Consider the following 114,236-nt stretch of genomic DNA (forward strand, 5'->3'; position numbering starts at 1 on the left):
GGAGAAGATGTTTGAAAAATTGTTAACGACGACAGACGACGACGACGACGACGACGACGACGACGGACGCCAAGTGATGAGAAAAGCTCACATGGCCTTTTAGGCCAGGTGAGCTAAAAATCAGTTGAAAAAGGCTTAACTCATCAGATGGACAAAAATACAAGTGGACATGGCTGGGTTATTGTATGTCTGCTCAACAGTTTAACCATTTATCTGTGTATATTTGTTTTTATACAACCGCAAAAATTGAAAAATATTGGTATGACGTTTTCGTTGTCATCGTCGTCGTCGTCCAAAGACATTTGGTTTTCGCACTATAACTTTAGTATAAGTAAATAGAAATTTATGAAATTTAAACACAAGGTTTATGACCATAAAAGAAAGGTTAGGATTGATTTTGGGAGTTTTGGTCCCTACAGTTTAGGAATAAGGGGCCAAAAAGGGCCTCAAAAAGCATTTTTCTTGGTTTTTGCACAATAACTTGAGTATAAGTAAATAGAAATCTATGAAATTATAACACAATATTAATGACCACAAAAGGAAGGTTTGGATTGATTTAAGGAGTTTTGGTCCCAACAGTTTAGGAATAAGGGGCCAAAAAGGGTCCAAAATTAAACTGTTTGATTTCATAAAAAAATGAATTATTGGGGTTCTTTGATATGCCAAATCTTACAGTGAATTTAGATTCTTAATTTTTGGTCCTGTTTTCAAATTGGTTTACATTAAGGTCCAAAAGGTCCAAAATTAAACTTAGTTTGATTTTAACAAAAATTTAATTTTTGGGGTTCTTTGATATGCTGAATCTAAAAATGTACTAGGATTTTTTATTATGGGCCCAGTTTTCAAGTTGGTCCAAATCGGGGTCCAAAATTAAACTTTGTTTGATTTCAACAAAATTAAATATATGGGGTTCTTCAATATGCTGAATCTAACCATGCATTTAGATTGTTAATATTTGGGCCAGGTTATCAAATTGGTCCACATTGAGGTCTAAAGGGTCTAAAATTGAACATTATTTGATTTCATCAAATATTGAATTCTTGGGGTTCTATGATATGCTGAATCTAACCATGAATTTAGATTTTGGATATTGGACCATAATAGGTAATTGTCAAATTTATTTTTTTTTAAGTTTTTAAGTTTAAGTTCTTAGACCACACTCCTTCTGTTGTGTCAACTATTTAATCACAAATTCAGAGCTTTATCAAGCCTAAATGTTGTGTCCATACTTGCCCCAACTGTTCAGAGTTCGACCGCTGCAGTCGTATAAAGCTGCGCCCTGTAGAGTATCTGGTTAGTACATGTGGTTATGAAATAAATTTTATTGCAATTTGAAATATTTGTGTTTGTCTCAGCTGGTAGTAATAGGCCAACTGTATTTTACATATCTTATTCCCAAGCCTCAAATTGCTAGAGATTAAATTTTAGGAGGAACTTAACATTACTGTTATGTCCACTGTTCTCCCAGAATTGACATAGGGATAACTAACTGGTTCATGTCAGCGTCACAAAATTTCAGTTGCAGTTTTATCAGGAACTACTAGGAGTAGTCTTTTTATATTTGGCATAAAGCTTTATCACAATATACAAAATATAGCACTTTTCTAGGTAAGAGGCACAATTCTATGAAATGCACAAAACTATTAAATCTTCCTCTTTTCTGGAAAAAAATAACATGAATGTACAAGGCTGCGCAGTTTGTACAATTTTGTCTTCATTTGCATACTATTTTAGAAACGTAATTACCCCGATTTTATCTGAAGGAGACGTGCTTAGAATTTTTAGTACTTTTATGATAGTTTTTTTGTCTAAATTGCAAGGGATTGCATTCATGTTGAACCTCTATCTAACCTCTATCTCTTATATGTTAAACAGTTTTATGAATCATTATCAAATACAACATGTTTCAAAAATTTAAGACTGAACTCAATTGTGGCCACTTTGAATTTAGACAAAAAGCGTCTTAAAACTAGACTATTATAAAATGCTAAAATTGTGAAGAACTCATGATGATATTACCTGATGAGTGTGCATAGTATTGTAAATTTTTAAGTTACTAAAGTAATTTTCTTTTGAATAAGTTAATATTTTAAACATATTGTAAAAATGCTCAGTTTAGGGGCAAAAAATGCAAAAAAGCGGTCTTCCCAGGTTTACTTCTTTAGTATATTTTCTAATTTAAACTAAGTTAAACTTGGTTTATTCAATTAATATAACCAGTAAACATTTGTTCAGTCATTATTTTTCTTATATTTTGACTATCACATACTTTTGAAAAGTTTCTATTGAAACAGATCAAAAAATCAAAAAATCGGCAAAATGGCCATCACGCCTATCTTTAATTATTATTTTATCGTAAGAAGGTATCATTTGCCGAGCACCATTTTCTTGCATTTTGTAGATAAATATATAAGCTTCATGAAATATTACATTTTATTGAAAATAAAACATGATCTTACAAGATTCAAGCCTTTAAAAATATAAAAATTTTGCTGAATCGGCACTTTTTCAAAACCATGCAGTTTCAACCTGTCAGTAGGGGTATTGAGAAATCTCACAACTTTTTGAATTATCATAATTTTCTTTCATTTTAAGGAGGCTCGCGGGTATAAGATTTTCAGAAAAAAATTAAACATTAATTTTTCATTACAAATTTTATTGATTACCTTAAGTAGCTGTTACTTTATTAAATGGTACAAAAATCATTCCAAAAAATCAATTCGTGTTGGCCCCAGCGGACTTTTAAAATGTAGACGTCATTGAAAAAGCTTCAAATTATCTCCCTTTGGTGCAAAAATGCCATTTTTTGGCATAAAAATTGAAATATCTTTTTTAACTCATCGGTGACCTATATTTTTTATTGTTGTTTTCGAATAAGCTGTACATAGACTAAATAATTGTAAAATTTTAGCGATTTCTGTAATTTAGTTCTTTTTTTATTTCGATATTGCCGCTATTTCTCCTATTAGTTCAACAGAAAAAAAGGACATTAACAAAAATGTATGCTCCTTTCGAAGGCAGATTGTGAGCGTTAATCAACGGTGACCCCATTTTTTTATTTCATTTTTCTATTAAGTATAAGATAAAGTTCATTTATAGAAAAATATAGAGAAATCCTATATTAAATAAAAAAATTCATTTAGACCCGCGAGCCCCCTTAAGTTGTTTGTTAAGATATTTGTTATCATTAAGCTGTATTTTTTCTATAAAACCAAAAAAAATCAGGTCAAAATACTCTAAAATAGGCTTAAAATGGCCATTTGTCAGTACAGAAATGGACAATTATCGAATGTTCGGCATACACAAATAATGGCTGAATATTTTTTCAAAATATTTTGCACAAATAGTTATTACATATAAGGTATCTAAAATACAAAATATCAGTCTGATTGGAATATTTTGGATTTGGACCATTTTGCATGGTTTTATCACAGACTGGCTCTTAATATCATGCTCCTACATTTGTTTTTAATTGTATTAATTGCATATTAATGAATTACCTTATTGTAATATTTGTTGCTTATTATATTTAATGTAATATTTATTGTACTTGATACCTATAAGCAGTATTGCTTTTGGAATAAAGAATATAATGATTTATATATATTTCTTCTTATTTTTGGCTTAAAAAGTATCATATGTTCGGAGATATTTAACCATGAATATGAGCATCTGGAGAGAAATGACATAAAATGCATGAGACAGTCAATGTACATGAACCATGCAGAGAGAGAATAAAACTTGTTGTTTTGCTGAATATTTAATAAAGATATACCAATAGAGATGAAAATAGAAGCTTTACTTATGCTGATTATGTTTAAGCCACATAAGTTAATGACACAGTGCTTTGTTTCAACCATGCGTATGGGCTTTACTATTATTAGGAATTATTAGGAACTGTTTTATGCATTTCATCCTTCAATGTGTGTGTTTTTGGACAGAAAAGTGAAGTAAAAAGCTACTACATACATTTGATTGGGGATTACCCATGCAACAACAGTAAGAAGAAGATATGTTTCAGAAAAGGAAACATTTACCGTGTAAAATGCCGGTTTCAAGTCCGAATAAAGAAGTAGGGAAGTATTTTTCTTCGAATTGTCGAGATCGTATGTTTTATTTTTGGCGCAAATGCGCAAATGATACCATGTAATTTTAAAACATGTGGCGCAAACGTAGCATTTGAGAAAAAAAAAGTTGTGGCGCAAAAGGACGCATTTTTGGCGCAAACAGATCTCTCCCGTTTTACCTGCTCTAACAAAGAGTTCCAGTTCTTTTTAAAAAAAATCACTTCTGAGTGGGTCTCACCTGAATATTAATGGCCTTGCATGTTTTTGATTTTCAATCAAAAACATTGTCCTTTATTAGTTATATATATATATACATATATAGAGTGGAATTCTTTTATTTCTCGTTTTTACGTCATGCCGGCTACAACAAATTAGACCTCGTTATTTAAGTATTATATACCATAATATGGACCAATTTGAAACCGAGACCAAAATCAAAAATCTAAATACACGGTTAAATTTTGCATGTCCAAGAATCGCATTTATTCAATTTTTGATTTTTAATTTGGACCATATACCTCGATGTGGACCAACCAAATAAAATACAAAATCGAAAATACAAATTTCCCAAAATCGAATTTAAATATATAGAGTTATATTAAAGAAACCCAAAAATTCAAGACTGAATTCGACCCAAATTGAAAATTCAAAAGAAATAAACAATTAATACAAAAGGCATCAAATCATTCCCAACCCTATTTTTGGGGTAAAACTATGAGACATTGTGACACAATTTCATAGTGATCTGTATACAGAATACATGTACTCAAGATATTGTCATGAAACATGAAAATCCTAGTTTTGGGCCACTAAGTTCCTAAGTGGTTGAGGTCATTACTCCCAAAATCAATCCCAACATTCCTTTTGACGCATGGAACCTTGTCGTACAATTTCAAAGAGATCCATACACTTATACACAAGTTTTTGTCTTGAAACCAGAAAAAAATCTTGGCCCCTTATTTCTGAACAGTTAGGACAATAACTTCAAAAAACAAAAAAGAAATTAGAATAATACTACCAACACATTTTGGCGTTTTGACGAGTATCGCATTCATATTAATCAATCAATCAATCAAGCATTATTTTGTTTGTGTACATATAAAAAACACAGCACTTCAAATTTTACACGGACATAAACGCTTGCTTTTAGCGAAGTATTAATATATTTTTAGACTTTATTGTTGTTTTTATTTGAAGAATATATTAAAAAGGTGGTTTTTTATTTGAAGATTATGTTTAAAAGTTGGTATTTTCTTAATATTTCGTTGCCGAAAACATTTTTTCCCGCATGTATAGTGTCTGCATATTTACAATTCATATTAGACAATATCGCTATTTGATATGAGAAACGTTTTCATCGATTTGCTTCTTCCATAGACTGATTCTCTCATAAAATATGTCTGATTACATATTCACTTCAGATTGCAGTCTTACGGAATCTACTGTTCTGTACATTTTTTTTTGCGATATAGACCCATCTAAATCCTTGATGCGCGACATATTAGAACGAATGCAATTCAATGATTTGTTTTTAATTAGCTTGAAATGGATCGACTTGACCTTAAACATAGTCAGATTGCAATCCCAAAAGTGGTTTATGATTTTAATTAATTTAAAAGCGTCTGGTAATTAATTTTCTGTACAAATTTAAGTCCATTTAAGTAATTTTAGTCTTGATCTTTACAAAAAAAATCATATAGGGAACTCTCTTTCGTTATTATTTTACTCATCGTATATATCCATGTCAAGTTTGTTTTCCTTATATGTGAAGTATTTGATTTTGCATCTACTAGAATCCACTCTTCTGTACAAATCATAGATTTGAGAATTTTGTAAATGAATATTTTAACCGGTAAATGATTAACTTTGACCAGAACAGGATGACAGTGAATATTCTGCTCAACAAAATGCAGGACAGTCGTGTACAAGAGTATTTTGCCCATGCAGCAATAAAAGCCACTACATATTATAATTAATAGACCTGATAGCAACAGGTGAAAAGGAATTATACCTCTGTAAAATATCCTGCTGCGCTTTCCGGTTATTGAAACCAAATAGTAGCCTCAAGCTCTTTAATCTTTTATTCCATTCACTTTTTGATAACCTCTACAAGAGAAGCGAGAAAAAATCAAAGGGCCATTTTAGGGGTCCATGTTCAATCATAGTAAGTAAGTAAGTAAGTGAATTTTATTTAAAGTCGGCATATATATATACATAATAACAAGCAAAACATGAGCTCTGGTAAGCTCTTTGACCGACTATAAAACCTAACTGACATCATATCTACATTAAATGTAGAACATATTTTCAACAAGAGCGTGTCAGAGTGACAGCAAACCAGACTTTCGAGCTCGAACTATGAACAGTTGAGCAAGTGTGTACACAACATATAAGCTTAAAACTGCTCTCAGAATTTGGATTTTGATTGAACATTTGACATAGCATAGGTGTGTTATAGAACTGAAAAAATGGACATTTACCTATAATTTTGAAATAACCAAAATCTAAGTACATTGTTAGAATCAGCATATCAAAGAACCCATATAATTCAATTTTTGGTGAAATACTTATTAATTACATTTCTGTTCAAAGGGAAATAACTCAAATTCATATAATAAAAATCTATTTTGCTACTAAAAGGTCTACAACTAAAAAAAAAAAAAAAGTAGTGCTGGTTGTCTGCACTACTATTTTCATAAAAAAACAAGACAGAGAAAATGAAGTGTAACACACAAGAGAGGAGTTATCTCAAGAGTAAATTCAATATATATATATGAATATATATAAAAGTATCAAAACAGAACCAGTAATGACGCACTTAATAGATATAAGAAGATGTGGTATGAGTGCCAATGAAACAACTCTCTCATCCAAGCCACACTTTGTAAAAGTTAACAATTATAGGTCAAAGTACGGTCTTCAACACAGGTTTACTGTCGATTGCAATGAGTTTTTAAGTAAAGATAATATCTTTGGTTAGCTTGCTTTCTAGCTGAACCGTGAAGTCATGTTTAGATTAGGTAAACTACCCTCCGTTAAGAGTAGACTATAGTTCGATAGATAACCAATCTATCTGTCTGTAGTACTTGGCTACTTCGGAAGGAGTGTAGCATATCTTACGCAATGGATAGATGACAATAACATGTTAGTCGACGAACAAAATGGCTTCCGTCAAAATCGAAGCACTATAGACCAATTGTCTTCTCTTACAAACATAATTGAAGTCAGAAAGAAGCTTCGTAAATCTACTTTTTGTGCGTTTATTGATTTTAAAAAGGCATATGATACCATTAATAGAAATATATTTTGGTCCAAGTTGAATGTAATGGGTGTGGCTGAACATTTTTGTGCTGCTATACAGTCTATTTATTCGAATGTATTATGTTCAGTACGATTAAACGGCCATTTATCATAATGGTTTAATGTTAACAGTGGTCTTAAACAAGGATGTCCATTATCTCCCTTGTTATTTAATTTATATATTAATGACCTAGTTTCATTCTTGAAATCATATGAGTGTGGTATTGATATTGATGATGAAAAAGTTTGTATTTTGCTTTATGCTGATGATGTGGTTTTACTTGCAAACGATGAAAAAGAATTACAAATTCTGTTAAATGCATTAGATATATGGTGTGGAGAAAATTGTACGACCATTAATTCGAAAAAGTGTAATATTGTGCATTTTAGAACACCTTCTGTTAATAAGTCACATGTTCAATTTAAATGTGGGAATGATATCATTGAATATTCTACCACTTATACATATTTAGGGTTTTTTTTAAGTGAATTTTTAGATTATAATGTAACTGCTAAAGCTGTTGCAGCTTCTGCAAATAGAGCACTTGGCCTTGTTATAGCTAAGTGCAAAATCTTAGGTGGTGTTACTCATAATGTCTTTTCAAAATCATATGAGAGTTTGGTGCTTAATTCCCATTGTTGAATATGGTGCTGGTATTTGGGGTTGCAAATAGTTTTTCTTTTATAAATGCCATCCGTAATAGAGCTTGCAGATTTTTTCTTGGAGTGGGTAAATATACTCCAAATGCTGCAGTTGCAGGGGATATGGGGTGGATACCTATCTTTCAAAAACAATGGCAATGCTTAATTCGACTATGGTGCCGTTTGAACAATTTGAGTTCTGATCGTTTAAACAGAAAAATTGTCATATGGACAGACATTATGAGTAAAAAACATAAGTGTATACAAAATTGGAATTTTTATGTAAGGAAAACATTTTCTGAGTATAATTCAGAACATTTGTGTGTCATTACAGACTATGTTGATGGAACCTCAGTTGTCAATACTGTTATGTCTAAAATGTTCAATAAATATGTCGAACAGTGGCAAAGCAATTTACAATCAGAGAAAGCTTTATGTGGTAAAGGTGGTAACAAAATTCGTACATATAATATATTTAAGAACAGTTTTGAAACGGAAACCTATTGTAAAATTCCAATGCTATTTTCGCACAGGAGTTCTTTTGTCAAATTTCGATGTGGTGTAGCACCACTAAGAATAGAAACGGGGAGATTTGAAAAATTAATTTTAAAAGATCGAGTCTGTGATAATTGTACGAATATTTTAGAAGATGAAGCCCATGTTATTTTATCGTGTCCTTTATATGACGATTTTAGAAAAAAAATATTTGATGAAGCAACACATTTTAATAGTGATTTTATGTCTTTTGATGATAAACAGAAATTAATGTTTTTATTTACAGATAATAATATGATTCGTAGCTGTGCCAAAGCCTGTAATCTAATTCTAAATAGACGTAGAAATGTTTTATACTGTAATTAATGTTAATGTCAATATGTTTTATAATAGATGCATTCTTTATATGATTTTTAATGTTATAGTCTCTTGTAATTCTGTACAGAATGGCTCTCTTTTTATATCAATATATTTTTACATTTAATGTAATGTTGTATTATATATTATTGAGAGATGAGACTTAAATAAAATATTGTATTGAATTGAAAAAAAAATTACCTTACCTAATAATGACTTCACGGCTCAGTTTGCAAGTAAGCTAACCAAACATATTAACGTTACCTACACATTCAATGCAATCGGCTGCAAGTTTGTTTTGCTCTCCATAATATAATGCAAATGTTGACATTAAAATAGAAGCACTTAAAAATTGTGGAAAATTTATAAAATTTGTGAATCATGACTGAGGGTGAAGAACTATATAATGTACTTCAAAATAAACTCTTATCATTGAAACAACACCACACATGGTTCCTCTGTTTATCACAATGTGTTTCGTGGTCATATCGTCAAAGTTACAAAAAAATTAACCATGACTGATATAAAGGCCAAGCAATTTCCATGGCAATAACATTTGTTCATGATAATACATTAATGTACCATATGATAAACAGCTGCGCCATGAGCGCATGACAAGACCATCGTTTATTCAAAGAAAAAGTATAATGACTTTTTTTTAATGTCATATCAGACATTCATTAAAAGCTAAAGGGAGGTTATCTTAATCATGTTAATAGATATAAACCCGTCACCAAAGTTTCATCTGCTCAAAGCATTGTATGAAAATCCCACCTTTTTAAATATGAATAAAATTACACAACTCTGAAAGAAAATCTAAAATTAATAAAAATCCATAAGGAGCTCACATCAATAGATAAAAGCAATTCACCAAAGATTCATGAAAACTGCTGAAATCATTTTTTAGTTATTGTTTGAAACTAGGAAATTCCCCTCTTTGAATGAATAGAACCCCATAACTCAGAAACGTAAAATCTTTAATTTATACAAATCAAAAGGGACAGAAGGACGTACAGATGGATGGACAGACGGATGGACGGACGGACAGACAAACAGGCAGACAATAGTATACCATAACACATCCCATAAAGACAGACAGACAGACAGACAGACAGACAGACAGACAGACAGACAGACAGACAGACAGACAGACAGACAGACAGACAGACAGACAGACAGACAGACAGACAGACAGACAGACAGACAGACAGACAGACAGACAGACAGACAGACAGACAGACAGACAGACAGACAGACAGACAGACAGACAGACAGACAGACAGACAGACAGACAGACAGACAGACAGACAGACAGACAGACAGACAGACAGACAGACAGACAGACAGACAGACAGACAGACAGACAGACATTTACCATGTAAACAATGAATGCAAAAAATTTCAAAGTCAAAAGATCATGACTGAAGGGTAGAAACAATTTAAACGAGAAAACTAACGGCCTTATATTCATATTAAAAAGTGAACAAAAAACAAATATGTAACGCACATACAATAAAAACAACCATTAAATTACAGGATCCTGCTTATTCGATGGAAATGGTATATTTGGAACAAGGCAATATGGTGTGATTAACAACGTTCAAAACAAAGCATGCAAATTATTTCTGTCTATTGGAAAACGAACATCAAACTCGGTGAGTGCGTGAATGTGGTTAAAACGCAGACCCGGCTTCAAGACGTCGAAATTGATGGCACAAGCAAGTGATCAGTTTTATAATCTCTATTGAATGTGCAGATTTAGTCAACAACACTCAATTGTCATTTAAACAGCAGTACATCTAATAAAGACAAACTGACAAGTCATGGTAATATGAACTTGCATCTCTTTAACGACAGAAATCAACCTACTGGAAAACTTACCGCTTAAACAAAAAGAGTGATAAAACAGAACAATATATACAGCGAAACATCCCACGTTCAGTTAAAATCCAACCACGTTTGGCCCTCAGGTTAAATAAATGTTTTATGGGACTTATTTTTTTTATAATATAATTATAACTTGTTTTTTTAATATTTTTTTATTTCTTACATAATAAATTTTTAAAAGATGTAAAACATCACTATGTTTCTGTTAAAGATATTTTAGTATTTTTATTTTTATAGCTTTTATTTGTATATGCAGTGTGCCATAAATATATAAAAAAGAAGATGTGGTATGATTGCCAATCAGACAACTGTCCACAAGTGACCAAAATGACATAGACATTAACAACTATATGTCACCGTACGGCCTTCAACAATGAGCAAGGCCCATACTGCATAGTCAGCTATAAAAGGCCCCAATGTGACAATGTAAAACAATTCAAACGATAAAAATAAACGGCCTTATTTAAATACAAAAAATGAACGAAAAACAAATATGTAAGATAAAAACATACGACAACCACTGAATTACAGGCTCCTGGTAAGTCTTTTTTAAATTCTGGGTATTTATCAATTTTTATGATGTTGTTTTGTAATTTTATAAAAGATCAATATGTGAAAAATAAATAAAAATAATTTATTATATCGTATCTATAAATCCTGCAAGATTGGTGAAGTTTATTATAACAAATGCGAAACATAACATGTGAAAGCTATGACAGCTTTCACATGTTATGTTTCGCATTTGTTATAATAAACTTCACTAATCTTGCAGGATTTATATAATAAATTATTTTTATTTATTTTTCACATATTAATCTTTTATAAAATTACAAAACAACATCATAAAAATTGATAAATGCCCATCTTCTCTTAAAGGTCCGTCACAGGTTTTTCATATCTCTATAAAAAACAATGTTTGTTTTTAATTTCTTTAAAAAAAAACAATGTTTGTTTTTAATTTCTTTAAAAAAAAATAGAATCGATGGGACCTAATGAAATTCTACACAGAAAGCGCGTACGCACCAAATTATATATGAGTGTCTGTTAATTCGTTGTTCTATACCGACACGCGTAAAGCGTACATGGTAGACACTTCACTGGATGACACGAAAGTTCAGGGGAGGATATGTCATCCCACCTGGAGCGTGAAAATTCTCCAACACCCAAGCCAATAATCAAATATATTTAGAGTTTATGTATTCAATATCGACATGTAAAACACATAATAAATTGAGTGTTATACACATTCTTGCGTAAGAAAGCTAATATAAATTAATGTTATAAAAGTAATATTATTTTAATATAGACTTTGGCCCAAGTGCACATGGAAATGCTTTGTAACTTATATACGGAATATATATCTTCATTTCTCAACAAACTAAAGTTGCTGCCGTTCAGATTCTACTTGTTACCTGTAAAGGTTAGTCAGAAACATTATAGTTAACTTAGGGAAATCAGTATGCAAATTCCATGGCTTCAGTCCTTTTGTGCCCATTGCTATTTAAGATATATCATTTCCGCCAATATTTGATTTATTAGATTACCTTTGCTATAATTGGCACAACTTTTTTCTGAGTTTTGGGTCTATCGCCGGGGACAGAGATGCAAATAAATGCTGTAGAAAAGGTTTTTTCGACGGAATTTATGCTTGTTCACACAAAAAACATCCTCATCGATTTGATCCTGCCACAATCGACAGTTTTATGAAAAGGTGTCTATAATTTAAAACTTTATACAAATATCTCGAAGCTCAATACTATAATTCAAGTAAAATAAAAACATTTATATAAGAAGCATACAATCATAAATTATGCATCTTTATTGAACTTTTAAATACATCGATGTAACTTACTGACAATTCAAATAAACCGATATTGCTTTTTACCTTCTCTAACAAAGAGTTCCATTTCTTTTGTTTAATTTCAACAAGGTTTCCGCCTGTATGTTTATGCAATAAATGGGCCTAAAAGAATAGTGGACAAATAAGCTGGTTTTGAACAACATAGTCAATACTGCTATCCTTTAATTGATAAGCAGCGCGCGATTGCCGTTTTAATTAAATATGCTATCACATTCGGATGCTATAAGTTATAATTGCTGATTGTACATTCAAGTGTTGTTTGAAGATGGGCTCGTCTTAAAGAAATTAAAGTTAATAAAAATGTATATAATACAAAACCTCCATTGAATAATTCGCAGTACATATGGAACAATCAACGTAAGTACCAGACATAACTACAGATCTTAAATTAACAATAACAATTCCAAATGTATTTAACAGTATTAAAAAGACAACGAACCTGTAGAGAACACGTTTCCGTTTTAAGAAACCTTAAGTTTTTAATCTCAAAAGGTCGTCTAACAAGAAGGTTGTTTTTCTCTGCATCCTTTTACAATGTTTCCGAACGCCAGTATTTATATTATATAATTGTATTTCGTGCACTTTGAAAATAAAATAAAATATTGTTTAAACTTATATTCTATTTCTACACTACGACATAGCCAGTGTGGAGAGACAGTGCTTTAAATGCCAGGATAAAAGAAGGTATCATTGTTATAATAAAAATTATACCGAATAATTCAGTCGTGATATTCCGCTGATCTTCTTTTACTACATTAACCCTCGCAAGTAGCAGAGATCGCGATTACGGGGATCAGAGGGACTCAATTATTCTGGTCAAATAAAAATGGGTTATTTTTATAATAAAAAAAATGACGCATACGTATACTTAAAATATTTGGGCAATTGATACTAGATATTTGCACTGTGCGTATTCCTGTGTGACCTGTGTGTTTCTTAATTTAACATTGGCTAGAGGTAAAGGGGAGGGTTGAGATATCACAAAACACGTTTAACCCAACCGCATGTTTGCGCCTGTCCTAAGTTATGAGCTTCTGGCCTTTTGTTAGTCTTGCATGTTTTTTTTTAATTTAGGTCATTTATATGTTTTTTTAGTTTGGTGTGTCTTTCATTTTCATTGAACTAGTACTCTTTTTTTAGGGGGCCAGCTGAAGCCCGCCTCCGGGTGCGGGCTTTTCTCGCTGTGTTGAAGAATTGTTGTTTGCCTTCGGCTACCTTCTGCACTTTGGTTGGGTTGTTGTTTCTTTGGTACATTCCCCATTTCCATTCTCGGTTTTATGAACGTTCTATAACGAGGAGTTTTGTGAATAATACTGCTCGCAGTTCTATAACGGTACATTTTCAATATTTAAAATACTTCATGATATAGTCAGAGTTTCTATCTCTTCAATTTTTAAACAGTAGTTGAACAAATATCAATTAGTGTCAAAGTTAAAAAAATAATTGTTTGTCATATGTTCTTGAAAAAGTCAATTTATTCGTTCATCTAATGTGCTGTCACATACGTCATTAATGAACCGTAACGATTGTAGGTATCAACAAACATCCAATCCTGTCGGGGATACGGCTATAATGTCCAAACAATAATACGATGATGAATTAATAAAATGTAGATTGTTTTTCGTAACTCCCTAACTATATAATTAGATATATTGACAATTGAAATTAATATAGACACGCAGGTTCATTTTTTTTTAATTTGCAAACCATTGCACGGTTCAGCAAAATATTTATTTAAGAAAATTCGATTCTTCTTAAAATAAAGTCAAAACTTTACCCCTTCCGTTAACATTCGAAACAATCGCGCTAACAATAAACTCATCATAGATGCTAGGATTAAATTTTGTATTTACGCCAGACGCGCGTTTGTCTACAAAAGACTCATCAGTGACGTTCGAATCCAAAAAAAAATTTTTTTTTTTTTTAAAAAGGCCAAATAAAGTACGAAGTTGAAGAGCTTAGAGGATCAAAATTCCAAAAAGTTTTGCCAAATACAGCTAAGGTAATCTATTCCTGGGTAGAAAAAACCTTAGTAGTTCAACAAAAGACCATATGACGATCAAAACAATTCTTCAATCAAACTGAATTCGATTAACCTACTATGCTCAAGTTATCAAATTATAATATTCATTCAATATTAAAAAAAAAGTGAAAATCATGTTTGAAAATTAAAAAAAATACATCCTGTTTGATATCTCTGCAATCGAGTAATGAGGCGAAATTTTAATTAGAAATACAATCCGATATAATACATTATTCAAAAATTCCAAATAAATAACTTTTTGTACTAAACTCGAAGTAAGTGCTTTGGTATTTAAAACTGCAAAATTTCTTTTAACGATCAAATGTTACACAAACAATTTGAATTCTAGTGAAGTTTGGTTTCAATATCCAATAAATACGGATATTTACTAAAACACAAAATCTGTTAAAAGCCCAAAACTAGTTTTTATATATGTCATTATCTTTAGGTACAATTTGTGTAGTTTAGAAGACAAAAATTGATAACAGACAAACGTCATGACCACTATCTACTAGTGACGCACTTTTTAAAAGTGGTGATGACATGTGTCTGTTATCCATATAACGTATTAGCTGAGCGAAAGTCAATAATTCACTGTTTCGTATTTATTTTATATTTTGATTTTTTTTTAATATTGATCGTCAATTTATATATAACGGTAGTATTTGGATTTTTTTTTAAATATTGACCCACCGTTAATACATGCATATAAATAGTAACATAGCGTCCAATTCAAAAAACTGAAAAATCGAGTTAATATTTGTCTTTAATAGTGATACATACTTTTTTTTATAAATCCTTACGAATCATATTAATATCTGCAAATAAAATCTCCAATTTTTTATTATCATCAAAGGACAAAAAAATCACTATTACAATTTTTACTTTATCAAATAATCTTTTTTTCCAAAATCGTCATTTAATGGAAACGATACAATAAAACGGCAATTATCACAGACTCGCTCCTCTAAAAGTATTTTTTTAAATCTTTTTTTTCTTTTCTTCTTAATGATGCCACTTCACATCGAAATTTGACAAGAGAACTTTTGTGCAAATGGCTTGTAATTGCACAATAGGTTTCAGTTTCAAAACTGTTTTAAAAGGAATTATATGTTCAAAGTTTGTTGCCATCTTTTCCAGACTGTAAATTGCATCATTGATCAACATATTTATTAAAAAATTAAGACATAATAATATTAACAACCGAGGCACTGCCACTATCAATATATTCTGTAATGTTATTCATAAATATAATACATTGCACTCAAAATATGTTTTCCTTACGAAAAAGTCCAATTTTTTGACACATTTGTGATTTCTACTTCAATTATCTGGGGTCGTGTCAATGAAAGTATCCTAGGATATGTCCTAAGATATGTCTTAGGACATTATTTAGGATGGTCTTATGACGTGTCTGAGATATGTCTTAGGATATAAAACAAAGCTATCTTAGGACAGTCCTAACTATGATGGTCCTAAGATCATCCTAGCACATGTATGCAATTGAAAAAAAAATATGTAGGGAATTCAATGACATATATTTTTATTCTTTTTCACTATATGTGTAAAGGAAGGCAGAAAGACACTTTTATGGAAAACAATTTGTTCAAAATAAAAGTTTAAACGTAATACTTATAGAACGTTATTATACACGACAAAAAATATAAATGAATTTCACACGACAACAAAGCTAAATAGTCACACAACTTTGTTTATAAATGAGATATTCGATTCGTGTTAGAATTTATGTTAGTATGTAAATTGTTTTGTCTTTGGGTCCACTCGATTTCATTGCAAATGTATTGAATAAGGATTAAGTAAAAGGAAGTCATTTTCCCCCACATTTAAATTAACGTAGCACCGTTTGGTTAGGTGCAAAACATGTTACTCATGATGATAGTATTTTTTAAACAAAAAGGACAGCCCCATTTATTCCATATAAATGTATGAGCGTAACGATATGACTTCGTCAAACATAGTTTTTGGAGATTCTCTCTTGATGTCCATTTCATATATATAGAGAGTTGTGTACAGAAAAGCATTTCACCAAATGACTTGTTCGCAATATCTCAATGTAAGTTCTAGCACACCCACACAAATGTCTTGTGATATGCTTATTATTCCCAAAACGTAAACTTAATACTATGAACGCTTTTATTTTTATATCTGGAAGCATTTTAAATAACGCTCTTTTTTATATCTGAAAGTATTTTAAAATATTAAATTTGTCTACAAATTGAAAATAATGTAACACAATTGAATCTTTAAGCAATATTGAAAAAAAATGTGTAATTATTTTATTTTTTATAACATTATACTAGTTTATTATTGTATTAGTATTTTTATTAATGAATTTATGCCATATTTGTTGTTTTTATTTCGTTTTAGGACATCGTAACTTTTAGGACTATCCTAAGACACCTATTTATATATCCTAACTTTAGGACCAAATTTAGGACATATCTTATTTTAGGACACATTCGTTAATCTGACTTAGGACTAAGACGTGCCCTAAGACCATCCTAAGACATGTCCTAAGACCATCCTAAGACATGTCCTAGTCCTAGGACAGCTTCGTTGACACGGCCCCTGGGGTGTATATCTTTAAAATTTAATCCATTTCTTTGTCGATAAGAAAAAAAACCTTCAGAAATGATACATGATTTTTCTTATGTTAACCAGACTAAAAGGATCCCATGGGAAATAAGCGTGTAAGCGTTCATGGGTCATTCTTGAGTTAATTAAGTCATTAGATGTACCTAAAGTCACAATCATTACTCTATTTTACGGTTGTATTTATCTAAGATTCTAAATCTTATATGCATTAATAATTTGAATATTTTGCCTTTACCTGAATAAAATTATCTTTTTTATTTAGTATCATTAAGTCGAACGACTTAAGTTAAAAGATAAATCAATTCATATATAATTCAAAATTAAAATCTTCTTGTATATAAATAAAAATGCTCGTTAGGAGTCCAAACCGAATTACATTAACATAATTTCTATAGGTGTCAAATTTATTATATTCATTTGTTACATTTGTTTTGAAAAAAATCGTGTTTGAAAGTTTAAAATATATACACTGTTTAATATATCTGCAATGAATTAATGTAGCGGAAATTTTAATAAGAAATAATAATCAGATGTAATATATATTTTTTTCCAATTTTTAACAATTGTTCCAAATAAATATATAACTTTTCAACAGTAGCCATCTCTTCGCAAGTGTTTTGGTATAGTGAAAATTTGGGTGTTTGGTTTTAAGGTAGGAAGTAATTTTTCACTTAATATATTATCATGAACAATAAATTAATACATTAATAACAAAAATATAAATATTAAAGTTATTTCGAGTAATACGTATAAATGAAAATGATAATATCATGACAGTTCAAGAGCAAAATAGTTTATATCATGAGCCGTCGATATTACACGTGCTTACATTAATTTATATGATATTGTTCAATTGACAATTGTATACGGATGCAGATTTTGTTACATGGACGTAACAAAGTCGTTTGAATGAATCTAAGACGGAATTACTAAAAAAAAAAGAATATCAGACTATCCAGTCAATTCACAAAATGTTAATTATGAGTTTACTAATAACAATTACAAATTTCTAAGTTTTAATAACATAGTTTTAATAACATAGTTTTAATAGTTTTAATAGTTTTAATAACATAGTTTTAATAAGCATATAAATCATTTTTTGATAACTTGGATATCGAGTATAATGAAAAGGAATATGTTTATTTCACATTTACATACGACTTTCAAAAAGATAATATAACTCAGTAAATACCATAACGACATGTGTGACGTATTCTTTTTTTCTTTTGGAATGTTTCTCCATCTTCCCGTTCCTATAGTACGGTGACCAAGTAAGAAAAAGTCGCTTATTTAAGGAGTTTAGTCGTCATTCGGACTATATGGCTTTAAATCACAGTATCGGTAGTTCAAACGTTACACTTAACATTTTGACTTGTCGTCAAAAATCGTACGGTGCAATTTTTGTTAAATGGGCTTCGAAGTTCGTTCCCTTACTTTAAAGAAAAAATAACTTTCAAAAGGTTTTAGGGCTACATTCTAAAAGAACATTCGTGATATGCTTTTTGTTATTATATACATTGTTGTAACACCTTATTTTAACAATTTCAAACAAAGTTTAGCAAAATTAATCCGTTATTGAAGAGTTTTTTTTTTGTTAAAATTGAACACTACGAATAATTTGCATTTAATAGAGTACGTTTCAATTCATTTTTCTTCATTTATTTTTACGCAAAATGTAAAATAATCAACATTTATATGATATTTCAAACCTTTATAAAACAACAATTTCAAAATCATTTATCTCAGAAGTATTATTTCGACTTGTGCATTGAAACAAAATATACACTACAAAATGAAGATACAGGTTTTCCTCTTGAAATTCGACAAAAATATTGAACCGGACCGATACATTTTTTTAAATTTATAAATGCTATTTCGTATCACAACGATTTTTCATTGCTAAAATTTGTTCAATACGATCTTTTTTGTTTGTTCATGGTACCATTTCGTGTTCGTTATCGTGTTTTTTTATGTATTTTTAAAAGATTTCTTATTTTCGTATGTTTATTTGATATGGATTTTTTTCTTTTTATATATTTCAAAAAATAACAACCAAGTCTGAATTTGGACATGTAGTTATCTGGAAAATGTTTGAATTAGGAAGTCCTTTGCGATTAGGTCCTAGTGGTTAAAAAAGGCAACACATGTGTTTTAATTTGAAAAATGTATCGTGTGCAAGAGAAGAAGTACTGAATCACTTCATTTACTGTAAAGAGTTAACGTTGCCTCTTAAGTTCTGTTGAAAGACTTAATGATGGAATCTGCCAGCAATGTGTTGAAGAGTATGAGTCGTTTGTTGAGGTGGTATGACATTGCTTAAATGTATTGATGATTAAAAAAAAAAAAAGGAAAAATAATTGGCGACCTTGCAGCGACTATTAAAAAAAATATTATCCAATGCTTTTCTCTAGCGCACACAGTAGCAGCCATTTTTTTTACCGCTACGACATGAAAAACTAAAAAAAGTTGTCTGCTGGAAAGGAAAGCCACACAAAGACTACAGCTTCCACCAAAGTGTATCAGCTTATTGAAGGAAGAATGATTCCTGACTGGAAGAAGTTTCTTTCTGTTAAAGAAAACCAACAGGCTCTCCCTAGTTTCTTTTGTTGTTTTTCTTCTCCAAAACTATGACATATCCCCTATGATTCCACCTTACAGTGAACTTTACTTAGCCGGAACGTTTGTAAATCCAAAATTGTCGAAGTCATTTCAAACAATAAAGTTAATGGCTGTCGTAACTTGGTTAGCAATCAACAAGGGCCAATACTCGTATGATAATTAATGCCTTATACTTTGACATGAAGTTAACAGAAATGAGAAAGAGCGACAGAATAATTATACGGACCTCTGATACGGGTTTGATTGTTCTGTGTGTTCACTACTACAAACAGATGACACATACAGGCGAGTTGTAGGTGCAGATGGGGAACATTAGCAGTGTAAAGAATAGTTGAAGATTTTTACCCGTCACCAACTTTGTGCTTGCTTTCCCCAAAAAATTTATAAACTGCCTCCTGCTGTACATACTCTTACCGGATGCGACACAACTTCGTCTCTGTGAGAAAATAGTCTACAAGATTTTGAAGGACACGCATGACTATTATAGTTACAGAGCTTTGGGAGTACTGACGAAGATGAAGCCCTTGTTTGTGCAAGAATATAGTTTCGAAAATGTATGATCTGAAGAATCTCTATAAATCATGATGTGAATAAAATGCGTGTCAAGCTTGCCACCAGTGAAGATGTAGGTTTATAGTCAGATTACCTCTCTGTGAATCGGCAATTTTGACCGCATCGCACATTGCTAAAAACCCTGTTCCGTCACCCTTAAAATACGGTTGGCGAAAATTAACTTATTCATTACACCCCGTTCATTTTGAAGGGCACATGTCAGCAGAATTCTTGCAGGATCTTGTGTGTTCATGTAAGGGAAAGTTTCCATGTAAAAAGTGTTTGTTCATAACAAAACCTTACATGTACAGAGCTTTGCTCCTGTCAAGGGTCAGAATTATGTAGAAATTTGAAAAATCAAGGCCTACGAATATTTAAAAAATTACCGTAGATATGTATTCATCCTCGTGTAACCGTGTTCAAGTGTATTTTTTTTCATTTTTGGAACAAACTTTTTAAGCTTGAATTAAGTTTAGTGTCGATGGCTTCTTAGAATTCCTTGATGTATATATAGTATGTACAGTAAAAAATATATTTTTGAAAACGACATCAGATTGAGAAATGTCCGAAAGTCTAAAAATGAATACGGGACTCCTTGTCGAGTGAAATTCAATCTCGGTTATACGAAATATGAATAACAGTTGACACATACAACACAAAATTTAGGATATATACAAGAAACTTCTCCCCATAAGTTTGTTAAGCTCCTGATTCATGTGATTATGCTTCAGTAAGCTTAATATATAGATACACTTTTGTCTAAAATATATATCCCAAAAGTACGAGGCAAGTCAACCATTTCGCATGCAACTGAATTTCAACACTTGCGCAGAGAGCTCACAACAGTGAACTGCCTTAATACATTAGAAAAATGTCGGATTGCATTATACTCATATAATCAAGTTATGGTTGATAAATATTTTAATTATAAATTGCCACTTTATTTTCACAATTCAGTGAAATATATAATGCAAGAGACGAAATGCATTATGCAAAGCAACTTCACTAAAACAAAAGTGTCACAAAATTGTTCACGATTAATTGATAAGATTAGAATGTTCAGTGACAAATATTTCATCGATATTAAGAACGAGATTTTTTTTTCCAATTTTTATTAGTTTTCTGTTCTTTTTTCTTCTTCCAAATTTCTGTTTTTCTTTTTATGTTTTATCGCTGAACTTTTTTCTTTCTCTTTTCATTTACCGATTTTATTGCACCATTATGTTTTTGTCCTTTAATCTTCATTCTGTAAGCCCCATCCACATCATCATAAATTTTAACGATGTCCATATATAAGATTTAAAAAAAATCTGAATTAAAATATGATTCGCCGGAACGGTCAGGCGTAACGTATTATATAAATCATATAAAAATTTATAAATAGCGTAAACGAATTCACTATGACATATTTAAAGTACATTTTTCTATAGTTCATTGTAACGCTCTTAAGAGATAACGTATCTCTGATTCAAATATGAATTAACTAGAAATAAAACCTCATTTATCTTATCAAATATCTGGTTATTGAAAAAAAGAAATCAATAAAAAAAACTACATGACTAAAGTTTTGTATTATTTCAATTTAGGTACAGTATACAGATTTTATTAACTGATGTTGGTAAGATTTTGAATGGAGTAGTAAAAGCGATAAAATTATCAAATTTTTAAATCATATCCCCATATGAATTTTAAAGATTATTTTAAATAACATATGATTACTATGTAACAGAAAAGAAAAAGGTCCCACGCCCCCGAAGTACCAGTTTGTTCTAATTCCCGTCAGGGCAAAGTGACATCCAACATGTATCTTGAGAGAGAAAAAATATGAAGATTTATACGAACATATCAGTGAAAGTCTATCTTCCCTGGTTACAGGAACTGTAATACTATTGTACTGTTATTTATTTTCACACATGTGTGAAACAAACAAAAAATACATTATTATATAAATGTTATTTTTACTGTAGCTATGTACTACAGTCTATGAGAATAAAACCATTCATTCTATTTCTAATTATATCCTTTGAAAATTGTAATTTTTAATAATGATTTCTCAAAATAATAAATCAATGAAATCTGATACCCATGCAATCATACGAACTTTTTCAAAATCCTATATAGTCAACTCTTTATTTTGAAAATCTTTGTTTTTGTCCTTTTGATTACGTGATGTTGATCACAGATAATTGATGGTCTCTGTGGCATTTATTCAAAACATTTTTGTTTTTGTGTTGTTATGGCGGGTTGACGTATATACACCATATATCTCCTTTGTTCATATTAACATGTAACTAGAAGATCATCATTAAAAACTTTCTTCTTACTTTCACTTGGATTTCGCGGGCAGTACGGATCGATAACGGTCTCCAAATTTCGATATTATTTCAAAATTTGGAATTTTCTGTTGAAAAAAGATTGTTTCAAGAACTAATTTAGTAAGTACAAAACACTACATTGATACGTCATATCCCAAATATTTCCGACTTTGTATGGTTTCAGAGAAGTTGCAGCTCAATGAAATCGGTCTCCCTTGAGAATGTTTAAAAGTATAGATGCACACAAATTATGAAATAATTTGCTTACTTTGCTTACTTTGCTTGCTTACGAAAAAAAACAAAAGCATTTTGTTTTTTTGTATCCACGTATGTGAACTATGCGATGTTTGTTACCATTAAAAAGTTTAAACCCGCTGCAAATGTTTGCACCTGTCCTGAGTCAGGAATCTGATGTTTAGTAGTTGTCGTGTGTTGATGTGGTTCATGAAATAATTTGCTTACTTTGCTTACTTTGCTTACTTTGCTTGCTTACGAAAAAAAACAAAAGCATTTTGTTTTTTTGTATCCACGTATGTGAACTATGCGATGTTTGTTACCATTAAAAAGTTTAAACCCGCTGCAAATGTTTGCACCTGTCCTAAGTCAGGAATCTGATGTTTAGTAGTTGTCGTGTGTTGATGTGGTTCATAAGTGTTTTTCGTTTCTCGTTTTTTAATAGATTAAACCGTTGATTTTCCCGTTTGAATGGGGTTTTTTTTGGGCCCTTTAGAGCTTTCTGTTCGGCGTGAGCCTAGGCTCTGTGTTGAAGACTGTACCCTGACCTATAATGGTTTACTTTTATAAATTGCGACTTGAATGGAGAGTTGTCTCATTGACACTCAGATCACATCTTCTTATATCTATTGATGATCCTGCACAGCATGTTGGTTTTTTTTTTTATTCTGGCATGTTAAAAATTTTATTTCACAAGATTTAATTTGATCGAACAAATGAGCAAAACAATACATGTACGACGTGCTTGCATGCATGTTAAGTTTTACATAATACTAACAACAAAGGTATATGATTTCCTATAATATTGATGATTTGTCTGACCTTGAACTTAAAAATCATGACATTGAACTCATCGAACTAACTTACGCATTATGTAATCAAAAACAGTAAGGAAGATTTGTTCATATTTTATTTTATGGTGAATTTGATTTATGAAATCAGTAAATATGAGGAAAAATCAGAACATCCGTTCACTATCAAGTGTATTTTAATACATCACCATTTAAGAGCAATGCCAATTTTGATGATGTATGCTTTAGTGGTTTATAAGTAAAATTTAAAGAAAAACGCAAAAGAAAAATAAAACAAGAAAGAGGACTTGAGTCAATTTATACGTCAAAACAACAGAAAACTGCTACAACTAAAGAAAAAATGTTACTAAATGTTACTGAAAGTAAGTTCAGCACTATATATAGCATTTGAAAAATAATCTTTTTTAACATCGGAAAAGGTATTTCTTTCAAGACTTCATGAAGCAACATCGTTTACTAAGTATATAAATATATATGTTATCTTGATTAAAAAAAACCAGGATTAATAAAACATGATAGAAACGTCAGTATACGGGTTTATTTACGCTAATACATACGCTGTACGTATAAGAATTAGGGGAGTGACACGAGTGTGATCATTTCAAAAATCTCGCTTATTGTATTGTTTTCAAACTTCTCACTTGTTTTCATCTCTTTCCAAGATTTCACATGTTCATCCTCGCGTCCTACATTCCAAATCGTGCCATCCGGCTCCAGTATCTAAAAAAACATTTCAAATCAACATAATAACTACAAACTCAAGTTTTTTTTTGGAAAAGTGTTTCTCTGATATAAGGAGGTGAGGAATGATTGCTTGTTAGAGACAACTATTCACTGGAGTCCAAATAATTTGAATGTAAGAAACTATAGACCACTGTAGCATGTGTACGACCTTCATCAATAGGCAAAAACCATGGTACCGTCTAGTCCAGATATAAACGGCAAGATGTATAGCAAAACTATATACAAAGACACATATGACCGACATCAACCAACGACAACCATTGCATTACATGCTCCTGACTTGTGACAGGCACACACTGAGTGTGGCAGGGTGAAACATGTTTGTAAACACTTAACCTTCACCTTGCCATGTTGGTGGTGCATCAGTACAACATTAAGATGGTTTGACTGATCAAATTGGTACTAAGCACACAAAAAAGACTAACAAATAGACAAAGGTTAAGTCAGATGTACTAAATCACGTATTTGTTTATGAACAGATCATATTTTATAATTTTAATTCATACTATTTGTTTACTATTTAAAATAACAAAATCAGGAATAAAATACGTTACCAATGTCATCGCAACATTCCAAATATTTCGGTTAAGATCTTGATCGAACCCGTTTAAAGTATTTCAAGCATTTAAATGGAAGCTGAGAACTTTGACGTGTATCCGAATTTTAACCTTTTGTACTAAATCTACCATTAAATTTAAAAAATGCAATTAAATCTAATCAATTTAACAAACAATTGGTCATTTATCATTCCGCATCTGATGAAGTGAAATATTATAGATTTTCGTCTTCGCAAATATATCTGATTCCGGTGGGACACTTAATGAATTTCTGGACATAAATTTAATAGAGAGATGAAATATTGTCCCTTTTCGTCACATGAATGCATGTAGAAGTTATTTTTTTATTTTTCGAATTATTTTGGATATTTTCGCACATGGTTTTCAGTTAAGGTAGGTCTAATTTAATGTATCTAAATTAAAATAATAATTCGTTTCAAATATTTTATATAACACGAGGATTTTATAAATGATATGTTAAATTGTATATAGTTGATATGCAATAACTACACTTCCTCTGCATGAAGAATTTATAAAAATTTCACATTTTCACGAATGAAATCTAGCAAAATTGTTTAAAAGTTAAACCTAACAAATAAAATAAGAAAACATTACAAGATTGCGTAATACCAACTTCAGCGAAAAAAGAGAATCAGTCAAAACAAACATTTTACATGTAATTTGTATTTGCTATTATCATTATGACTTTGCACATAAATGGTTCTGCATTGCCTATGATTAAATTGAATTCTTTGACCATCAGTTTTCGAATTTAACTAAGATTTCAACTCCCTCGAGTAAAGTTGAACATACATGTATATTTTGCGATTTTATAAGAAGGGTCGCGATTATTGAGGGTCCCTACATATGAATACGACTTTTGCTTTCAAAAACATCTTTTCAGTGTTGATGCTTTCCTCGCCCTCTAGTAAAGTTGAACATACATTTATGTTTTTTTACTTTATTTAGAGGGTCGTGATCGAATATGAATTTCTCTACACTAATAAAAACGACGTTTGCTTTCAAAACCTCGGGATTGTGTGATTATTTTCATTATAAAGCAACATCACTAGGAATGTAGTAAGAAACCACGGTCTCCTGCTACCTTTCTAAAGCAACAATCACACCCCCCCCCCCCCCAAACCAGTCATCTTGTACCTTCATTGACAGCAAAGTCTAATGCTATCAAGTCTCCGTGCTCCCTCTAAAACTAAGTCAAACTATCTATTTTAAAATAAAGAGGTAAATTTCGCTGACACCCTCCAAAACTAACACTATACATAAATGTTAACATTTAAAAGTAACAACCTGTTGGCAATGGGATCGATTAAGAGTAAATCAAATTAAAAATGTCCATGATGTTCAGCTGTTTTAATTCTTTTCCTCTAATCAAAATTATAACAGATAGTCTGCTGATAATATTACTAATTGTAGTCCGTTTTCCTTTCTTGCTTATTTTGCCTCCCGTTTGGTATTTACAATATTTTCATTTTCCTATCGGAGACTTTGTAGCCCTTTAGAAAAAACAAATATAGGTAATTCATTATGAATTCTAAAATACGTATACTTTTACTTGTATATAAAACTGTGTGCCTATCCTTATTTTCAAAGTTTTAGATCCATCACTAAGTTTCTTGTAACATAATCTCTTTTTGGCATTTTTTTATTACGTAATTAATGAAAGCTTAACTCTGATGCGTTTCATACCAATGAATACGGAGCTAAAAGTTAGGTAATTTTACCTGCAATAAATGCATGTTTGTTGAAATATAATTAATTATTAATTTGTACTTAAGCGTTGCTTTTTAATGTTGTCATTTTCGATTTTTACGGTAAAACTCTTGATATTTACAATAAAATATTTGTAATTATCAATATAACATCCTTAACTACTACTCGCATTACAAATATAGAAATTGAATTTGAAGTAATTAAATCGAGATAAGATTTTTTAAAAGTTGAATCCGTACTTAATTTTTTTTTTTAATTTTTTTTCTGCGTAGTTCTACCTATTCTTTACACAAGATTTTGTTTTTATTTGTTTTGATTTTTGATACATTTTACTATGGGTAACCGTATGATTTATACTTATATCTATATAATTAAAATTTTCTTCATTGTTAAAATTTGGACAGACACAATAAGGACCTGTTTGCATCATCCTAAATAACAAAGAATTTAAACTTTGATACTAAACTAAATTAAAAAATAAATCCTTTGAATATAATGATGAATTAAGTCGAACCAGGTTATTTAAAAAATAACCTATCGTTTTCTTTTTAACGGTAAAAATGAATAATGCTTTTGTATGTGCTTACGATCTCTGACGCTTCATCGCAAACAATAAATGTTTCACGGGGTCCAAAAATTTATGTCATTAGCGTGTTAAAACGAAATATACCGTTATTATCCATTGGCCGTCACGGATGTGAATGCACTATGCTGAAACTGTAGAAGCTAAATCAGCTTTTTGGAAAATGTAACATTCCGTTTATAAATTTTAAAATTATTAAGATATTCACTCACTCAGGCAAAGTTGACCTTTGATGGAATTGGCTTTTTATATGTTCTTTTTTTGTCATATAACTCTTCAACTGTTTTGGTTCTTATACATCCTTGGATTTCAAATATTCGGTATTGAGTTTTCTCGTGGGAATAAATCCAGAAAAACGCTTCGGACGCATGGAATTTATAAAGAACTGTTTTCAGTTTTCTGCAAAATTACTTTGTTCTATTTTTTTTTATTTATATGTATATATAAGAATTTAGAAGGAACATGTTTCACTTCTATGTATGTAGGGTTTGGTATAAAAAAAAATATATTCAGGCGAAGAAAAACAATTAAACAATGTAAATATTTTAATTATGCTGAGTTCACACGTAATTCGAATTCGATTCCCATTAACTGATTCGAATTAGTTTAATTCGCATTCGAAACGTTTTACGTCCTAGCGTCAATTCTAATTCGAATTACTATGCGCGTCAAATTCGCTTTACTGTTCAAACGACGTTAACTTTTAATTCGCATTCACAAAAGCAAAGCGTATTTCTAATGAGAATTGGATAATTCGAATATGCCAATTCGAATCAATTCGAATTAAAAAAAAAGAAGAGTTTGTGAACGCGATTAACGAATTCGATTCGCATTTGATTCGAAATTCTATTCCAATTAAATGTCCGTGTGAACGAGGCATAAGATTCTTATAGATTTCAATGTATATATCTGTAGATTTTAGAATTAAGTAGGCGTTAACATTGCAGAAATCATTTCTATTATGATTTTCCATCGATTTGAACTCAGAGCACTTACATAGAGTAGTCAGTTTCTATATGAATTTATTGGAAAAAGATTTCGAAATCTTCAACACTGATTTTTAAAAGTTAATTTTTTAATCTTTTTACTCTTATTTCTTTTTGTGTTTTTTGTTTTATCCATCATTTATTGCTCTGTAAAACAGCAAACACTCATACAAAAAATTACACACACAAACAAAAAACACAAAATAAAAACGCCATGCAGACGACAGTAAAGATACATAGAAAGATTCTCAACGAACAGCCGACGCTGAAAATTTTCATGAATGTATAGACTCTACTCCCGCTGTGAACAGATATACTACATTCCCATGTTCAGTATTTCAGGTGATATTATTTTGTGGGTTGTCGTCTTTGATATCATCGCATCTCCTCATTTCAACATTGACTGCTCTCTCTAATTTCTTTGTTAGTTTCTGTAAGATATAAAATAATTGCTGCTGTCATTAACAGATAAAAAAAACTTTGCTTGCTTATAAAGGGAATCACTGAAGCGGGCCCCCTTTTAGGCAGTCAGTGGCCCCCCACTTATGAAAATTTCTAGATCCGCCAGTGTTAGTTAGTAGAAGCTGTTGATTTCGCACTTTACCCCTACCCTTTTCCTGTGCAAACGTGGTAAACCTGGTTTATTTATTAGATTAAATTGGCTTAGAAGTTGCTTTCAGTAATTCCAAAGAAACTTTTTGCTTTTTGGTATTTGCATTTTGCTGTGGTTTACGCTGATATATGACGAGTTAAGCTCTTTCCAACTGACTTTTACAGTTTGTTTTTACGTTGTACCGACAGCTATTACACTCCACACTCGATTATGCAATTTTTAAGTAAAGACAGTATTTTAGTTGAAAAGTTGCCGCCGTCAATTGACGATTTGGCTGTCGTAATTGTAGTTTTACTGGCGACGCATAACGGGAACAGAAACACTGATATTTGCGTCCGTCAAAAACAATTATCGTGGGCAACTCTTCAACTACAGCACTGTAATTCTGATTCTAATGAATTAAAAAAAATTGTTAATTCTTGAAAATTAAAATTCCGTGAAACTTCATGGGGCATAGACGTCATGGCTGAAGTGACGTTATGTAAAAGAGCACTTGCATATGCACTGAAGGTTATTACGTTACTTCTACGATTCAGATTTGGATAAAATTTCACCAAAATGACGTTTTTGAGGTAGGTGTTGTATTGTTTTCGATAATATTGTAGTAATCAAACATTTGTTGATTCAAGTATTCAAAATGGTGGGCCACTCATAAGTTAAAACATGTCGACTTTGGATTTGATGGTACCTTTTAGTCTATTTAAAAGAAATGTTACATTAAAAGTGTATGAGAATTGTATTTAGGATTATTCATTTATAGATAAACTCACCATAGATACCAAACTTTATGTTTTCAACACCAGACGCAAAAGACTCACCAGTGACGCTCGAATATAAAAACTAAAAGGCCAAAAAATTACGAAGTTGGTGAGCATTGAAGACCCAAAATTCCGAAGGGTTTTGTCAAATTCACCTAAGGTAATCTATTTCTTGGGTAGAAAAATCCTTAGTTTTTAGTAAAATATAATTTTTTGTAAAAATTTTATTTAAAATTATGACCATATCAATGATAATTCATGTCAATACACAAGTGCTGACTTCTGGGTTGGATAACCTCGGAGAGGAAAACTACACTAGCAGTGGCATCGTTCCATTTGTTTCAAATAAACTCGTCATAGATAACAGGCATAACATTATGTACGCCAGACACGACATTTGTCTTCAAAAGATCTAATCTTCTGTTTTCTCGTTTGAATTGCTTCTCTTTTTATCATCTCGGAACCTTTTATAGCATACTATACGATATATGTTTTGCTGATTGTCGAAGGCTGTACAGGGACCTATAGGTGTTTTTATCCTTGCTCTGTGTTCTCTTGTGAATAGTTGTATCATTTTTAATCATATCATATCGTCTTAGTTTTATAACTCAATCATATTGCAAGACCTTCATGCAAGATAAAATAGACATTAGGCCGAACGGTGACATGCGGTTGTTTTAAATTTCTGTGTTATTTTGGACTCTTGTAGAGAGTTGTCTCATTGGCAATCATACCACATCTCCTTATTTTTATAGTAACGGAACGGCCAAATAACTATGATAAGTTGACACACAAAAAAGAAGAGAAGATACCAGGGGGAAAAAGTTTTCTTGTTTGACTTGTTTTACATTTGTCATTTCGGGGCTTATAACTGAGTACGCGGTATGGGCTTTGCTCATTGTCGAAAGCCCTACGGTGACCTATTGTTTATTTATGTATCATTTGGTCTTTTGTGAAGAGTTGTCTCATTGGCAATCACACCACATTTTCTTTTTTATATTCAAAAAACGTACCCCATTAAAACTGGGGCCAAACGTAGATGCTCCTTAAGGGTAAACAGTTTAAAGACGAGCAAGGTATTACAACTTGGGCATACGTATGGTGCTACAAGAGGATTACAATTATACATTAGTAATTCCTGCGTAAAATGTATCACCCATCAGAAAGAAAGAATAACACGACACCAAATATACATAATACAAAGAATATTTTAGATATTAAAGCAATTATGGTTCAAAAACATTACCTACAACTCATATCTATACTATTAAACGAGAAGACCTCATTTTGTGTGTCGCTTCTCTTCCTGACACAATAAATTAATCATCTGTATATGCCCGCGATTTCACGGGTGTGTTCTAGTGTTCTTTGAAATATGAATGCAAATTTGAATTGTTATATAACGTCAATTTGTTACAGTCTTTTTAAAAGCTTGTTATTTTGAAATGTCTGCTTGCCGGTCGGTCGGTCGGTCGGTCGGCTGATGACTTCAATTTCCTCAATTTTCTTTATTCAACTTCATTTAAGTTGTCTTTTTTTAAATAATTTTTCACATGTGTTTACTTTCAGTAATTTACAGATGAATGGCGAAGACGTTTCTTAGATTACTACACCCATCATGTCGAACATATTGGGTAAAACATTGTAAGTAGTAAAAACAATATCTCTAAAATCGTTAATGCCAATCTTACATTGACACCTTTCTACTATGAATTCAAGATGTCTTTGAGTGGTTTCATCATGTTTTTGGTGGCTGTCTAATAGTAAATAGAAGGCAAAGTTTTATTTAGTTTGGGGATAGGGGTTAGGTTATTTGAAAATCATTTGTTCGAGTCTTAATTTCTTTGGAAAAAAATCAATCTCAAATGTAAAAAAATTAAATAATTAAATTGAGAATAGTGTTTTTCTTCTGAAAATTGATTTCATATTTTAATATATCTTGTATTTTTTTTCTTTAAAATTGAAAACAATAATCCGAGCCATAAACCTAACCAATATAAAGTCGAATGGTCGACGACTTCTCCATAAATCCAAGAAAACAAACTGTGTACTCACACCGATGGTTATACTACACCATTTTCTTTTTAAAAATTATCATAATGTCCTGCCTATCCAAATTCTAATTTGATACAGTAAAAAATAGTACAAGAGGTTTTGTCAATCATAGCATTAATTAAAAAAATGATATGATTGATTTCCAAATAGAATATACATAGATAATCATTCGTTTCAAAATCATCAGCTGTTAAAATAACACGTTATCAACTGGTTCATTTCAGATACAGTATGGACTCATCTCGTACTGATCATGTCGATGACGTGTAGTGTATCTACTGATACTACTACAGAATCATTCACCACAACTATAAAGTACTCAATATCGGAAGCCATCACTACAACTGTTGAACCTTCTACAACGGTAATTAATGCAACAACTGTTGTACCTACCACAACAGAAGATGCCCCTACAAATGTACAACATACTACAACAGACGCTGCCACGACAACTGTAGAAGCTACAACAACAGAATCTATCACTACAACTGTAGAAGCTACTACAACAGAAGCTGTCACTACAACTGTTGAACCTACAACAAGAGCTATCACTACAACTGTAGAACCTACTACAACAGAAGCTATCACTACAACTGTAGAACCTACAACAATAGAAGCTATCACTACAACTGTAGAGCCTACTACAACTGTAGAGCCTACTACAACTGTAGAACATACTACAACGGAAGCTGTCACTACAACTGTAGAGCCTACTACAACGGAAGCTGTCACTACAACTGTAGAACCTACAACAACAGAAGCTATCACTACAACTGTAAAACCTACTACCACAGAAGCTGTCACTACAACTGTTGAATCTACTACAACAGAAGCTGTCACTAAAACTGTAGAACCTACTACAACAGAAGCTATCACTGCTACTGTAGATTCTACAACAACAGAAGCTATCACTACAACTGTAGAACCTACAACAACAGACGCTGCCACTACAACTGTAGAACCTACTACAACAGAAGCTGCCACTACAACTGTAGAACCTACTACAACAAAAGCTATCACTACAACTGCTGAACCTACAACAACAGAAGCTATCACTACAACTGTTGAACCTACTACAACGGAAGCTGTCACTACAACAGTAGAACCTACAACAACAGAAGCTATCACTACAACTGTTGAACCTACTACAACAGAAGCTGTCACTACAACAGTAGAACCTACAACAACGGAAACTGTCACTACAACTGTAGAACCTACTACAACAGAAGCTATCACTACAACTGTTGAACCTACAACAACAGAAGCTGCCACTACATCTGTAGAACCTACTACAACAGAATCTGTCACTACAACTGTAGAACCTACTACAACAGAATCTGTCACTACAACTGTAGAGCCTACTACAACAGAAGCTATCACTACAACTGTTGAACCTACAACAACAGAAGCTGCCACTACATCTGTAGAACCTACTACAACAGAATATGTCACTACAACTGTAGAACCTAATACAACAGAATCTGTCACTACAACTGTAGAACCTACTACAACAGAAGCTGTCACTACAACTGTTGAACCTACAACAACAGAAGCTTTCACTACAACTATAGAACCTACTACAACTTTTGGACCTACTACAACAGAGGCTGTCACTACAACTGTAGAACCTACAACAACGGAAACTATCACTACAACTGTTGAACCAACTACAACAGAAGCTGTCACTACAACTGTAGAACCTACTACAATAGAAGCTATCACTACAACTGTTGAGCCTACTACAACTGCTGAACCTACAACAACAGAAGCTATCACTACAACTGTTGAACCTACTACAACGGAAGCTGTCACTACAACAGTAGAACCTACAACAACAGAAGCTATCACTACAACTGTTGAACCTACTACAACGGAAGCTGTCACTACAACAGTAGAATCTACAACAACGGAAACTGTCACTACAACTGTTGAACCTACAACAAAAGAAGATTTCACTACAACTGTTGAACCTACAACAACAGAAGCTGCCACTACATCTGTAGAACCTACTACAATAGAATCTGTCACTACAACTGTAGAACCTACTACAACAGAATCTGTCACTACAACTGTAGAGCCTACTACAACAGAAGCTATCACTACAACTGTTGAACCTACAACAACAGAAGCTGCCACTACATCTGTAGAACCTACTACAACAGAATCTGTCACTACAACTGTAGAACCTACTACAACAGAATCTGTCACTACAACTGTAGAACCTACTACAACAGAAGTTGTCACTACAACTGTTGAACCTACAACAACAGAAGCTTTCACTACAACTATAGAACCTACTACAACTTTTGGACCTATTACAACAGAGGCTGTCACTACAACTGTAGAACCTACAACAACGGAAGCTATCACTACAACTGTTGAACCAACTACAACAGAAGCTGTCACTACAACTGTAGAACCTACTACAATAGAAGCTATCACTACAACTGTTGAGCCTACTACAACTGCTGAACCTACAACAACAGAAGCTATCACTACAACTGTTGAACCTACTACAACGGAAGCTGTCACTACAACAGTAGAACCTACAACAACAGAAGCTATCACTACAACTGTTGAACCTACTACAACGGAAGCTGTCACTACAACAGTAGAACCTACAACAACGGAAACTGTCACTACAACTGTTGAACCTACAACAACAGAAGATTTCACTACAACTGTAGAGCCTACTACAACAGAAGCTATCACTACAACTGTTGAACCTACAACAACAGAAGCTGCCACTACATCTGTAGAACCTACTACAACAGAATCTGTCACTACAACTGTAGAACCTACTACAACAGAATCTGTCACTACAACTGTAGAACCTACTACAACAGAAGTTGTCACTACAACTGTTGAACCTACAACAACAGAAGCTTTCACTACAACTATAGAACCTACTACAACTTTTGGACCTATTACAACAGAGGCTGTCACTACAACTGTAGAACCTACAACAACGGAAGCTATCACTACAACTGTTGAACCAACTACAACAGAAGCTGTCACTACAACTGTAGAACCTACTACAATAGAAGCTATCACTACAACTGTTGAGCCTACTACAACTGCTGAACCTACAACAACAGAAGCTATCACTACAACTGTTGAACCTACTACAACGGAAGCTGTCACTACAACAGTAGAACCTACAACAACAGAAGCTATCACTACAACTGTTGAACCTACTACAACGGAAGCTGTCACTACAACAGTAGAACCTACAACAACGGAAACTGTCACTACAACTGTTGAACCTACAACAACAGAAGATTTCACTACAACTGTAGAGCCTACTCCAACAGAAGCTATCACTACAACTGTTGAACCTACTACAGCGGAAGCTGTCACTACAACAGTAGAACCTACAACAACAGAAGCTTTCACTACATCTGTAGAACCAACTACAACAGAATCTGTCACTACAACTGTAGAACCTACTACAACAGAATCTGTCACTACAACTGTAGAACCTACTACAACAGAAGCTGTCAATACAACTGTTGAACCTACAACAACAGAAGATTTCACTACAACTGTAGAACCTACTACAACTGTTGAACCTACTACAACAGAGGCTGTCACTACAACTGTAGAACCTACAACAACGGAGGCTATCACTACAACTGTTGAACCAACTACAACAGAAGCTGCCACTACAACTGTAGAACCTACTACAACAGAAGCTGTCACTACAACTATTGAACCTACTACAACGGAAGCTGTCACTACAACTGTAGAACCTAAAACAACAGAAGCTATCACTACAACTGTAGAACCTACAACAACAGAAGCTGCCACTATAACTGTAGAACCTACTACAACAGAAGCTATCACTACAACTGTTGAACCTACAACAACAGAAGCTATCACTACAACTGTTGAACCTACTACAACGGAAGCTGTCACTACAACAGTAGAACCTACAACAACAGAAGCTATCACTACAACTGTTGAACCTACTACAACGGAAGCTGTCACTACAACAGTAGAATCTACAACAACGGAAACTGTCACTACAACTGTTGAACCTACAACAAAAGAAGATTTCACTACAACTGTTGAACCTACAACAACAGAAGCTGCCACTACATCTGTAGAACCTACTACAATAGAATCTGTCACTACAACTGTAGAACCTACTACAACAGAATCTGTCACTACAACTGTAGAGCCTACTACAACAGAAGCTATCACTACAACTGTTGAACCTACAACAACAGAAGCTGCCACTACATCTGTAGAACCTACTACAACAGAATCTGTCACTACAACTGTAGAACCTACTACAACAGAATCTGTCACTACAACTGTAGAACCTACTACAACAGAAGTTGTCACTACAACTGTTGAACCTACAACAACAGAAGCTTTCACTACAACTATAGAACCTACTACAAATTTTGGACCTATTACAACAGAGGCTGTCACTACAACTGTAGAACCTACAACAACGGAAGCTATCACTACAACTGTTGAACCAACTACAACAGAAGCTGTCACTACAACTGTAGAACCTACTACAATAGAAGCTATCACTACAACTGTTGAGCCTACTACAACTGCTGAACCTACAACAACAGAAGCTATCACTACAACTGTTGAACCTACTACAACGGAAGCTGTCACTACAACAGTAGAACCTACAACAACAGAAGCTATCACTACAACTGTTGAACCTACTACAACGGAAGCTGTCACTACAACAGTAGAACCTACAACAACGGAAACTGTCACTACAACTGTTGAACCTACAACAACAGAAGATTTCACTACAACTGTAGAGCCTACTACAACAGAAGCTATCACTACAACTGTTGAACCTACAACAACAGAAGCTGCCACTACATCTGTAGAACCTACTACAACAGAATCTGTCACTACAACTGTAGAACCTACTACAACAGAATCTGTCACTACAACTGTAGAACCTACTACAACAGAAGTTGTCACTACAACTGTTGAACCTACAACAACAGAAGCTTTCACTACAACTATAGAACCTACTACAACTTTTGGACCTATTACAACAGAGGCTGTCACTACAACTGTAGAACCTACAACAACGGAAGCTATCACTACAACTGTTGAACCAACTACAACAGAAGCTGTCACTACAACTGTAGAACCTACTACAATAGAAGCTATCACTACAACTGTTGAGCCTACTACAACTGCTGAACCTACAACAACAGAAGCTATCACTACAACTGTTGAACCTACTACAACGGAAGCTGTCACTACAACAGTAGAACCTACAACAACAGAAGCTATCACTACAACTGTTGAACCTACTACAACGGAAGCTGTCACTACAACAGTAGAACCTACAACAACGGAAACTGTCACTACAACTGTTGAACCTACAACAACAGAAGATTTCACTACAACTGTAGAGCCTACTCCAACAGAAGCTATCACTACAACTGTTGAACCTACTACAGCGGAACCTGTCACTACAACAGTAGAACCTACAACAACAGAAGCTTTCACTACATCTGTAGAACCAACTACAACAGAATCTGTCACTACAACTGTAGAACCTACTACAACAGAATCTGTCACTACAACTGTAGAACCTACTACAACAGAAGCTGTCAATACAACTGTTGAACCTACAACAACAGAAGATTTCACTACAACTGTAGAACCTACTACAACTGTTGAACCTACTACAACAGAGGCTGTCACTACAACTGTAGAACCTACAACAACGGAGGCTATCACTACAACTGTTGAACCAACTACAACAGAAGCTGCCACTACAACTGTAGAACCTACTACAACAGAAGCTGTCACTACAACTATTGAACCTACTACAACGGAAGCTGTCACTACAACTGTAGAACCTACAACAACAGAAGCTATCACTACAACTGTAGAACCTACAACAACAGAAGCTGCCACTATAACTGTAGAACCTACTACAACAGAAGCTATCACTACAACTGTTGAACCTACAACAACAGAAGCTATCACTACAACTGTTGAACCTACTACAACGGAAGCTGTCACTACAACAGTACAACCTACAACAACAGGAACTATCACTACAACTGTTGAGCCTACAACAACAGAAGCTATCACTACAACTGTTGAACCTACTACAACTGTAGAACCTGCAACAACAGAAGCTATCACTACAACTGTAGAACCTACAACAACAGAAGCTGCCACTACAACTGTAGAACCTACTACAACAGAAGCTATCACTACAACTGTAGAACCTACGACAACAGAAGATATCACTACAACTGTTGAACCTACTACAACAGAAGCTGTCACTACAACTGTTGAACCTACTACAACGGAAGCTGTCACTACAACTGTAGAACCTACTACAACAGAAGCTATCACTACAACTGAAGAACCTACAACAACAGAAGCTATCACTACAACTGTTGAACCTACTACAACGGAAACTGTCACTACAATAGTAGAACCTACAACAACAGAAACTATCACTACAACTGTTGAGCCTACTACAACGGAAGCTTTCACTACAACTGTAGAGCCTACTACAACAGAAGCTATCACTACAACTGTTGAACCTACAACAACAGAAGCTGCCACTACATCTGTAGAACCTACTACAACAGAATCTGTCACTACAACTGTAGAACATACTACAACAGAATCTGTCACTACAACTGTAGAATATACTACAACAGAAGCTGTCACTACAACTGTTGAACCTACAACATCAGAAGCTTTCACTACAACTATAGAACCTACTACAACTTTTGGACCTTCTACAACAGAGGCTGTCACTACAACTGTAGAACCTACAACAACAGAAGCTATCACTACAACTGTTGAACCAACTACAACAGAAGCTGTCACTACAACTGTAGAACCTACTTCAATAGAAGCTATCACTACAACTGTTGAGCCTACTACAACTGCTGAACCTACAACAACAGAAGCTATCACTACAACTGTTGAACCTACTACAACGGAAGCTGTCACTACAACAGTAGAACCTATAACAACAGAAGCTATCACTACAACTGTTGAACCTACTACAACGGAAGCTGTCACTACAACAGTAGAACCTACAACAATGGAAACTGTCACTACAACAGTTGAACCTACAACAACAGAAGATTTCACTACAACTGTAGAGCCTACTACAACAGAAGCTATCACTACAACTGTTGAACCTACTACAGCGGAAGCTGTCACTACAACAGTAGAACCTACAACAACAGTAGAACCTACAACAGAATCTGTCACTACAACTGTAGAACCTACTACAACAGAAGCTGTCACTACAACAGAAGCTGTCACTACAACTGTAGAACCTACTACAACAGAAGCTGTCACTACAACTGTTGAACCTACAACAACAGAAGCTTTCACTACAACTGTAGAACCTACTACAACTGTTGAACCTACTACAACAGAGGCTGTCACTACAACTGTAGAACCTACAACAACGGAAGCTATCACTACAACTGTTGAACCAACTACAACAGAAGCTGCCACTACAACTGTAGAACCTACTACAACCGAAGCTGTCACTACAACTATTGAACCTACTACAACAGAAACTGTCACTGCAACTGTAGAACCTACAACAACAGAAGCTATCACTACAACTGTAGAACCTACAACAACAGAAGCTGCCCCTACAACTGTAGAACCTACTACAACAGAAGCTATCACTACAACTGTTGAACCTACAACAACAGAAGCTATCACTACAACTGTTGAACCTACTACAACGGAAGATGTCACTACAACAGTACAACCTACAACAACAGAAACTATCACTACAACTGTTGAACCTACAACAACAGAAGCTATCACCACAACTGTTGAACCTACTACAACAGAAGCTGTCACTACAACTGTAGAACCTACAACAACAGAAGCTATCACTACAACTGTAGAACCTACAACAACAGAAGCTGCCACTACAACTGTAGAACTTACTACAACAGAAGCTATCACTACAACTGTAGAACCTACAACAACAGAACCTATCACTACAACTGTTGAACCTACTACAACAGAAGCTGTCACTACAACTGTTGAACCTACTACAACAGAAGCTGTCACTACAACTGTAGAACCTACTACAACAGAAGCTATCACTACAACTGAAGAACCTACAACAACAGAAGCTATCACTACAACTGTTGAACCTACTACAACGGAAACTGTCATTACAACAGTAGAACCTACAACAACAGAAACTATCACTACAACTGTTGAGCCTACTACAACGGAAGCTTTCACTACAACTGTAGAGCCTACTACAACAGAGGCTATCACTACAACTGTTGAACCTACAACAACAGAAGCTGCCACTACATCTGTAGAACCTACTACAACAGAATCTGTCACTACAACTGTAGAACCTACTACAACAGAATCTGTCACTACAACTGTAGAACATACTACAACAGAAGCTGTCACTACAACTGTTGAACCTACAACAACAGAAGCTTTCACTACAACTATAGAACCTACTACAACTTTTGGACCTACTACAACAGAGGCTGTCACTACAACTGTAGAACCTACAACAACGGAAGCTATCACTACAACTGTTGAACCAACTTCAACAGAAGCTGTCACTACAACTTTAGAACCTACTACAATAGAAGCTATCACTACAACTGTTGAGCCTACTACAACTGCTGAACCTACAACAACAGAAGCTATCACTACAACTGTTGAACCTACTACAACGGAAGCTGTCACTACAACAGTAGAACCGACAACAACAGAAGCTATCACTACAACTGTTGAACCTACTACAACGGAAGCTGTCACTACAACAGTAGAACCTACAACAACGGAAACTGTCACTACAACTGTTGAACCTACAACAACAGAAGATTTCACTACAACTGTAGAGCCTACTACAACAGAAGCTATCACTACAACTGTAGAACCTACTACAGCGGAAGCTGTCACTACAACAGTAGAACCTACAACAACAGAAGCTATCACTACAACTGTAGAACCTACTACAACAGAAGCTATCACTACAACTGTAGAACCTACAACAACAGAAGCTATCACTACAACTGTTGAACCTATTACAACAGAAGCTGTCACTACAACTGTTGAACCTACTACAACGGAAGCTGTCACTACAACTGTAGAACCTACTACAACAGAAGCTATCACTACAACTGAAGAACCTACAACAACAGAAGCTATCACTACAACTGTTGAACCTACTACAACGGAAACTGTCACTACAACAGTAGAACCTACAACAACAGTAACTATCACTACAACTGTTGAGCCTACTACAACGGAAGCTATCACTACAACTGTTGAACCTACAACAACAGAAGCTGCCACTACATCTGTAGAACCTACTACAACAGAATCTGTCACTACAACTGTAGAACCTACTACAACAGAATCTGTCACTACAACTGTAGAACCTACTACAACAGAAGCTGTCACTACAACTGTTGAACCTACAACAACAGAAGCTTTCACTACAACTATAGAACCTACTACAACTTTTAGACCTACGACAACAGAGGCTGTCACTACAACTGTAGAACCTACAACAACGGAAGCTATCACTACAACTGTTGAACCAACTACAACAGAAACTGTCACTACAACTGTAGAACCTACTATAATAGAAGCTATCACTACAACTGTTGAGCCTACTACAACTGCTGAACCTACAACAACAGAAGCTATCACTACAAATGTTGAACCTACAACAACGGAAGCTGTCACTACAACAGTAGAACCTACAACAACGGAAACTGTCACTACAACTGTTGAAACTACAACAACAGAAGATTTCACTACAACTGTAGAGCCTACTACAACAGAAGCTATCACTACAACTGTTGAACCTACAACAACAGAAGCTAGCACTACAACTGTTGAACCTACTACAACAGAAGCTATCACTACAACAGTACAACCTACAACAACAGAAACTATCACTACAATTGTTGAACCTACAACAACAGAAGCTATCACCACAACTGTTGAACCTACTACAACAAAAGCTGTCACTACAACTGTAGAACTTAATACAACAGAAGCTATCACTACAACTGTAGAACCTACAACAACAGAAGCTATCACTACAACTGTTGAACCTACTACAACAGAAGCTGTCACTACAACTGTTGAACCTACTACAACAGAAGCTGTCACTACAACTATTGAACCTACTACAACGAAAGCTGTCACTACAACTGTAGAACCTACAACAACAGAAGCTGTCACTACAACTGTAGAACCTACAACAACAGAAGCTGCCACTACAACTGTAGAACCTACTACAACAGAAGCTATCACTACAACTGTTGAACCTACAACAACAGAAGCTATCACTACAACTGTTGAACCTACTACAACAGAAGCTATCACTACAACAGTACAACCTACAACAACAGAAACTATCATTACAACTGTTGAGCCTACTACAACGGTAGCTGCCACTACAGCAGTAGAACCTACAACAACAGAAGCTGTCACTTCAACAGTAGAACCTACAACAACAGAAGCTATCACTACAACTGTTGAGGCTACTACAACGGGAGCTGTCACTACAACAGAAGAACTTACAACAACGGAAACTGTCACTACAACTGTTGAATCTACATCAGAATCTTTCACTTCAACTGTAGAACATACAACAATGGAAGCTATCACTACAACTGTTGAACCAACTACAACAGAAGCTGCCACTACAACTGTAGAACCTACTACAACGGAAACTGTCACTACAACAGTAGAACCTACAACAAAAGAAACTATCACTACAACTGTTGAGCCTACTACAACGGAAGCTTTCACTACAACAGTAGAACCTACAACAACGGAAGCTGATACTACAACAGTAGAACCTACAACAACAGAAGCTATCACTACAACTGTTGAGCCTACTAGAACTGCTGAACCTACAACAACAGAAGCTATCACTACAACTGTTGAACCTACTACAACGGAAGCTGTCACTACAACAGTAGAACCTACAACAACGGAAACTGTCACTACAACTGTTGAACCTACAACAACAGAAGATTTCACTACAACTGTAGAGCCTACTACAACAGAAGCTATCACTACAACTGTTGAACCTACAACAACAGAAGCTGCCACTACATCTGTAGAACCAACTACAACAGAATCTGTCACTACAACTGTAGAACCTACTACAACAGAATCTGTCACTACTACTGTAGAACCTACTACAACAGAAGCTGTCACTACAACTGTTGAACCTACAACAACAGAAGCTTTCACTACAACTGTAGAACCTACTACAACTGTTGAACCTACTTCAACAGAGGCTGTCACTACAACTGTAGAACCTACAACAACGGAAGCTATCACTATAACTGTTGAACCAACTACAACAGAAGCTGCCACTACAACTGTAGAACCTACTACAACAGAAGCTGTCACTACAACTATTGAACCTACTACAACGGAAGCTGTCACTACAACTGTAGAACCTACAACAACAGAAGCTATCACTACAACTATTGAACCTACAACAACAGAAGCTATCACTACAACTGTTGAACCTACTACAACGGAAGCTGTCACTACAACAGTACAACCTACAACAACAGAAACTATCACTACAACTGTTGAGCCTACTACAACGGAAGCTGCCACTACAAAAGTAGAACCTACAACAGAAGCTGTCACTACAACAGGAGAACCTACAACAACAGAAGCTATCACTACAACTGTTGAGCCTACTACAACGGGAGCTGTCACTACAACAGTAGAACCTACAACAGAAACTATCACAACTGTTGAGCCTACAACAACGGAAGTTGTCACTACAACAGTAGAACCTACAACAACGGAAGCTGTCACTACAACAGTAGAACCTACAACAACAGAAGCTATCACTACAACTGTTGAGCCTACTACAACGGGAACTGTCACTTCAACAGTAGAACCTACAACAACAGAAGCTTTCACTTCAACTGTAAAACCTTCTACAACTGCTGAAGCTACAACAACAGAAGCTATCACTACAACTGTTGAACCTACTACAACAGTAGAACCTACAACAACAGAAGCTATCACTACAACTGTTGAACCTACTACAACGGAAGCTGTCACTACAACAGTAGAACCTACAACAACGGAAACTGTCACTACAACTGTAGAACCTACTACAACAGAAGCTGTCATTACAACTGTTGAACCTACAACAACAGAAGATTTCACTACAACTGTAGAGCCTACTACAACAGAATCTATCACTACAACTGTTGAACCTACAACAACAGAAGCTGCCACTACATCTGTAGAACCTACTACAACAGAATCTGTCACTACAACTGTAGAACCTACTACAACAGAATCTGTCACTATAACTGAAAAACCTACTACAACAGAAGCTGTCACTACAACTGTAGAACCTACAACAACAGAAGCTTTCACTACAACTGTAGAACCTACTACAACTGATGGACCTACTACAACAGAGGCTTTCACTACAACTGTAGAACCTACAACAACGGAAGCTATCACTACAACTGTTGAACCAACTACAACAGAAGCTGCCACTACAACTGTAGAACCTACTACAACAGAAGCTGTCACTACAACTGTTGAACCTACTACAACGGAAGCTGTCACTACAACTGTAGAACCTACTACAACAGAAGCTATCACTACAACTGTTGAACCTACTACAACAGAAGATGTCACTACAACAGTAGATCCTACAACAACGGAAACTGTCACTACAACTGTTGAACCTACAACAGAAGCTATCACTACAGCAGAGGCTGTCACTACAACTGTAAAACCTACAACAACGGAAGCTATCACTACAACTGTTGAACCACTTACAACAGAAGCTGCCACTACAACTGTAGAACCTTCTTCTACAGAAGCTGTCACTACAACTGTTGAACCTACTACAACGGAAGCTGTCACTACAACTGTAGAACCTACTACAACAGAAGCTATCATTACAACTGTAGAACCTACAACAACAGAAGCTATCACTACAACAGTTGAACCTACTACAACAGAAGCTGTCACTACAACTGTTGAACCTACTACAACGGAAGCTGTCACTACAACTGTAGAACCTACTACAACAGAAGCTATCACTACAACTGAAGAACCTACAACAACAGAAGCTATCACTACAACTGTTGAACCTACTACAACGGAAGCTGTCACTACAACAGCAGAACCTACAACAACAGAAACTATCACTACAACTGTTGAGCCTACTACAACGGAAGCTTTCACTACAACAGTAGAACCTACAACAACGGAAGCTGATACTACAACAGTAGAACCTACTACAACAGAAGCTATTACTACAACTGTTGAGCCTACTACAACTGCTGAACCTACAACAACAGAAGCTATCACTACAACTGTTGAACCTACTACAACGGAAGCTGTCACTACAACAGTAGAACCTACAACAACAGAAGCTATCACTACAACTGTTGAACCTACTACAACGGAAGCTGTCACTACAACAGTAGAACCTACAACAACGGAAACTGTCACTACAACTGTTGAACCTACAACAACAGAAGATTTCACCAAAACTGTAGAGCCTACTACAACAGAGGTTATCACTACAACTGTTGAACCTACAACAACAGAAGCTGCCACTACATCGGTAGAACCAACTACAACAGAATCTGTCACTACAACTGTAGAACTTACTACAACAGAATATGTCACTACAACTGTAGAACCTACGACAACAGAATCTGTCACTACAACTGTAGAACCTACTACAACAGAGGCTGTCACTACAACTGTAGAACCTACAACAACGGAAGCTGTCACTACAACTGTAGAACCTACTACAACAGAAGCTGTCATTACAACTGTTGAACCTACAACAACAGAAGATTTCACTACAACTGTAGAGCCTACTACAACGGAAGCTTTCACTACAACAGTAGAACCTACAACAACGGAAGCTGATACTACAACAGTAGAACCTACAACAACATTAGCTATTACTACAACTGTTGAGCCTACTACAACTGCTGAACCTACAACAACAGAAGCTATCACTACAACTGTTGAACCTACTACAACAGAAGCTGTCATTGCAACTGTTGAACCTACAACAACAGAAGCTTTCACTACAACTGTAGAACCTACTACAACTGTTGAACCTACTACAACAGAGGCTGTCACTACAACTGTAGAACCTACAACAACGGAAGCTATCACTACAACTGTTGAACCAACTACAACAGAAGCTGCCACTACAACTGTAGAACCTACTACAACAGAAACTGTCACTACAACTATTGAACCTACTACAACGAAAGCTGTCACTACAACTGTAGAACCTACAACAACAGAAGCTATCACTACAACTGTAGAACCTACAACAACAGAAGCTGCCACTACAACTGTAGAACCTACTACAACAGAAGCTATCACTACAACTGTTGAACCTACAACAACAGAAGCTATCACTACAACTGTTGAACCTACTACAACGGAAGCTGCCACTACAACAGTAGAACCTACAACAACAGAAGCTGTCACTACAACAGTAGAACGTACAACAACAGAAGCAATCACTACAACTGTTGAGCCTAATACAACGGGAGCTGTCACTACAACAGTAGAACCTACAACAACGGAAGCTGTCACTACAATAGTTGAATCTACAACAGACAGTTTCACTTCAACTGTAGAACATACAACAACGGAAGCTATCACTACAACTGTTGAACCAACTACAACAGAAGCTGCCACTACAACTGTAGAACCTGCTACAACAGAAGCTGTCACTACAACTATTGAACCAACTACAACGGAAGCTGTCACTACAACTGTAGAACCTACTACAACAGAAGTTATCACTACAACTGTAGAACCTACAACAACAGAAGCTGCCACTACAACTGTAGAACCTACTACAACAGAAGCTATCACTACAACTGTTGAACCTACAACAACAGAAGCTATCACTACAACTGTTGAACCTACTACAACGGAAGCTGTCACTACAACAGTAGAACCTACAACAACAGAAACTATCACTACAACTGTTGAGCCTACTACAACGGAAGCTGTCACTACAACAGTAGAACCTACAACAACGGAAGCTGTCACTACAACAGTAGAACCTACAACAACAGAAGCTATCACTACAACTGTTGAGCCTACTACAACGGGAGCTGTCACTTCAACAGTAGAACCTACAACAACGGAAGCTGTCACTACAACTGTTAAATCTACAACAACAGAAGCTTTCACTTCAACTGTAGAATCTTCTACAACTGCTGAACCTACAACAACAGAAGCTATCACTACAACTGTTGAACCTACTACAACAGTAGAACCTACAACAACAGAAGCTATCACTACAACTGTTGAACCTACTACAACAGAATCTGTCACTATAACTGTAAACCCTACTACAACAGAAGCTGTCACTACAACTGTTGACCCTACAACAACAGAAGTTATCACTACAACTGTAGAACCTACTACAACTGATGGACCTACTACAACAGAGGCTGTCACTACAACTGTAGAACCTACAACAACGGAAGCTATCACTACAACTGTTGAACCAACTACAACAGAAGCTGCCACTACAACTGTAGAACCTACTACAACAGAAGCTGTCATTACAACTGTTGAACCTACTACAACGGAAGCTGTCACTACAACTGTAGAACCTACTACAACAGAAGCTATCACTACAACTGTAGAACCTACAACTTCAGAAGCTATCACTACAACTGTAGAACCTACAACAACAGAGGCTGCCACTACAACTGTAGAACCTGCTACAACAGAAGCTATCACTACAACTGTAGAACCTACAACAACAGAAGCTATCACTGCAACAGAGGCTGTCACTACAACTGTAAAACCTACAACAACGGAAGCTATCACTACAACTGTTGAACCAACTACAACAGAAGCTGCCACTACAACTGTAGAACCTACTACAACAGAAGCTGTCACTACAACTGTTGAACCTACTACAACGGCAGCTGTCACTACAACTGTAGAACCTACTACAACAGAAGCTATCACTACAACTGTAGAACCTACAACAACAGAAGCTAACACTACAACTGTAGAACCTACAACAACAGAAGCTGTCACTACAACTGTAGAACCTACTACAACACAAACTATCACTACAACTGTTGATCCTACTACAACGGAAGCTGTCACTACAACAGTAGAACCTACAACAACGGAAGCTGATACTACAACAGTAGAACCTACAACAACAGAAGCTATCACTACAACTGTTGAACCTACTACAACGGGAGCTGTCACTATAACAGTAGAACCTACAACAACGGAAGCTGTCACTACAACTGTAGAAGCTACCACAACGGAGGCTGCCACTACAACTGTAGAACCTACTACAACGGAAGCTGTCACTACAACTGTTGAACCCACTACAACTGAAGCTATCACTACAACTGTTGAACCTACTACAACAGAAGATGACATTACGACTGTTGATCCTACTACAACAGAATCTGTCACTACAACAGTAAAACCGACAACAACAGAAGCTGTCACTACAACTGTTGAACCTACAACAACAGCTGTCACTACAAATGTGGAACCTACAACAGGAGCTGCCACGACAACTGTGGAACCTACAACAGGAGCTGCCACGACAACTGTGGAACCGACAACAGGAGCTTTCACTACAACTGTGGAACTTACAACAGGAGCTGTCACTACAACTGTGGAACCTACAACAAGAGCTGCTACGACAACTGTGGAACCTACAACAGGAGCTGCTACGACAACTGTGGAACCTACAACAGGAGCTGCCACGACAACTGTGGAAGCTTCAACAGGAGCTGTCACTACAACTGTGGAACCTACAACAGGAGCTGCCACGACAACTGTGGAACCTACAACAGGAGCTGTCACTACAACTGTGGAACCTACAACAGGAGCTGCCACGACAACTGTGGAACCTACAACAGGAGCTGCAGCGACAACTGTGGAACCTTCAACAGGAGCTGTCACTACAACTGTGGAACAGTCTACACAAACTAATGGCAGCAGCATAAATTCGACAAAACTTTATTCAGGTAAACAAATTTCTTTATCCTTCTCTTTTAGTGATACAAAGTGCCTAGAATTATTTTAAAAGACTAGTTTTTAATAATTTGTTAAGTGATAAAAAAAATATTTGCATATACTTGTGTTTTAAAATTGTGATGAAATTAAAAGAAACAAATCTGTTTGTCCGTCAGGTCAACTGTATCAATGGTAAACCAGTTAGAGTCACTGCATTATTTTCTGGCATTCCATAGTCATTTGTATTACATCAGATTATCAGATTGGGTCTATACCTTGTAAAGAAAGGAGTGTGCCGAGTGTATACGTCGTGTTTTTTTTTACCTTAAACTTGAACAGATTCAAAACCTTTTAATTCTCGTCCTAGTATTAAACAAAATTTATGGGTCATTTTAATCGTTTTTAAAACAAAAAATAGTATCAATGCTGACAGTTGCTAAATAAGTTACTATTCATTAATTTAAAAAAAAAAACAATTTCAAAGCCTTATTCTATTTTATTTTATACAAAAAAAATCAAATCGCGCACATTCCCAAACGTAGATATTGTTCAAGGATATATAAGCCTTTCTATGGCAAGCCGTTCTCGTCAAAACTATGTTTAAACCATTTTTCGAAAAATTCACACACTGAGAATTACAACAAAGCACACTGAGATTTAAAAACTTCAAAACGCACACTGAGAATTGAAAATTACACACTGAGAATTGAAAATTACACACTGAGAATTAAAAATTACACACTGAGTTTTCATAAAGACGAACTGAGATTACAAAAATGAAAAACGCACACTGAGAATTGAAAATTACACACTGAGAATTAAAAATTACACACTGAGAATTGAAAATTACACACTGAGATTTCAAAAAGACACACTGAGAATAAATAAACTGAAAACACACACTGAGAATTTGAAATTACACACTGAGAATTTAAAATTACACACTGAGATTTGTGCGCACTTTCTATGCGCACATATCTAATTAGCATACTTAATCTGAATCTATTACAAGCTTAAAAAAACAAGGGGACAGAACTCGCTAGTCCTTCGATTTGGTTCCAAATTATTAATAAAAAAAACTTTAGAAATACAAGAACAAGAAAAATACCCACTCACTCTTATTACAAAATATAACCAAATGGTGAAAAACTTTATTAAATTTATAAGAAAACATTGGAACAATCTGCAAAAGAATGCAGTGAAAGTGAAATTTTTACTCAAGTGTCTATTATAGCATATAAACGTAACAAAAATAGCGAAATCAGGGAAACAGTTGGAAGACTTTTGAAAAGGGGCCCATGTTTAATTACTGGTAGTAATGATCTGAATTATAGGCAACAAACTTATGAATATGAGCGATGTTAAGTCTTGAAATTTATTACGAATGTTGGTTGAAGGAATCGCATTTCATTATAATGACAAGAGTTCTTGAGATCAAGATATTAATCTGTTGAATTATTCATCTCATCATCTCATGAATATTCATTAGTAATTTGCATATTAATCTCAGTGTGTATTTTTGAAATTTCAGTGTGTAATTAACAATTCTCAGTGTGTGTTTTTCAATTTATTTCATCTCAGTGTGTCTTTTTAAAATCTCAGTGTGTAATTTTGAATTCTCAGTGTGTGTTTTTTATTTTTTTTAAATCTCAGTGTGTAATTTCGATTTCTCAGTGTGTTATTTTAGGTTTTTAAATCTCAGTGTGTATTTTTTTCGAAAAAAGGGTTTAAACATAGTTTTGACGAGAACGGCTTGCCATACCTTTCTCCAATGGTTTCTCTTGTAGTGTTATCATTACGATCGAACGATTGAATTTGTGTTTATAAAATTGAGAATGGAAATGGGGAATGTGTCAAAGAGACAACCACCCGCCCAAATAAAAAACAACAGCAGAGGGTCACCAACAGGTCTTCAATGTAGCGAGAAATTCCCGCACCCGGAGGCGTCCTTCAGCTGGCCCCTAAACAAATCTATACTAGTCCAGTGATAATGAACGCCATACTAATTTACAAATTGTACACAAGAAACTAAAATTAAAATAATACAAGACTAACAAAGGCCAGAGGCTCCTGACTTGGGACAGGCGCAAAAATGCCGCGGGGTTAAACATGTTTGTGAGATCTCAACCCTCCCCCTATACCTCTAACCAATGTAGTAAAGTAAACGCATAACAATACGCGCACATAAAAATTCAGTTCAAGAGAAATCCGAGTCTGATGTCAGAAGATGTAACCAAAGAAAATAAACAAAATGACAATAATACATAAATAAGAACAGACTACTAGCAGTTAACTGACATGCCAGCTCCAGACTTCAACTAAACTGACTGAAAGATTATGATTTCATCATATGAACATCAGGCACAATCCTTCCCGTTAGGGGTTTAGTATCATACCATCATAACATATATGAGAAGAACATAACCCGTGTCATGCCAACAACTGTTTTTAGAATAAATGTGTTTAGTTCCGATGCAAAGACCTTATCACTGACTCAATATTAACGCCAAAATATGCAATCTTTAATGACTTGACAACAGTATCGTAATTATATCCCTTCTTAATAAGTCTATTCAAAGGTTTTGTAAGTTTCTGAGGTGAATACTGACACCTTTGTGCTTTATAAAGAATATTACCATAAAAAATTGGATGTGAAATACCTGAACGTATTATAAGTCTGCATGTTGAGCTATATTTACGAATAATGTCTTTATACCGATGATAAAATTTAGTAAATGTTTTGACTAGTTTGTGATATCGAAAACCCTGGTGTAATAATTTTTCAGTAATACATAAATTTCTCTCGTTAAAATCTAAAACATTGTTACATACACAAGCGAATCGTACAAGTTGAGATATATAAACGTCTTACGTATGCTTATTTATATGAAATGTTTGCCACTGGAGGTTGTGAAATCTTCAATCAACCGTTGTTTATGATATGTGTCAGTCTTTTTTTCAGGCACATATTCTGTCACATTTACTATAATCCTTTTCAAAGTCAAAACGGCATTACCTTTAATCAGATAGTGTAATGTGTATTAAGGGAATGACAAGCTTTTTAAAATATAAGGGTTTTTAAAAATAAGGGGGGATGTGGGATAAAGGGGATAAAAAAGTGAGATGTGGGAAAAAGAGGGCACAATTATGTTGCAGAAATGAAATCTTTTTAATAATATATTGTTTTAAATCTTTATGCCATACGTCCTACATTTTAATGTGTAATTGAGTATTATGTGAAGTTATAAGTATTTCAAAAACTATCGTAGTGCTCTTATGAACAATGCTTACCCGCGGTTCCCTTTATAATACTGTAGAACAATTTCGTTTTTTTTATTTACAAACACTTCATGATTTTTTTTATTCTATAGCAAGTCTAAATCTACGTTTATAATAGTGTACAGTGGCGGATCCAGAACTTTTGATAATAGGGGGGGGGGGGGGCTGACTAACCTAAAGGGGGCTCCAGTCATGCTTCAGTGATTCCCTATATAGTTAACCAAATTGTTCCAACGAAAGGGTCCCAAGCCCCCTGAATCCGCCTATGGTATAGTAACTAAACGTATAATATGTGTTTTGAGAGTGGAACTGGGCGGATCTGTGTCTTATTGTCTCATAGCCACGCCCATTAATCTTTCATTCATTCTTTTGTTTTAGCTAACGAAGCAGACGACACCCTTCGAACCCTTGGTATTGTCATCGGTGCCATAGCAGCCGCTGTAATCGTCATCGCTGCGGCCATTGGTGTGGCAGTACTAAAGTATGGTGGCACGAGAAACCTCAGACGAGCTGATCCATTCCATCGAAGAGTCAATCCTTCAATAGAGGATGACATTCAAATTGAATCTGACGATGAACTTTTCGCCGACTATAACGACAGTGCTCTTCCTCCGCGTTCAACAACACTTATAATACTAGAACCAGTAGATTCAAACTGCTGATAAATGTTGCTGTTTTATCTGTTTATTAATATATCATCATAAAGTTGTATACAAATACAAACATAAGGAACGTAAAAAATAACTGATGATTGAAAAGGGACTCACAATAACTAATGTGAATGGAAAAGGACTTGCAATAACATATAATGATTGAAAAAATACTCGTAATAACTAATTCCGATTGAAAAGGACTCGGTGTGTCAAGCGTCAACAAAGTGCCTTTGTGAAGCATTTATTTGTGTACTAGTATTATGCTTTGGGTTGTGGTATAATGCTATTAAACTATTAAACGAAAGCAAAATGTCTTGCTCGATTAAAACAAAAAATTCTTGGTTTGTAAATCATGGTAACAAATCATTTTTATATTATTTTGTAAAATATGACATATTTATTATACATGTGTTTTTACATGTGATTTTGCAAATAAAGTTTGTTTTAATTAACACTGTCAAGAGTCAGAATTTTCTCACGCCAAGAGTATTCAGAAAGAAATGAGATCTAATTAAACGGATACAATGTATGTGGGATAACCGCTGTTGCAACAGCTAGCAAATAACATACACAAAGCATCTAGAGGGGAATGTAGAGTCATATTGCATACAATTAATATCTTGACTATATGAACCAGATGCTCCGCAGAGCGCAGCTTTATACGACCACAGAGGTCGAACCCTGAACAGTTGAGGCAAGTATGGACACAACATTCAAGCTTGATACAGCTCTGAATTTGGATTGTGATTAAATTAAGTTGACACAGCAAAGGTTTCTGACACAGAATAAATGTGGTCTAATGAACTCAAAATTATTTTTTTTTTTGGAATATTAATCCCCTCAAAAACAAATATTTGAAGAAAAAATCTTTTTAATTTCTGAAATCTAAAATGAAAAAAAATCCCTCCCCCTGGCCTCTTTTTGGCCCTTAATTCCTAAACTGTTTGCCCCGTAACTTTTAAAATAAATCCCAACCGTCTACTTAATGGTATTGAGCATTATGGTACAAATTCAGAGCAATTGAAATACTTATACACAACTTATTGTCCTGAAACTAGATAAATGCTTGTTTTGGGCCCCTAATTCCTAAACCCTTGGAACCATAACCCCAAAATCAATCCCAACCTTCCTTTTGTGATTATAAACTTTGTATTAAAATTTTATTGATTTCTATTTACTGATACTTAAGTTATTATCCGGAAACAATCCGTCTTCGGACGACGCTGACGACGACGACGACGTGATACCAATATACGACCCACAGTAAACTCACCTAATGAAGTTATCGACCTGAAAAACGTTTCTGTACAAGTAGACCTATAGTTGTTAATTTCTGTGTCGTTTTGGATCCTTGTGCTGAGTTGTCTCATTGGCAATCATACCACATCTTCTTTTTTTATTTAATTGCATTTTCCAGAAATGTCATATGAGAATATGCTCAACATTTTCAATATCAAACGGGAATAATACTTCAATGGCATAACACTGATTACACGTTTGAAAGCTGAGTATCATACATATCAAATATCTTTTTTACCAGTAAAAAAAAACAGTTCTTCATTCAAGAATTGTTCTTGATACGGTTTAACATATTTGCCACTGGACGCGAAGTTATTGATCAAATCGTCTTTACTGGCCGATGGTAGAGTAGTGACTTATCTTCAATTTTCAACAGAAGGATTAAATAGCATTATCTGAACACGAAAAAAAAACCCGTATGCAGCGCTAGCGCGCATCATTTATTCCTTCAAATATACAGCCGTGAAACACTCACTTGCCGAAATATTTCAAGTTCGATCATCTTAAATATATATAAGAATATGTGGTATGAGTGCTAAGGAGAAAACTCTCAATCCAAGTCCCATTTCATAAAAGTAAACCATTATAGGTCAAAGTACGGTCTTTAACCCGGAGCCTTGGCAAGCTATAAATGGCCCCAAAAAATGGCTAACTGTAAAACCTTTCAAACGAGAAAACCAACAGTCAACTCTATAAAAAAAAAAGAGAAACACTTATGAACCACATCAACAAACGACAACTACTAAACATCAGAATGTTTTTAGAATAGTTTTTTTAACAACCCCATTTTATTTATGCCTGCAATGTGTTTTCCTGTGGGATCGTAATTGCAAATTATAAATTTTTATAAGTGTTTAAAACGAACTATAGGTTCTTACTCTATCCTTATGTTATAGCAGGGTGTCAGGTTCAATTTTACGGGTTCCATAATATAGGTGACGACATACATTATGAATTTGTCTCTGAAAAAAAAAAATCATATTGTCGACATGACCACACTGCGTAACTAAGTTGCATGTTTTTTCAAACTTACAAAACTTACTCTGTTCGGTAAGAAATCAAAAATCCACACGACGTCAGTCCTATAGAAAACATTTAGTTTCCATAAAACAGCACTGATGTCGAGAAAGGCGAACGAACATCAACCAATCATTTTAAACCAGTTGACGTGATGAAATTTTCCAGTTATTTTTTTTAAATACTAGTTACTCGTTATCAGTAACCTGTATACCTTTACCGGTAGTATACATTTACTTGTAATTCAGGGAACCTTTAGTTTTAGATTTTCTAAATATTAGTATTTTGCAAAACAAAATATAGGAAATAATTGTGTACGAAAGTGGAGAATAAAAGATCCCCACAAATACATGTTAAACAATCACACATAATAAAAGAGGAGCGGAACTCATCCTGAAAAACTGAACTTAAGCACTGTAGCACGAAAATGATAGCTGCTTAACGTCCAGTAGCAAGTTAAATTCATATTCAGGACGAGAGTATGTAGATATAATATGAATTTTGAACCCTGCTTTGTACCGACAAACTGAGAGAAAGATTCTACACATGCAAGTTTCCATAGTATCAACTAGTCTGCAAGAAGACATGTAACCCTACCAGGACACATTATTCCGAGTCCGAGCCGATCAGTTTTTGCTCTTACTCCTAAATGCCGCGAGCTTAGCGGAAAAGTAGCAAATACAAATGTTTAAATCTTTGGTTTGACTCGGTCGAGGATCTAACCCATACTCAATAGATTAATTGTTGGTAGCTTAACCTCATGTGGCAAATATGGCATGCATGCTCAATACGATCTCGCATTCGACAACAGCACAAGACTAACAAATACCGTTAAATAAAGGTGCCAAGATTGGTCAGACTTCTTTGTATTATATGTTTCTGCACTGATGGTCAAATGATGTCTTTCTGTTAACTGTTACTTTTTTAGTAAGATTATTTTAACGTCTGGCTTAGCAGGTATCTCTCATACAGAGCTGAGTTGATATTGCATGCAGATGTCCTTGACTTGACTAGGGATTAAAAAATAAATGGTGAAAGCATCCAGTAAAAAGCTTACAGATTTCGAATGGTTTGTTCTTAGATTCAGCTCTCACACAACTGCATGTCAGTATCATGTAGTCATGTGGTTGGCTTTTGGTTTCCATGTCTTAATTGTCCGTCTAATTAGTATAAGTCAATGTTTACAGACTTGTCACTTGGGTATTTAATTTTGATGAATAATTGTCTCATGTGGCATTCATACTGCATTTCCTTATCTGTGTAATACTATGTATTTATAAACCCTATCACCAAGATATCACTTCTTTTGGACAAGCAGACTCACAAATGGACAAATCATTAGTGATTAAAAGTACTTCTTCACTGTGAAAATGGTCCTATATGTGACACATTTTCAATTTGAAGGTGTTGACATCAATGTGTTGCCCACATGGTGACAACTACTTATATATGCTGATACTCACAATATTTTCTTAAGAAAGACCAATTTCTTAGTGGATGCCTGTACTCTTTCTTTTCTTTTCTGTTCTTGTTCTTTTTGTTTGTTAATTATTTTCGTTTTTCATTCATGGTTTTTAATGTCATTTTCCCATGTTTAAGTTAAAGCTTTGATCTCATCTGTGTATCAATAAGAAAAACATCTCCTATGCTAGCATCACCAATCATATTATTCTGTGTCTGGTTTTTTTGTTTGTTGGTTTCTTTCAGGTAAAATGAATATTCAAACCTATGCAAATATCTGACCAACCAGCTTACTATAAGCATTTTATTAGTTAATTGTTGTTTGCTTAACTTCCAGTGGCAAGTATTTCACACATGTTTAGGAAATAATTAGCATTATATACTTGACCAACCAACCTTAACATTAAACATAAAGGTGAAAAGTTTGTTTTGGCTCAACTACCTTGGTAGTTCAGTAAAATTCACATTTTACACTTAAATATATAGCTTTTTACTTGATTCACCTGTTAGTATACAGCAAAGCAAACAATATTAGTCCATTAATAAGATAAAAGTTTGAATGATACAATATAAAAATTCTTGTTACATGAACATATATCTGTGCTTGTACTCAGGACCTGCTCTTTGCATTATCGCAATTAAAATTTCATCTTTCTGGCTTGGAGTTATCTCCCTTTCTTGAGGTAGTGGAAGTTCTATCCCTTCATCCAAGAAAAACTGCAGCAAATGAAAATGTCCATTCTTTGCTGCTAATGTGAGAGCAAATTCCCCTTGGCTTGTCAACATCTCAGGTTTTGCACCCTTATCTAACAGGATATGACAAAGTTCAGAGTATCCATTTTCAGCTGCAAGATGAAGTGGGGATATTTTTGTTGAAGTTGTTGAATTAACATCTGCCCCTTTGCTCAATAAGAAATTAACAATATCTTCATGATAAAACAATGTAGCGAAGTGCAGCGCTGTCCATCCAGATATACCAGACTGATTAACCTCTGCGTTATTTTCCACAAGATATCTTACGATTTCTAAATCTCCTTGTGCTGCTGCTTCTGCTAATGGTGACCAAGGATCAAAGACGCTGTTTCCCCTGCAACCAGTTCCCAATCCTTGGACTAAAGTAACAATCTGCTTGTCTCCAGTGCATGCTGCTGCATGTAAGAGCGATCGGTTACCCTCCATTGTGGTTTTATTTAACCTTTCTTTGTCATTGTAGTGTAGTTGTCTGACTATACTTTCCTTACCTGCCAGTAAAGCTTCATGTATAGGTTTATGTCCGTTGGGTGTTTCTGCCTCTAAATCACACTTTAGATCCATAAGTGCTCTAGCAGCACCATCGTCCGTATTTCTCACTGCTAGATGCATCGGTGTGTATCCATCCTCTAGTGCCGCATTTATATCTAATCCTTTTTGTTTCAATGTTTTGATTGTTTCTCCTGAACCAAATTGAGCAGCAATATGCATCAATGTTGGTTTCAACTTCATTAAATCAAGCAAATCATCTCCATACAACTCTTTAAATTCATCGTCTGCAAGATTTTCAGTTGAGGTCAGTGGTGCTCCTTCATCTAGGAGCAGCTTGACCATTTTTCCATGCGAAATTGTAGTTCCATAGCAAACTGCAAACAAAGCAGCTTGAAGTTCATCCTGGAACCATTGTTCTTCTTTAAATTCTTTCAATTCTTCATTTGTTAGATATTGCCTCACTGTAGCCTCTTGCCCATAGAATGCTGCCCAGAAAAATAATGATCTATTAAATGGACCTTTCTGCTGAATGACTGGTAACAAACTTCCCATCTCGCCCATAAATTCAAAGAAATCCTTTGAACACTTTTCATTGTTCAACGCAGAATGAGAAGCGATTAACCGGACATTTCCAGACAGGATTTCAAATACAAAACGTTGTGCAAGTTGCGAATGTTCTTTTGGCCATACAGTGATGTATGACTCCATTTTACCACCAAAGTAATTTCCAGTTCTACATCTCTCCATTAAAAAGTCATGTGAGCAAAGTTCAACAATCTTCTTTGGAATTTTACGGTTGATTGATTCAGCTACAAGATGCATTACATGTTCATGGCAGAACACCCAGCAATGAAGTTGTTTTGGGACAAAGAATACCCCATTCAGTAGAGTTGCAGCAAACCTCATTTTCCCAAGATTTACCTCCCTTGAAATTTCTAATGGTTCTATCAGTTCTCTGAAAATCTTTTGTTCTCTGTCTGTGTATTGTTCAAATACTTCTTTATCAAGATCAAGTTTACCATCGAACAAAACAGCAACTGCTAATGTGTAGAATATAATTTTATCAAAATTATACACCTTCTGGATAACATTCTCAAATGCTCTGCTAGGATTGGCAAAATATTGTTTGCCTTCCATATGGAAACTCTTCACGGCAGCAAACAGTCTGCATTTGATTGGAAATCCTTCTTTTACTTGATCATACTGTAGTTCGTCTCTATCACGGAAACCCATTTTAAAGTCATAATATTCGCAAATTTTCTCGATGACAGATCCTTGATCAGAATAGCCAGGTTTAGGAGCGGTAAGATCAATGAGATGATTGGTGGAAAAGATTCGTTTTCTAGTAACGAAAGACGGCAGTTTATCGAACTGATGTTTGTGACATGTTGTAATAAGAAGAAGGTTTGGTTTATTGTCAATGGCTGTTTGAACCATAGTGTCTAGATGAGGGATCCAGGGTTCTATTTTATGCATGCTTGTTGCTGCTTCACCAAATATATCATCAACGATAATCACCTGCTTCTTGTTACGATCGACTTTCATGTACCATTCCTCGGGAGAATTTACGTAGATACATTCATACAGTTCTCTTTTACTTTCTGGAATGCTGTTTTCTTTAAATTCTCTTTCAGTCCCTGCATGGGAGCCCCATTTTAAAGCTTTAGGCTTCATAATAAAACTGATCATGAGATGTTCTGCCATGGACGACTTTCCATCACCACAGAAACCAACGATAGTTACATATCCGTTGTACCATAGGGTCTTTCTTGCTTTATTGTAATAATAACGCTCATAATACATTTCCTCTGGATTCATTGGAGTTGTCTGGAAGAAGTTATTCCACACTACAAAAGACATTTAAAGAATACTTAATACATTTTCCTTGTTTTCTGTTTTCATTCAACTGTAATATAGTCCAAAATTGTCCTGATAAGCAATGTGTGTTAATCTGGAAAACATTGTTCAACCCAACCTTCCATTCAAAAGTATATGCATACAGTTGTTCTAAAGTTATAATAATTACTACTTGGGTAAAAAAAAATAACAGTTTTGTAAAAAGGTCTATATTTATCCCTAAATATTATGTCTTTTCTTCAAAGAAAGAAAATGCTTTAATTTTTTGAAAAGACAAATAAGAAAGTAAAATACAGCTTTTCTTTGAAGGTTTTCTTATAAACTGTTAAAGTTTACAACCAAAATACCTTAGGCCAAAAATAGATTTTTGTGAAATTTGACCGCAGGTTTTAACAAACCTAATAATATCAAAATCAGATACATAAAATGTTAAAACATCTTTTTTGTAGACATATGCTCTTTATGGGTCCAGTAAAATAATCAATGGAAATTTACGTGTTTTCTTGAATTTTCGTGGAAAATCAAAATGTGTGCAATATGTGACCTCATGAAAAGAATGGCAGAATGTAAATTTTCAACAAAAAGGTATATTTCATACCAAGACATTGTTTAGAAAGATGATTTATTGAAGTATTGTTTAAGGTGGTATATAACACTACAGGGAGATAACTCTGTAAAAATCAGATCAATGTTTTGATCGAAATTCTATTGTTAAATATATATTGTATAATAAAATATTAACATGGTTAAGCTTACCAATGATCTAAATTAGTGTTTGTCCAACTGCTATATATATATCCTATTATTTTTTTCTGACAAGTCTTATGGTTCAAGTTTTTGAAATTTTTATACTTTTTCAACAGGTCAAAGAAGTATTTTGTCAAAATTTTAAGAAATTAAAAGAGCCAAATTAAGTTAAGTCCAGGTGTTTGGTACCACCTTAACAAATCCTAATTTGAAATTGTAACTAGAAATAAGGGCCATTTAAGGGCCTTACAGAACCTACTCCTTAACTCTTGTTGTCAATGTTATTAGTATTTGCTTTAAGGTTTATGTACCCTTCTGTAGCCATTTTTGTACAAATTTTTCAAACCTCAATTGTATCAAAACTAAAGATATAATAAATAATAGAGATAGGCCATTTAGTACATGTTACAAGGGGAAACTTGATGTAAAGCATTATTTTTTACTGTTTCATTGCATTTGATAGAAAAAGAGGACTTTGTGGCAAATAAATCAAGAATTTTATAGAAAATCCACAGCCTTTAATACAGAGATTTTGGTTATAAAATTTGAAACATAAATTACTCACTTGATTTTCCATGATGTGCTAGTGTTTATTTTTTACAAAAAGTTCTAAGTAACCTGTAAATTCCAAAACACCTCGTGCTGAGTAAATAAAGTCGAGCGCACCCTAAAAGGTGTACTTGATTTTGGCCATATTTATACTTGTCTTAACCAATAACTACATTTATAAACTTGTTTTAAGAAAATCAATGCTATCACTGCATGCAATAATCCTATATCTATCAGTCATCAAATTGCCAAATATGAGAGTACAAGGATAAAGGCTGTGGATTTTCTATAAAAATCTTGATTTATTTGCCACAAAGTCCTCTTTTTCTATTAAATGCAATGGAACAGTAAAAAATAATGCTATGCATCAAGTTTCCCCTTTGGAATATGTACAAAATGGCCAATATTATTCATTATATCTGTAGTTTTGATACAATTGAATTTTGAAAAGTTCGTACAAAAATGGCTACAGAAGGGTACATAAACCTTAATCTATATCTTTTGGGGAGAGTTGCGAGTTGTTTGTTGCCAGGTTTGTGCTTTTGTAATTGTTCCAATTTTTTGGGGTAAACTCAGTTCTCCTTTTTTACAAGATGCATTAATTTCTGAATGTGTAGTAAATACTAACATGTAACCTCAGATTCTTGTAGGTATGTCTCAGGTGTCAGCTCTTTAGGTGTTTTGTGTATCTCTATGTATTCAGGTCTTGGTTGGATTGGAGCTGGTCTGAACTGTTGTGAGAACCCAAATGGCTGTACAGGTTGTATAGGTTGGAGAGGCTGGGCTGGATGATATCTAGGTTCCTGTTGACCAGTTGTAAACTGGAAGGTACTCGAAGGTGCTTGTCTAGTTGGTGTAACTGGTTGCATAGGTTGTTGATCTGATGCAAAGTGAAAATCGTCATCGTCTTCATCTAAACTTTCATCATCATCTTGAATAAAAATAAATTTCATTACACTTTGAAACAATATTATAAATATTTAACATTATCAAGTAAAAATCTAATGATTGATATCAGGAAAAAATCTAATAATGACTAGTAAAAATCTAACAAAACCAAGTAAACATCAAACAATATTAGTAAGATAATCATGATAATGCATATAATTCTACACAGTTTGAAGCAAATGTGTGTCAGACACCTTTATGTATAAATGTTCTTTGTAGTCATAGTAGTTGACCATAATTCTGCACTCAAGTTTAATGTTTAGGTGTGCTATTCTAGTTAATAGGCCCTAACCCATAATCCTGTTTCTTCTCAAAGTGCAACAAATGGATAACTGTTGACCTCACAGTGTTTGTACTTATAACACGACAGGTGCCACATATAGAGCAGGGTCTGCTTACCAATCCGGAGCACCTGAGATCACCCCCAGATTTTGGATGGGTTCATGTTGCTGAGTCTTTGGTTTTCTATGTTGTTTTGTGTACTGTTGTTTGTTATTTTCCTTTCTAGCCATATGGCTGTGTCAGGTTTTTTTTTCGACTTGTGAGTTTGAATGTCCCTTAAGTATCCCTCACCCTCTTTTGAGGCTGAAAAGCTAAGATTGTACAAGTAAATATATATAATACCTGCAGTAAACACTATCTGATCTCCTTCCCCAAGATTTACATTCACCCCTAAGTCTTCTGGTCGCAGTCTTTCTGCCATATTTTTTCTTCAAATCTAACAAAAGAATAAAATGTTTCATTTAAACATGTAAAAGATGTTACATTTGTATTATACATTCAGAACTATTTTAGTTATACATATTAAGTGCATGTTCTATTATAAAATACACTTTGATTAATGTGGAAATTGATGTATGGTTTGTAAAGTTTGTTGAAGACTGTAAAGTGACCGTTCTATAGAAATTAAAGATAATTCATAAAGATCTTGCATTATTGTACTAGTTGACAGCAGTGAAAAATTGAAAAATGGTTTATAAAATAAGTTTATTCAAAGGATTAATAAGCTTGATAAGTTTACATGGATCTTATATTTTATAAACAAAACCACTGTCAAGATTAGGATAATAGATATAGGAAGATGTGGTATGAGTGCCAATGAGACAACTCTCCATCCAAATAACAATTTATAAAAGTAAACTAATATAGGTCAAGGTACAGCCTAGAGGCGGATTTAGAGGGAAACATTTGGTTGTTTTATATAGGGAATCACTGGATCATGACTGGAGCGGGCCCCCTCTTATGAAAATTTCTGGATCTGCCACTGCAGCCTTCAACATGGAACCTTGACTCACACCATACAGAAAGCTATAAAAGGCCCCAAAAATGACTAGTGTAAAACCATTCAAACGGGAAAACCAACGTCTAATCTATATAAAAATATTTATGTCAGCATTACTGTTACCATACACTCAATTGTGATATCCAATTTATAATAAGGAGTCAATAGCTATGTACAGCTAAACTTCCAAACCAAATATATGTTTCTATGAAATAATTTAGTAAGGTTTCCTAAGTAGCTTGTGATAACAAAATCCCTAACTAAAGCATGCTTTTTTTATAGTACAAAATCGGGGCTTTGAGCTTTTTTATTAACTGCATTAGTCATGTTAGTTAACATTATTTAGATGACTTCACTAACCTATTAACACATAGATATTTCTCACTTGTCACCTTGTAGGAACGATTAAAACAATACCTATGCTGAAGAAAAAAGACTTGGTCTTGCTTTTAGTACTATTATTACAGGTGAAACAAAAATGGATATAAGTTTAGTACTTTTTACATTGTATCATATGTTGTGTTGTGAAGTACAATATTAACATGCACAATATTCAGTATAAAGGATGTGTATTAAAGTTCTTATTGGTTTCAGCCTTATGTGGATAAAAACACCTCTAATACTAATATATGCGGTATATACATAAGCATACAAATGTAGTAGAAGATATTATACAAATAATGAAATCTATATACAGTGCTACATATTGAAGGTCTAACTCTAAGATAATTTGTTGATTGATTAATTTTATGGTCTAAAATATAATGTTTTCATTGGTTGCAAAGTTGAACTAGATGCATTATGTGTGATAGGTTTAGTACTTAGATTTAACTGAAGCATCTTACACACCAAGTATAAGCATAAAGTACCTGACTATGACTGGTCTGAAATTGAAATGAAACAACGCTGCAATAGGTAAAACCCCAAATCTATTTTTAGTAACAGGAAATGTTCCATGTCCGATCCGTGATACACATCTTTAAACCGGGATTGTAAGGGGGAACAACTCAAGATTTATTTCTGTCTGGAGACGTGGTAAGATAAGAAACTTTTATCTGATAGTTTAAATAGCATTGAATTAGCAGCATATCCTTATATAAATTATAATAGCAGATGTATATGAATTAGTAAACGTTATGCATAGTACCAATGTCATGAACCTTTTTGGGAATTATAGTTAACCCGTACCAATGTAAACTCGTACCAACGTTAACTCGTACCACTAAAAAATAACTCGTACCAATGTAAACTCGTACCACTGCTAACTCGTACCAACTTATTTAAATGCATTTGATTGGTGTTTAATTATGAATATATACTGTTATTTTTCTCAATACCTCTTAAGTCTGTAAAATGTATATAATTTGAAAGTAAAATGACCAGTCTGTAGTTAATGTTCCATGTATATAGGGTTACAAGAGCGCAATTATTTGTTTACATTTTACCGGCAAGTTTTTTACCCCAAGATGGTACTCAGAATAGAATCCTATACGGCTTATGATTGGTTGATACAGGATTGGAATTATATTTAATCGAAAGCTTATCCAATTAGGTTTAAAAATTGGCGAAAATCATATTCACATTTCACGAAGTATAGAAAATATCTTCAATTTCTGCACGTCGGAGCCATTAAAAATATGCCTTTTTCATTAAGCGAAAAAAGTAGACGATTTTTTTCAACTGTATTTTAAGTCAATTTGAGCCGCATGACCCTATATATTTTTTTGTTTGTAATGCAACACTGGCATTTGTACTAACAGGAACTGCCACCCGTTTTTCCCTAGTTTGTGTAGTCTTCGAGAAAAAAAATACGGAACACTAGTGGTACCCTATGGAAAATGCATTACGAATAATTGCGCTCTTGTAACCTATAGAGAAATGACACTTTTTTTTATTAAGGCTTTGAAAAATATCAAAAATTGTGATTTTGCTCGGAAAAAATGTGAAATTGTGAGAAACGGGGTCAAATGGACTTTTCATCAACGGGAATTCATGCTATAGTCTGTTTCTTATTTGTATTTATTTCTATATCTGAATCTAGGGTGGGCTCGAATGTCGACAAAGTATGAAGAGAATGCAACGTTTTTGTGATATCTACTGTTTCTATCGGAAAAAGCATGTAATTATCTTGAATTTGAAGGTAAATTCTGGTTTTTAACCTTAACGGCCGTGTCTCAGTTGCTGTTCTAGCAAAAAGCTAATTTCGTGAAAATTGGCCAAAAGGGTCCCTAAGCAAATACCAACGATTTAGTTAAATTGCAAAGTAGAAAAATTGATCTTGGCATTGAATATCGTAGTCCAAGAATAGTTTCTCTTGCCAAAGTAGAAATAGTATCATATTTTTAACATTTGGAAAAACTATAGTCTGTTTCAAAAACGTGTTTTTTCAACAAATGGTTTCATATATAGCCATTCTTCAAAATTCGATGTAGCTTTTCCATATCAAAACGGGTTTGTCGACAATATGATCAGTGCTGGATGACCTTCGAAAAATTAGGCCAATAAATTACCATTATATTCATGTCTCTTTGACCAGTACCGTATTTGGTGAAAAAATCAGTTCCAATTTTAGGCCTGATCGGCGGGCAAAAACTAATTCTCCAAATTCAGAGAGTGATCAGATAATGTTTTCAAGATGTGATATCATCTAGATAGACGCCAGCGCGACTTTTGGCGCGGGCGCTTAATTTTCGGAAATTTTTTTCCCTACCGTATAGGTTACAAGAGCGCAATTATTTGTTTACATTTTACCGGCAAGTTTTTTACCCCAAGATGGTACTCAGAATAGAATCCTATACGGCTTATGATTGGTTGATACAGGATTGGAATTATATTTAATCGAAAGCTTATCCAATTAGGTTTAAAAATTGGCGAAAATCATATTCACATTTCACGAAGTATAGAAAATATCTTCAATTTCTGCACGTCGGAGCCATTAAAAATATGCCTTTTTCATTAAGCGAAAAAAGTAGACGATTTTTTTCAACTGCATTTTAAGTCAATTTGAGCCGCATGACCCTATATATTTTTTTGTTTGTAATGCAACACTGGCATTTGTACTAACAGGAACTGCCACCCGTTTTTCCCTAGTTTGTGTAGTCTTCGAGAAAAAAAATACGGAACACTAGTGGTACCCTATGGAAAATGCATTACGAATAATTGCGCTCTTGTAACCATAGACAATACCTTGGCAGATTTGATTTGTTGTCTCCCTTGAATCATTCTTTTTTAAACTTATACTGATAACCATTGGATTTAATTTTTAATCATTCCAAATCAGTTACATTGAATAGATATTTGGGTACTTTTCTTTTGTTTCTCGAAGGAATTTTATTCACTGAAAGAATTAATTTAGTGTGTTTTAAAGGTTGTAGATTGTTTATGACCAACATGTTAAAAGTATGAATTTTGATATATATAATATTTTGCACAAGGATATGAATTTATACCGAGAAACTGACAACTTCTAATAAGATTAAGTAATGTCATGTTCATTTAATGTGTGAGATATGCATTGCTTTGAAAAAAAGTAGTGACACCTTCAGAGGAAAGTAAATGAGACCTGAAATCATCATCAGATTAGTCTTTCGTTTGCTATGTTGTCACGGTCTTGTGTGCTATTATTTAACAACAATCAAAATGTAATAATATGATTAAACAAGTTGATTAGTTAATAATCAACCAATAATCACACAATCAAAGGAATGTATTAATTTGATTACACAATCAAAGGAATGTATTAATTTGATTACACAATCAAAGGAATGTATTAAGACCATTTATATTAGTATCTTAATAAAAAAAAAAACGTATTTTTGTCCAAGTTTTCATTAAAATCCAGTATAAAATTACAGTAATTCAACTTTTTTTTTTATTAATTTTAGAAAGAAAAAACACCACAAAACATTTTTTTTAATAGTACCACTTCCCAGTGGTACGACTTTAAGTTGGTACGAGTTAACTTTTTTGGTACGAGTTAACATGGTACGAGTTTCCGTTGGTACGAGTTAACTTGCTTCCCCTTTTTGGTAGTCTCAAAAAAAAATATCTCCACTGGCACTGCCTGATGTCAAGTGACTTGAAGTGTTGCAGTGCATAATTTGACTCCCTTGAAGTAGTTTATTTCTATCTTAACTTAAATTTATTTCCTTTCTATAAAAATAATATATGTTTTAAATACAGTTTTGGCTCAGTTTGAAGTTGAAATCATCCCTTCATAAATTTTACAGAGCAATGCAGAGGCCATATCACAAGTTGTTGACAGTTAAAGGCGTAATGCAATATCCAATTCACAGATAATATTGGATACGTTCCTTATGTTGTGACTACAATCCAGTTTCCTTTTCACATATGATATCGGATATGTCCCTTATGTCGTAACTACAATCCTGTACCCTTTTCACTAATGAGACGTATCAAATTAGACAATTTACCGAGGTTTGTAATGACATGTCAGAGCAACACGACAGATGCCACATGTGGATCTGGATCTGCTTACCCTTCCTGAGCACCTGAGATCACCCCCATTTTTTAGTGGGGTTCGTGTTGCTTGGTCTTTAGTTTTCTATGTTGTGTCTTAAGTACCATTATATTTTATTATTTGTCTGTTTGTCTTTTTCTTTTTTAGTTTGGCGGTGTCAGTTTATTTTCGATTTATGAGTTTGAATGTCCCTCTGTATCTTTTGTCCCATTTCGACATTTATGAAACATTTTTCATATTAAACTGTTCACCCTGTTCACCGTTTCAGGAACTAAAGGTATATGTGTAAAATAATTATTCTTGAAATATTGGTATACAGACAATGGATTTTTGGCCAATGACGTTCAGTGTTCTCCACAGACTTTAATGACCGCAGGCCCAGATTGTTTAAATTTTGAGCATGGTTCTATAGGTCTTACCGTGATGTATAATTTTTGTTCGTGGTGCTAAAATTAAAGTTTTAAACAACCTGGTAAATCTTTTCTTCTGTGTGGTATGAAAAAAAAATTGACCTGTTCAAACCAGATTGTTTACACCAGGTGATCTATTTACTTTATGAGGTTAACCTTTTAATTGGATTTAATGGATGTAATTAACACTTGCAACATGATTCTTTTGTGTTTTAATTAAGTGATCATAACTGTATGATCACCGAGAACTATTTTATGGCTTCCACTCACCACCGAAGAGCTGACTTGTGACAAATACATTGAACACAAACAGTGCTGACTCAATAGTTGTACACATGTTGTTACATTTTTGACTTTTGTTAAGACAATGTAAGAATTGAATGCTTCTTTTTGTAAATTAATCATTTGTTCATTTGGGTATAAATGCATTGTACTAAGTAACTTTAAGTTAGTACATTTTGTATGAAGAGTGAATCACTTCATTCTAAAAATATGCACAAGGTCAACATGGTCAATGCTTTTACAACCCTTTAAAACATTTATTTGAATTACCATGATTCTATACTATCATGCTTATAATTACATTTTTTAGCTTTGATCATGAAAACACGATTACCATGATTACAATCAAGTTTTCTTTTATTTACCTGTGCACTTTATTGTGGATACATGTGTCATCGTTAAGGTTATTGTTCTTTTTTAAAATGAATGTTAATTTTAGAATGACATGAGATTCAAATGTGTATCCTTTTTTAAGAAATACAATATGAATAATTTTCAGTTGTCATTATTCATGTTATTGATAAATTAGCTTTACAGTTGGTTGTAATATTTATTACATTTGTAGCTGTTAAACATGTTAAAGTACTGTTTCCTTTTAAATGTTTAACACGTTTACTTTTACTGTAGTAAAGAATTAAATATTGAAAAAATAGAAAATTCAGTTGCAAACATGTGTGTCATGTCAATAATAGAAATGTATTTTTTTCAGCTGTAATATTATACATTTATCATCCTTCCCTCTGTCTATATCACCCTGCTAAGTTGCTCTGCAATACTTGTATCATTGCTTTGAGACGAGAGCAGGCATTATCAGCAACGTCACAATGTGAGAGGAGACGTTATCAAGCTTGCTTTCGTCAAGCGTAAAACTGTCTTTATATGGAGGGGAAAAAAGACCAGTAAGGCAAAAAAAAATATATGTCTGTTTCCTGCTTCCAACATGTCCAAGGCAAATAAATCAGGTTTCGGTAGGTCAGGATTTTTTTTTTTTTTGATTTTTTTGATTTTTGCACTCCCTGTCAGATTTGCATTCGGTTACATGTCATGTTTGGTTAGGGTCCTGTACCCCAAAATGATTTAATCCATATAAAGAAGCTTTAATTGAATAATCCTCCCAGTGCTGACATTTTTTAAACCTTAATGAGGGTGGTAAAGGGTTATTTTCGTGCAACGTGATCACCGTTTTTTATTTCCCGTTCAACATGTTTTTACTTTTTTATTTGACGTTCAGTCGTGCAAGACGGGTGCCTCGTTCAACGTGTTCTGCTTATTTAATTTAACGTGCATCGTGATTTTCAAAGTCTTATTTTGCGTGCTCGGTATTTTTAAATAAAATTCAAACACTTGGCAGGGATCGTCAAGAAATACTTTTTTAAAAGCTGTAAACCAATTAAATCATAAATGTGTATTCTTAATCGGGAATATCAAGTAAAACAAAGAGTTAATATATACAAAAAGACAGTGATTCAGTCACAAAAGGTTCACATAAAAGTATTTATTTTTCGTGCAACGTTCATTACAGAAATTATTTCACGTTCAACGTGAAATTATATCTTATTTCACATTTTTTTCGTGCAAGCACACCCCCCCCCCCCCCCCCCCTTTACCACCCTCCTTAATTGTAGCACATTTGTGCTCGTAGCAGCCATTTTGATTGTTTGGGCATAGTGAAATACAGATCTGGATCGGACCAGGAATGAATTTTTCCGGACCGGAAACGATTTTTTTCCGGATTGGAATAAAAAGATCTAGGGTCGGGGGGTTTGAGTCAGGGTCGGTTGGGAAACAGGAAACAGACATATATTTTTTTTTGGCCTAATAGAACGATAAATTGATAATCATGTTTTCTTTGTATATTTATCGTTAAATATCAATGTGTATAGCCAGTCAAGGTCGTTAAAAACTTCCATTTGTTGTTGTAGAAAACCCAATAATCTATATGTACATGTAGATGTAATAATGTGTTCATATAAATATTACATGTATGATATATATTCTTTAATTTATATTCAGTATCTAAAAAATGATTAAGCATTTATAAGTATTGTACATATACTTTATTTTCTTGTTAGACAAGAAAGTGCACCTTTTCTATATAATGAGAGTTACATGTTGTATTGTCACCCTCCAGCTTAAACATGATTCATATATATACAAGTCACATTACCTGATGATCTGCGGAAGCAGTGAAAGTACTAGTAAAAAAGTGATGCATAGAAACCGTAATTAACTTTTAATAATTTTCTTATATAGTCTATATATATATATATATATATATTGGGAATAAAGCAACCACTTATTTAATTCAGAATTTTTACAGGTTAGAAACTTGCGTGTTCATCATTTTAAACTGTAGTACCAATTGAATATCATTTTGAGATTTTATTCTAGTCATTATTCAGAGATATTTTTAAAAACATGTACATAAAATATAACTTCTCTAACATCAGAAAAAAAATGCACTGTTTAGCCTTCAACAATGAACCAAACCTTACAGTTTATACTTTTATGAAAGGTATAAAAGAATTAAGAGTTTAATATGCAAGAAATGAATCCATTTGAGTATTTCAAATTTATATGTATTGTAATTTACAAATAATTAAACTTAGCAGTCATGGCAGTTGGGATTTAAAACTTTTACTATGTTTAAGGACTGAGTCAATATTTTCTACCCGTTACACTGCTAATAGTGTAAAATGTTGAAAAAATATGGTATATACATCATGTACATATATATTCTTAAAAATAACCTATCAACAAAACAAAACATTATTCAAAGCTGCACTTTTGATATATCTGGTCATTGTAGATTTTTAATTCATGGTTGCCAATGTCTGCACATAAGGGTTTTGAAAAATTTTACCTCGTTTCAGCATATATTTAATTTCATAGTTTTTCTGTACTCATAAATTTCAATTGTTACTGGATCATGATTCTATTTCTTATAAACTTTGCATTACTGTATGGTCTATCAGAGACTAGTGTGATGGGTACACTGTATATGTATAGTGTAAAAGATATACATGTACATTGTAACTCTATTAGACATGTCTAAACATTTTTTTGCTAAATGGAAGTGTTCGATGGTTTTACCTGGAGACACTAAATTGATGGCCAAATGAAATTTTTACTAAAAAGGACTAGAAATGTATTCCATAAATAACAAAGATAAATACATGTTTAAATCAATTTCTAGTTTTAAAAGCATCTTTTTACATTATTTGAAATTGGTTTTTTTTTTTAAACTTCTTGACTATCATGACAGTAAGGTTTTAAATTATAGCAGCCCTGATTGATTATTTAATTTACATGTACATAATTCACATATTATCACTTAAAAAATTAAAATCTTTCATTGGTTTTATAATAAAATGATTGTATTGATTAGTTGACAAGTTCAAAGTATCACAATATTTCTAAAAGTACATTGTACTTAGCTGGTTTATCCTGTTTCAGTCTCTACATTTTAGAATAAATCTTTTCTATAGAGGAACTTTAAAAACATTGTGAAAATCAAGAAATTGTTCATCTTTGTTGAAATCAGATCATCAGTGAAAAGATTTAAATCTAAGGATGCATAGTTAATCAAAACGATACCACAGAAAACTTTCTGTAATTTTAAAAAGGTTAACTTCCAAACTCAATCAGGCGTAGCAATATACTGTAAAATCTTACAAATCAATGTATAAACATTTGTGTCTTTGAACCTGCCTTTTAAGGTACCAAATAACATGAATAATTAGGTCTGCTTTATTTCACATTCACATGATGTACATGTACTGTATATCATTATACCTGATGAGCATGTGAGGGTAAAGATATTGTAAGTTGATTTTTCAGAGGTTAAATATATTTGTCTGACATATTTGTAATTGAATTCTCTAAGATTCATTCGCAATATCTGTGTACTGTAAAAGGACTTAACAAGAATTTTAACAGTAGGACTACAATTTTAAACCTTGGGGTAAACATGTTCTGTAAATGTAAAGGTCACTGACCATATAGTATAACATCTTTCATATTAGTTAATCTTAACATTTCTGGGTCAGTGAATGCTAGTCAAGTAAATTAGTATTACATGAACATGACATATAAAGTCTCCAGGCTCCCCTTCTTAAACATCTATCTTACCTTATTACTACTTTTGTAGCAGTTTATATCCTACCTCTATTTTAGGTTCTTGAACTCTTTGTTTTGCCGAGTCTTACTGCCACTTGTAAGTGACTAAGAGGGTATTATGTTACATTTATATACCCCAGCTTTAAAATAGTGGGGGTATACTTATTTCTTATTATACCTATTTCAATTATAATAGTGGGGGTATACTGTTTTATTATTATACCCCTTTTAATTAAAAAAGTGGGGGTATACTGTTTTACCTCTGTCTGTCTGTTTGTCTGTCCATTTGTCAGTCTGTCCGTCCCCCAAATATTCTCGTCGCATCTTTCTCAGGATCAACATTATTAGGATTTCTGAAATTTATTTTCTGGGTTTATATAAGTCAGCTTTACTGTGACTTGGTGGGTTTTCAGATTCATCACTCAACAACTTCCTGTTAACCTTATTTCCTTTTAGCGAGCTGGAGTATTATCAGTGAGCAGAAGCTCACAGATTCACTTGTTTAGTACTGTTTCGATATACATGATATAGCTGATTGTTGTTTTTATGTCATCATGGAAATCATTGGTTCAGTAGTTGGTGCCAACTTCCAAGCAAGGACCGAAGCTCATAAACTCGACAACCTTGCTTCGGAAGTTGTAGTTGGTGCATCACTAATGACCTGATTTATGACCTGATTTATTGCAACCACTGACTTTTAAGTTTCCTGTTGAACAAGTCATAATTTAAAAAGAAATTGGTTCTAATTATCTGAGCTAAAATTGGTGGAGTGTAAAAAATTAACAAAAAAGCAGTATGAACACTGTATATATTTACCCTGCCCCTGTTTTTTTGCAGCATCTTTGTTAGCAGGGGGTTACGATCCAGCCCTCTCCTGGATTGCAACCCTTGGCTAGTGAAGATCATGTTCTTTCACTAACTTACAATGTACATTATATGTAGTTAAGTTAACTTCAAAATGTAATGAAACTTCACAAAATTTTAAAACCTATCTTAAATTAGAGTCTCAAATAACCTAAAACATTATGTTAAACATGTTAAATGATTATATTTTAGTCATATATTTTTTGACAGATCATTAGTTTTAAAATTAATAAACTTGAGAAATTATTCAAAATCAAATTTAAAAAAAATTGGAATTCATAGTCATGATAGTAACCTTTCAAATCCAACCCTTGAACAGGCCCTGCAAATAATTTGAAGATTGAAGATTTTACAGATTAATTTGAAGATGAAATGCAATAAGATTTAAATTTCAACTCAAAGGGTATTCATACATGTAGCAAAACTGGATGCATACTGCTTATCCTATACCCCCTTGATAAGACCCTGCAACTTCACAAATGAATATTAATCAGTAAAATTAACAAATTTATAGCAATTGTTTAAATTATTGAGTGTGCAGGGAAAATGTATATAGACATTATCGCATGAAATAAATTTGATCTATTTATTACATGCTTTATTCAATACTTTCAAATGGCATGAATAGATCATGAAACACATGTTTCAGGAATTGTCTTATGAAGAAATTTCTTAATAGGTTTATTGATAATTGTCTGTCGTAGGAGGATAAAAAAAGATATAAGCTTATATCATATATCACAAGTTTGTCAAGTTTATATATAGATGTCAATATTTTGGTCACAGCTGTTTAGTCTTAAAAACATCATTAAATAATCCTGAAAACTTAAACTTTACACATAGCCTCTCTTTTTTGTGCTAACACTTTGAGTATAAACATATCTTTTACTCATTTGTTTCTGATATATCTAGATATTGGCTTATTTGAATGCTGTAATGTATTGACAACTGTAGAGGGCATTATGTTGTCTTGTCTGTGTGTCTGTTTGTTTATTACACCTGGATCAGGTTAAAGTTTTGGTTTAAAGTAGTTTCGGATGAGTTAAAAACCTTTGTTATTTAGGAGATAACTGTATTGTGTTTTTAGCTCTGACTGCATCAATTGGTGATTTGATGATTGCAAATTATGGCGACATATTAGATTTCAAATCTGTCATACATGTATGCTGTCTTTCGCTTGAAAATATGTTGTCAAAGCATCATTTGTTAATTGATTCACATATAAAAAATAGGTGAAGATGTCCAATCAAAATGAATATGACAAACAATGTTGCATTAGAATTGTGCATACATGTACATGTATATAACTTGTAACTTATAATATAATACACATATAAAAAAGAAGATGTGGTGTGATTGTTTGCCTATGAGACAACTGTCCACAAGAGACCAAAATGACACAGACATTAACAACTATAGGTCACCGTACATGTTCATTTTGATTTTAACTGTTTAAAATACATATATATGGCAAATAGGGGGTTTTAATATGATTTTGAAATACATTGAGAACATGACACATTTACTTTTGTTTTAATTTGTTATTTGAGCATTCCTCAATGGAGGTGTTAAACATTTCTTCAAAATTAAGGAATTGTTTAATTGAAAAACAAAATTAGGCAAGTACTGCTTAAAATGCCTGTTGTCATTATTTACATGTTTAAAATTAAACCAATTGATAAAGACATTTCACATGTTTTTTGATGGAAAAATGGCAACATCTAGGTCAGTCTTCACAAATAAACACAAGACACTCCATACACAAAATAATTTAATGAAAGAATAATTTTTCAGCCTGTAACTTGAAAAGTTCTTGGGGAAGACTGATGCGGGGTTATGTTAGATAATTTGTATAGACTTACTTTTATCCACTAGATATTCATTTTCAGGAAGGTTCAAACCAATGGTATAGTTGCTGACTTGTCATCATGAGGAGGAATACAGTGACCTTACTCAAGTTTTTAGTAGCAGCTGTACTATGTATTATGGCCATCAAGTACTTCACAGGGGGTCATGGAGGTACACAGGATGTATATGTTGATAGCAAATTTCCACATGAAGGAGGAGGAGGAGGTGGAGCTGGAAACAAACGGGTAAGATGTAGGGATAGTGTTTAGATGATTGTATATGTGTCAGAAAAGTGGCATGGCGTAATACTGCAGAAAGTTCAGTTTAAAAGTTTCCCTGTTCGAAGGTGTCAATATGTAATACTATGACAGTTCAGTATTAAAGTTTCATAAAAATAAACCATAAGAAGACTTGTATGTATTAAAAGATGACATTATGTAATACTGTACATAGTATGATTGTTCAGTGCAAAATTTTCCAAAAAAAGCACAATAGTTTCAATGGTCTTACCATATTGGTTAGTATTCATGGTATTGGAATAGGGTTCAAAGACATTTGGAAAATTTTCTTTTTTTATGCCCCAAATTGAATGGTTAAAGACTTTTTCTGCAAATTGTTGAAATTTTGTTTAACACATCTGTGATTTTTATGTGAAGTACTTTCTCTACACTTTTACATATTAAATGATTGACAAGTTACTCCTAATTTTCAAAACTAAGATGTATAGATATTTGGTAGATTTATACCATGAAGTTTTGAGGTACCAGAAAAACTTAAAAATATTGGGTAAACTTTACAGCAGCATTTTCCTAGCATGGAAACTGAAAAGAAGAATGATTACAACTTCAAGTTAGGTAAACTTACTAAAAAGTATTTTTTTAAATCTTTATCAGATATTTTGTATTGTAGGCAATGATCATTAGTGATGGAGACATGAAAAAGATAGATTGGCATAATTATAAACAGATAGCAGAAGAAAAACAAAGAACAGGTGGGTATTATTTAATATTGCTAATTTTGCAATAATGATGAAATTGTGAAAAAAATCTTCCTGTAAAATTTTATAGAAAAAATGCAGAAATTGAAACCTGTGAACAAGTTTTGCCTTTGGAATCATAATTTTACTTTTTGAAAATATTCCATTAAACAGTACTGGTATATCAGCTGGATTTGGCAACTTTTAATTGCATCCTAGTGATGTTTTATTATATTAGCATGATTTATTTTGGGGGTTTCTCCATCATGAAAAAACAGTGTGATGTATATCAATGTTAGCAGATGACGAAAGATCTTCTATGGAACTAATGCACTGTCTTAGAATTTTTGAAATTAATTAAGCTTTATATTTGTAGGTCCTGGTGAGCAGGGACAGTCTGTTATATTAGATGCTGCAGATGAGAAGAAGAAGGCAGACTTATATAAAGTGAATGGTTTTAATGCCTTTGCCAGTGATAAAATCTCCCTGCATAGATCTATGAAAGACATCAGACATCCTGAGTAAGGTTTTACATTTAAAATATGATACATAAGATTTTTTTAAATAAAACATTTGCAAAATATTTAAATAAGATTGTTCAGATAAAAATTGTATTACTAGGTTTTATTCAATATGAAGATATTTTAGATAGATGCTCATTTTACTAGCAAAACTGTTTCATGTTAACTTTCTTTGACCTAGCTAAATATCGTTACTCACAAACCAAATATAAGTACTGAACGGTTCTTGGATTACTACTTGTGTTATAAATTCTGTAATAATATTACCCCTAGTGGCAGGCTTGGAAAAAAAATAGAAAATTGTAGCATAATTCCAGCATACTTCTATTATCCAAACAATTTGGTAAAACAAGACATTACCTGAACAATGATTACAAAATTGGAACAATTGTAAACTCTTATATATCTGACTTGATAAATATTATCCTTCGGGAGTGCTCCTTAGATAGGAGGAACATACCAGTAACAGTAACAGTAAGACATTGATTTTTTGAGAGAAAGGATATTTGAGCAGCAAATGAATAAAAGATTGAAGTTTAATTGATTTTATCATCATTACAGTTGTAAAAATAAGAAGTACTGGAATAAACTACCGACAGCCAGCGTAATAGTCCCTTTTCATAACGAGCACTGGACCACATTACTGAGGACTGCATGGAGTGCTGTGGAGAGATCACCACCAGGGCTTCTCAAAGAGGTTATATTGGTGGATGATTTTAGCAGTAAAGGTTTGTTTTTGTAGTTCTGTAAATACAGAAATTATTACGTGCATTTATTATTGCGATTTTGTCATTTAAGACTTAAATGCAATTTTATTTTTTGCGATATTGAGAAAAATCCTGTTTAATTCATATTAAAAGTTTCAAAATGCAAGTTTAAATTATTGCGATTACAAGCTTGTCACATTTTTCGCTATTAGAAAATCATTGTACTAATTTCTGAATTCACAGTAACTTCAGTATTTAAATATTACCCAAAGATATTGCAGAACAAATGATCATACATATTTGAGGTTTGGAAAGCTCTAAAACCTGGTCAGGTTTGGAAAGCTATAAAACCTGGTTTAACAAACATCATCTTCAAATGTGCTTTCAAGGTTTAAAATACAACTCAGCATGTCGATTTAGTACAAAGCAGCATTCATATTGCATTAACATGCCTCGTCCTGAATATGCATTTAATTTGCCCTTAGATGTTAAACAGCCACCCATCATTACCATCATAATAAGAAAAGAAAGATAAGTTAAACTGTTCAACCATTCAGCCACCAACATTCAAGTCATCAATTAAAAGTTTTCATTAAAACTTAAATACATTTTTCGTTTCAGTAACCATGTAAACAAAAAGATATCTATTTTCAGAGTTTCTGAAACAGAAGTTAGACGATTACGTTTCTGAAGAATTCAAAGATTTTTCCACCATTGTAAAAGTTGTTAGAGCAAAGAAAAGAGAGGGGCTAATAAGAACCAGGTTACTGGGTGCTAAAGCTGCTACAGGAGACGTGCTCATCTTCCTTGACTCTCATTGTGAAACCAATGTCAACTGGTTACCTCCTCTTCTTGGTAAGTTACCAGATTTTATGATGATTAATTTACTAGGAGTTATGTCTTTGTCATTCAAGACTCTCATGATGAAGTCTTTGTCAACTGGTTACCCTTTACATTTTTAAGTAACAAGATGATTTCATCTTTACAGATTATCTAAAATTATATTTGTTACTAGAAATTATTTCATCAGCATATACATGCTCTCTCTCAATAAGGCAAATTATTGCTAACTAACAAGTTTTGTGTCTAGGTCTTTTTCTGCTATATTATGATAAATAGGTTAAGTTTATTTGCAGTATGTATGGACTGATTATTGAGTGCACATGTCTGCATGTCTTGCAGGCTTAAAGTGCATAAATCATTGATGAGGTTAAACTCATGTTGTACTTGTAGTAAAAGCCTTCAAGGTACATTCAATTATCTTCAGTAAAGCTTCTTCATAAATAGGTTTATAGGTTTACTTTATATACTTGTAGTAAAAGCCCTCAAGGTACATTCAAATTTTTTTCAGTAAAGCTTCTTCATAAATAGGTTTATAGGTTTACTTTTGGACTTTCTAGATATTTTGATATATTGAATGGAATTTTAAAATAATTAATGTAAATTGAGTAATTTAAAATTTGGTATTTAAATAAATGCAAATAAATTTACCAATCTGATAGAAATCTCTATTCTTGAAGGTGAATATCATTATGAATAAACCTTATTATCCTGAAAAGTTCTTTCCGTAAGAGAAAGTAGAATGGAAGATTTTTCTGATCCTCATAAGCAAAGCCTGAACACAGGATCATATTTCAGATTTATCAAAAAACACAATTGGGTCTAGATTTATTAACAACTTTCATTATCATGATTATCATTCTTATCAAGCATTTTTGGACAAACAGTCTTCACAAATCATATTTTGAAAGCATGTAACTTCGTTATTTACATTTATTATAAAAAATGCACACATTCATTTCAACAATCATTGTATTTATAATACTGAAAAGTCAAACATCTTAACCTTTTGCATGTATATATATATTCTATTTAACTTTCCACAGATCCAATACAAGAGGATTACAAGACTGTAGTGTGTCCGTTTATTGATGTGGTTGATTATGAAACATTTGCCTACCGAGCACAGGATGAAGGTGCTAGGGGTGCGTTTGATTGGGAATTCTTCTACAAAAGATTGCCACTAAGACCAGAAGATCTAAGACAGCCAGCTGAACCTTTCAAGTAATTAGATTTTTATTGTTTTTGTGGTTGATTATAGTTAAGTATTTATAGATGTTGATTTTTACTGAAAAGGGGCTGTTTAAGGGGAGGGGCATTTTTCCCTTTAAAAAAGGTCATTTGTTTTGACATTTTTAGGATAGCCCCCTTGTCTTAAATCCTGGATTAACATATGCTTATTTGTAACAATAACACCTGAGAGGTCTTGAATACCTTAAAAAATGTCTTCAAATGTGAATAAATTATGCTTTAAGAAATAGAACTATTAAAAATCACATTGAATATTTAGAGAATTTGTAATTAATCTATCAGTGCAGAGTTTGATGGAATTAATGTCTATGATTTTTTAAATATTTTTTTATTTTCAGTTCTCCAGTAATGGCAGGTGGTTTATTTGCTATTAGTTCTAAGTGGTTCTGGGAGATGGGTGGCTATGATCCAGGACTAGATATCTCTATGTTTTTATTTCTGTTTCAGTTCACCAGTAATGGCAGGTGGTTTATCTGCTATTAGTTCTAAGTGGTTCTGGGAGATGGGTGGCTATGATCCAGGACTAGATATCTCTATGTTTTTATTTCTGTTTCAGTTCACCAGTAATGGCAGGTGGTTTATTTGCTATTAGTTCTAAGTGGTTCTGGGAGATGGGTGGCTATGATCCAGGACTAGATATCTCTATGTTTTTATTTCTGTTTCAGTTCACCAGTAATGGCAGGTGGTTTATTTGCTATTAGTTCTAAGTGGTTCTGGGAGATGGGTGGCTATGATCCAGGACTAGATATCTCTATGTTTTTATTTCTGTTTCAGTTCACCAGTAATGGCAGGTGGTTTATTTGCTATTAGTTCTAAGTGGTTCTGGGAGATGGGTGGATATGATCCAGGACTAGATATCTCTATGTTTTTATTTCTGTTTCAGTTCACCAGTAATGGCAGGTGGTTTATTTGCTATTAGTTCTAAGTGGTTCTGGGAGATGGGTGGCTATGACCCAGGACTAGATATCTCTATGTTTTTATTTCTGTTTCAGTTCACCAGTAATGGCAGGTGGTTTATTTGCCATTAGTTCTAAGTGGTTCTGGGAGATGGGTGGATATGATCCAGGACTGGATATCTGGGGTGGAGAACAGTATGAGCTATCATTTAAGGTAACAGGATTAAAATATGACCATTACTGTTTCCCTCAATCTCAAGAACATTTGCAGGAAAATCTTTTTACTATGGATTCAAAAGCATTTTACTTAAGAAATAATAGATGCACGCTATACTTTATTGTAGTTTAAACATGGGTAAGCCTTATATTCATGATTATTTTTGCCCGAGTGATAGTGAGGGCTAAAATAATATGAACATAATGCCTACCCATGTTAAAACTACAATAAAGTATAGCTTGCATCAATTATTTCGATTCTGATTAGAACAATTAAGGCATTTTATGTCAGATGTGTATAAGTGTTGAGGGTTTGTGTAGGCTCTTCCATGGACCTCCCTTTTTTGTTTGTAAACAAGCAAGCTACTGGCAACATGATTTTTCAGAGTGAGGTGTTTTGAACAGCCAGCATGAACGTTTGTCGTATCTAGGTCAATTATGTAAATTTCGAATTACAGCACATTACAGTCATGATAAATGAATTAGTAAAAACATGTGCAGCAATTTAAGAGTTTGAAAGTGTTTTAAGGTGGCTCGGGACTATTCGACTGCGCATAATTTCACGCATGAATTACAAAAGTATTTGTTGTAAATTCAATATAATTTTTTTAAATATTTTGATTGATTAGAAATGTTAAATCATTGTAGTTATGTGACTTATAGAATATTTTCGTTATTATCCATATTTGTTTAAGGGTCAAAATGACATTTCACCCATTGTCACCATTTTCCCGCCAAAATTTGGGTTTTAAGGCAAAATAATTTTTTTTCCTTATCAGTGACCTATGTTTTTTATTGGCTCATTCTTTGAAGCTATATTCCAGCTTTTCATATTACAGTTTTGGACCAATTGTCATAGAACGTTTTTTTTGATATTCCGATAAAAATATGTCAACACCTCTATTTTCCCTATCATTTCATTGAAAAAGGGTCCCTTTTCCATACCTGTTTAAAAGCAAAATGTTGAGCTTAAATGGTCCTTGACCCCCTATTTTTTTCCGACCAATTTGATACATTTTCTTTAAAGAATAAAATAACAAAAAATATGGTTCTTCTGATAGAAACTTCGAATAGGCCCAGAGCCACCTTAAGTTAATGAAATATATTAAATGCATGCCAATGTGATAAAATTCATTATTCTGCAGTAGTCAATACACGCATGTGCAAACAAATTTTATTTGATTTAAAGCATGGGTTTATTCACAAAGCAAAAGAAGCACGCCATTTTAGAATCTATAATTAATGTTCAATATTGCATAATAAAATTAGAAATGGAAATGGGGAATGTGTCAAAGAGATAACAACATGAATACAACAGACAAAAGCCACAAATGGGTCTCTTTGATTTATCTCTTTGATTTTGCATTTAAAAAATGAACTGCAATTTTTCTTAAACTGTATTTTTTACATAATATCTTATTATTTTGATTTGAATGCTATTACTAGAAATATTGTAAATTGTTAAAAATCAAAATGATAGCAAGAAACAAAATGGTGTTAGAACAATCACTAAAGGCAAATGTTACACATTCTACCTTTTAAAAAAAAGTTTAAATTCACACTTTTAATTTTAGATATGGCAATGTGGAGGTAAAATGATAGATGCCCCATGTTCCAGAATTGGTCATATCTACAGAAAATTTGCACCTTTTGCTAATCCTGGAGTAGGAGATTTTGTTGGAAGAGTAAGTTTCTCATACACAGCAATCAATGTTAATAAGTTCTTTACATTTATCTTGTGTAATTTGCAAAGTATCACGTTTTAAACATAAACCCTTTATAGGAAATACTGTACATGGACTGTAACATTAGGTTCCTGTAAGATTAAACACATTTTAAGCTCACCTGGCTTTAAGGCTTCTGACCATCTTAACGTCCTGGGATTTGATTTATGTATGAACATGACCACTGTTGCTAAAAAAAGAACATGAGGGGGAGGGGGTAAAGCTACAGCAAAACTTACAATGTGAAAATGATCAGCAGATCAAGTTGTTTCTTCTCAGATTCTTCTATGAAATGTGGTTATTTAATTTTGGAGTTATTGCCTCTGAAATGTCAATTTTAAACAAATTTCACAATTTTAGGCTTATATCTTAAAAACTGAAGCAGTAACATCAAAACCGATATTTGTAAAATAGGTGAGAAGGTGAAGGTATATCTCATCAGATATTTTTATACCCCCGCTTTAAAAAAGGGGGGGTATACTGTTTTACCTCTGTCTGTCAGTCCGTCAGTCCGTCCGTCAGTCAGTCAGTCCGTCCCATGAAACTTTCGTCACATTTTTCTCAGGAACTACACATCCACCCTTTCTGTAATTTGGTATCAACATTTATATATGTCAGCCATACCGTGTGATGCGTTTTCAGATTCATCACTTGACAACTTCCTGTTTACCGAACACTTGTCTGATTTTACACATGATAGCCAAGTTGAAAATTTTCGTCACATTTTTCTCAGGAACTACAGTACAAGGATTTCTGAAATTTGGTTTCAGGATTTATATAAGTCAGCTATACCGTGTGATGCGTTTTCAGATTCATCACTCGACAACTTCCTGTTTACCGAACACTTGTATGATTTTACACATGATAGCCAAGTTGAAAATTTTCGTCACATTTTTCTCAGGAACTACAATACAAGGATTTCTGAAATTTGGTTTCAGGATTTATATAAGTCAGCTATACCGTGTGATGCGTTTTCAGATTCATCACTCGACAACTTCCTGTTTACCGAACACTTGTATGATTTTACACATGATAACCAAGTTAAAAATTTTCGTCACATTTTTCTCAGGAACTACAATACAATTATTTCTGAAATTTGGTTTCAGGATTTTTATAAGTCAGCTATACCGTGTGATGCGTTCTCAGATTCATCACTCGACAACTTCCTGTTTACCGAACACTTGTATATTTTTACACTATTAATATTATCGACTTGCGGCAGGGGTATCATCAGTGAGCAGTAGCTCGCAGTTTCACTTGTTTTAATTGTTTAACCCATTTGGGTGACCGAGATATTACTTTTTGGCAAATTTTGCGGCTTCTGGCTTAAATCTAAAAAAAATATTTAGCAGTAAGAGTAAAAATCACAATGGGAAAATAGTCTACATGTCAAGGTCCACTAGTAGGGAATTTTGAGAAAAATCTGACAATCTGTTTTTGAGTTATTACCCCTGAAATTACCATTGTTAACAAACTTTGCAGTTTTAAGTTTTGAACAAATAATTGTAAAGTAGCAGTGATAAGCTGTAAGAGGTTATAATAATTTTTGGTTTAATTTTAGAATTATAAGAGAGTAGCTGAGGTATGGATGGATGAGTATGCCACCTATTTATACAATCATCGACCACATTATAAATCTATAGACCCTGGAGATCTAACAGAACAGAAAGCTATCAGACAGAAACTTAAATGTAAACCATTTAAATGGTTCATGAAGGAGGTAGCATTTGATTTAGAGGACTATTACCCGGCTGTAGAACCACCTCCGTTTGCTAATGGTGAGGTAAGCTTGTTAAAAAAAGTTACGTCATTTATCCATTGTCCAGCCTTCGACTTAAGTCGAAAAAGCTAGACATAACTATCCTACATTCCGTCGTCTGCATCGTCCACAAATATTCACCTTGTGGTGAAAGTTTTTAAAATTTAAATAACTTTCTTAAACTATCCTGGATTTGTACCAAACTTGGACAGAAGCTTGGTAAGATGGTATCAAGAAGTAAATTTTACTTATAAATTAAATGGACTTTGTTTTCTGCCAGTAAACAATACATTCACTCAGTTTTTTAAATTTTAATAACTTTTGTTAAATTATCTTGGATTGTATCAAACTTGGACAGAAGCTTGTTTATGATCAAAAGCTAGTATCTAGAAGGAAATTTTGTAAAACATTTTTACCTGTATATCCATATTTTACATATAAATGGACTTAGTTTTTCTTCCAGTTAACATCAAATACAGTCTACAGTAAAAAAAATTAAACCATTTATTAGATTCATAAACTATCCTGAATTTTTACCAAACTTAGACAGAAGCTTCTTTCAATCAAAAGATAGTATCAAGAAGAATATTATTATTGACTTTTTTCCTAATTTTTGTTGAGTATTCGATTAACAGCAAAAGTAGGCAAGACACTGGGTTCGGCGGAACCCCTTACAAATTGTTTTATTGTAGAAAACATACTCTGGCATATTTTGCACTGGATGAAATATTTCAGTATTTTATACTTTGTGAAAACGGCATACATTATTTGTTCAAAAAGACATTAAATCCTATTATGGTTTGATAACGATGTTTCAAAAAAAACTTATGGCAGGAGTAACAGATATTCCTTTACAAACGCCTGGAAAAGTTTAATTCTGTAATAAGATCTAAAGTTAGAATTGACTGTAAAGGTATTATGTAACAATTGCAGAACTATTAGCAAATATGTAGGGAAGGAAATTGTCCCAAATATGTGTGTTTGTTCTATCTATTCAACAGAGAAAAGCAATCAATATATGCCGTTCACATAAATTTGCTAAATGTTTCCATTCAAAACTCTGCAATAAATTATCTTTGATTTACTTTGTAGATCAGAAATGTTGGAGCCAATATGTGTATTGATACACGATTTAAAGGCCAGAATGAAAGGTTTTCTATAGAACCTTGTATTAAAGATGGTGGCAATGCTGGAGGGGAACAGGTAAAACTTCATAACAGTCAAACATGCATATAAATTGGTGCATTACGTTTGCGTGCATTACCATTACATTTGCGCACAAAAATCAATAGTTTGGGCGCAGCTTTTGATTACATTTGCACGCATTTTTTTGACAGGTAAACTCAGGTAAACTCGGGTAAAATACTGGAGTCGGTTTTACAAAAAAACTTATGACTAAGATTGATCATAAGTATATTGAATTGTTCATGATTTACGACCATGATTTTTGTGAAACCGACTCCAAGTAATAATACTTATTTATTAATTATACCCCCGCTTTAAAAAAGGGGGGGTATACTGTTTTACCTCTGTCTGTCCGTCAGTCCGTCCGTCAGTCCGTCTGTCAGTCCGTCCGTCAGTCCGTCAGTCCGTCCGTCAGTCAGTCCGTCCCATGAAACTTTCGTCACATTTTTCTCAGGAACTACACATCCACCCTTTCTGTAATTTGGTATCAACATTTATATATGTCAGCCATACCGTGTGATGCGTTTTCAGATTCATCACTTGACAACTTCCTGTTTACCGAACACTTGTCTGATTTTACACATGATAGCCAAGTTGAAAATTTTCGTCACATTTTTCTCAGGAACTACAATACAAGGATTTCTGAAATTTGATTTCAGGATTTATATAAGTCAGCTATACCGTGTGATGCGTTTTCAGATTCATCACTCGACAACTTCCTGTTTACCGAACACTTGTATGATTTTACACATGATAACCAAGTTAAAAATTTTCGTCACATTTTTCTCAGGAACTACAATACTAGGATTTCTGAAATTTGGTTTCAGGATTTATATAAGTCAGCTATACCGTGTGATGCGTTTTCAGATTCATCACTCGACAACTTCCTGTTTACCGAACACTTGCATATTTTTACACTATTAATATTATCCACTTGCGGCGGGGGTATCATCAGTGAGCAGTAGCTCGCAGTTTCACTTGTTTGTTCAAATATTTACAAGTATCAGTACCCCTTCCAATAGTATAAGTCTCTTAAGGCAGGAAAAAAGAGATAAAGCCGCATAATTTTTTTGATTTTCAGATACAATTCAACAAGTCAAAGGTGTATGCAAAATTTTAAGAAAATCTGTAACATAGCCCATTTATTGTAACTTGACCTTAAGCTATAAAGGAGTTTATACCTGGTTTTAGAATTTGATATGAAAAATATATAATTTGAATTAACAAACTATTTTCAAAATTAATAATTGATAGTCATATATCCATTATGATAATACAAAAAAAATAAAGTCAATTATAATTTAATATAATTTTTATTTATATTTTTACCTGAGATTACCTGTAAAATGAATGCGCGCAAATGTAATAAAAGCTGCGCCATACGTAAAACATTTTCATCCCCAAATGCGCGCATAGGGAATGCCCCCACATAAAGGTCACTAAAGTCAACTAACCTTAAGAGAGGTGGCTTTTTGATTAAGGTTCAAAATGCATAGTTAGTATTATATTGTGACAAGAATAGTGTGACCTGACAAGACAGGTTTTGATGAATAGATGTATATCTTAAGACAATAAGGAAAGTTAAGGTGGTATGGGTGTCTTTCGCCATCTTGGATTGTGAAAAACAGAGAATCTAAGGTCCATATTTTCTATCAAGTTAGCAAAATTTGATGCAGGAGTGCAGATTTTTAATGTGAATTTTCATTGAAAAGAACCAATTTATAAGAATATAACTTATAAATATTAATATTTCAACAAGTTTAGATTATTTTTGGTTGTTTTTTGAATATTTTTAAATTGGCAATTTAAGGGGAGGTAACTCTAAAACAGTGCATTTTCTGCAGGACTCTACATGAAATTTTCCTATTTTGTCTTTTAGCCGGAAAAAACGTACGGTGACCCTATCTTTTCTTTTGATATTCTCAAAGCATTGTCTAAAAGCAATCTTTTCCTAATTTATTTTACAATTCTATCATTTCGTTTAGTTTCTATTCACAAAATGTTGTTTTTTCCTGTATAATCCATACAAAATTTGTCATTTTGTCACAACCTGTAGCTTGAAAAAATGCGCGGTGACCTATCATTTTTATAATATTTTTGAACATGTATCAATAGATACTACATTTTGACAAAGTATAAACAAATTCTATCATTTTTATTTTAGACTCCCATACCACCTTAAGGGTTATTATTGTTCAAAGTGTTCATTAGTTTCTTTGTTGAAAGGTCATTTTATATTTAGGTTGAGTTTAAATGAAATAAAATTCCTCATTCAAGATAAGTTGTTGTATTTTCTTTATCATGTTTATAATTAAATAAGAAAATATATATTACAGAACATAGAACTTACGTGGCATAAAGACATTCGTCCAGGAAGGAGATCTGTATGTTTTGATGTATCACAGTCTATAAAGAAGGCACCAGTACTGTTATATAACTGTCATGGTATGAAAGGAAATCAACGATTTAAATATAATATAGTAAGTAATAATAAATATATATCACGACCTATAAGGAAGGCACCAGTACTGTTATATAATTGTCATGGTATGAAAGGAAATCGACGATTCAAATATAATATAGTAAGTAATAATAAATACCTATTTTATCATAAGTTCTAGTTGCATCTTAGCTTAGCATTATCCCAAAAATCACAGAGAAATATTTTATTTGTAGAGATAACATGAATTCCCAGAGCTTACTGCTTAATTTTAGGTACAAATTCTATAAAAAGTAACTTTTCAGAAACGAAAGTGATTATGAGGTTAGTTTTAATTGTATTTGATCATAGTTTAAGTAACTAATCACATCTTGCAGTCATTTCTATCTGTTTTTAAAAGAAAAATCATTATTCCTTCAACTGTTTACCAAGTCAATTCCATGAGCTATTTGTTTATACAACTTTTGAAGAAGAAAACGTATGCATGCTTAAAAAGAAGCAGAAAATGCCAATTATTTAAGTGATTTCTTTGAACAGGTCTTGGTTTAACCCTTTACCTAGCTATCGCACATGGTTTGTAATCTTTAAAATGTAGCAACTGGATTCATCCTCTTTTTTTTTTTAAAGTTACTGATTTGAACTGTGTGTTGCCATATTGCTCTTTGAAATGGTTACTCTTAATATTATTGTACAGCAATATTTTTCTGCTCTTTTTCAGGACACAAAACAAATATTTCATCCAATAAGTAATCAGTGTTTAGACTGTGATCCAAGTAATAAAGAACTATTTATGAATCCATGTGATCAATCATCTGATACACAGAAATGGAAAGTAGAACATATAGAAGAAGATAAAGTTAAACATGAATGGGGTGCACCTTGATAGGAGGAATTTATAGGTGATTGTGTTAGATGAATAATGTGCACAAAAAATATGTAAATATTTTTGGGGAAAAGGCAAGTCTGTAGTAAATGTACAATTTGTATTGTAAAAATGAGGTATGCAATTTTAATGGTATATTGTTGTTTTTTATATGTGATTTATTTATTATTTGAACATTTTTAAAATGAATATACATTCCATCAATTTTTATCCTTTGAAAGTAAAGGGGTATACACAAATATGTGTGTCTGTGTATGTATAACTGAATTAAGGAATATTTTGATGGTGTGGTGATCTATGCTGTGTAAATGAAGAAGTGTGATGTGACGTGTAGTAGAGTTTCTGCTGGTGTGTTTGTGAAAATATCATGTGTGACTGAATTGTTGTAACTATTGAATAATAATGTGTTTGCTGTAATAGGAAACTTATTTATAGATTGGTAAAAACGCATTGAAGGGAGGTTTCCAGCTCACATTGAGTCAGCTACTTAAATACATCGAGTGTCTCATTATATATATGTTATCCATTTTGATATCCTTTTGACAAGCATCCTTCAAAAGTAAAATTTTTGTAGCTACCCTTTAAAAAAACCTTTTTTTATTGAATATCATTTATTTATTATTTCTGATTATTGTCTTTAACAAAAGCATTGCTCTTAAGATTAAAACAGGTTTATTTTGTTAAAGAAACTAACTTATTACTTGAACAAGTGTTTCTAATTTTTTTTGGAAAAGAAGATTATTTATTATTCTGATAAATATTTACCAAGTATTACCCACCATCGATCCAGGCCAGTGTTATTATCATAATATTTAAAGAAAGTAATACTTAATTTTTTTCTTCTTTTTTTTCTATATATTGTAAAGATATGGTGCTATGAAAAGCTTCTTTTATAAATTTATCAATAAATTTGTAAGGATACATATTGTTTGTATACGTTATTTATTTTTTCCTTCTTTTTTTCTTTGTGTTTTGTTATTGATGTCTATATATTAAATGAATTATGGTATGTTGAATTTTTATTTAAAATATTTATTTCAATGACCTATCTATTCCTTATAAATATGTTGAAATATTTTTACTGTTAATGTATCCAAAAATCCAATTCTAAACTTCACTGCCTTCATGAAGCAAAATTAAGATTTAAGTAAATCTTTAATAGTACTCTGAGTTTTATTTATATAAGTGCATTTTACAGAATTCTTCAATTTCTCATTGATCTACATACAATGATAAGCTTTACACAGGAAAATTTTCTGTACCATAACTATTGATCAGGATGAATAGAAAAAAAAATCTGGTATATGGCGGCTATTAATGAAAAATATTTTCCTGTATATTATTAAAAAAATTATGATTTCTTCAAGTTTCTGATATTAGCATTTTCTGTACTACTGCATTAGAGTGCTTTCGTTGTCTTTTATTTAAACTGCTGATCTGAGTCTTCTGATGAAGAAGTATTGACAAAAATATATCATGAAAGCTTTTTTAATAGTAGCTATATAAACTACGTAAATCTTGATTCTATGCAAGCCATGACAAATGTAATTTACTGGATTCAAAAATTAATCTCTCATTGTATAGTTCTTTTAATGAGAACCAATGCCTTCAGATAGATATAAGTATAAAGTTTGATTGTGGTCACAAAAAGTCATTTAATTATGGCATATATTTTAGCTTTTCTCCTCATTTGTCCCCTCCAAAAAATTGCTTTTATTGAACACCTTCTGAAACATTCCTTTATTTTCCCGGTTAATCATTTATTAGATTGTTATGTTTATTTGTTTTTTTACCAAGATGATTTAGATCATTTATATTTGAATAAATTTACTTGTAATCATATATGCTTTTCTGTATTATCGTTTTTCATATTGTCTCACCTGCAACATTATTTAAGATATGTAAGGTTTGCTAATACAAAAGAAAAGTGAAATACAGTGTAACCTGCCGAATCTGACACCTGAGTTCTCCAGCAATCTGCTTTAACCAACACATTTTCATGGTCCCAAAATACGCCTTTCCTTGCAGAAAAAAACCTGAGTATTTCGACACCCTGCTTAATCTGACATTTTTGTCTTTTCCCCCAGTGTGACAGATTGATTACACAGGTTACACTATATATATGCTTTCCATAAAATTTAACTATTAAAAGTAAGGGAGCTGAATAATCCATATTTTTGTACATTTTCAGATTCCATCTCCTTATTCATGGTTCAGTGACCTGTATAGGTTTTCCAATTATATGTGGGTTATTTTCAGATTCCATCTCCTTATTCATGGTTCAGTGACCTGTATAGGTTTTCCCAATTATATGTGGGTTATTTTAAGTTACTGTAATTGAAAGGTCAGCACTATTTAATACATAGAATCATTGTAAAGTGTGCATGTTTATCTGACCTAATTTACTTAACTTTGACCTCATTTTCATAGTTCATTGATCAATGCTTAATTTTTATTTTCAATAATTCAGGATCTTGACAAAAAAAACTTGCAGCATATCACTCAGTTCTATTTATGAAGCATGAAAAATATTTCAGTGTGTCCTCTCATAGTTACTTGTAATATTGAATTTGTCATTTAGCATCTTAATTATTTCTTTGGGAAAAACATTTTATTTTCTGTGCATAGTACAATCAAAATACTTGTTCCTTGTGATTCTTGTCTTTTCTGTTCTGTAGATGTGAATTTTCAACTTAAATAAAACCAATAGTGTGTAATTCTTTTTGTTTTGATTTGTTTGTCTTTTGGTTTTGTGAATTTCACTTTATATTCAGAGATATAGTATTATGAAAAATTTTCTACTTTTTCTTTTTCTTTCTTTTGTGTTTTTTTGGTGTTTACCTGTGTTTTTACTTAACTTTTTAGTTGTGTATTTTTATTGTTTTTTATTTCTTTATAATTTAATATGATTAGCCATTACTTTTGTGGAAATTTTTAAACTATCTTTAGATTTTCTTCAATAAAAATAAACAAAAACACTTAACAATAAAAAGTTTACAAAAACACTAAAGTATCCAGAGATGATATTATATAAGTTCTAACAACGAAATTTTTGCAAAGAAAATTGTATGATTACATATCAGATTACATTTCTTTTATAAGTATGGATGTTTGACAGACATTTTTTTTCATTCTTGCTTTCTTCTAGTTGAGGTTAGAAGTCTATTTTCTGCAGTATTATATAACTTTAAAAGCAGTAATAAATATAGTCCCTCACAGATGTGTTATTCCCATTGCAGTACTATACTATGTTTTCAAGCAAAACTTATACTTCTGTACTTTTAATGGGAAACATGAATAATTTTATTGTAAATTATGCTTCAGATGGTATGATAATTGCTATTTTATGTTCCATATCAGATATTTAAAAGTCAATTTCTGTTCTTTCTGTCGGAGCCTATTCAAAAATAATACTTCACATTTGTGTTAATACTCATTTAGAACCAGTACAGCCTGGAAATAAACTCATCATAGATCCCAGGACTAAATTTAGTATATACGTCAGACGGGCATTTTGTCTACAAAAGACTCATCAGTGACGCTTGAATCCAAAAAAGTTGAAAAGGACAAATAAAGTACGAAGTTGAAGAGCATTGAGGACCAAAATTCCTAAAAGTTTTGCCAAATCAAGCTAAAGAAGTTTCATCATAACTTTTAACATTTTTTATTTAAATCCATATAGCTTATTTATTCAAACTGAAGGGTCAGCATTGATTTTATCATAAATGTGAATGACCTCTTGTATTGTAAATTTGATATTTTTGCATGCATTTAAATAACTAATTTTGATACCAATGGAAAAAAAAATATTATAAGAAATGGTACATGCAAGTTTTGTCCTTGTAATTTTCGAAATTATAAATATATATAAAAAATCTCTGAATTTACAGTACATTTTTGTATTGTCATAGATTTATAAATATGCACTTTTAGAAGAGTTCTTTCAAATTCTTTAAAAGGTTTAAATAATATCCTCTTGTAGGTTATAAGACTAAATTAACTATCAAAACAAGAAATTGTTTATTGAATGTACCTGTTAATTTTTGTCCATGGCCCTTTGAGTTTGATGTAACAAGAATCAGTTACTCTGATGTAAATCTTTAGTTTATCTTGTTGCATGAACTACCTCACATGAGAAAATAGATATATCTGGATTTTAAGATTATTTTGATGAGAATTGTATGCAACTAACTAACGTCACATTTTTCTGTATTATTTTGTCTTATTCTCAATTGAAATTTTTGTTGTAATTGCAATAATTTTAACTAGCATATTGAAATTTTATATATGAAATAAACAGTATCTTTCTGCAATATCTCAAAGATAGAAAGATAAAAATCACATTTTAGTCTAAAATGACAAAATCGCAATAATAAATGCACACAATAATTTTTGAATTTACCGTAATTAACTCTGTGAGTGCAGCTATATTTTTCAATGAAAGCAAAATACTTATATATATTGTATGGTTATGGTTGTCAGGTTTATTTTTTCTTTATTTTAAATGTACATTTATAAAAGCATGATAGCAGATGGCTAAATAGTTGCAGGAACCATATTGATCTTGCAAAGCTTCAAATATTTGTTGAAGATATTCAAACAACTGTCAAGATGAAGGATAGCAACTAAAGTCTTGTGCCATAGATATATTTACTATTTTATAGCTATCCATGAAATATTTTTCATGTATATCTTTCTCATAATGTTTCTTTTCTGAATTTATTGTAAAATTTATTTTTGATTATATTTTGATAAATTAGGTATTGTTTATTTGCCTGAAAATGATTTCTTGTAAGTTTATTATATGAAATTATTAAGAATATATCACATATTTTCTGAAAAAAGGTATGTAGATCTACATTCATTGGTTTAACCAATGAATATACATACATATAACAATGTAATTACCATTCTGTAATAAGATGGTATTCAGTTTGGAATGCTTAGAGGTTATTTTTGCATGTGCTTCATAGATGTGTTATTTTATTTATGCACCATGAATTATTAGTTACAAAGAAAAACATTTTTAAGTTATCTCCCCTTAACAAAGCCACCTAGCAGAGTTTATACAAATACAATAAAGAATGGATCTGGACAAAAAAGTGAACCTTATATAGAAGTAGATAACTGATGTTTGAAAGGGAAGGTAGTAACTCCAGAAAACCTAATGTATACTGCCAAAAGAAAACTTAAGATAAAAACAGTTGTTTAATCTACAGTCCGTTTCTATGTATGTTGGCATTTTGTTTTGCTTTAGTTCAGTATTTCTGTTGTTTTGTTGTTTTTCTTTTAGGATTGAAGTGTTTCAATCCATTTTAGTTTGTTAGTATGATTTGATTTTGCTTAATTAACTTATGACTATTGAACAGCCAATGGCGTACAAGGGCAGCAAGTAAGTAAGTAAGTAAGTATTGAACAGCGGTATACTACTGTTGCCTAATTTAAGGCATATAAACTGTGAGAAACAAAAGATTTATATTGGCAATCATTGAGGGAGCATATTTCCTATGTTTTCCTTGGATCAGCCACTGCTATATTTAAACCTTAAAGTTCTTCATTGAGAAAAGAGCAGAGAAAATAAATCTTATAAGAAGGGAGATAAATAACTCCTTTTAACTGAATTAACAAATTGTATTACTAGGTGAAGACGTAAGGGGAGATATCTGAATAATGTTTCTCAATGTTCACAGGTAGTGGTGTAGTTTAATATGTAAATTTTGTTTGTATCATGTAGTGTTCTCATTGACCAGTAACATGTGTTAAGTTAGAATCTTAAAAGAAAATCCCAGTTTTTTTTACTCTCAGGGCAGTTCTTTTTGTGACTAATGTAATTGTTTCTCTGTTTTGAACTGTTTGAAAAATTCTAAAACTTGTGTATCCATAAATGTTTTTTTTTCTTTTCATGTCAGAAGATTTTATATAGACTTTAGTAACATTATAAAAAAAATGTAAAGTAAAATATTTTGTTTTGCAATTTAACTGTATGAGCTAGAAGTATTTAGTAAAAAAAGTGAAAATAATGTTTTATGTATTTATTTATTTAGGTTTGTTAAAATTTATGCAATTCCTGTTGATACATATGTAGTATATATACATGTATATTCCAATTGCAGTAAGCTGTTGTTCTTTTGAATACAGATATTTAAAAAAAAATTAGTATTTTCTTTAATTATCCCATGGCTTATAGTTCTAAAATGTTTCCTCATGATTTAGAATTAAACTTATCTGTCTACTCCAAATCAGAATATATTGCGATGTTTTTATTATTTTGAAAAATGGGACATGGTTATAATTGCATTAATTTAAACTCTAATTTTGAAATTTTTTATATGAATAAAGGATTTTTCTCATTATACCAAACATTAAAATCATAGTTTAGTCTAAAATGACAAAATCCCAATAATTTCTTAATTTACTGTATACAAAAACTGATCTGTTAGTTCAACATGAGATAAGCTGATTGCTGATATATAAATTCGTAGATGATTACTTGTCTCAAAACAATTCCTGGAAAATGTGGGATTAAAATAAACTTTTGATATTGTTTTATTATTTATTTGCATATAAAGCCATCAACTGACCAGTCTAAAAAGTAAACTCACAAAAACATCTGGGAGGAAAATTCAAAAAAGAAAGTCCCTAATCAAATGGCAATATCTAAAGCTCAAGCATCTTAAACGAATGGATAACAACTGTCATATTCCTGACTTGGTGCAGGCATTTTCTTATGAAGAAAGTGGTGTATTAATCCTTGGTTTATAGCTAATGTATTTCAAAATAAGAATAAATATGTTAACGTCCAACTACCATTTATGCTAATGTGGCGTAAAGCAACCAACCAACAACAACAACACTACCATTTAATAAACAAAAACAGGCACTATATTTGCGATTGCTGTATGAGATTTCTGATATTATAAAGGTTTCATCAACAAGTCATCCCTATATATTTCTAAACTAGGGGAAAACGGAAATGACACAAAAAAATGCAAGCACATGAAACAAAGTTTCAAAGTTGTATCTTTGTAAGCTTGTTGGCAGTTTTCATTTTGTCATTTTCATCTACTATATATTTGTTCAACATCACAACAACAAAATGTCTCTTTTGGAGCTTTGGTGGCATTCTTTCCCTTACTTGAGTTATATTACATTTGTACCAATTTTTTTTCTTTCATTGTCTTTCAACATTCTAAAATGTTTAAAAGATGATGCACATTACCAAAGATGTATAAATATATTTTCTCCAATAATCAAACTGGTCAAGTAAACAATTTTTCAAAACTTAAAATTAAACGAGCCAAAAATCTAGTCAAAGTGTTGGGTATTCATTTTAAGTAATCTCACAGACTTAATGTTCACATGGGAACAATGGCGATATCCAATTTTAAGTGTTGTAATTTTCTCTGGATCTTTAGTTCGCCTTGATTTTTCGTCGAATAAACCTCGCAGCTCTTTTGTCATTATCCAAGGTACAGGACGTAATTCACCACCTGCACTTATATGCAAATAAATACTCGAAAGGTATCTGACAGAAAAAGTAAAATAACAAAAATTCCGAACTCCAAAGAAAATTCAAGAAGGAAACTACGTTATCAAATAGAAAATCAAAAGCTAAAAAACAACAAACGACTGGCCTTGAAGTCATAAAACTTTGGAGTCAGTTTTTTGTACTCGTACTCCAAAATCAACCAATCAAAATGTTGGATTTCATGTTTCGAGCATGATTCTTGTGCTTCGAGCACTGAGCAAAGTTTTATGACTTCAACCCCTGGATAATAACTCAAATTGCTGACTTGGAACAGGCATTTTATGATGTAGGAAATTGTGGATTAAACCTTGTTTTAAAGCTAGCTAAACCTCTCACCTGTATTATAGTGTAAGAATTTAATGACTTTTTGACACAGACAGATACGCTTAGAAGTATTAACTCTATATCAGCTAGGTGTTATACTAGTAGTTGTTTAAAACTAGAGGCTCTAAAGAGCCTGTGTCGCTCACCTTGGTCTATGCATATTAAACAAAGGACACAGATGGATTCATGACAAAATTGTGTTTTGGTGATGGTGATGTGTTTGTAGATATTACCTTTGTGAACACTCTTGCTGTTAACAATATATCTATCTATGATGCACTTTGCCCAGTAGTTAAAAGAAAAACATTTTGTAAAAATTTACCAAAATTTGTGAAAACTGTTTAAATTGACTATAAAGGGCAATAACCCCGTAATGGGTAAATTGACCATTTTGCTCATGTTGACTTGTTTGTAGATCTTACTTTGCTGAACATTATTGCTGTTTTAAGTTTATCTCTATCTATAATAATATTCAAGATAATAACCAAAAACGGCCAAATGTCCTTAAAATTACCAATTCAGGGGCTGCAACCCAACAACCGATTGTCCTATTCATCTGAAAATTTCAGGGCAGAAAGATTTTGACTTGATACACAATATTACCCCATGTTAGATTTGCTCTAAATGCTTATGTTTCAGAGTTATAAGCCAAAATCTACAGTTTACCCCTATGTTCTATTTCTAGCCATGGTGGCCATCTTGGTTAGCTGGCCGGGTCATTTTGTTTTAACTTAGATACCCCAATGATGATTGTGGCCAAGTTTGGTTAAATTTGGCCCAATAGTTTAAGAGGAGAAGATTTTTGTAAAAGTTAACAGACGACGCCGGACGCAAAGTGATGGGAAAAGCTAGGCGAGCTAATAACCTGAGTGTATGTGAGTTATGATGATGTTGTAATGGAGATAAATTCAAAAAGCATATTCCTTTACTGGTCAGTAAAATAATAAATCAAGTCTTCAAAATATTTTAGAACACAAATTTTGTAAGAAAATATAATTGTTTACAGACCCGCCTTCAATATACACCCCGAATATACATTCAGTGTTACGTTATGACATTCTGGTATCAAGATAAAAATTATACTCTTCATAGATGCCAAGAAGGGTAAACATATCCTACTCTAACGTGTTAAATATATAAAATGTTGTGTTATCAAGAAGCAAAAGTTGATAATCATATTGAAGGGGAAAATATATATTTATATGTGCATGTCATGAAATAAAATAAAACCTATGTGTGCATGTCATGAAATAAAATAAAAACATCATTGTACTGTTTTGAATATGTCTTTAGTATCTTCCGACTCTCTTGTATATAGGAACGTTTTTTTATTGAAGCATACATCAAATAGTGCTGCACTTTAATGCTTGTTTCCGTCATAAAGTATAATGGTGGTATATTTAGATAAACAGTAATTGATAACGTGTCACCTTCTGCTACTTCTTATTTTCCATACATATCCATTTGTAATGGTATGCAAATATTAAACATGGTATTACGTTTATCAGCATCTATCTATAAATTAGAGTTCCTTGGTATTCTATTCCAAACTTTATCTCGATATTTTTCATCTTTTCCTCAAGAACAATGGAATATAGAAACATGTGTTCTTCTTCTTTTCTACACGTAATGACATTGTGCATTCATGAAAAAATATTTAAAAAAAATACAAACTCCAAGGAAAAATCAAATTTGGAAAGTTCATTAAAAATTACAAAATCAAACGCTATCAATCAACAGAACAAAAGAAAAAACAACTGTCATATTCCTTACTTAGTACAGACATTTCCCTAATAAAAATAATGGGATACAAATGGTTTGATAGAAACTTTCATATAATTTGTTCACCAAAGAGTATGGTAGTATTTTTAACAAAGGCAGGTGATGCAGAAGAATGTATCACTGTGTGTATGGTGTGTATCCCTACCATGTTTTTGTCAGCTGACGCTGAACCTTGCTTATATGTCTTATAAGGGAACGACCATTTAACTTCAATGGAAGGGGTTATGGGGGGTTTTCTAACAAACAATCTTATCCCCAATTTGATGAGAAAAAATATTGTGGTTAAGCAGATGAAAAAAAAGTCTCATTCCAGATTTTCGCTATACCTTATACATTGTTATAGTGTTAATTTAAAAATAAAAGATTGATACTGTCGAAAGACTAAACAAAATGTTAGCACTTTCATGACTTCGACAAAAAACCATACCTGTCCCCCCATTGAAGTTAAATGGTTGCTCCCTAAATGTTTGCTTTCTCTAATAACACATATTTCAGTCAGCTAATTTGAAAGCATAATTATCAATTTCATGTGTGGTTTATACTTTTATTTACTATTTCAAGAGGCCCAAAATACTTCCGTTATTAATTCTAGTTCTGTTTTGTGTAGATTAGTTGCAATAAAAATGAATATTACTAACCATAGACTATTCAAACCCGTACCGAATACATCCAAAAATAAGGATTTTTTTTTAAGGTAGAACTTGCCAATAAAGGTTAAGGCGATATTAATATAACCAAAAACTATACCTGATTACTAGTACTTCAAAAATGAAGCTACACCTTTAATTTCGTATACTTACACCAAGTCTATTACATCCAAGATTTTCAACCACAAGAGGGTTTTAGAGGCCTTTAACCTCAAAGATCTGAAATCAAAGCCTCCAGATTGCTCATGTGCATCGTCACAATACAGTTATAGTCTGGTCATGTTATTACTGACGACCTTGGCATCGTTACCAATGAACAACAAAGAAGGTTGTTAGCCAAGGGACCAACATATAGTATTCCCCAGCCCATCAACTGAAAAAAGAACTTCAGGTTTCAGATGGATGCAGTTGAGCATTACCCTTCCGGAGCACCTGAGATCACCCCTAGTTTTTTGGTTGGGTTCGTGTTGTTTATTCTTTAGTTTTCTATGTTGTGTCATGTGTGCTGTTGTTTGTTTGTCTTTTTCATTTTTAGCCATGGCGTTGTCAGTTTGTTTTCGATTTATGAGTTTGACTGTTTCTTTGGTATCTTTCGTCCCTCTTTTATGCAAGAAAATGGATGAAGCGCGAACCAGACGAACCAAAACTGGACCCTCTGTCTGAATGGATCAAAGCTGTTCGATCATGCATTCAGAAGAACATTCAGAAACTACGATGTAATATGAGAACATGGGTTGCAAACCCTTTCAAGAATCCGGAGGTTGTGGATGCTTAATCCTCTTTTAATGACAAATATGAAGTTGTTCCAGCAGATAAAGCCTCTTATGATTCTGTCTTCATATGTAAAAGCCATTATTTGCAATCTCTCACAGCAGAGCTTGGAATAAAAAGAACAACTGGTAATCGTATATATTCTGTCACATCATTTACAAAGGATGAAATATTACAAAATCACAACTATGTCCTTCTTTCTTTTGGTATCAACATCAAAGAAAACGAAAAAAAAAATTACCGTCATTATACTGGATACCAAAACTTCATAAAACACATATAAAGAACGATACATAGCTGGATCATCAAAATGTTCAACTAAACATCTTTCTTAAGCACTAACTACTATTCTTTCTGCAGTAAAATATGGCCTTCAAAAAAATTGTGATGAGATATATTCTACCAGTAGTGGTGTTAACCAAATGTGGATTCTCAAAAATTTTCAAGTCTTTTGATTTTTCTCCGCTTTACACTACTTTTCCCCATGCGCAGTTCAAAGGTCGACTTCACCATCTCATTAAACAGAGCGTTTTCTATTAAAATGGGAATCGTAGATATAAATTTCTTGTTTTGGGTTATCATAATTCTTATTTGGTGAAGAACCACACTGAAACTACCAGAAAATATACAGAAGATGATATTATAAAAATGCTGGACTTTTTTATCGATAATATATTTGTTGAGTTTGGAGGATTGATATTTCAATAGATAGTCGATATTCCAATGGGTTCAAATTGTGCACCCCTTACGACCGATTTGTTTTTGTACCCGTATGAAGCAGAATTCATTAAGAACATTCTAAAAGACAGAAAAAGCACCTTGCGAAATTCTCTTATTTTTCTTTCAGATATATTGATGATGTCCTATCACTGAATAACCCATATTTCAGCCAACTCTTACATCTCATATATCCCAGTGAACATAAAATTAAGGATACTACTGATACTAGAAGGACTGCTTCATACCTTGATCTTTTCCTCGATATTGGCGCAGATGGACGACTTCTCACTTAAATATATAACAAACGCAAAAATTTCAACTTCCCAATTAACAATTTCCCATTTCTCAGCAGTATCATACCCTCTGCCCCTTCGCATGGTGTTTACATATCTCAGTTGATACGTAATGCCGTGCATGTTCACACTATACGGACTTCATATACAGGAGTGTGCTCCTTACCCAGAAGGAGGAAAGATTAAAAATGACACTCCGTAAATTTTTATGGACACCATTACAAATTTTAACGTCTTTGGCACAACTTTTTGGAATTTTGGGTCATCAATGCTCTTCATCTTTGTTTGGCTTTCTTAACTATTTTGACATGAATGCACTGGTGAGTCTTATTTAAAATTATAAGCCTGGTACCTGTAATAACTATTTGCATATTTAACATTGCCGTGGAAGCGGGAGGATTTGCTAGCCACAAAACCAGGTTCAACCCACCATTTTTGTTAAAAATTGTTTATTTAATATGTCCTGTACCAAGTCAGGAAAACGGCAATTGTTATCTAATAGCCCGTATCTGTGTATGTTGCATTGTCGTTTCGTTTTTTGTTGCACTTTTGTATATCTGTTGTTTCGTTGTTTTCCTCTTATATTTGATGTGTTTCCCTCAACTTTAGTTTGCAACCCGGATTTGTTTTCTCTCTATCGACTTATGACTTTCGAACAGCGTTATATACCACTGTTGTCTTTATGCATATAGATCCACACCTTCTCAATACCTATTTTGAATGTTTAAAGCTTTTACTGTACCTGCATATCCAGTGCTGTATAAGTTTATATAAGACAATAAGTTCTAAAACTGTTGATTTTTAAGAGCACACACACAACGTAAATATTTTCAAGGACTATACACACCTAATAGATTATTTCTACCTTGATTTAGTATGACCAGAAACATTACCATGATAACCACCAAAAAGTACCTTAGAGAATATTTTGACAGATAGTCGGCTTTTTTTTCTTCTCTTTTTTTTTGCTGCTTCTTATTTTTGTACAGGGCTTTACACATTATTAGCACACAAAATGATACCAACAGTGATGAAAATGAATGATTGGAGTAAATAAAACTAACTTTAAAATGCATAAACATGAATAATTGTATCACCCGTGAATATGAACCGTTATTGTTTTAAGTATTGGAAGTCGAGATTTTCCCCCTGTTAACTATTTATTGATTATGCATATATGAATGCTAATGATTCAAAAGATATAGTTACGATTTTGCTTTAAAAGGTTTTGTGCGGAGACAAACATCTATTCTACCACATAACGAAGTTTCTGTAAAATTTCAATCAATTTGTTTTAAAACTGTTTTTAGACATGTTTATTCTAATTTTATGCAAATAGTTAAAAGCTGTGTGTAAATTGTGACGTCACATTAATTGATAAAAGTAGTTTTTCTTCAATATTCTAACATTTACATATTAAAGAGAGGCTACTTGAAAATTGTATAAAAATTAAAACGTCCCTAACCTGCAATTCATCTACTTCAGTGAAAAACTAAATAAAGGCTAGTCAGAAGTATATCAAGTAAGGGGAATTTGTTGTATTTCTATAGCCAATCATTATGTATTTTCACCAGGAATAGAAATGGTACATGTCACATGTATCATCTGTAATATAGTATCTATCGTATTGCATCCACTTAAAAAAAAAACTCTTGTCTCTTTGCCTAATATGTGTAATAATATCTTAAAAGGACATTGCACCAGATTTGAGTGAAGCTCCCAATATATTCTGTAGAAAGTTATCAAAGGTACCAGGATTATAATTTAATACGCCAGACGCGCGTTTCGTCTACAAAAGACTCATCAGTGACGCTCAGATCAAAATAGTTATAAAGCCAAACAAGTACAAAGTTGAAGAAAATCGAGGACCAAAAATTTCAAAAAGTTGTGTCAAAAACGTCTTAGATAGTCTATTCCTGGGATAAGAAAATCCATAGTTTTTCGAAAAAATCTAAGTTTTGTAACAGGAAATTTATAAAAATGACATGTCAACACCGAAGTGCTGACTACTAGGAAAGTGATACCCTCGGGGACGAACCATCCACCAGCAGTGGTATCGCCCTAGTGGTGTTAATAGTTATCAAACGTACCAGGATAATAATTTATCAAAGCTTACCGTGTATTGATCAGCAAAAAACAAAAGAACCAATATTTTATATTAAGTATAAGTAATATATATATTTTAATACGCCAGACGCGCGTTTCGTCTACATAAGACTCACCAGATCAAAATAGTTATAAAGCCAAACAAGTACAAAGTTGAAGAGCATTGAGGACCAACAATTCCAAAAAGTTATGCCAAATATGTCTAAGATAATTTATTCCTGGGATAAGAAAATCCTTAGTTGTTCGAAAAATTTAATTTTGTAACAGGTAAAATTATCATATAACTGATATTTATGTCAACACCGAAGTGCTAACTACTGGTAGACTTAGTATGATGCTTTCCTAAGTTTATGATAACTATACCGTAACCCTACGATAAAAGTTTAGATTTTATGCAAACAAATTAAATAAAACGTGAGAAACATGAGATAATATTTAGGTGACCAAAAGGGGGCGAACTCCCTCTACGCCCTATTCTGAATCCGACACTGGGAAACCCTGAAATAACAGATTACATGTGAGAAGTATTTTCTAGAATGAAAGTCAATTAACATTCAAAAAGCACTTGAAATGGTATTAATTGTGAAATGTAACATCAGAAAACAATTCGTTTATCACTGACAAATGATGATAATTAATCTCTTGAAAACTGACAAATTGAGGGAATTTGATTTTGATACTTATTATATAACAAGATGGCGGTTTGAGTAGGAAAAGGTTATTTGAAAATTGACTTTAAAGCGATAACTAATTAGAAATAAATATCATCTTTCTTACAATTTCGTAAGTGTAATATGGTGGCACTTTCTAGTGTTATAATTGAAGTGAAAAATCAAAGGTCTATGACAGCAGTCATTTTGCTGTATATGATACGTATATCATATAAAATATTGGTTCTTTTGTTTTCTGGTGATCAATATACGGTAAGCTTTGATAAATATAATTTAGTTTATCATCATTTGTACTTTTTATTCTTTTTGTTTTGGGAGGAAAAGGGTTGTCATTTTTTGTTTACATAACTAGAACTATTTTAATGTTAAAGTAATTGTAATAACAGGAGTACTATGTATACGTTTTCTATCAAGATCTTAAACTTGTAAAACACCACAAGTGTTGCACTAGATGAATAGAATTGAGCATGGAAACGCGTAAAGTGTCAATGAGACAAAAACACGTCCAAAGAGCAGAAAAACAACACGAGACCCCCATTGGGTCTTCAGAGCAGCCAGCGAGAAAATAGCGCACCCTGCGGCGGGCTTCAGCTGGCCGCTTCAACAAGAATGCCAACTAGTTCAACGCCACATAAAACTCCGACATATATAAAAGAGTCAACTTTAAAAATAAAAAAACCAAACAAGACTAACAATGGTTAGATATTCCTGACTTGGGACATGGATAAAACATGTGTTTTGTGAGATCTCAACCATCCCCTATACCTGTAGCCAAGTTGAAATAAAAAAAAATAACGAAGGAATACTAGCAGTTACTGACATGCAAGGAGCAAACCTCAGTTAAACTGACTGAAAGGATTTAACATGTAAATAATCACATTTTAGGAAAATTTTGGTAGGGATTGATTTGCTATAGAAAACAAATGAAAATATCTATGACATAAAATGCTTTGATAAGACTTCTCCTACCAAACAATAAATATGGAAAATATCAGTAAATGATCAGTTATAGAAATGATTGAGTGAACTTTTTTGTAATATTTGACTTTTTTACTAATTAGCACTTAATAGGCACTATAACATATTTAAGTGACAAAATGCTCTGAACAATATGTCATCTTCGAAATATGTTTACGTTATGAGAAAAATAGAAATGTTCTTTTTGTCATGAAGTAAACATGATAAAAAAAAACTGCAAAGAAGCAGTCATTTATAATGCATCTCTTCTTTCTGAGGTAAATATTGAACATTACGGTTCGAATTTTGGTTCAGTAATTTTAATAGAAAGTTTGTTTATTCCACATTAGCTATAGGTAAAGGGGAGGGTTGAGACCTCTCAAAATAAGTTTATATCCACTGTATTTGTGGGTCTTTCCCAGGTCAAGAACCTCTAGCCTTTGATAGTCGTGTGTCGTTTTTTTTGTTTTTTTTTGTTTAGTGTTTTTGTTTTTATTTTGGTTAATTTGTATATTTTGAAATTTAGTGTGGCGTCCATTTTGCTAAGTTAGTTTACATTATTGTTCAGTAGCCAACTGAAGCCAGGCTCCGAGTGCTTGATTTTACTTTGCGCTGCATTGATGATCCATTCGTGACCTTGGGCTGTTTTCATGGTCAGGCTGTTGTCACTTTGACACATTCCCCGTTTTCCTTTTATTTCAGTCCTTTTTGTCGAGCAAAAGCAAGACAAAGCGATCCTAGATTCCGTCGACGTCGTCGGCGGCGGCGGCTAAAAATATTCGCTCTATTGTTAAAGTTTTTGAAATTTTAATAACTTTCTTAAACGATACTGGATTTCTACCAGACTTGACCGTACGGTGACCTATAGTTGTTAATTTCTGTGTCATTTTGGTCTCTTGTGGAGAGTTGTCTCATTGGCAATCATAACACATCTTCTTTTTTTATATTGGACAGAACCTTGTTTATGATCAAAAGCTAGTATCTAGATGGAAATTTTGAAAACAAATATTTCCTGTTTTTCCGTATATAACTTATCAATGAACTTAGTTTTTCTTTCAGTTAACATTACATACAGTCTGCAGTTGAAGTTTTTAAAACATTTATTAGATTCATAAAACATCCTTTATTTTCAAACATCCTTTATTTTTTACCAAACTCGAACAGAAGCTTCTTACAATCAAAATATAGTATCCAGAGGAAAATTTTTAATAATTTTTTCCCCATAATTATAAATTTAATCTATAATGTGCATTCCCCTATCACTCTAAAACATATCAACAGCAAAAGTAGACAACGCGGAACTCTTACGTGTTTTTATATATTATGATCAGTTTTAGTTTAAACATATTTATTTATAGTTGATTGGAAAACAAGTGATTACAACTTATATTAATCCCTTTCCACTTTGCTGGTGCGAGTGCTGCTTTGTCGTGGCATTAGAATGTTCCTTATTATGGTTGAATTGGTTGAGTTGTAACATAATTGAAACCTTGCAGTTAAAATGTTTATCTAGACAATATCTTCATAATAAGTACGATCCTTTTGTTTTGACATGTACAGTTGAATTCTTGGTTCATTGTACAATTGCTAACTACGGCTGTGTTTTCGTTAGACGCTGTTGAAGGATAAGACTTAGGCTGAAAGGTAGAGTTCTGATAATTGCACTTTCTGATAATCATTCGCTTCTCTTTATGATGTATACTCTTTAAATCCAAACTTGTTCGTTGCAATTGGAGTTAGCGGTTGTCTAGTACCTCCTTTACCGTATTTTGCTTGTAGGTTTTTGTCATTATCATTTTTTTTTAACCCGTGAACAAAGTTAGGGTGCATATATGAATGTTGGTCTGTTTGTCTCTCTGTCTGTCTGTCCGTAATGCTTCGTGTCCGGTTCATTACTTTTGTTCAGTTCAATTTAAGTAAACCAAACTTGGTATATGCAGGCGCTGCATCATGGGATGTGTCGCATATAAAAGTCAGGTAACGACGGCCCTGACTTTGACCTTTGTCCACAATGAAAGCCTTAACCTTTTCCAATTTTCGTCTTCCTCATTGTTTTTTTTTCTCAAAACTTAGGTTTACATAATTTGGTATGAAATTGCAGTTGCTTGGGGTGTATCATATATCAAAGTCAGATCGCTAGGACATTGTCTTTGACCTTGACCCCTTTGTTATTATACGTGTTTATGTCATATGTTTTGTACTTTGAAGTAAAGGTTAACCAAACTGGTTATACAGTTGCATTATGGGCTTGGGTATATCATTTACAAAGTGAGGTCACTTTGGTCTTTGGCCACTATGATCGTTATATATTGTCCAATCTTGACCGCCTCACAACTTTTGTAGCTTAAACTTAGTTAACCAAAACTTACGGTGACCTCTATTTATTAATTTCTGTGTCATTTTTTATCTCTTGTGGAGAGTTGTCGCGTTGGCAATCATACCACATCTTCTTTTTTTTATATTGTTTGTGTTGTTTATTTATTTATCAGTTATTTCATTGGCCTGTGGTTATTCATTTTTGTTGGTATGAATTTGTATAAACACATACTTGCATATTTCCCTGCTATTTTTTCAAAGAAATCAACGGTAACGAAATTAATATTATACAATATCTTATTATTTCAGCTGCAATGGGATATATTGGTCTTTGTGGGGTTCTGTTGAGTTTGTCTTTGCTTATGCTCCTGCAAATTCCTACATCTTATTCGAATGTGCTTGGTGACTGATGGGAAGACTGGAGCAGATGCACACGACAAACGAATTGGTTTACCAACATAGCTTGGCAAAGTTGCCCGAATAGATGCAAGTGTCAGGGACACGCTGGTGGTAATTGCATCCAAGTTCGATCCAATTGCTTTCTCTGGCGGAACAAAAGATGGATGTGCAATTATTATGGAAGAGGATCTGGGCCAAAACCAGGATGGTGCGGTTTTTAAATGACCATTTTGTTATCAACATATATGTAGTACTACTTGTAATAGATTGACACATACCACATTAGGGCAAATAACGTTGTTATATTAGCTTGGGGTTGTTTTTTTTTGCATTTCATACGGGTTGTAATGCTTAGTTAATTAGAGAAATCACTGATCTCAAAAAAACAATTCGTGTTTGGTTAAGGTTATAATTTCTACATTTCAAACTTAATTCACCCCGTTAGGCTGTGCATTTCATTTGGTCTTCATGTTCTACTTCTTGTCGAATCGTTTTGTCAGTAGATAAGTACTAGAAAAGAGCTGGTCTGAAAATCTTTATTCTTATATTTTCTTTTTAGAATATTTGTTTTTAAATTGCAAGTCAACTGAAAAGTAAAATAACAAAAATACCAACATCCAAGAAAAATTCAAAACGGAAAGTCCTTTTTTCAAATGACATAATCATAATCTCAAATCAATCAAACAAATGGGAAGCAACTGTGACATTCGTGCCTTGTTACAAGCATTACCTTATGTGGAAAAGGGTGGATTAAACCTGGTTTAATAGCTTCAGGGGCGGATCCAGCCATTTTAAAAAGGGGGGTCCCAACCCAGAGTAAAGGGGGGGGGGTTCCAGCTATATGCTCCCATTCAAATGCATTGATCGGCCAAAAAAAAGGGGGGGTTCCAACCCCCGGAACCCCCCTCTGGATCCGCGCCTGAGCTTCATTGTAGCTAAACCTCTCATTTGTATCTACCAAATGATACGATATTCCTTGGCTTTTATTTCCTATCATGATTAAAGGGTTGCTGCTCACAAGAAAGCTATTAAACCAAGAGTTTCGAATGGTGAAGTTGAAATAATCCCTTTGTAAAGTTTACGGATGCCATCACGAGTAGGTTGACCGTAATGGAATATTCGTTTCACAGATGAGAGCGGATATGTTCCAAATGTCGTAACTACAATACCTTCCCCTGTTCATTCGACCTACCGAATTAAACATATTATCGGATTAAAGTTTGTGAGCAACACGACGGGTGCAACATGTGGAGCAGGTTCTGTGTATCCTTCCAGAGCACCTTAGATCACCCCCCTAGTTTTTGGTGGTATTTGTGTTGCTTAGTCTTTAGTTTTCCATGTTGTGTTTCATGCACTGTTGTTTGTCTATCGATATTTTTCTTTTTTAGCCATGGCATTGTCAGTTTATATCTATATTTGTTTGAATTTAGTTTGAATGTTCCTCTTGTGTCTTTCGCCTCTCTTGTGTGACAGTCGCAAAGAATTACATTATATTAACAACAACGCGTGCGCAAAACAAAAAGACATAATAAGTAGACTGTAAAAATTGGGGTACAGCAGTCAACATTGTGTTACTAATATAATCTTATTTACCATAAAAACAAATAACTCTTTCAACAAAGAAAAACAAAACTGGCATATAGACACTCTATAGAGAAAGAACATAAGAAAAAGAGAAAGACAAGAATATAAAATTGACCATAGCACAATAGCGCAATGGCTGGATGTTTAAATACCGAGTCACAACTGGGTCCTCGGTCATTAAACTTTACTCAGAACTTGGAGTACAAAATTAGTGCTCGAAACACCAAATCCAGTATTTTGATTGGTTGATTTTCGAGTCTGAGTACAAAAATCGTGTGTATTAACAAAGATGGAATAAACAGTAAAGGTAATAAATATACAAAAGCAAATAAAAAGAACACTGTAAAACTGATAAACAACGTCAGTACCTTAAATCTATACTTCAAGACCAGCATGTATTATTGTGAAGTCGATGCGGTATATTTATCGACAAGGACGTCTGGATTATCTTCCGATGATTGTTTTAGAAAAAGGACGAGACGTTCTTTGATATAACCCTAGTTTATTAAGTTTCGGCTCAGACATTTGTGATCATTGATAAAGTCTCAGTAGCAGCTGCAATCTCTTTCATACCGAATTAATTTGGAAAAGATATCCCATATACAGGTAAAAAAAAGTTATTGGAAAGAACATTATCAATATATATCAATGTGAAAGTAAATGATATGCCTACTTATATTATTGTTTTTGATAAGTGTCTGAAGGAACTCCGATTTATATGAAAATACAAAGAGAGGTGCACAGTTCATTCCGGAATGCCAATTATTGTTGAAAAATTTGATGTCAATTGAAAAACTCCACTCATGCATACTGATCATTTGTTCCTCTGTGTAGCATGTTTACCCTTTTTATAAATTATTAACAATATGTAGTATGGTGAGCGTCTAGTTGCTTACCTGTTGAATGCAACAACATGTGCAATGAAGATTTCACGGTGAGCAACTATTATTCACTGTCTTTTTTATATTTTTAAGTATTTATTTCATTTACATTTTGAACTTATATATCCTAGTGTCACTAATGGGGAATAAATATAGAAATGTGCCCATTTGACACTCACACAAAAATTGAAGCAAGGCAATTGTTCGAAAGTATTTCCTCACCGCTGAATCGATTTTATACAGTTACGACCCTTAGTCGGGAAAACAAATCCTTATATTAAAAGTCACCAAGTCACTCCCTCCAATTTAGAACGTATGTAAAACCACAGAATAATGCTTTTGATGTCATTGTTTACTTTTAAAAACTAACCAACAAATTTTGTAAATGAAACTTTTGGTGAAAAAATAAATACATTTAGACCAATTTGAGCCTAGCAGGAGTTTTGAACTCTTCCGAAACCCATAAGTTCATTCCTGGTTTATGCGGTTCCAGTTACTTTTTCTAAAGTAGTATGTTGATGATTTTAGTCTTCTTTTTTTCTTATTGATATGGTGTCTTCTCGCATATTTTTTTTATTGTTTTGAAAAGTTTGTTTGTGTGTTGTATCGTTACACCACTATCCCATGTTAGCGCCTTCAAATATGTTAACCCCGCTACACTCAGTATGTGCCTTTCCAAAGTTAGAAGCCTGTAGTTCAGTGCTTGTCATTAGTTTATGACTGTTATATTTGGTTTCCATAAATCTGTGTGAATATGTAAAATACTGGAAATGAACTGAAATATTGCTGAGTAAAACTTATCCAGAAAGTGTGTGTGCGCCCCTGATGTAACTAGTCGTGCTAGATAAACTGCCTTAAAACTTTCCACAGTTTTTAGCAGTTCAGTATTTGGTAATAAGTTCAAATAAATGATAGTTTGCAACAAGTAATTTTGCAACAAATGAAGAAGTATCATTTTACTGTCCATACTGAGCGAACTGCTCTGTAGCACCATCCTTAGCAGAATGAAAAATGAAGTGGATAAGATATTAAGAGATGAACAAGCTGGCTTCAGACAAGAAAAATCATGTGTAGACCAAATATATCCACATTGAGCATTATCATTGAACAGACAATAGAATGGCAGACGACACTTTATCTAAATTTTGTGGATTTCCAGAGAGCTTTTGATAGCATTGATCACCAGGTCCTTTTGGACATTCTTGGACACTATAGAATTCCACAAAAGATCATAAAAGAGGGACGAAAGATACCAGAGGGACAGTCAAACTCATAAATTGAAAATAAACTGACAACGCCATGGATAAAAATGAAAAAGACAAACAGACAAACAATAGTACACATGACACAACATAGAAAACTGAAGAATAAACAACACGATCCCCACCAAAAACTAGGGGTGATCTCAGGTTGTCCGGAAGGGTAAGTATAGATCCTGCTCCACATGTGACACCCGTCGTGTTGCTGGTGTGATATAGTCTAATTCGGTAGGTCACATTCAGAAAAAGGGAAGGGGATTGTAGTTACGACGTAAGGAACATATCCGATATCATTTGTGAAACGGTTATTCCATAACGGTTAACCAACTCGTGATGGCGTCCGTAAATTTTACGAAGTGATGATTTCAACTTCACCATTTGGAACTCTTGTTTTAATAGCTTCATAGTGAGCAGCAGCTTTCTATCAAGAAAATCAAGGAAATACAAGCACGGGAATATCGTATCAATTGGGAGATATATACACCATATACAGGTGCTGCTGGAATGTTGCTACTTAGAAATGGAAAGTTCACAATTGGAAAGCTGAAATCATCTCTTTTGTCGTAAAGTTTTGTTTCAACCGACCCTCATTATCAATTTCTAGATGTAAGTGAAGATATGAGACAGACTTAGCTGTATCTGTTGTATCCTGTTTATCATCAAAATGATAAAACTGCTATAAGACCAATTTTCCTGTCAAGTTATTCACGATGGAATTATGACCGAACCATTCCCTGTTACAACTGGGATACGTCAAGATTGTCTTCTATCTCCGCTCCTTTTCCTGATAGTAGTTAATTGGGTTGGTAAAACAGCCTACAAAGATCTGAAAGTCATTGGATGTTCTCTCACAACACGTCTAGAAGACCTAGAATTTGCTGATGACATTTCCTATCGCTTCCAAGATGCACAACATGAGACAAAGTCTTGAAACAGCAGCAAAACAAACACGCCTATAAATCAACACACAGACAACAAACACAATGAGGCTAAATACAAACCAGCAAGATTGTCTTAAGATCGACGGCTCTACTGTTGAAGATATACAGCAATTTACTTACCTTGGAAGTATTGTCAGTGCTTCAGGAGGCACATACGAAGACATATCGGCGAGAGAAAAGAAAGCACAACAGATATTTTCCATGCTTAAACCTTTTTGGAGGAGTAATGCTTTAAGAACAATCACAAAGTTAAGGATATTTCCCACCAATGTCAATTCAATACTTACTCTTATATCGAAACCTGGAGAGAAACAGCTGCATCCATCAAATCTATCCAAAATTTTGTCAATAAATGTTTGAGAAACATCCTCAACATCAGATGGCCAAACAAAATATCTAACAATGAGTTATATAGAGATCAAAACAACAGCCAACAGCTCAGATAATTAGAACAAGAAAGTGAAAGTGGATCGGACATACTCTCAGAAAAAAAAGACTCAAACATTACCAAGCAAGCCCTAGATTGGAACCCCTAAGGACATCGAAAAAGGGGGAGGCCAAAAAACACCTGGAGTAGAGGACTAACAACTGAGCTAAGAAAAATTGGGAAGACCTGGAAAGAAACAAAACGAACAGCCATGGACAGAAAGAGTGGAAAGAAACTGTAGTTGCCCTATGTCCCCCTTGGGACGAAGTGGATTAAGTCAAGTAAGTCAATAATAGTTTGTGGAAAACATGAATGTTTATGTCAGTATTTGTTGATAACTTTTGTGAAGTTCTGGATGGTCTAGTATTGAATTCGATGTGATGTTCAGTGTGGATGGCTCCCAGGTCGTTCACTATTTTGTACAGTAGTACCAGACGTTGTTTTCGTCATTTTTCCACAAGAGGTTTCCATCCGAGGTAAAATTTTGATGGATAGTCGTCTCATTGGCAATCAAACCACATCTCCTTATTTTTTTAAAGGACAAATGAGAAATATTTATATTCTCTCTATAGCGCAATCACTCCTGTGATGTTTTTTGGTTCGTCTTTTGTTTTTTTCAAATGTGGTCATGTCTGGATCTCATTTAGATCTGGCTTTGTTGATTATAGATGCCTACAGGTACGCGGGTTACGGTCAGTTTGGGTCACAGTGTGTCCATGGAAACATTGTTGGAAGTGTCGATCAGTTTCCGTTTCCAATTCATGATTACAACTGTGTCTTGAGTTTATTTTTATTAGACTGAATGGTTTTGGGGGGAAATCGGTACATTTCAGTGTCAATGTTATGCTTCCTATGTCTCTCTTTATAGTATGAAGATACATATACTAGTCCTATAATAATAAATGGTGCACAATGTTTTAACTTATATATTTTGAAAAGCAAATGCATTCATTTGACATTTATTGCTATAAATAAATATTCATTTACAATATATCAAAGGAAAATAATAAAATAACATCTTATATACATTATGAAATGATAATAGATTGGATGCTAAATATGATACTGGCATAGGCTTTAGTTTTGATAAATTTTGGTCAACAAGTAAGCATCTCGTGCTACAGGTAATTCAGCACCCGCTTTGCAATATCATTGTCAATCAATAAACAATTCTCAGATTTGTACATGTATCTTCTTCAAACTTAATGCAGACGTGTTATTTTGTCTTCGAGTATATCAGATATATTTGCTGTCTCATTATTTATCCGTATTTATTGTCCTTATTATATAATAGTTATGTAAAAGAGCATAGTACCAATTTATCGATAATTGTGGGGGAAATTACAATAACTTTAAAATGTTGTGTAGGTTAACCTCTTTCTTCACTATATTTTCCATATGTGATGCTTTAGAATGAAACAGAAGAAATTATCGGGTTCATTAATTCTCAACCGTCGTCCTAATAATATCAACCTTTCTAAAATTTCGATATTGTACCAAAATATTATCAATTGCGGTGACATTCTTTGATAGATGCAATTTGATTTAATTTTACTTTGATTCCACTTGTGTATTTATTGTCTTTAATACCGGTATTACAGAGGTAGGTGCTTATTATGCCCCACCTACAATAGTAGGAGGCACGATGTTTTCTGGTCTGCGCGTCCGTCCGTTCGTTCGATCGTTTGTTTTGCTTCAGGTTTAAGTTTTTGGTCAAGGTAGTTTTTGATGAAGTTGAAAACCAATTAACTTGAAACTTAGTACACATGTTCCCTATGACATGGTCTTTCTAATTTTAATGCCAAGTTAGAGTTTTTATCCCAATTTCACGGCTCATTTAACATAGAAAATGATATTGCAAGTTTGGCATCCGTGTAATGGGAACACGTACTGAGAACACATTCTTGTTCTGGGTTATTTTTGAAAATGAGAGAAAGAAAAAAATGGAAGCCCGGTCAAATGTCCATGTGCCTATCCCAAGTCAGATACCGCGTCAATTGTTTTCTTTAGTTTTATCTAATTTGATTTTGTCTTTTAGT

General features: G+C 33.3%; 3 protein-coding genes and 1 long non-coding RNA gene across 5 annotated transcripts; 3 read left to right on the forward strand and 1 right to left on the reverse strand.

Annotated features, from left to right (window-relative positions):
- Positions 1–31,316: 31,316 nt before the first annotated feature.
- LOC143043047 (uncharacterized) lies at positions 31,317–53,230 on the forward strand. The gene is made up of 23 exons (XM_076215544.1): positions 31,317–31,396; positions 32,032–32,546; positions 33,106–33,122; positions 33,286–33,302; positions 33,685–35,246; positions 35,430–35,552; positions 36,076–36,092; positions 36,688–36,704; positions 37,123–37,352; positions 37,536–37,658; positions 38,295–38,594; positions 38,709–38,900; positions 40,038–40,175; positions 40,386–41,345; positions 41,460–41,651; positions 42,234–42,818; positions 43,110–43,268; positions 43,419–45,578; positions 45,693–45,872; positions 46,030–46,046; positions 46,105–46,118; positions 46,285–48,867; positions 52,514–53,230. Exons 1-23 carry the CDS (start codon positions 31,336–31,338, stop codon positions 52,795–52,797), a joined length of 10,446 nt encoding a protein of 3,481 aa, XP_076071659.1. The 5' UTR covers positions 31,317–31,335; the 3' UTR covers positions 52,798–53,230.
- Positions 53,231–56,855: 3,625 nt separating this feature from the next.
- LOC143042088 (uncharacterized) lies at positions 56,856–64,160 on the reverse strand. Of its 2 annotated transcripts, none has more exons than XM_076214329.1 (4): positions 64,060–64,160; positions 62,533–62,626; positions 61,589–61,891; positions 56,856–59,654 (listed from the first exon to the last, which is right to left on the reverse strand). In XM_076214329.1, the coding sequence occupies exons 2-4, from the start codon at positions 62,609–62,611 to the stop codon at positions 57,148–57,150; spliced, it is 2,889 nt and encodes a 962-aa protein (XP_076070444.1). In that variant the 5' UTR covers positions 62,612–62,626; positions 64,060–64,160; the 3' UTR covers positions 56,856–57,147. The 2 variants fall into 2 exon arrangements, with proteins under 2 accessions (XP_076070444.1, XP_076070445.1); XM_076214330.1 differs by having other exon boundaries at positions 64,040–64,060.
- LOC143042089 (putative polypeptide N-acetylgalactosaminyltransferase 10) lies at positions 64,153–95,130 on the forward strand. The gene is made up of 13 exons (XM_076214331.1): positions 64,153–64,225; positions 75,235–75,438; positions 76,103–76,184; positions 76,546–76,690; positions 77,252–77,418; positions 78,052–78,252; positions 79,284–79,461; positions 80,481–80,598; positions 82,175–82,285; positions 83,886–84,107; positions 85,176–85,286; positions 87,605–87,748; positions 88,427–95,130. The coding sequence occupies exons 2-13, from the start codon at positions 75,274–75,276 to the stop codon at positions 88,589–88,591; spliced, it is 1,809 nt and encodes a 602-aa protein (XP_076070446.1). The 5' UTR covers positions 64,153–64,225; positions 75,235–75,273; the 3' UTR covers positions 88,592–95,130.
- Positions 95,131–103,553: 8,423 nt separating this feature from the next.
- LOC143043333 (uncharacterized) lies at positions 103,554–107,413 on the forward strand. Its single transcript, XR_012968317.1, has 2 exons — positions 103,554–103,685; positions 107,016–107,413. It is a non-coding gene; the product is annotated as an uncharacterized LOC143043333 (long non-coding RNA).
- The last annotated feature ends 6,823 nt before the right edge of the window (positions 107,414–114,236 follow it).

This window comes from Mytilus galloprovincialis, chromosome 8 (assembly GCF_965363235.1).
Source record: "Mytilus galloprovincialis chromosome 8, xbMytGall1.hap1.1, whole genome shotgun sequence".
NCBI lineage: Eukaryota > Metazoa > Mollusca > Bivalvia > Mytilida > Mytilidae > Mytilus > Mytilus galloprovincialis.

What these genes read in the sequence shown, in the direction of transcription:
- LOC143043047 (XM_076215544.1), top strand. Translation starts at nt 31,336, where the DNA reads ATGGCGAAGACGTTTCTTAGATTACTACACCCATCATGTCGAACATAT. An exon ending in CAGAATCTGTCACTACAACT is followed by an intron (nt 35,247 to 35,429) that starts GTAGAACCTACT and finishes ACAACAACGGAG; the next exon opens with GCTATCACTACAACTGTTGA. An exon ending in CAGAGGCTGTCACTACAACT is followed by an intron (nt 38,595 to 38,708) that starts GTAGAACCTACA and finishes ACAACTGTTGAG; the next exon opens with CCTACTACAACTGCTGAACC.
- LOC143042088 (XM_076214329.1), bottom strand. Translation starts at nt 62,611, where the DNA reads ATGGCAGAAAGACTGCGACCAGAAGACTTAGGGGTGAATGTAAATCTT. An exon ending in TCAGATAGTGTTTACTGCAG is followed by an intron (nt 61,892 to 62,532) that starts GTATTATATATA and finishes TTTTTATTCAAG; the next exon opens with ATGATGATGAAAGTTTAGAT. An exon ending in ACAAGAATCTGAGGTTACAT is followed by an intron (nt 59,655 to 61,588) that starts GTTAGTATTTAC and finishes TGTCTTTTGTAG; the next exon opens with TGTGGAATAACTTCTTCCAG.
- LOC143042089 (XM_076214331.1), top strand. Translation starts at nt 75,274, where the DNA reads ATGAGGAGGAATACAGTGACCTTACTCAAGTTTTTAGTAGCAGCTGTA. An exon ending in CAGCCAGCTGAACCTTTCAA is followed by an intron (nt 79,462 to 80,480) that starts GTAATTAGATTT and finishes TTTCTGTTTCAG; the next exon opens with TTCACCAGTAATGGCAGGTG. An exon ending in AACGATTTAAATATAATATA is followed by an intron (nt 87,749 to 88,426) that starts GTAAGTAATAAT and finishes GCTCTTTTTCAG; the next exon opens with GACACAAAACAAATATTTCA.